Below are 140,385 nucleotides of genomic sequence, written 5' to 3'. Positions count from 1 at the left end.
GCTGTGATTCATTCACTTGGGAAGCTGGCATGGGAGCTGCCAAAGCTTGTTCAGCAGCATGGTTTAACACCCGTGCTGTAATAGGAGCCAGCTGACTTGATGGAGGTGGAATATTTCTGTCTGAGCTCTGTCATCTCACAGGCTGCATGTCAGATTGCACAGGGCTCAATACCATTAATTCACCACTATTAAAGGAGAATTTGTTAGTAAGAGTACCATGAGGTCAGACACATTCCTGTGATTATTGTTTTATCACTTCAACTGGGCACTATTTTTTACGTACTTCCCATCCTAAAAAGCAACTCTATGTAGCACTGCCTCTGCATTAATAAAATGGCACGACCCATATGAGAGAACTACAAGATCCAGTTGTGCTTAAAGCTGTATGCTTTTACTGTGCAAAGCTGGTCTCTGGGCCCAGTCTTTGTAAAGCTGGGCATAGCTAAACCCACTGGCTGCTCTTCAAAGGTACCAAGGCACTGGACTTAGAAATTATCTGAAACTGAAAATGTTGACACGCATATAGCAGTCTGGCTACAGCAGTTTATATCTTCACAATAACTGATTTTGGACCTGTGAAAATCAGCTGCACTGAATTCAGTGCTATTTGAACTTGACTATCAACAACAGAGTAAGCTTGCTTAAAGCTACCTTGGCTCCTGCTAAATCATATTTTAATTCTTTCCCCGGCTGTATAATAGACACACTCAGTGAGCAGCCATGGGGCATTTATAAACAAAACCAAATGCTTGTCTGCATTTGTGTTCACTGCATTAATTTCATGTTCAAAGAAGCTCCAGTGAAGAGCTGGGGCCAATTCTTTGAAACCCTATTTGTAGGCCCAGAGCATATCCATCTGTCTTCTGTATGTGCCTGACAGTGCAATTCAATGCATTGTTGCATGCAACTCTTTCAACTGTTCAAGCATCTTGCAAGTTTGACTAGTTGCTTATACCAAATTTTATAAAGTGATGCTTCTTATTTTCATCAGCCCAGAAAGCACCAAAAAAGTTCCAGACTATATCTTTTTAAAATATCTGGTTGTGCAGCTGAGATTCTATGCCTGCCTTACAGCAGCTGCATTATCCCAGAAGAAAACAGCTGTGAGATTTGTATCAAACTTCCCTCTCTAGGAAGACAGGAGCTGTCTCCTCCTTCTCACAGCTCTTTTTATAAGTGAGAGTAATCACAGAAGAGCAGTGTAGCTGGCATTTTCCTTTACCCCAGCAGGTCCTGGCAGTTGTATCAGCTGGACGGAGTTATAAGCAGCCATGAGAAAATTTTAATCTTCATTAAATGTTAATCCTTGCAAACACTTACATACACATCAGTTCACTTATATAATAGGCATACTGAAATCAGTGGGACAACCCTGGGAGAACAGTTACTCATACATACAAATGTTTATAGGATTCATTTCCTCCTTTTGCTCTGAATCATCTGGAATAATGTCTTCCCCACAACTTCACAAGGTGAGTTTTGTGGTGTAATCCTGTTGATGGCTCAGTTCTGGTGAACATCAAAAGGAATTATTTGCTGCAAAGCCCTCCTAACTGGAACATAGTAAAATAGTATCTTAATCTACAACTCCCTGTTGTGGCCCATTCTGCAGTGCCTCAGGTTTTATTATTTTTTCATTTAATTTTTTTCATTACTTCAAAAAAGCTGTTCTCTCATTGTTAATATAACTATTTTCATCCTTCTAAATACTTATACAGCTCCTACAGTACAAAACACTATAAAGAGGTAATTGCCTGCCATTGACATTATTTTGATGCATTCAGAGCTTTTTATTCTCATTTGAGTCTTATTGGCCCCTATCATTATTTCTATAATTGATTTGCATTTCTTCTTCCTCTCAGGAATTGATGCTTATTTTAAGGCACATCCATGCTAGGAGACATAGCACACAGCACTTGAAATAACTGTGGAATGATGTGATGTCATTAATATGCTGTCCTGGCACAGCAGTCTTTCCCGCTACAGCCAGTTGAGGAATCCAGATTATGACCTTTGTGTTAGGGAGCTGAGACCCATGTGATATTTTCTGCTGAGCTGTTTGTTTAAAAGATGGCTTCTCTCAACACCTTTGGGTGGATTTCTCTATGACTGTCAGGATACAATGGGCATTGATAAATTTTAGGAGTAGCTATTTTAATTCTTTATTTCAGTCCAAAGCCTCTCAAATCCACTGTGGTTGCTTTTCAGCCGTGGTGATAATCAGAAATACAAAGGGGTCAAAATTTTGTTAGTTTTTCTTCCTGTCCAAAGAAAATAGAATGAGATAATGTTTTGTTTGAGAACAATATGACCTTGCTGAAGCTGAGGGTCTGTAATTGCTTGGTTCCTCCTCTCTTGCAGGCTCAATGCAATGGCATGTTTGAGCCCTGCTTCTGCTGTTTATCTATGGATAGTGTGAAGTCCAGGAGGGAAATTTCTTCCACCCCTAAGCTCAGCAGAGCTACCAGTCAATTAGCCCTACTACTTGGTATAAGCATTGAGGCACTAACATAAAACAGACTAAACTTGCTTAAAAGGCTCCAGCTTTCCAACAGTGCATGGATGTTGTTGCACACAGAAAGGAGAAAATGGAGAAAAAGGAGAAAATCTTCTAGGAGAAAAATGCTGATCTGGAGATGCAGCACCCAGTTTTCAGCACATTATTCATTCTATAGTGTTGGAGAAGGACTCCTGGCTGGAGCGTGCTTGTTCACCTGTTGGAAGCATTCAATATGGATCACTTGCAAAACTTTATCACATGTTGGATAGCTGTAACCTGCCTAGAGATGAGATCATAGAAGCATTGATCTTCCAGCTAACTCTTTAGATGGACATTTGGGCTATAGCCCATCTGTCTGCGGCAGTCATGGTCTTCATTAAGCATAGATGACTACTCACAGAATGAGGAGTTATGTATTCTATAAGCTGTGGAAGATGACTCTAATACATACTATATTTCTAAATGTACAGTTATGGTTAATAGAAGAATTGCATTGCTATTCTTACCTGGATTTCAAATGTCAACAATAATATTTCAGTTCAAACTTTTGCATTAAAATTTGTATTTGTACTTTTCTAAACCACCTCCAAATGAGAGCTTAATTCCGGGCTCCCTATCACAAAAGAGATAGGGACATGCAGGAATGAGTCCAGCAAAAGACCATAAAGGTAATGAAGGGTATGGAGCATCTGAGACCTGAGGAGAGAAGCTGGAAATGTTCAGCCTGGGGAAGAGAAGGCTCAGGAAGGATATTAGCAATGTGTATAAGTAACTGATGGGGCAGAGTAAAGAAGATGGAGCCAGGCTCTTTTCAGTGGTGTCCTGTGAAAGGATTAGAAGCAGTGGATAAACCATGAAAAATTCTGTCTAAACTTGAGAAAAACTTTCCTTATTGTCAGAGTGGTCAAACAATGGCACAGGTTGCTCAGAGAGGTTGTGGAATCACCATCCTTAGAGATATTCCAAACCTGAGTAGTTGTAGCCCTGAAGTACCTGCTCCTGCTCACCCTGCTTTAAGCAGAGTGTTGGGATGAGGTGATCTCCAGGGGAACCTGTGCACCTCAGCCATTCTGTGGCTGATCTCATAAATACTTTTGAATTACAAGCAATCCCTTAAACAGAAAGTTCCCTAGGAAAAAAAACTATTTAAAAGCACACAGCACCAAAAACTTTTGGTACTATTTATAATTTTGTTACCAATTGTGGTGATTTTAAATTAATGATTTTTTAATAAAGAACTATTGCTGGTAAGAATTAAGTTATTCTAAAATATATCATTTATAATGCTGTTAAGTAGCCATTTCTGCCAGCTAAATTGTAACTTTCTGTCAGAAGAAGTTCACACCAAATATGTGGGTGAAATCACAGCTTTGTAAGCACCTTCCTTTCCAAAGTTGTACCATTTCCTACTAAGGAGGTTTTACAGCAAGACCAATGATACTGCTTTTTAAATTTTTTTTTTTATTTTATACTTGAACAACATGGATTGTTTTAAGAAACTTCTGAAAAACAAGTAACATTAGCCATGCTTTTGCATTTTAAGTTATATGAAATCCTGATATTCAAACTGTATAAATCATATACCATTGCATTTTACACGTCAAATGAACCAAGCCTGTCATTATTTGGTTGTGGTCAGCTTTACTGCTCTGCAGAGAGTGAATGTGACACCCATAATCATTTGTACAAAGCCAGATTCTGAAAATCTTAGACTCCTCTGATTTCAGCAGTTGTTTTTTCTCAGTGAGGTTTGCCCAACCAAAAGATAAATGGCTCTGTGCCATTCCCTATTCATGGCACTGTACCTCTGCTGAGATTTCTGATGTATTTTAATTATCACACTACCTGTATTTGAAAATAACCTGTAAGCACTTTTAGTGTGGCAGGTTATTGATATCACTATTGATATCACCATTATTTTTCAGAGTTACATTTCATGCTGTGATAATTGCAGCTATTCCAGATCTCCTGGTTGTATCCACAACAGCCTGCCAACCACGGTGTTGAGGGTGTTGAGTAAGAGGATTTAACTGTGAATGGATCTCTCTCCCTGAAGTAGAGCTCAGATAGCCTTCAGAAAGTGATGTTTTGCCTGCCTCATCACTTGTCTAAAAAGGATAAGGGCAGAGCTATCAGAATCACTCTGATGTAATGCAGTGAGTATGAGTGTCCTAGAAAGTTGCAAGCTGTGAGTGTCACATCATCACAGAGTCTTGTTTCCTGTGAGCTGCCAAATGATCTTTATTTGAATTTAAAATATTTTTGCCGGAGAAAGCAGTAAGAAGCAGCCTATTAAATATACCATTGAATGTCTTTCCTACTTGATCATCAGCATTTTGGTAACTTAAAGTGAACTGACAAGTTTTCTTCACATTATACAATTTGCAATTTTTAGCACAAACCAGAAGTGAATCTGATTGCCAACTTCACATTCATGGAGCCTTGCATTTCTGCATAAATATGAAAGCTCAGTATAAAAGGTTTGTGCTCACATTGGCCATCAGAGTCCTAGAAGCTGATTATGAAAATGTGGCTGTGGGCATATAAAAATAATCTGAAAGTTACTATTAAAATGTACAGTTTGTGTACTCAGAGGCATAAGAAATCAGCCATCTTACCTACAAGATGTTTACAAAGCAAGTCTGCTAGGTTTTCTAACAGCCTCTTTGTAATATATTTCGTCCTTTTTAAAATTTCATTTTATTTTTATTTTATTTATTTTCATTTCATTTTAATTTAGAACTGTAATATTTCTGTTGTAGAATATGGGGGCATGATTAAGAAATATGTAATAAATACAATTACAGCCATGACAGGGCACATCTAAGTGGGGTATTTAGTGGTAGGTTCTGTTAGTAATCATAGTTATGAGCAGCAGATATAAAAAGGATGGAACAGCAGAAACAAGAGGATGTTGTAGGCACTGCCATTTTGGTATAACTTGAGCCTAATCTTAACCTGGGTTAAGTATTCATTTAAAAATGCTTGCTTGAGCTGAATTTAATTGATTTTTTTTTTCAAACTAAGAAGTCTGCCTTAAAATAACTGATTGATTATTGTTTAGATTATGTAATTTATTATGATGCCTTTATGAACCATGCTTCTCACCTCTGCATATTGCTAGATTTTTTCAGCTTCCACATGCTTGAATCACATAGCACTTTGTTCCAAAGCACTCTCCTTGAGAGTGATCTTTATTTCTGTGCAATCTGACAAGCTGAGAAAAGGTTTTCTTGGTGTATTTATAGTGAGGCAAACTGGCAGAGCTATGAATACAACTCCAGCATTGCTTATGAGCATAATTGAATCTCTCTCCATTGCAACATAAAACTATAATAATGTGTGCATTTTTTACCAGTATAACTACACCAATAATAGGGCTGCTACTGCCATACATTATAGACACCCATCATTAGCTTACTGTGAAAGTGTCATTTATTGTGCTTACAAGAAGGAAAAAAGTTTATTCTGTTCAATAAACAAAGTCCCAGCTTCAGAGCTAGAAAGATGCTTTTTTTTTTCTTTTCCAAGGGCAAGGGACTTACTGAGGAACAGGCTGCATGGTTGAGCTGTTGAATACTTCTCCAGCTGCATGCTTCCCATCAGCCAAATATATTATCAGAGCAGTACCCAGATTCCTTGCCTATAAACAAAAGCATGCATGTACTTTTTTGTGCCACTAGCAACCCTTGATGTTCAAGGTTCACATTTCCTTAAAGTGCTAGATCAGAAATTTTTCCAGCCCCCCCAGCCTCCATCCATATAAGATAATTAATGCTAACAATTTCATTCCAATTCAAGGTCTTTAAATTAAGCTGGTCTCTTTTCATTTTCTGTGTAAAATGGAAAGGCACAGAGGCACAGAGGAAATGCAATCTTTAGTATCCGTGAACACCTTTGCAAAGGTAGGTAGGTATGCATTCAATCTGCATTTGATAGGGCTGAAGCTCAAACAGAACATTGGCAAAATCAAAGAACTACAAATTCAGCAGTGACTGGGCAAGAAATGCCCGTGGTTTTGCAGGAGGGTGAAGTTGCAGCAGGAGAGTGAAGTTGCAGCAAAAGGCCAGGCTTGTCCTGGGCCAGCTCATGTTTGCTGCAGGCTGCCTTGCTCCTGGCCTGTGGAGTGCTGACCTGCCAGGAGCCCAAGGGGAATTGTGCTGCAGAGCTTCTGCTCGTCCCTCCTTTGCACAAGGGCTCCATCCCCTCCTCCGTGGGTCGGGGCAGAGCGCGTGGCCTGTCCCAACCTGACCTTCAGGCTGCTCTGGGCTGAGTCACAGCCACACCACAAACTGGCTGGAATCTGCAGGGTAGGGCACACTCAGTGTGACAGGGAAGGGCTCTGCCCCTGGTTGGACATCAGCACTCAGCCACAAGAAGAAAGCCCAGAAGAAAATGTTCAGGGACTCTGGTTCTTACGTCCTGGCTGTCTAGAACACTAGGAGGAGCATTCAAGTTCCACCTGTTTAGGGAAGGTGTAACCTCTGACTTGGGCTGTCGAGCTGGCTTAACAAGCAGGAACGGGTCAGGGTGATGCAAGCCCTGCCCTTGCCCTTCCCTGCCAGACTATTTGTTTCCTCAAAGGTATCAAGCAAACTCCAAAGCTTTTAAGCTGGAGGGAGGGTTAAAGCAGCACGCAACCATCATTGAGAGCTGCAGGCAAAAATAGCCCAGCATTATTTTTACAGAAATGCATTTAGTCAATTTATTAAGGCAAAAGGATGCCCCTGTAAAGTAAAACATGTTGCTCACAAGAGCGAGCAGAAATTAGAACAGGTATTTGATGAAACACTACTGAACCAATAATAGATATTAGGTGCTAGGACAAATTTGTTAATTTTCAGCAAAGACCAGTTTGCAGTACAAAGGAATGCTGGAAGTATTTTATAAAAGAGAAATTTGCTAATCTGCACTGTTGAAAAGGCCAGTATATTACCCCTGTATGAATTTGGTTTTGAGGTGTTTCCAGGAAAAATACAATAGTGAATGAAGGGTACTTTGTCCACAAAAATATATTTGCAAGAGCTCTTAGACATGAGAGAGTCACCATCTCTTGTGACACTGATTGCTTAAAAATGGGTTGTTCCAAGGGAATGATGAGAAATGACGAGACAATAAACCATTCTTGCAGGAAGTCTCAGGCAGTAGCAACATTGGCCAAGTTTAAAATTTGCTGGGAGTAGAAGCTGAGGATGTACTAAAACATATTGGGCTTAAGGTTACAACTGAACAAGCAACATATTATTTTCCGTTCACTGGACAAAGACCCATGTTCTGCTTATGAACTGCTTTTAAAATTGCAAAACAAAAAAAAAAAAAAAAAACCCTCCCAAATGCGTCACAAATTAGAATTACTTGTACAGAACATTCATCAAACAAGTTCATGCAAATGCCTGTTGTAAGAATTGCTCAGAGTATTTGACATTTGTGCCGCAGAGTTTGTGTGCTGTGTGACACTGAGGATGTGTTTCTGCTCTATGAGCGAGTGCCTCGCTCAGAGGGCTGTTGCTGCTCTGCCGTGGGCTGTCAGCCCTGCAAGGAGCAGGCACTGAGCTCTCCTCACATCTAATTTGTGAAGACAAAGGAAGGTGGGAGGTGAATGGTGCCTTGGTCCTCTGCTGCTCTCTCTGCTCACGGTTTCCAGTTTCGATTCAAGAGACTTCAGCTACTTTTATAACAAACACTTAGGCAGATGAGCAAAGGAATTATCTTGCCTCAGAGCATCGGGAATAATTTTTTTAAGTCACAGTTCCAGGAACTGTGTGAATTAGAGACAAATACAAATTCAGATTAAATCATTGTGTTCAGTTTTGTAGAATTGGTCTCGAAGACATGATCCAGAAATATTCTGAAGTTTCAGTAAGCAAACCAGAGTGAAAATAAAAAAGGATTTACATATACTTAGGCCAGTCTTTTCATTTTGGGGACCTGAATCATGACTTCTGAATGCCTGGATTAGCAATTCTCTATTTAGCAGTGACCAAAATATTCAAAAATAGCTTCTCACTATTTGTGCAGTCTATATTTATGCTTGGTAAAAGCCATCTAAGCTGCTAAAAAAAGAAACACAGACCTTGGCAGTTAGCAGGGCATGTCCACAAAAACCAATATGCAACATTGCCACTTGGGTCTGAAGTTCTCTTCTGTTGCCTCTCAGCAGCAGCAGGACTGACTGGAGCTACTCTGAGAGACTCTTCCTCATCTTCTATCACTTGTCCTTTAAGTGTGATGCATAAAGCAACAGTATTGAAAGTGATTGCACTCCCAAAGGGCAGGATCACCAGGCAAAAACTTCTTTTTTTTTTTTTGAAGTGGAAAAAACCTGTGATCTCAGAAGCCACATATTTGGGAAACTGTAGGAGGTGTTCCTGATTGAGAACAGACCAGACAAGCCTTAACCACTTACCTGCTTTTTCTGCTCTTTTCTGACCAGGTCTGATCTATTTGTTGATTTTATCCAGTCACATATGTCTTATCTTTTAGATCAGTTCATCCTTTGGGACAGAAACCACCATTTACTTTTTTTTTTTAATAACAATGCTGGATAATCTGACTGAAGTTTTTCACTTGCTATAATGTAAGTGTTAAATGAATAACAATTTTGGCCAATTCCAATTCTCACCTAGCCCCTTTTGGGCTATTGTAGCCCAAAGCTATAATAACCAAATAAAGCAATTTGGTCAGGCTTCTATCTGGAAGAAATCCTCATTCCAGAATACAGAGTTTTAAAGCTGACATCTGGAGTGATACAGGTAAGTTTTCTTATTGTCCATATGTGCCTCCTGACACATTTATGTACTTTAGAAGTAAATTAAGACTATTATGTTTAAAATGTGCCCCTCCTTTTCTGCTTTGTCAGCCTCTACACTACAGAAACTCCTTACAGCTCCTCCAGTACAAATCCCAAATATGTGTTCTTTAATGTCCAGAGTCAGAATCTGTCCAACACTTCCTCAGAGCAGCAGCCAGCCTCTCCCACCTGAGGATGGCTTGTGCAAGTGCCAGACACTCCCAGCTGCACCCCACAGGGCACCAGCTCTTCCCTGAGTGCTAGCCCAGGAGAGCAGGACAGACCACAGGTAGGTCCCTCACTGTATTGATCAGTGCAAAAAAAACCCTCTAAACCACAAACAAAAAATTCTAGAAAAAAAGGATTTACAGTGCTTTAATCATAACAGAGAGTCCTTGTGGGAAACTCTTTCTCCAAGATAAAACTGAGGAATATTGCAATACTCTGCCCTGTAAACAAGCCTGTGCCCATGCTGTTGCCTCAGAGACACCATGATGGACATTTCTCCACGTATCATTTTCATTTTAAGTAACTTATTCTGCCTAGAATTCCTGTGTGTGCTTCCTTTCTAAAACTTGTATCATCCTGTTTCTGTGGTGCAAAACTCATATGTCATGTTATTTGCTATTTATTGCTATCTGTACATTTCTTATCTGTACATGCCCATATGAATATGTTACTTACACTTTAAAAGGATGTGTTTGTAAAATACACTGGCATGTGCAACTCAGGTAATGAATCTAAAGATGAACAGATTTAAAACTATGCCCAAGGTGGTTTGGATTACTGTATTTGCCAAAAGTAGCTGGCTGTGTTGTAATGTTTTAATAGCTCCTACATAGCAGATTCTTGCACATTATTTAATAGTCCTTAACTGAACTTTTCATTAGGTATACACAGGAAGAACATGGAAACATCTCTTATTTTTATCTGGAGTGTCCTCCAGGAATCAGCTACCTGATGTGGGAGAAATTATCTTAGAATCACTTCATATTACACCATAAGTGTATCAGTGAGAGGTTAGGACCTCACATTTATCCTGTTAGTGTTAGAAACTGCAATTATGTGTAAAATGAAAAATTACGCAGATTGAACTATGCAATGACAATGCAATGTGACCTGCCAGAGCAGTCCTGCATCAGTTCCTCCAAAGATCTTCTGTAAGCTGACAATCTGCACTTCCTTCCCACTTTCTCCCTTCTCTCAGAGTCAGCAAGCTGTGCCAGCAACAAGACACTGAAAAGCAAACAGACCTGAGCCCTGCAAGAATAAAAGGGGATTTCTGTCCTTCTCTGAGTTTTGTCTCTGTAGAATTGTAATCCTGCCCTTCAGTCAACATTCACACCAGCTGCCTGGGTAACCAATTGTGATGTCCCACACTTCCAAGACAATCTAAAAACCATAAGTAAGATTTTTTTCAGTTGAGTTTGTTCAACCTGATGCTGAGATATATATACAGGTATAATTATATACACACATATATATGTTTTAGCTATGTAGAAACCGCAAACTAGATATAAAGAACTGCAAAATACTTGGTTGGACTTTGTTTTGATATTTGCATATTCAGTAGTTCTGTCATGTTAAAGAAAGACAAAAATCATTTTATAAATGGGAACAGTTATTATGCTACTCAGTTGCCTAATGAAATGCTTTAGAGTGAAATGCAAAACTCACATATTCATCCAGAGGATCTAAAAAAATGTGATTATACTAACACACTGTTTGTTAGTCCATCTTCCAACCCTGTACCCAGCAGAAAAAGTCACAGTGAACACAGTGAAAAGAACACAGTGAAGCATGGAAAAAATATGTAAAAGGTCCTTGCTAGTGTTACATTTGTGCATCTGTAGGGACAAGCATGACAGTTAGCCAAGAACCCTGAACACTCAATTTCTCCTTTGAGAGAAACTGCGTTCATGGGTTTTTCTCTACAAAGACGCCTCTGAACTTGGATCCTTTCCTCTGATGCTGAATGCCAGCTTGTTCCTTGAAAAGGAAGGGATTTAAAAGGTCATAAAACTAGAAGGACTTCTTCTGGATAGACAGGCAATTAGAACAAAAGGATATTTGCATCATATATAGAGGCAGAACTTCTTACTCTATTTCAGCATGTGCACAAAATAATTTTATTTCTGTTAAATAATTTCATTTGTTTGTAATGCCCTTCTTGTGCCCTAAAGACTACTCTCCATGTAAAACCAAATAGCTATTAGAATGGCAGAGAAGGCTTTCATCAAAGTTGCATGACTCATCTTTTTTTTTTTTATCTGCACTAAGATATGATCCAGAGAAACTGGCGGACAGTGTAGAAGCCTTCTCTGCCATTCCTGATATTTTGAAGTGTTTCCAAACTTGTTTGTAAATTTTTTGGCTTTACTGTCTGTGTTAGACCCCCTCAGTTCTCTGTCCCTTTTTTCTTTCCTGCTTATCCCTGGCAGAGGAGCAGCCTGAGGCATAGCTGGCTCCAGCAGCTCAGGCTCAGTGTAAAGCCCTTTCTTGCTCCTCAGTGAAACGGATGGATGGGCTCATTGGTTCAGCTCATTCCCCAAACTCCCTGGTCAGAGCAGCCTATCAGGCTCCAGGAGCTGCAGCTCTGTACTCAAGCCAGGAGAAGTTGCACCTTTTTCTGTGTCCATCTAAATGCATCACATGCTGAGCCCAAGTCATTTTCCTCCAACCCTATCACAAGACAAGTAAAAACCAGGCTTGCTGTGTGTTTGCTTACCACTCTCCAAGGAATGATTTGCTGCCTGACATTTTATGGGCAGAAGAGCCAGCTGGGGCACCCCAGAGAGAGAGACAAGCATGGGTGAGCCATGCTGGGGCAGGAGCCAAAGGAGCAGCAGCAGCAGGACACTGGAAGAAAAGACGATTCACAAAAGGAGACTGTGCCTTCCCACGCTGGGCTGCAGCTGGGGGCTCCATAGCCAGCGGCAAGGCCAGACGGAGGTGACTCACTGAGGTGACTCAGAGGTGACAGAGCTTGTCTCTGACAGTATCTGCCCTTCTGACCAGAGTTATTATGGATGACCAGCTGAGAAGAACAACTGTGGGGAATTCCTTGGTACTGATGGGAGCTGTGGCATTGTCTTTGGGGACAGGGAGACTTCACCTGCCTTTCCCCTTGGCTCACCAAAGCACCCTGCTTCTGCTGCAGAGCAGCACTGGCACCGACTCTGCCTGGTGAAGCAGTCCCTGTGCCCTGAGCCCGCAGGTTTTGTGTGGGCAGAGCACTCAGTGATCCATTGCTGACAAGCACAGAGAGGTGTGGGAGCTCACACCAGCCTGAGAGAAGGCAAGCAGACGTGTGGGAAGCAGTCACATCTCTGGCCATCTGAGGATGGCCTCATCCCTACCAGCCTGGCAGTCACACAGCCAGGGACTGACTGTATGGATGTACCCAGGCACATCAGTACCACTGCAGGTCCCAGCTCCCACTCTCCTCTGCTGCCTTAGTCACATCAATGTGCTCCATAAAGGAGAATGAGGTGAACTCTTGTGATGAGCTGGATGAAAAGGTTATCATCCCAGCTGTTTGCTGCTGCCTCACCACCCGGTGCTTTTCCTGCCCAGCTCCCCTGTTCCATTACATTGCATGAGCAAGAAAACAAACCAGCCCGTTAATGGCAGAATGGAGGGGTGGGTCAATTGTGTGAATAATCTGAGGTGTGATCTAGTCTCAGGGACAGCTGAAACATTTTATCTGGCTGCAATCTAAATAGGTTTTATTTGGGAACAGCTGTAATGGCTTGAAAAGTGGCCATTTCCAAGCTGTCCCTTGCACTGCAGGGGTTGCTGCAGGTGACTGCTGCCAGTCTACCCAAGTGTCACTGGCAGGTTTCTCGCCTGAGTGCATGGCTGAGCCCCAGCACATGGGGGCTTTTCAAATCAGCCAAGCAGCTTTGCCCAGAGGCTGGCATGATGTGCCCAGGGCTCAGATGATGTGCTCTTTTAGGAGAGTGACCCCTCAGAGCAGACAGCTGAAAGCAAATGGTCCAACGCTGGCAATAGTATGTTAAAGCACCACAGCTTTTTGTATTGTGAAGGTTAAGCCATCCTGTTTGACACTTTAAATTCCAGATTATCTGATTTTCCATGTACTTGGAAAATGAATATTTTACTAATTAATCAAAGTAGATTTAAAAATTTAAAATATTTTAAAATTATTTTTTGGGATATTAAATGGGTTTTTTTTATGTTTGCCCTCATATATCCCCAAAAATTTTAAATTTGCATACGTTAGATACATAAGAAAAGCTGCTGCAGACCATCATCTTGGTTTTATTTGCCAGCAAAATCATCTCTCAATACAGAAATTATTTAAGTTCTTACTACACTGAGATAAGCTTGATGTAAGTAGCTGTAAAATTGTACAGTAATAATATGTAAGCACTTCAGTCAATTTTTCTCAAATCCAGACAATATTGATATCTTCAAATAATCCAGTCTAGTTGCTTGTTCTCATCCATAGGATAACAAATACACATCCCAAGCACCAGGGAAAGAAAAAAAAGAAAGAGAGAAACAAAATTATTTTTTACTTCCCCTAAGATATAGCTCCCAGCCTAGCCTAAAGCACCTCTGATAATGCACTAGACCTTTGGGCTTCACAGATCAGGAAAGCATGAACAAGTACAAAATAAAGTTTTATGACCAGAAAAGGAGAACTCACTTTCTACTGAAAACACAGAGGTTATTTTATTTTTAAGTTGAACTCAGTTCTACAGTAATCTGGACACAATCATAGAGGCTAGATACTTAAAATACCAACTGCTCCACATATTCAGTGGGAGCATGCCTTGAGGCTCACCAGTAACTCATGTAACCAGAACTCTCAGCAGACAGACAATACTTTTCATTTCTAAAGCTGTGAACAAGCAAAACCTCACTAATCACTAATCAAGGAAGCAGATAAGCACGTGTTGACACCTCTGCCTTACTCTCAGGAGTGCAACAAACTCTGCTTTGTGCAAAGTGGGTCATCTGGAGCTGGGGTTCAGTGTGCAGGACTGGGGGTGCCATCCCACAGAGGTGTCTGGACCAGGGGCACATGCAGAATACAGCAGCCCCCCTGCTCCTCTGCAGGCTTCCAGCAGAGATGGAAAGGTGGGTGGTATGGCATTGTCATAGGTGCTATGTAAGGAAGTTGCACAGAGCTCTGCAAAGGGTGTAAGTGATCAAGGCTTTCAGCCTTGCCACTCTCTTGTTCCCTAAACTTGATCAAGATTTTTTATCCTTTCTACTCCATTTTACCTCCAAGGCCCTTTCTCCTGCCATGCTGGGCTGGATGGCACCAAGCCCTGGGTCCCAAGCACTGCCAGGAGAACTCATAGCAATACTGATCAGGATGATAGTCACAATTAATAATAAACAGTTCTTTCAGATCTTGTACAAAAAAAGAAAAAAAGAATTACCAAAGAAATCAATAACCCCAGGCAAGACTGGAACCTAAAGAAAGTAAACCACAAAAGTTAAAAAAAACTTTTCTACTTACTGCATATATAATGGCCTGTTCCAGAATTGTGATGTGTCGAACGTATAACAGGGTCCAGTGGCTTGGGTGGAGTGGCAGAGGGTAAAAAACAAACTGCAGAAGCAGCAGAAACAGATTTAAAGGTCACCAAGCTCATTCACTTTGGAAAACAAGTGAACACTGCAACACTGTGAACAACACTGTGCCTACTGTCTGTTCCACCACTCCCCATGACTGCTATCCTACTCCTTTTTCACTGTCATTGCAATATATTTATCAGTGGAGAGCTGAGAAACATCAGATATCAGAAGGAAAAAATGCAGAGTTGGGAAGAAAATAGCTTTGCCTACGTGTACATGGTGGAAGGAAGCTGTGCAGGTACTTGCACTCCATGGAGACCATGACTTGCTGCTGGCTCCATGTAATGTCAGCCTGAGAATGTATGAAGAGCTGGGTACTGAAATTATTTTTCCTACCCTAATAAAATACATTTACAATGGAAGCTGTGTGTCTAATTTTCCGTTTACTTGTACCATTGTTTCCTTTCATGTTCCCTACGCTTGCTTTCATCCAGTGCTGGTTTTGACTGGGATAGAGTTGATTTTCTTCACAGTAGCTGGTAAGGGGCTGTGGTTTGGATTTGTGCTGGAAACAGTGCTGATAACACAGGGGTGTTTTGGTTACTGCTGAGCACAGCTTACACAAAGCTGAGGCCTTTTCTGTCTCTCCCACCACCCTAGCAGTGAGTGGGCTGGGTGTGCACAGGGAGCTGGGAAGGGACACTGTCAGGAGAGCTGGCCCCAAGTGACCACAGGGATATCCTGGGATATCCTGTGTCATGTGGAGTCATGCTCAGCATCTAAAGCTGGTGGAAGAAGAGGCAAGAGGCAACATTCAGAGTGATGCTGTCTGTCTTCCCAAGTGACTGTTACATGCGACAGAGCCCTGCTTTCCTAGGGATGGCTGCACACCTGCCTGCCCATGGGGAATGGTGAATAAATTCCTTGTTTTGCTTTGCTTGCATGTGTAACTTTACTTGTCAAGCTGCCCACAAGTTTTCACCCTTTTACATTGTGCCTCTATCCACCACCTTATAAAACTCCATTTCTGCTTTTTGAAAATGGCGATATTTTATTCTGTGTATGGAGGTTTAAGCGCAGCAACTGGAGTGAGACCACAGGTCATACTAGCAGAAAGAGCAGTGAATGTACATGATGTGTGAGCATGCATGTCAGTGTGCATGCATGGTGTATATGCTGTGTGCACAGGTTTTTTCTGTAAAATATGTTTGCACATTAAATAAAATGTTAAGGCTTTTATAAATACTGGATACTGATGTCTTCTAGATCATCAAGGTTTCACATCTTCAAGTGGATGTGAAACCTTGATTTTTGTCTTGCCATTTAATGCACTTCGTAGCATTTTCACAGCTTTGTCTCTTATTGTCCTTTTATTGCCAATATTTCTGTCACTGCCTTCTTAAGTGTTTAGTCTTCTGCTTTTTATTTTGTGTCTGCACCTATTTTTTCACCTGGTTTTAATGACGCAGGAATCCTTCAATACACTTGCCAGGGTCAAACCTTTGCAGCCTCAAGAGTAGGATATATTCAAGGCAAAGCTATTGTGAGCTGTTCTTACTTCAATAACCAGTTACTTTCCTGGGAAGAGAAGGAAAGTGCCAATGATTTAGTTATCTGTCTCACAAGCTTCAAGATAAGAAAAAGACCTTGAATTTTCTTACCTTAACTCATACCTTCCTTGTTGTTACTCTGTTTAGTATTGCAGGCCAGTTCAAATTAGCAAGACACCATTCATATCATGAGAGCCATCCAGCTCTGGAAATAACAGCTACATTGCTCTGCAATGTTTCTGTGACTTTGCAAATGAAAGCAGGTGAAAATCTCTCTCTGGGTATCATGTTTAAATTCTCCATTGCACAGCTCTCCTCTCCATCAGCACTGACATTTCAATCTTGAGTCACTCCTCTTTTTCCTTTCTGGTCCTTTTAATCATTCCAACGAGGGAGAAAGAAGTGAAGGGGAAAGAGAAGGGACTAGAGTCAAGTTTCCACATAAATTTAGCTCAGTGCAATGGGCTAGGAAATACCAAAGGAGTTGGAAATTAACTCAGTTAGAAACCAAATACCTCCTGCCTACATGCGATGTTGTGGTTACCAGGACCTTTGTAATTTTTGAACTTGTTCTGTTAATGCCTTTTTTCCAAATAAAAATTCATAAGCAGCACTATTCCATGCATCCACAGAACAGCCCTTTCTTAAGGAAAATTTATGCAGATGTGTCGTAAGATCAAAGGGTGGGTTGGATCAGCAAAAGTTCAGTTTCAGTGCTTTTAAAAGCAAAGCCTACTTTAACTTCCATCCCTTTGGCTGATCCAAAGACCAAGGCAGATTCAGGAGCAAAAAATGTTTTAGTACTATCTTCTGCCCAAACTGAAGAATGATTTCAGATCACATGCCTGTACTTACACTGTATGGCTTTTTGCTGCCTAAGGACAAAAGGCTGCCTCCCACTTTTCTTATAGAACGCTCGTTAATTGCAACAACAATAAAATATTTTGTAAATTGGAGGTAGAACAATTAGAAGGTATATGGAAGGTATGCATTTTACTCCTCTTTTTGCTTTTTCCCTCAGGAAATGAAAACAATTTGTGGAGAAGAGATATTTTCATTGCTGTTACACATTCTGGAGTGGTGATTTTCAGTCCTCACTGTCTTGAGTAATAAACAAGAATAGTGAGCATGACAAATTGATATAGTTAAAAAGGGGGCACTATTGAAAGGAAAGAGTACCAGTGGAAGTTAGCATGTCAGTGTTACTATAATATTTGTGCAGCCTTAAAGAGCCTAAAGGAGAGCCTGAGAGCTCTCCTGATTCTTTGAAAGGAGAGGCTCTTCCTTATAGTTTCACATGATGCCTGCTACAAAAAAGAGCTGAACTTGTGACGTGTATGTGTGTGTGTGTGCGCGCCTGCGTGCATGCGTGTGTCTGCTTCCAATGGCAAAAAAATTACTTTCTTATGTTATTCTTTGTCCTCAGATATTATTACTGGATGAGGAATTGTGAAAACTTCAGAAAGATGTATGTAATTTCTCAGCACAGTACCCCAGAGTAAAACAGATTTTTTTTGTGAAGTTTGACTCGAGATATCTTGAAACATGAACTGAATTCATCCACAAACAAATATTAATAATATTCTGGTTTTTTAATATCAGCATGTATATTCTCAACAGTAGCAATTTACACTGTTATTTTAAGGAAATAAATGATGGATGATAACATCAAAGATATTTCAGTAAACTAACCTGAGTTTTAAAAGTGTGCATGAGTTTAGACTTAGATGCCGTACCTTAAGCAAATATGTTCTGGAGCAAATCTTTTTGTTAAGCTCATAACAATGCTTTAGAAGAATCACACAAAAAGAAGTTATGTTACTTTGACCTGAAAATATTGATAAAGCACTACAAATAGACCAGCTATTATTCAGTTTCTCTTCTTTACACATTTACATTTTAAAATGTGGTCAGTTATCTGTACATTGCCAGTGATGATATTTTGACTACATTGAAGTCTGTGACAGCTCCCTTTGATTGCAGCAGCACTTGGATGATCTGTTTTCACGTACATATTGAATGAAACATAGCAGTAGTTAGTTCATTTGCCTGTTTAGCTTTTTTGTTTTGGTTTGTGAAGAGGAAAGGATGTCTTACCAGTTAATGATGGGACAATAAAAGCTAAACAATAAAAAGAATAAAGCAATGATCAAAAACCTGTTTTGATAGTATGAACATGTCTGTAATATAGAAAATAAGGAAACTTTGTCAAAGTGTTTATGAGGGCTACTACTAAGGAAAACTGCACAAATGAATGCTCTATCAATTTTACATCCTGACTAAAGGCTTTGAGTGGCAAAGCTGCTTATATATTGCAATCATCATAAGTAATAGCCTGCACCACAGGGCCTCACAGGTCATCACAAAAAAAAACATCACAGGCATGTACTGTCCTGTTTCAAGAAAATGTCAAAATGCTAAAACTTCTGAAGCAGCTTCTGAGGATCGTCAAAGCCAGCTAGGTGACTCCTGCCTATAATGAAAAATATCTCTCACTCCTGCAAATATCTCTTCCTCAGAGTCTTTTCCTTTTCCAGGCAAGGGAAATTACTTCTCCTTTTTGTTTTCTCAGCTATCTTTTGCCACATGATTGTCAGTATTCTTCCCCCAAACTTAATGAAATGGCTGAAACATTAGGCTACCTAGTTATAAGAAAGAAGAAATGTCAAAAAAATAGAAAGGTAGCACACGTAAGAGTCTGTAGTCATATATAAAAGCTTGCATTATGGTAGAAGAGATTCTTCTTGACTGCCTGGTTCAAAGAAAGCATGTATGGTCAGCCCAAACCAATTTGATGAGAAATCAGTTCTTTCACCTAGTATCTCAGCAGGAGGAAAAAAAAAAAAAGTAAATTAAAATGCCCAAAGGTTCTCAGCTCTTCCCACCCCATTATTGGGAATATGGTGAGCATGTTGAAGTAGGATGAGAACTTGCTCAGCATATGCTTGGGAACAAATGGAAATGAAGCAATGTAACTATGTACACTGTAGGTGGATTTATCTGATCAAATGCAGAGATCTACAGGGTAGATGTCTCCTGACAAGTTCATCACACTAAGTTCCTTTTGTAGTCAATGAGAGAAATGAGAATTCCCAGGATGTGGCTCATCCCAAAGTAGACATATATGTGTAGTCAGACAAACTGTTTTGAAATACATATTCCTCAGCTGGTTGGAAAGGGAATCTGAATGGTGACTAATTAGTTACAGACTAATTAGAAATCAGTATTTACCTAATAACTTTATCTAAAGTGGGTTGAACTCTACATTTCTTTTTTAGTACAAGTAAGATCCCAAAAGATCTTACTGTATATCCCCCAGGTGCTGCCATTTCACCTGACTGAATGCTGGGGCTCAGGAGAGGTCCTGAGTTTCAGAAAGTCCCTCTATTAATCTATCTTTTGGACAATCCCTTCATCCTCCTCTTCATTTTGGGTAATGTTTTCCCTCTAAAATTCTGAGGTTTCACTATTTGAACTTAGTAAGTAGAATTTTTTTAAAAATCTTATTTTGGTTGTCCATTCCAAAACTCAAGTCCACCTCTTCTATCCTTCTCTCCTACAATAGTGCAACTTTTTCTACATCAGTCCTATGAGAGGTTTGTTACCTATACTTAAGATATCTTTTCAGCTGTTTTAATTCAGAACTTTCTTTTTGTGCCATGACAGATCACAGAATCACAGAACATACAGAGTTGGAAGGGAGCCCCAAGGGTCATCCAGTCACTCTCCTGGCCCTGCACAGCACCGCCTCAAAGAGTCACACCAGGTGCCTGAGAGCTTTGTCCAAATGCTTCTCAAACTCTGTCAGGCTGGTGCTGTGACCACTTCCCTGGGGAGCTGTTCCAGTGCCCACCCACCCTCTGGGTGAAGAACCTTCTCCTGATATCCAACCTAAACCTCCCCTGACACAACTCCAGGCCATTCCCTTGGGTCCTGTCACTGGTCACCACAGAGCAGAGATCAGTGCCTGCCCCTCCTGTTCCCCTCACAAGGAAGCTGTAACTGCACTGAGGTCTGCCCTCAGTCTCCTCCGGGCTGAACAGACCAAGTGACCTCAGCTGCTCATCATACAGCTGCCCCTCAAGGCCCTTCACCATCTTCGTTGCCCTCTTTTGAACACTCTAAGAGCTTTATATCCTTCTTACATAGTGGCACCCAAAATTGCACCCAATGTTTGAGGTGAGGTCACACCAGTGCAAAGCAGAATGGGACAATCACCTCCCTTGAACTGCTGGTGATGCTTTATGTCTGCCTTGAGTCTTCCAAATTTAAATTTAAGCATATCCATCATGAAAACAGAGCCTCTTGAACATCTGAATATCTACCTACCCACTGCCAAAGAACTACTAGTTTTGTCTTAATGTCAAGAAACCTATCTTGCAGGCTTTTTTCACAAATAATATTTCAAGATTATTGACCATTCTTAGCATCTTCTCTCATTTCCATAACTCCCTTTGGAAATGTTATGTCAAAACTGGATGATCTTGGTACTAACCCTTTTCAAGTTGTGAACAATCAGAGTGATCAGTCTCCTTTTCACACATTTCTATACATCTACCTATTTTCCACTAAATTTTCCATAATTATTCTATCCGGATAAAATCAAGGCCTTTATCCCTGCCCTTTTCCCCCTGATTGCATCTCCAGCTTGTCAAGATAATGTGGAATGCTATTCCTGTCCTTGAGTGTGCCTGGACATGGCCAAGCTTGTGATCAATGTTAATTATTCCATCATACAGCCGATCCATGGAGACCCTAAGTGCTTGAGGGCCTGGCTAGTAAGTTTGACCACTGAGGTCAAAATGACAGGGCTATTGTGCATTTTGCAGTGTTTTCTGTCCTTCTTTCTAGAAAACTGCAGTTGCAGAGCAATTGACAAGTCAAGGAGAATTAAACCTTATGTGCTGCCTTTTCTCCCTCTGGTGAACTGGTTCTCACCATCTGCCATGAGTTTGGTTTCCAGGTGGCACCTACCTCCCTAGACTAAAGCATCTTTCCTCTGTTCATGGAGCTAGGAACTTCCACAAGTGAAAGTCATTTTAAATAAGCCACTGGTACTCCAGGGAGTCAATACAGTGCAATACTAGGCATTGCAGGCACTTTCTAACAGCTTTCAGCACACACACTTCTGTTAGGAGATCCTATCAGAGAAGTTTGAGACTGCTTCCCAGTTTACCTCAGTCCCTGCTTTTGTGGTTTTTACCAGGTCTGAAAGAGTTAAAAGCAGCCTTCCTGCTTAGAGTAGTATATAGGAGATAAGATTTCAACATACACCATTTTACAATGAACTTTGATAATTTTTTTATGTATGATGGCATGATACAGCTCTCCAATTGCAGGGAAATAGATTGAAGGTCCTTTTCAGTCCTGTGTTCCTTATCATGTTGGTAAACCTTTTATAGCACAGACAATCAGGCTTGAACATGCAGAGACCAGGATTCTGCTCAGAGGCATTGTCCATGATTTTCAGCAATATTATCTATATTTTAGTTAAGATAAATAAACATATTTAGTAAGACAAAAGCACCTTTTACCTTTCCCAACACCTAGTGCAAACATTTAAATGTTATTTTGTAACATCTTACATTCCAGGTCATGTTTGGAGATTAAAAAATGGAGATTGGAACAGAGGAAATTATTAACTTCATTTATCACACTTGTTTGCTGATGCATAACTTTGGTGGGAATCAATAAAAGTTTATGCACTCACACACACAGCTTCAAGCTCAGCCAGCTGGGCTGAAATAGGGATTAAGAAAGCTGTCTTTCTCTTACATTTCTATGCTCAGGAAATATTTTTTTGCTCTTACATTTGAATTAGTAAAGTCAAACCCAGGTGTTTTCACTGTCAAGTTTGTGAAGTCACATTGTGATTTTCAGATTTCTTGACCAACTGCAGTCACTGCCAGAGCATCGGACCTATGGTAGCTGAGACTACAAAATCAAGAGTCTTTATTAAATTATTCATCTATTTTCTGAAAATAGTCATATATAGATTTAATGCACAAATATTAGTACTTGTGTTCCACATTAAAGACCTGTCAACAGAATCTGCAGATATAACTTTTTCTTTGAGGAATAACTTTTGGAGGTGCTGGCACAGGCATGAAAATGAGTGCCATGCTCCTAACAAGCTGCTGCAAAATTCTCTATGATTTAAGGAGGGGATTAAGATATAGAACCCAAGTACTACTAGAGTAGTATCAGGCTTGAGAAATTAGGGTGTAATCACACTGATATGAAAATGGCTGAAAAACTGTCCTATTTGGATACCCTGTTATGCATGGTCACTCCCTGGTTATCCCTTTATAGGTGCTTTTGGGGAAAGGATACAGTCTAGATGCCAATGTATCCCTGACATTCCTAGAATGAGACTTTCAAAAGTCTAAAACAAAGTTCTATTTGATCTCAGTTAAAATGACACCTATTGAACACCATTGAAATGTGGAACTGCTCCTGTATCTGCTCATCTGTTGCTAAGAAATGTTTCACAATTTAGCAATCCTAATTTTAATCCTCCTTTTCTGAAATCCAAGCTTTTAAAAAGCACTATGAGTAAAGGCAGAAAACATTCCCTCTTTTCTATGGCTACATGTTAATGAAGATTTCTTATTGCATATAAAAATAGGACCAAAATAGACTTTAGAAGATTTTAAAATAATTTTCAGTTATCAAAATCTTGCAGGATTTGGTTTTTAGGGAAATGTACTTACCTTTACAAAATGCTAAGTAATCTGATAAACTTTTAAAAGCATTTATATTTTATTTAATTATATTTTATTATTTATATTTTATTTTATAATCTGTAAAAGTTTTGGACATTTGGGGTAAATAGTTCAGTAAACACAGTACACAATCATCTTTCATGTAGCATCAAAATGTATGTTTTCATTTAAACATTAAAAAGCCTATTTTGCTGTTGTAACTGCATTTTTAAGATATAGCAACAAGAAGGTAAATACATTTTGTACAATTCTGTAATAATTCAGAAATACCACGTGACAAAAGCATAGAAAAAGTTGTAAAGCATAGCAAGGATGTGCTCTGTGTACTTTGGGTTATTAAAAACTGTTATTAAATTTTATTATCCTTATTACTTCCAGTTATTGCAGTATTGTGCTGCTTAAATATCTTTGATTACCCCGTTTCATTTCTAAGAGAGGTGTCTGCAAAGCAAATAGATCCATTTTTTATTTTTGTTGTTGTCCTAATCAATTTTCCTGTGCCTATAATGGAATGGGCTTCAAACCACGATGATAAGTATTGCTGGTGTTTTGAAACCAGTTCTTTACATTTTTATTTTAAAGTCCCTGTCAGACAGGTGTTTAAGCCACATTTTCCTTTTCTTGCTTCTGCTTAGAGATTCAGTTAATTCTCTCTTCCATTTGAGTATGCATCCCACCCAAATACTCTTCTGTTCAGCTTGAACCAGATAGAATGTACATTCTTTATGAGAAAAAATGAATGAGTAGATGAACTGGAACTATTTTGAAGCACACACAGAATTTGAGATTAGAGATTCAAAGAGTCACAGATGGCTCACAGATTCATTGCGTTATAATCCTGTAAGGGGCTGTCAGAGAAGTGTTCTGCCTCACTGTCTACATCCTTCCAAGGCCCTCCTTCATATCACATTTGATTAATTTATAATTTTGCATATAGTTATCCTCATGGCTCTGCTGTGAGCAAGGCACAGCAGGTAGCAAGTGAGATCTAAAATGGCATAGTGCAAAGTGTCAAGGCATTGATTGGGAAGAGCCCTCTGCTATGCACTAAGCTAATATTCATCTTCAGAAGCAATACTCTGTGCTGCTAAAGGCTCTGTCTTTGCCCTGCCTTCTCCTGTGTTCCTCACTACCTATTCCAGCAACATTACCCTGTACCACTCCCAGGAGGATGAGCTTCATTCTGTTTGTCACCACTAATGCAAATGAAAGAAATAACATTTTAATGCAAATGCTACACGAGAAGCTGGAGATAAAGTCACATGTGTCAGAAGCAGCAGCAGAACAGCTTGAACAAAACAGACTATTGACTTTCATGTGTTTTCCTCTCTTGGTTTCAACAGGGTCTTCCTGTTGAAAACAATACAACTTTAATGAGTTTCCTTTGTTAATATCTCTAATTTTACTTCATTGATGGTGGTGGAATAACATGCATGTTTCTGTAGGATCAGGGTTTGAAATTTGCTAAATATGTTACAACAAGTGCAGAATGTCAGTTAGGTAAGGCATATATAAAGTGATACTGATTCATCAGTGGTGTATTTTGTTTCACTTTATCTTCTAGAGTGGAAAAAGAAAAAAAAAGAAAGGAGGGGGCAGGATATTACAGAGGAATAAAAGACAGAATTCTGAAGAGGGTGCTGTGCCAGAACTGGGTGGGTAGCACAATCCACACATCAATGTTTGATCCTGTCATATTTGTCTAAATATTATGAGTGATCATTTCTGAAATATCCATTATTAGCATACTTTAAGTAATACTATACCATGGATTATCAAAGGCAGTTGCTTTTTGCTGAGGTCAATTTATAGTGTATAATTTCCTCCACATATCTCTCACTCTGACTTTTATCTCTTACCACAAAAGTAAGAAAGACAAATATGCTTTGAAGACACTGCAATTCACCCCATTTTGATTAAAATGGTATCATATGCTTCCAGTTTTGTGGTTCTTGTTCAGGCAAAACACACACTTGGAAAAAATACCACTCACTTACACATCCTTAAATGAAGACAGGATTTTTTTGGTTAGGTAACAGATAGTCCGCGAGAAATGAAACTGAAATAGGATCATTCTATTGATGCACCTTTCTCTGCCAATATGTTGAGGTTACTATATGAGAAGCATGCAAGAAGGCCTGTTTGCTCTTCAGATGGACTCAAACAGGTATCATCTGTGTTACTGGAAAATTCTGTTGTTTAATTGGTTTCCTCTCTACATCTTCAAAAAAAAAAAAAAAGTCAACAGTTCTTTATGTGAACCTCTTTTAAACCTTGTAGGTTAGAACAATAGGTATGGCAATGAAAGTCAAATAGCTGAACCTGCATGAAAATATAGAAATAATTGCATATTACTGTATGCAATTACTGTTGCATACAGTAATAGAAAACTAAATCATAATATTAATTAATTAATTAATTAATACATTTCTAATTTTAAAAATACAGAAGAGACTGTTGAATTTCCTGTAAACTGTGGGTATGTGTCTGGTGGTTCTTCCAGGGCAGGCAATGGAGAGACTTTTTATGCCAGCTTATCTTATGGAAAAATATTCAGGCAAACACAGTGGATCCACAAGGGGACCATCCATTTTCTTGGCTTTCATCTTGCATGAACTGAGCCAGAAACATTTGGAAAAAATAAAAAACAAAAAAGCTTCACTTATTCTGTAATTATATTTTCCTTTCCATTACAAATTTAGAGATTAAATTTTCATTCATGTGGGGTTTAAAAAAAAGTACTGCAGGAAACCTGATGGGAATGAAAATAGACCATGGTGTTTCACAACTAGTCCTGACACCACACTGAATTACTGTGGCATTCCAGAGTGTAAACATGAGAGCAAGAAATATTTAAAAATGAAACAACATTCAGATCCTTCTGTGTTTGTTTTATTTTGAATCAGTCATTTGCTTTACATGTGAATTTAGAGCATTTTTATTGTTAAGACTGGATTTATTCATATGAATCACTAAAATGTAGTTTGACAAAGTCCAGTTACAATGCATAGAAGAAAGGACTTAGGTTTGGCTTCTACTAAGGATAGAGTACTTCTACTTCTCTGTGGCCTGTAGTGCTTCTTGTCATACCTTTTCCTTGTCTCTTATTCTCACTTTTTCCTGCTCTCTCCAGTTTTGTTTTTCCAGCTGACTTTTCACATTTTTCTTTTCAGCCTCTCATTCAACCTCCCTAATGCTACAGTTCTCAGCCTGGTGGAGTAGGATCATGTAAAAGTCTCTGCTAAAACTCTCTTCAGCACCACTGATTGTTTATTGATCTTGTGTGCATGCTGCAAATCTTTCTCAGCCAGGGGTAGAAAATCGAGACTCTTGATCACTGGGGCATGTGACGCTGAAGATTTAGAGTCTGCTGATTGACAAATTAGAGGCTTCTACTTTTCCTTTTAGCTGTAAGAAAATATAAGAATTTGTCAGAAAGAACACAACTAAAGATAGGTGGTAAAATTAAACTGCTGGACTCCAAATTTCTTATTTCATGTGGGTTGGGGGAAAGTGAAAATGAGGAAATAAAAAAAAATGATTTTTTTTTTAATCCTGGACATTAATGTCCTAAATCTTACTCATGAAAAATTTTATTTCAAGAAATTTTTTAGCTGTATGTGAAGGCTTTGCGTACAAACAAATGCAGCATGCTAAAGTGAAATTGAAATGCAAGTGCTCCTACCAAGTACCATCTGTTGCATGAAGTTGTTCCAGACACCCTTAAAAATGCCTTCTGGTCTCTGTTCTCAATCATTCCTGTGACTGCTTACTAATCTGTATGCTGTTTCTAACTCACTTTTACATATTTCCTAAATACTGAGGGGGCAGGGGGGATTTTTAAAATTTAAATAATAAATGAAATTAAGGGACTGATTTCTGCTGTTCATTACACATGCTGATATGTCAATACAGAAATTTGAATTACCATGGGTCAGTTTCTTTCCCAGGAAAGAAATGGCAAGCCTGGAGCTTGGTAGATGCCACATTGTCACAATAGAGCAGTAAGGGGTTTCCCAAATGCCTATGTTTGGTTTCCATTGTTTGTGTTATGTTAGCCAGCTGCTCTTACTTTCCACACAATTGCCTTACAATACTTAAAAGTAGAGAGTATGTGCTGGATTTTAAAAAAATCATGTTTCCAAATATTAAATATGACCCTTCAGTTATTTTTTTCACAAATTGTGGACTAAATGTAAATGAAGAGGATCCCTTTAAACTGCCCTTGAAATTTTAAGAGTTGTCATTACTCTTCAGGAACATATTGAAGAACAGCAATTCAGACATATGGCAAAATAGCTGTCTACTTTCCAAAAGCATCTCTTTATAAATATTTGTGAGAACTGCAATAGCCTTTAAAGAGCTTTAGAGAGCAATAGATGGAAAAATTGAACAGCTTGTCATTCATCAGTGGCCTGGACTGTGTTTTATATGGCAAAGTAATCACAATTTGTAGCAAGGCTACCATTAGCTGTAAACTGTAACAGCAACGATAAGACAAATACTGTTAATTTAACTGACTCTTTTTCAGCTTTCTCATCAGTCTTTTTCCCCCAAATCCTCCCAGTGTGTTCTGACTTCTTCCTACATAAATCTCTGTTCAAACCTGCCAACAACTCATGTCTTATTTTATGTTCCATCCTAAATCACTCTTTTCTGATCAACAGTTTTTTGTGTGCATGAAATTATTCTGTTTGTGAAACTGTTGGAGGTACTGTCCCTGTTCTGACTCAGGATGCAAAAATTAATTGAGCTCTTTTAATTCCTGGGGAGAAAAAGACCATTCCCCTCACTGTCCCACCCAGTGATTGCTGTCCTATCCAATCATCACAGTGCAAGCTCATATGTGGGGAAATGATCACTGAATTCATTATAACTATTGTTCATTGGGAGTCCTCACTCAAATTCACATCCATATGTGCTCATGTGTCCTTCAACCTAAAAATTATACAGGACTTACCTTTTGTTTTCTCAGTTTCTGATAAAGAAAAACCTTTTTACTTTTATGGTAAAATCCTACTTATGAAAGAAGTCGTTCCATTTAAATGGGAATTTAAAAGAAAAAAAAAGAGAATTGGTTTCTACAGTTGCATCTATGTTCTCATGAATGTCAATAAGCAGGAATGCCACTTTGTGGGGCATCACTTCTCCAGTCAGAACACTTGCACAGCCGATGGTTAAGGCTCTACCAACGCTGCTGGGTTTTATCAAGAAAGAAGTGAACAATTGCCCTGCTCACTGAAAAGGCCCCCAGACCCTGCCAGCTCCCAAATCATGTCTTGTCACTCTGTGAGACCATGCCTGGGCCAGAGCTGTGCCAGGGAATGTGCTAACATTTGAACAGCTTGCACCATCACGGGACAGCATGCAGGTCCGGGCTCTGGTCACGTTTCGTTTACTTGGACAGACGTAGTCTTTGTCCCCTCTTCAACAAAGCACACCCTGACACTGAAATCATTACCAGCTGGGCTGGGGGAACTAGGATCATTACACAAACATTCCAGCATTGGGATGAGTGAAGTACAAGGAAAAGAACATAGATATTTATCTAGGGAGTTAGTGGTACACCCGGTGCTGGGCATGGACACAGATCACCCTCTGAGATGGGCTGTAGATGTTGCTGCTGAGGAGAAGATGGTCATTTGTGAAATTATCTGAATCAACAACAGAAAGTATGATCCTGGCACTGTGGCAGGTTATACCTGAGGTCTGGCAAGAGTGGCAGATGGTTTAGGACTAGGGAGAGGGCTAGGGCAAGGGAGATGTCATAAGGCACAACCACAGATTAATGAAAGCAAATTCAGAAACAAACAGAAATTATAGTGCTTCCTCAAGTTCACAGGATTAAAACTCTCAATGAAGGGGAAGAGGGAGGTAAAATTATCTGGAAAAGGAAAATTCAGCTAACAAAAAATTCCCTTTGAGTACTACAAAAGAAAAATTTCTCAAACTTAGTCTTTCTTTTGCACACTTATTTATATGCATAATTATTTATAATTGCCCACCTAGCCAGTACAGGTACCACTGAAGAGTAGGAGGGAACAGAGACTGTGGTGTAGTCATTTATGCCCTTTGGAGGATACATCCTCAGAATCTCCTCTAGAAAGTGGATTGACTATAATGTGGGTAGATGGTGTGATAGAAAATGCACTAAAATAATTTAGGAAATATCTAGGTCACATTTCCTGATAGAAAAGTGAACTGAGATTCAATTCAAAGTTTCATACATATTCCTAACCTAATAGTGCCTTCCTAATAAAAACAATGAGTACACTTCTCTGGCAGTGAATTCCTCTGTTCTTCATCTCTATGAAGTTTTTCACCCTAGCCCACTGACAATGATAATCTTTTTCTATCCTTATTACAAGCCTGTAGAAAGTACATTGCTCTTAGAAGCTTATTTTTCTAATAATTTGATCCTGTCAATATATTCACTGATTTGCTGTACTATTGTTTATGACTGTATTTCAAGTTTCTGTTTGATTCTCCAAGAAAATTAAAATATTCTGTCAGTCTTTACAGTTCAATTCTTAGATTATTACTCAGGTGATACATGCTTTAGCCTTCAACTAAAATGTAAGAGCTGAAAGGTATGTACCATGCCTTGACCTTCCTTTTATAGCATTCTAGCTACATGACTGCACACCCCATTGTGCCATTCCTTTTTCTGTAACTGATCAGGATGACAGACTGCAGAAAAGGACGGCCCCATTACATCCCTGACCCTAAATGAGGTAAAAGATCTGTCCAAAAATTTTTAGCCATTGCAAATCAAAAAGAATCGTAGAGACATGATGGGGACTCAAGAGCCAGAATCCCTTGTGCCCCATTGGTGATCCTGGGCAGACCACTTGGATGCAGAGGTCCAGACCAAGAGGTGCTTCACATGCCTGTGTGTAGGAGCATGAGCAAATGGGGTTCATGAGAGAATGAGTTTGAAGGGCTAAAATCAGCTCCTTTGACGTTTTGTGGAAGAAATCACCTTCTCCTTCCTTGAGATTTATTACATTTGTAAATTACATCCTGCAGTGCAGGTTACAGTGCAGTGCCACAAGAGCACTCACTAACTGCTGCTGAGCACCTCAGTGGTGCTGCCACCCCAGCTCAGGAGTCAGTATCTGCTGCGGATGTCAGTGCCCATGAGATGCCACACCTGAGCACACTATCTCAGACGAGCTGGGGAGTGTCTCTCCAGACTCTGGTAAGGCTAATTACTTTAGCTGCTCTATCTTGTTGATGTGGCTACCCTGCTTTTTACTCCAGAGCAGACTTCAAAGCTCTCTTAGGTGAATCACATACCTGGCAGAGACAAACAGAAGGAGCACAGGCATGTTTGTAAGGGAAGAAACACAGTCTGACTCAATACGTTGTGTTTTCAGAAAAAACCCCGACATTGTTCTGTAAAAATATGAAAAGTAATGAAATGCATTGAGAATGAAATTACAATTAAATGAAAGTCCAGTCTTAGCTTCTGTCTGTGTCTAGAGCTTTAATGCCCTTATAGATTCTTAGAATCATAGAATATGCTGAGTTGAAAGGGACCCAGCAGGATCACTGAGCCAAACTCCTGGACCAGTGCAAGACACCCCAAGAGTCACACCATGGTCCCTGAGAGTATTGTCCAAATGTTTCTTGAACTCTGTAAAGCTTAGTGCTCTGACCATATCCCTGGAGAGCCTGTTCCAATGCCCAACCACCCTCTGGGTGAAAAATCTTTTCCTAATATCCAACCTAAACCTCTCCAATTCAGTTTCAAGCCATTTCCTCAAGTCACTGGTCACCATAGAAAAGAGATCTGTACCTGTCTCTCCTCTTCCCCTTGTGAGAATGTTAAAGAACACAGTGAGGTCTCCCCTCAGTCTCCTCTTTTCCAGGCTCAAGGAACCAAGTGACCTCAGCTGCTCCTCATAAGTCTTCCCCTCAAGGCCCTTCATCATACTCATGGTTGTTCTTCAGACATTCTCTAGTTGCTTAATGTCTTTTTTACATTGAGTACATAGAGTCAACAAAGATATCATGCTCCCAGCACTTGGGGCAAGGCTGAGTGCAGAGCAGAGCAGGACAATCCCTTCACTTGGGATTGTGGCAATGCTGTGCCTGACGCTCCCCAGGACAGGGTTGGCCCTCCTGGCTGCCAGGGCACTGCTGGCTCATGTTCAACTTGCCATTGACCCAGAGCCCAGGTCCCTTTCTGTGGCGCTGCTCTCCAGTTTCTCATTCCCCAGTCTATACACACAACCTGGGTTGCCCTATCACTCGTGCAGAATCTGGCACTTGCCCTTGTTAAACTCACACTAACTGTGTGATAGAGAGAACCCTTCCTGGCCAAAGTTCTGATATGGCATTCATTAGCCCTTGTCCAGCTCTGGTTATACATTCATTCCACTTCTGTGCCTTCTTTCTGCACATTACTGGTTACTGATGTACTTCCAGTAGCATATTTGCATTCTTTCTTCTTCAGGGAGACAGTGGAGAAATTTAGTTTTTCTTATCCAAGACAGCTTTGTATAAAATGTAGCCACATCTTGGGGTCTTGGTTGTGCCCTGCCAAAAAGAAACTTTCTGTCTTTGGACATTTCTTGGATTAAGAACATGGTGGGAGGCAACTGATCCTGGGAATGGACTGCCCTCTCCTGGAAAGCAGTATGCAGATTGAAAATATAAGATTTCAACTGCTATAAAAAAATTACATAAAAATCGAAGGGAAAAAATAATCCATTATAAATTAAAATAAACTAACCTTCTAATAATTAGCCAATGAGATAGTTTGTTCCCCACTTTCAGTATGCTCTGTATTTCAGTGCATTCTACAATAAAAACACATGAAGCATCCATTTAAAACACCCCCTTCTCTGTGCAGCTGAATCTCTCATAAAGTCTGTTTTTGTTCTGGGTCCTTTGTGCTCTCAGCCTTTTTCACTGATCTATATTATTAATGGCCATACTACCAGTTTTTTCTCAGGGACTCCCATAGGCTGTGAAGACATCAAGCTAAATTATGGGAGATGTTCTCCATTGGCAGGCTTTGGCTGTGAATGCCTTTTAGACAGCAGTATGTGGCTTTGGTAGCCTCCATCCCCTAAAACATTTAGTATGTGGCTTTGGTAGTCCCCATCCTCAGAATTTACCTAACAGCCATCACAGCAACTGCCAAGCATGAGGATTATTTTCCCCTCCAGATGCTATGCAGGCTAAATAAAATAGTCAGCAAAGAAGCCTTCTGTTTCAGAAGTTTCTTATACTTGGCAATTGGCACTAGATGTGATTTTTTCAGGGTCTGATTTGGTGCAAATGGAAGGGACTCTTCCTTCAGTTTTGTGTATGGCAAATTCAGAACTGTTCCTGAATCTCAGCACTGGAGGACACAAGATCCAGTAATATATGGGGTGTCGAAGACACCAGTAACATATGGGGTGTCCATATGGGGTGTCAAGGACACCAGTAACACATGGGGTGTCCATATGGGGTGTCAAGGACACCAGTAACACATGGGGTGTCCATATGGGGTGTCAAAGATGCCAGTAACACATGGGGTGTCCATATGGGGTGTCAAAGATGCCAGTAACACATGGGGTGTCAAAGACTTCTCCATTGGGCCGGTTGAGGCAAGTCTTCAGCATTGTTGTTGACAACTAATTACAGTGCAAAGCAAAAATGGTATCAGATCCTCAGTACCCACCTTGTCTCAGTCTGTACACATCAGAGGTAGGATTTAACTACCCAAAAAGAAAATGTTAGGGTCATTTAGAAATCTTCAGGTTCTTGCCAGCAAAAAAGTTACAGGATGTGTAGGAGGTCCAGTTCTTTCTCAAATGAGAGCTGGAGCCTCATGAGAATTCCCTAGGGAGTCTAAAATAGTAATAGGTACTTTGCTTTAAACAGTCATATCCCAGCTTATGGAAATAATTTATATCACAGTGAGGCTGTGAAAGGTTGCCCCATTATCTGTTAGGATACATAAATAGGTTTTACTTCTTCATCATTTAAGACATGCAATAGAGGAAAAGAAAACAAAGAAGCTATAATGCATTTAATTCTTTGCCATGCAAATCAAATCTTAGTATAGTTATTTTAATATTTTGTTTTGCACTGGCACATTCATTCTTCAGTGCCTCATTGCAATGACAGTTGTCCCTGTGTACAAACAATACCACTCCTGGAATGCACCACAAGGAGCATTGCTTTTTTTTCTGAGAACATAATGAAGGATCATCTTTAAGAAGAAGACTGACAAGCTGTCTAGAAATGTCAATATTCCCAAAAAAAACATCTGCACTCATAGCCCCAGGAGTAATTTTCACCCTGTGTTTAAGTAACTACTACTCTGGACTAGATTCAAATATCCAATGCACAAGACTTTCATCCTCTTGATCTTCTTGGAGAACACACAATACTTGGAAATATTTTTTTAAACTTTTCACTGAGTGGTGAATTTTGCTGTTTGTAACATTATTTTTTTAATGCATTTTTTGTTAATTTCTCTGTAGAGTCAACAAAGATATCAAAATCCAGCCTGACTCCTTTTTTAATTCTTCAGCATCTGCTTTTTAAATTCCAATGGCCAAATTTTATTGCTTACAATGACATGTATGGATAGAAGTGCACTATTTCATTGCAGCCCTAAAGCCAGGTTAGCTGTACAATATTATCAGTTAAGAAGTTGCTGCCTTTTATCCACTGTCCTCATTTGCTACTTCTGCTTCAGTTCAGTAGAGCTGAAAAAGCTTTTAAGCAAACCCCTTCGTTATTTCCCACATTGCATATTTTGTACAGATGAAAAAGAGCAATTGAATGGCTATTCCCTAAAAATATGTATAGGGGTTATTTACTGTAATAAATGCACATTGGTAGACTAAAAAGGCATAGGACAGGTATTATTACCTAGTAAGTTTTCAAAGAAAATAAAAACCTAACACGTGTTAACATCTTAGCAAGAGCTATGCAGATGTTTTGTATCAGAGAGAACACTAGTGCAACAGTTCACTTTATAACTGAACACAAACTTGCAGTTTTTATCATTAAAGATTCCACTTTACACATGTAATATGCATTAGAGGGTATACTCAGGAGACTTTCATTATCCTATTTGACTGGATAATACTGTACTTTCAGCACTCCTATTATTAGAAGAGTAACAGTAGTTCAACATGAATTTTGCAAGTGTCTTGACTTCATTAGCTCAAAAAGATGTAAGACTAAAAGTTCTTTCATTACTTGACTTACAAAGCTTTCAAACTCAAAGCATTAAGGCATTACAAAATTAATTATCTATATTACTCCCCTAAAAATATCACTGTTCTTTCATCTTAATTACTATGCACTTAATGTCTATGGTTTCACTCATGCTGTGCTTAACAACCTTACATGTACGTAACAGAAACTGGTAAAACTTTTAGCTAGGTCTTTCAAAAACTTGCCTTGTTTCTATGTTGATTTTACCTCCCATTTTTACTAAAAGACTTATTCTAAATAACAAAGACTAACAGTGCATAAATATTCATTTTACTTCTCATATGAAAATCCTATAAAATGAGGAGCTTGAGAGAGAGAGGGATAAAAACCCAAACAACTCAAATAAATAAAAACTACTTTGAAAACCAGAAGAATTTGATAAAGGATGATTTACTTACCCAGGCAGTTTTTATTATCAGTATTTACAATTCAGTAGACAATTAGATTAGTTTAAGACTACTAATCTGATTTGGGTTTCTGTAATTTTTTTTCACTCTGTTTGGTTTTCAGGGATGGTGCACTTTGTTATGATAGCCAACATACTTCTCTGTTATATACTGGTTTAGAAAACATAGGTTGCATAACTTTATCGTTTTTGATCTATAGTCAGAAATATCTTGCATGTCAGGTAAGATAGTAAGGATTTTATACCTTCCTTGTAAAACCTTTCTCCATAGTAGGGGTACAGATACTATACCATCAGTAACTAGTTTATTATTAATTATTAAACTCATCTGCTAAATTCTCAATCTCACCCTTGCCTGTGAACTAAGTTTTCTAGTTTATCATGGTTTTAAATCTGAAACATACAAAGATTTTTAATAATAATTTTCAGAAGTTGGTGGTGGCTTTTAACATAATCAAGATTTTTTTAAAAAATTAACTGATTTGTTTCAACCAACTATTGTACAAGAGTCAAAAAATTGTTCAAAATGCTGGTTTGCTCTTAAACAGAAATCTTTTTCAACCAGATGTTCTTGTTTAAAAAATTTTGTGTTAAATCCAGTCAGCAGTTTGGTGTCCTGTGTGTGAGAACTCTTGCATAAGGGAGAAAATAAGAATCTGTTACAAGTCCTGCTTTTCTTAGAGGAATAATGAAAAAAATTAAACAACATTTCAATATTTCTAGATCATCTGTAATTCCAGGATCATATAAAACATATTGATCTCTGCATATTTATTATAAAATGGAATTGGCTATCTAGGTTATATTTTAGTATTCTAATTAAGCCTGTACAAAAGACTTCCTTCAAAGTAAATAGTAAGCTCTTGCAGTGTGTGTGAACTAACCTGCTCTGTCTCACCCCTGTGCATCTCTTGATTCTCCTGCTACTTGTTTTATTGGCCCAACCTATTTTTACAGCTGGCATGGCTGTAAAAATTAGATGAGCTTTAAGGCCCAAGGAAGGACTTGCGTGCACAAAACTTGACTTATTTTTTCAACTGTAATAGTGAATCTAAGAGAAAAATACTAAGTCCACCTATAAATCTTGTCTTGCCCATGTTCTTAGACCACCATTACAGCATGAACAAGCAAATAAAGTCTTTTCTACCTTGATTTGCAAGGGGTGGAACCCTGAGAATCAAAGGATTCTTATTCTCAAAATGATTCCCACATCTTCAGAAGGTAACTGAATAGATAGACTTTTTCCACCTTAATTGTTATCATGCAGTTAAGGTGACAAAAATACCCCAAAATAGATTTAGTTATGGAAGAGTTCACAGCAATACAGGTGCTGGCTGTGCCCTGCCCAGCATAAGCTGCACCTCTATATATGTTCTTTAGTCCTCAAGCCCTGTTTTTATGGATGTTTTTACTGATGCTGGGTATCTAAGCTTTCTAAAGATGATCTGGTCATAGCTTATCTATGCCTTTTTGCTTAAGATGTACATATATAAATTGCTAATCTGACCACTAAAAGTGTGCACCATAAAAGTAGATGAAAAAGCCTGGTTTTGCTCTGTGTGAGGAACAATTTGTTGAACAAGCCACACAGCTGAGCTGTTGAATTTTAAATAGTGTTCTGATCCAACTGCACACTCTATCTGCCAGACATATTATCACAGCAATACCAAACACCCTTGACTGTGAACAAAAGTATAGATGCTGCTTTAGTAGCAGCCCTCTTTTCTCTTTTCTTCTAGCAGTAGGCAAGGTTGCTGAAAGAAAAGATATTTTTCAAACATAAGCAACAGTTTATCTCCCTGTGAAAAGGGTGATAAAAGCTAATATGCTTCCTGGAAGGATTCCCAAGATGGACAGCTAAATTAATTTCTGGTTCTCCAGATCAAGTGGGCTTGTTTTGCATTGTTAATGTGAAGCCTGGCTGCAGAATAGAAATCACATTTGCACAATGCCTCTGAACATCAAGGCCTCTTTCCCAGGGTACCTAAGTATGCATTGAATTTGCAAATGTGAGGCTAAATTTTAAAAAGGCATTTGCAAGTCCCAAAATCTGCAAGTTTTGCAGATGGTTGAGAGGTTGCACTGCTTTCTTTATCATTTACTGAGCATTCTGTCCCTGGATGTGTTCTCACACATGGAGGTTTGATTGCAGGGGAAGAGGAAAGGAAAACATTTTCTGTAACTGTCCCAAGGGACATCATCTGGACTTGTCCTACCTTTACATAGGTAGGTATCTCCTCACTCTCACAACAGGCAGCCAGTTTAGATCCTTTTTTACACAAATACCTCCTCTGGTGTCTCTAGCCAAGAAGCAACAGAGCTAAAGACTGGATTGTTTCAGTCTCTGCTGTTAAAAAAAAGCACAGTGTCTCAAGGAACAAATCTGCATCATCTCACAGTCTGAAACTCCAGAAGCAGGGGAGAAGCAAGAGGAGAACCTGGGCAACAGCTGCACAGAGGACAGAGGATTGTGGTGCTAAGAAGCTGTTTGGTAACTCATCAGGGAAGAACGTGGCATGACCTTACGTCAGAAGAGGGAAGAGTACAAAAATAGTTCATTACAGCATGGAATGGCCAGCATGGCCTAATAAAAAGGGCAGTGGCTTCTGCTGTAGGAATTTAATGTCAAATAAAGTTGTTTCCAAGGAAAATAAGACTGCTATTGAAAGGAACTATATCCAAAAGCATGTATTCTAGGGGGGTTTTAAAGGTGAAATAGTTTCAGCTCTTGTGATTTCCTAAAAACTTATCCTGTACAAGAAAGATACTACTATTTTATTTTTCTAGAAAACCCAGTTGCCAACAACACAAACTAAGTTTCAGATTTGCTGGAGAGCAGAAGCCATAGACATCAGACAACCCTTCACACCTTAGTTACAATTGGACAAACAGTATATTGTCTTTGTTTTGCCAGACAACATTACCTCTGAACTCATGTGACTGCTGGCAGTTCATTTTAATTCAACATATGTTGTATATCAAACTGCACTTGTTTGGTATTTACTTCATGCTGGTGACTCTCAGTCACTGACAAGTGACCTATGACAGCATATGCAGCTGATCACTACCCTGTCTGTCAGGGAGAAAGGAGAGGTTTGGGTGGGAAGTGTGCTTCTCAGATGAGAAGGAACAAGATTTCCCTCACAGGGAAGCTTAATTTAGGACAGAAAAACTGCGACATAATACCTGAGAAATACGAAGAAAACAAGGTGAAGGTAGAGCTATGTAGCCTATACAAAGTGCATGTAAAATATCGTCCAGCATTGAAGCTTGTTTTGTTCTTATGGTCAGTTTTGACATTTACTTGAAACCAAATAAAACACGTACTAATAGATGTCATAGCAGATTTTTATCTCTTTGCCCAGTGAAATGTCTCCACAAAATGAGTAAGTTCTTCCCGAGGGCTGTAAGAGGCAATTGCGCCAGTTTTCCCTGTGCCACTCCAGATCCCTGCACAGCACCAGTCAGGAAAAGTCACAGTAGACGTAAGCACAGAAAAAATCAGGGAAAAAGGTCCTTTGCATTTGTGCAAGCAAAGATAAGAGGCAGTCAGGTGTTCTGAACTTTCAGTTTCTCTGCTGAATGAAACTGCATTTGCAGATTTTTCTCTACAGAAATGCCTCTGACCTTGGACTCTTTCCCGCAGAGCTGAATGGCAGATCAGTCTAGGGAGAAGTGCAGAGGATGGCATGGGTGCTAGATGGACAGAAATGAGCTCCTGTTTCCTCAGTTCCCTGTCCTGTAGCTGTCAGGTACCACGAGCCCTGGCTGTCCCTGCCCAGGCACACAGTGCTCCCCCATGCTCCAGGACATGGAGTGCTGCAGCAGGGCTGCTCTCCAGGTCCCACAGCCCTGACCAGCCCTGGGCCCCACAAAGCCAGGCTCCCCAGGGATGTGCCAAATGCCCAGTGCTGGGGCTGCCCTGGTGACCCCCAGCTGCTGCTCCTATCTAGAGGTGGGGCAGGCCCATAGGGAGTTCCTTAGGGAGCAAAACTGTTTTCTCCATGGTCCTTGCAGCAGGAAAGGGTTTGTGCCTTGCTGTTTGATTCCCTGCTCCTACCCTGGTTGTCTCCAGCCAGTGATCCCTGAAGCAGGGAGGGTGCAGGAGCCAAAGCATGGGAAGTGCCTGCCTGGCTCAGGCAGCTCCCCAGCACAGCCTTCTCCTGGCTGGCTGTGCAGGCACCTTCACACTCTGCAGGAGCTGCCACACTCCCTGCCTGAGAATAGTTCACAGCAGGGCTAGGAGACCTGCTTCTGTAAAGACATCCTGGGGCAGGCTTTTTTAGGAACTAAATTTCTGGAAGTGAGCCCTTAGCCCAAGGTTTACCGTCTGCCAGGAGGGGATTTATCATATAACATGTCAGAGCACCACCAGGTCTCTGGCTTTGTCTGTGGCTACTACGAAGATGTTTGAGGACCACTTGAAGGAGGAGGATAGACAAGAAAAACGCAGTAAACATCAGGGATGCAGCCCTGGCAGCCTTTCTTGCATTGCTTGTGTGAAAGCTTTGCTGGGATAAGGAACAGCATGGCTGGTACAACTGAAGCACAAGCGAAGAGTCTAGGGCCAAATGTCACAGGAGTGGCCATAAGGCTGTGGCTCTGTAGAGGGCTATGAGACACTCTGAGCAGTCAGCACAATAATGTCAGCTCAGATACTTGTTATCTGAGCTTTTTGAGGCACTACCATCATATCCCTGCTTGCTTTAGCAGTGCTGATATTTATCATTAATATGGAATTAATATTAATAATTTACATGAGTATTAAATATGTGTATTATTTATGTGTGGTTTACTTGAAGTATTCTGAATATGCTTCAAACTTAGTATTGCATCCAGTTGTCTGAATGCATTTCAAAAGAACCAGCCATTATATTTGCTATATTATGTAAACCTAACCCATCCATGCAGAGGAACTAGTAGAAACTATGAGGCGTGTACTATTCTGGATTGTACTATTATTTTTTTTGCAATTCTGCTATTTGATGCCTTGTTAATTCCCCACATGCTGTAAGATACGAAAGAACTATACTAAGGCAAAACCCTTTAGGTTAGACATAGGAAAATCTTAACAGTAAGGATAGTTGCTAGTTGCTTTCCTGAGAAGGGTGTCCTGGGAGGTTTTAACCTGGGGTTAAAAGCAGCAGTCAGGAAGGATATTATAGAGTTGATTCTGTTTGAAGGAAGGGAGACTGATTAGGTGGCTGCTGGGGCTCATTTCTTCTTCAGTTGGTATAGGAAAGGGCCCAAACTTGGGCGTATAGACTACATTTCAAATTAAAGATTCAGTTGTTGGTATTCACATGCAGGGGAAGAAAATACAAGAACAAACAATTGCAGGAGGAAATGAGCTCTAGGCCTGCACCTCAAACCTTCCTCAAAGGTAAAAAGCTATAGCAATGTTCAGTTTTGAAAGGAGTTTTGCTTGGACAGCAGCTGCTTATGTGGATAAGGGACAAGGGCATCATTCCTCTGAGTACACTCCATGAGAATACTCAGTCCTTTCAGTGGGTCTCATTCATTTACCAATATGTTAGGGCCATATAAACTAAAGTATCAGTCTCTTATTTAATAAGGTCATTTTAGTCAAGATGTTTTCCTAAAGTATTTTATTATCTGATAATGCTACTATCCAGCTATTCCAAGTGAAGAGCTTTCAGCAGTGCTGGGAGCAGACTGGTAATGCCTGTGGTGCTGAGAAGCTGGGTGTATGAGAGCCTGAGGCAGGAAAGCAGCTGCTGGGTGAGAGCCAGAGCCCAGTCTGGTGGATGCCAGGAGGACACAGTCTCCCTCCTCAGCTGCAGAACTGGCAGAGGCCAGGGATCAGGCCTAAACAAGTCTGACTTGCATCCCTCATCATAGCTGGGGGGCACCCCAGCTGACAACAACAGAGCTGTCAAGGTGAGGTAACTACAGAAGTTGCAATTATGTTGTGAAAAGCAGGGGCAAACCAACTGTGCTTGGTGTGCCCCTGGGGCAGAGGAAGCTGTCACTTGAGTGAAATGATGTTGCTTGTAGGCTCATACTGGAGATGTCTTGAGAAAGGAGATTGCTGTCTGTTCCCAGAGTGATTTGGAAAAGATTTTTCTTTCTTTGAAGCGAGTTATTCTGATCAGTCAGTCTTCCTGGAGCAAGGATTCAGTGTGCTGTACTTTTCCCAAAGGAAACCAAAGTGCTCTTCGAGTGACCCACAGACCCAGAGCACAGAGCTGCAGCCTGCCAGCTGAGCAGGGCATGTAGATATAAGCAAGGCAGAAAATGGGCACAGTGCTGTGGCAATGCAAGCATTTCAAGAATCACAGAATATTCTGAGTTGGAAGGGACTCACAAGGTTCATCAAGCCCAACTCTTAAGTGAATGGGTCTGGAGTTCTGGAAATGTGATCCTCTTCATGTCTGTAAGCTGAGTGTATCAGTGGAGAAGGAAGACAGAAGGTGCAAAAGCCATTCAACAGAGAAAGAAGCATTATTGGTAATGGCTTATGAAGAGTTGCTCTATAGGTGTGCTGAGGAATTGTTTAGGTGTGACAAATCAAATTCACAGAATGAGAAGAAAAAGGCAATAAAAAAGACTATTGAGTTCAACCATCATGGTGTAAGAACATGTACAGATCTAAAATGGTCTGTCAGATGTTTATCAAACCTGTTTCTGAAGTTTCTAGTCATGAAGATCCAAAAACCTCCCCAGGCAAAATTTCAGGTCTTCCCTGAGCCTCCCTTTCTCCCAGCTAAACACCCCCAGTTCCCTCAGTCACTCCTCACAGGAGTTGTGTCCCAGACCTTTCACCAGCTCCATTGCCCTCCTCTGGACTTGTTCCAGGGCCCCAATGTCCTTCTTGCAGTGAAGGGCCCACAGCTGGACACAGCACTTGAGGTGTGACCTCACAGTGCCGAGTACAGGATGATGAAAACTTACACAAGGCCTGTCTAAAAGCCCTGTGATCCCACTGACAGCATTGAGTGAATCAGTGGTTGGAAGTAGCACCGTGATTAAATAACAAATCCTCTGCTCAGCTCTTACAGAAAACACACACTCCAAGCCAGTGCAGCAGAGCTGCCTGATGTTCTCTAGCAAAAGTATAGAATGAGCAAGTGTGTACAAATCTTTCTTTCTCCAAGCTGAAAGCCAAAAGAAAGTATTTTATAATTTGATACTGGACATTCAAATCCTTTTCTTTTTTTAATGTTTTCATTATTGTTCAGCTCTTTATCTGTGTTTTTCCAAATTAATTTTAAGAACATTATCCTGAACTTATTCTCACTTAATCTTACTTATTTGTTTTATCAACATTTATTTTTCTTTGCAATCTAGTAATTTCTTGTCCTTCTAATTTTCCTAATTTTCATTAAATCTGTGCTATTTTCTCACAAAATTGTGAGCTTTTCTCTGCTCCAAAGAGACTCTACTTTTCACTGAATCATAACCTTTATTATGTTTTTGAGTACTTTTCAGTAGGCTTTTGAAAAAACCAGGCTTTTTTCCTGTCATTCTTTCTCATTCTGTTTTTAATCTATTTCACACTTGCATGCTGTCTTTCCTACACAGAGTATTGCATTGAGAAAATAAAGCTTTTGAACCTATTTATATAAGTTCAAACCAATCAATTTGAAACCTGTCATATTAAGGTAGGAAGGAAAAGGGGAAACTGAGAAAGAAAAGCAAAGCATATTTGTGAACAACAAATTTCCTTATAAGCTTTGAGCTGCAATATGAGCTAGTTTGTGGACAAACATCACCTGACAACGTATCCTGAGTGTGGTCTGACACTTTTTCCATGCTGGGGATTTGATGTCACTCACTTTTTCCAAAAGCTATCGTCTGCTGCACCCCTCTGGACATTGCCAGCACAGCACGTTCTCCAGAAAATCTCACACAGCCTGAAGTGGGATTGCAGCATAGTTTTCATCAGCAAAGATGTGATTTTATTTGTTGTTATTAGAACATGGGCATAAAAATCTCTCTGCTTTTGATTGTTCTAAGATTTAAATTAACTCCAAGACAAAAGACATTTCCATGCTACTTGCTAGCAGATCTAGAGTGGTTTCAGACTTCTGCATCTGTAATCTATGGTATTTGCAGCCTGGGGACAGAGCAGGTAGTGCTGTCAATGACAGAAAAAGCGAGGCTTGGCTTCCCGTAGTTCTTATCCCTGCTCATCATGTCCCACTGCATCTCTTGGTAACCCCACTTCTCTGCTGTATTAAACTGGGGAATCAGGTCCTGCATGCCCTTCTACCCATCTCCCCCAAATGGTCCCCTAGTCCTGCTTCCTCCCATTCATGTCCCCATAATGGCTCTGTGAGCAGCTCCTGGCTTCCATGAAGACAGCCTGTCTCTCCCACAGCCATGTGGCCCTGGGATTCACCTGTGCATGTGCTGACATGCTGCTGGAGGGTACAGAGTGGCTGGCTGGCCAAGCAGAAATCAGTGGTGATTGGTGATTGCTTCCACCATGAGGGTCTTCAGAGAAATTTTGGGTTCTTTTCTCTGTTCAATCACTGATTTTCTGAAGCCTTGTAGGATCATCCCTGTGGGAATATCCTTCTGTCAGATGTGACACATGTTGAATGATAAGCTCAAAACCTGACTGTGTAGGTTGGGATGTAGATGAGCTGTGGATATGTTGGCATATAGACACAGCTCAGCAGAAAACAGTTAGGACCAAAGACTTGTTCTCCTGCTAGTGTCACTCCTGCCTGTTCTCACTACAGGTTACACATTGGCTAAGAGCCCTCTGCAGTGTGACAAAGCTCAGGCAAAAAGCCCATTAAAAGGCCACTTCCCTACTGCCTCCTCAGCAGCCCAGGGTGCATGTCCCACCCGTGCCCTGGAGCCGTTTACCTTTTGGCCACTGCCTTTACCCGGGTGACTCCCAGCACAGAGGGGAATATACAAGGCTCCCACCTTCCTCCCACCCAATCCCAGCTAAAGGCTACCCTGACTAGCCAGACAGGCCAGTGGAAATTCCTGAAGGCACTATGGCTGGCAATGCCTGGCTTGCCTTAGCTGAGCCCCATGGGGTTGACAGATGTGACAGATGTTGCTGAAATGCATAGGGCACCCTGCACACACCCTGAGGTCTGGGCAGACTTGAGATATGAGCAGCTTTGCCTGGAGGCCAAAGGCACATCATACACTGAACCTAAGTTATGAACAACCTCCCAAGTCATGAACAACAAAAACTAAACCAGAAACAGAAAAGGCCTGAGGGAAGTATCTTTTTTCCTCCAGAAAGGGAATGGGAGGGTGTTAAAAACAATTCTGATAAGAAGTTAGCATTCTCAGGGTCTGTTTTGGGGGACTGACTTACACAGGAGCACAAGTCAGCAGCAGTTTCAATCTAAAGCAGTCCAAGTCTCTGACTGGAAATACCATTGAGACCTAAAGCTGAATACCCAGGACTATATAGAATTAGGTGTGTGGACTGTGTCTTGTTCCCATACTTTCCACCACTATGATCCTCATCTTTACCTTAACAAAGTGATGCCAAGCAATCTGAGGAAAAAAAAAACAAAAAACCATGTCCCACAAAAGAAGAAAGTGCCTTCACATTTCCCAGTATACAGTAGAAATTATTGAGCCTGATTTGGTAATCCATCCAATTCAAGGTTGTTTTGATAGCCACACCATGGCAGGGGGGGCACAGTACAGGAGAATGATTAACTTAATCCTCCTGTCTTGTTTGTTTGATGCTGCCTCACTCCAGTGCAAGTCAATAAAACTTTGTGCACCAACAGACGCAACTTCCAGCACCCACCAGCTGGGCCAAAATGGGGATTAGCAAAGCTGCCTTTCTCTTCCTTTTCTTGCTCAGCTCAGGTAAGAGCCCTTTGCCTTCTGCTTGCCTGGTTGGGACTGGGGCCAAACACTAGCAGGCTCTGTGTGCTGAAGGTAGGTCCCTAAGTCAATGTGTCACTCCTTTCCTGGACAATGATGGGTTTGGGCCTAGCTGGTCAGAAAGAGATGTTGTTGAGCAAAGAGAGAGCCGTGGTTGCCCCAGGGTTGTGTTCATTAGCAACAGCCGACCAGCTGCCTTGGTGCCTGCATGGGCAACTAATGGCCCCAGGCAAACCTTTCCCATGGCCAGAGATGTGGGCACCCTCGGGAAGCAGCCTGTCAAAGGCTTGTGCAAAACCCACAGCAGTCAGTCAGAAGTTAGCTCTAATTTCAGCAGGCTTTGGATCAAACGCTAAAGGTAAAGTGGTGTTTACTGCCAAGCATTGTTAAGCACAGTGATACTGATTTTCATCCTTTATGACAGGAGCTTTAAAGCTTTGAAATGGAATATTTAAAACAAAATTTAAAATTAACAGGCTTCTTTATATTCAAACAATTTCACATTTGCTGTTGTCAAACACAATGAAGTGTTCTCCCTTATTCTTCCTGAGGGCACTAGGTAGAAATTTACTCCCCAGTAACCTAGATCACCTTCTCCAGGAATATGTCCAGAATCTTTCTTACAGTTCCAAAAGATGATAGGTGTTCCACTGATGGTAATATATGGATTTCAAGCTTATCTACAAATTCTGTAAATAAATACTCCATATGCTGTAAATATTTCAATCGGATTTCAATTAGATACCATACTCTCTTGTACTTTGAAATTATGCATAATTGCATGGCACTTAAATGACTTTTTAAAAGTACTGATAAATACATATCAGTACAGTTTTTATGAGTTTTTAATAGTTCAGGTCAGAATACCAGGGACATATCATTGTGTGATTGTACAAGGTGATAAAAGACAACTGAGAAAGTGGGGGGTTTTATTTGTTCATTGTTATCAGCTCTAGCTGACTTGCTCAAAAGTGATGGTCCGCAACTTCCTTAAAGCCAATTTTTATATCTTCTGTGTTAGTATTGGTCAAATCTGGAAAGATGCTTATGGAAATTAAGAAATTTGTTTGTTCACATGCATTTGAATATTCTGTTCAATTATCCTATGCAATATCTGGGTTTATATAGATTTTTGTTGGACTAATATACTCTCTGATACATTTAAAATCTCTTATATTCTTTTCTTAAGTTTCCATTTTGCAGTGTTTTTAAGGCAACCAGCATCACCTTTTCTTTTCTATTATCTAAGTTTCTGCCAATCTATGTTGACTTTTATTTTATACATGTCATCCAAATTCCCACGTATTTATTCTCAATCCAACTGCAATAATTATTTTCTTATAGTCAGTGAAAAGGAATAGTATCTAAAGTAGAGCTCTTTGAAAAAATAGAGAATTTTAAGATGAGTAAATAAAATTTGGAAAAGAGAATTTTCTTTTTCTGGTCCCCTGGAAAAGTCGCCTCAGTTAAATTAGGAAAAAATTCAGGAAAGGAAGCACTTGTCTATTACTCCATCAGGAGAAATTAGTGGGCTAGGCTATTGGTGCTCTGCATAGCCCTACAGTAAGACTAGATAGGGGAAGCCTCAGTGTCAGGGATTTCTTGAACCATGCAGGTTTTATAGCATTGAGCCAACTCTGCCCTCAGGCAATGCATAATCTTATTTTCATTAGTGGCCAAAATATCTTTTATTTTGTGTGAATCTGTGTCATATGGAGGTAGGTGATGAATGGCCCATATATCATGGGAATTAGTAACACTGGAGTGATGTTGCAGTGAATTCAGCCCTAATATGAGTGTGTAATTGAAAAATTCACAACATTACCTGTGAGCATGCTGTATAAAATTATGAACTTCCTGCATCTGTCAATAATAATGTATAGTGAAAAAAATGAAATAATTAAACCATATGACCAATTAAACTCACTTGTGCAACACTGTAACCTGATGCTGGAGATGGAAATAAACTCTTGTAGAAATTAGAAACAGAAATATACAATCATTTTAAACATAAAAAGAAAAAATCAATTAGGTGGTAAACTCTATTGTGAGCTACAGTATTTTAGAGGTGTGTTAGAATTATTAGCACGTAGATAATATAAATCTTATGCATATGTCACTTTCAGATCTAATAATACTAACTGATTTACTAATTTAAAATCTTGGGTTAATTTGTTGCAACAGAGATGTAGCCTGACAATTTCATTACTAAGTCTGCTCAACCCATTGCAATAAAACAATGGTGGGCATTGTAAAAGGCTGTATAGTAACTTTGTGATTGAGGTGTCTTGCTCTAGGGCAAGACATGTTGGGACAAACAGCTAGGCAGTGACCAATGAAGCTGCAGGGATTGCACAATCCACAGGTCATAATCTCCCATCCACCTAATTCGTGCTTCTCCAAAACCTTGATTATGGGTATCACTTCCCTTCATCTTTCTCTGGTTGGTGTTGACACCACTTAGTCTCTCTCTCCATTCCCCCTCACTCTTGTTTCCCATTTTTTGCTTTTAGCTTCAAACGCATGCATAACTCTAATCAGAATTGCCTCTACATCTTTCTTCTGCCTCATTCTTCCCATGACATGTTGCAGCCATTCAGCTGTGATTCTGTCAAGAGACAGAAATAACCGCAGAGTTTATCATCTTTTACCCAGAATTATGCAAAATAAATTGTCTTCACCTGTCCAAGCTACATGGAAAATGGGACTGAAATACAGATATCTTCTTAACTGCAGAATTCTCATTTGTAATGTCTGATTCCTTTCCTTCCCTTCTAGTGAAAGGAGATATACTGGATGACTATTCAAGAACAGATGGTGTTTGGATACTTACTCGAAACAAACAGTTTTACGAGACAAATAATGAAAAAGAATGCGCAGACAAATGTGAAGCTGAAAGAAATTTTACCTGCAGGTAATTTCTGTTGAATCTTAAGACTGCGCCATTGCAGGTGTCTGCATATCAATGATATGTTCCTACCTTTACTCAGAACCTCATCCCCATTCTGCTGCAGGTCTGCCTACAGCAGTGTCTCCCATGCTGTGCCTTTAGCTTGTGACTTATCTCCAGCCATAAATTACCACAAGATCAAATAAAGAGAGGATTTACAATGTACTGCTCATTTTATAGTAAATACTCAAGTTCCCATTCATATCCAACATTACATGGAGAGCTGATTGAGCCTCTCTAGCTGGATGCTGCTTTGTTTCACAAGAGTGCAAGGTTTCTAGTTCATTGTAGGGACAGTAACTAACCTGAGCAGCTAGGATGATGTCGATAATGTTTTGCCAATGCAGTTTCTAGTTCCCCACCCAATAATTTATTCATGAAGTCATATATCCTGAATAAGTGAGCCACTTGAGAGTAGTAGATAAACCTAACCTCTTACTTGTCTAAAATACTGAGTGCAGTATCTGAAAGATAAGAATGAATATAAGACAGTGCTAGCAAATTAATAATTTATAGAAAAATACTTATAAGTTTAATAATTTGAAATGAATTTAAAATATTGCTTCCTATGTCAATATTGCTTCCTTCTCAATTTCAACAGGGCTTTCCTATTCACCAGGAAAAAGCTACAGTGTTTAACACTGGCTGAAAATGCTAAAATGACAGTGACATTTGCCAGCACAGACACAGTTCTTTATGAGAAGATAAGTATGTGCACAGTAAGACGTAACATATTTACTCATCAAGCCTATTCTAATGGCATCCTTCTGTTCCCTGCTGCAGTGCTGGAGCAAATCCCTCTCTAGGGCAGAAAACTAATAGAGAATTTGGGGGACAAACAGGAAGAAGCCACATTACTAAAAATGCTGTTCAAGAGGGATCAAATACCTAGGCCTAGATCCATGGTGGTCTCCATGTGCCATTTGAACTGGGAAGTTACTTGTTGCCTTCCTCCCAGACCCAGTTATATAGTCTTCATCTCCTCTCCCTGGGTGTCAGATGTGTCCAGCTTTATTATTTAGACAGGCTAAAATAATTTAGGAGGAACCCATTTTTTCCTAGCAGACTGGTCTCCTGTCCTTGCTCTAACATTTCCATTTTATATTTTGAGGTTTGGGGAGATTCTTCTTGTACAAACAAGAATGGGGAAAAGGAAGGGGAAATCAAGATCACTGCCCTCAATAACTGGAGATTTACAGTGTCTGTTGCCAATAAAAGCACCATTGACATGATTTGTATGCTCTGTCTTGGAATCCCACTAGAAAAACACCTGGGAGAGTCCAAGGCTAAGATTAATCAAAAGTTTGGGGTCCTTATGTGATAAGTGCATTTTGATAACTAAGTATTTTCTGACTTAAAGGGATAGCTGGATGACACCCACGCTGCAAATATGCTTATGAACAATGCCTATCCAAGAATCCCCAGCTGCTGCTGAAAGACATTCCTATTTATCCCTGTATTATGATAGTATAAGCCTGCATTATTTTGCACATCAAAAACTTGATATAGCTGTCCTCTTTACTTGATTATATAGCTTTATAACAATGCTTCAGAATGTCTATCTTTAGATGCCTAGTAGCTGTAACCAATTTATTTTAAAATACATTATAGAATGTTTGCAGGCACAAGAGGTTCAAAACACGAGTAAAACATGGTCCATCATGTACAGATGAGCCTCAGTTATATCTGCAGATTTTTGGTACCAATGAATGTTATAACACCACTGAATTTACAAATTTGATTCTATTTCAGTTTACCTTATGCAGTGTAAAAGAGGGATTGGGACAGACTACAGAGGAACAGAAGCCAAGACTCAGAGGGGTATTCCATGCCAGAAGTGGGCAGAAAAAATGCCCCACAAACCAAAGTATGTCTCTATTTACATTTCTTTTTGCTGTTCTGAACCTTTTCCAAGTTTCCTCATCTTCATATATATATATATATACACAGATTTATAGTGCAAGTTATCCAATCCTGTTGTCAGGTGACTTTTAGAAACAGCTTTATCTTTACCTGTCTTGTTACTTTTGACTCTACTGCAATGATCTGGATAAGGAAAGGATGCATTGTCAGCTAGAGAAGTTGTGACTAAAAGTGAGGTGTCTTAAGCAGATTAAATGCTCCTTCTCTCAACACGATGACGATTTTTGGTATTGGTAACAGTGGGGTCAGAATTACTCTCCTCTGTATAAAGTGATATCTGTCCAACTCTAGGCTCCTCCTACCTGCCATACAGATAGTCAAAAAAAAAAAAAAAAAAAAGAAAAGTATCCAAGGACCAAATGGATCTGGCTAGGTAGAGTCTTCTCAGGGCTGGCTGCCATTGGGCTCACTGAAGCAAGTGGGGAAGCAGAGGACTCATTTCCTCTCATCTATGTTGAAGTTTTTTAAAGAGAATATTTTGGTTTTATTCTAATTAAATACACTCGGATACTCTTGTTCAGATAATTTAAAAGTAATTTAGTCTTCTCTGGGAAGGTTGCTGTAGGAAGAAGCCTAGCTTCACTTGCTTCAGATCTCTGTGAGACCTAGTTGTGTTTGGTGAATAGTCTCTAGAAACACACAACTTTTAAAGCAGGTCCATTAAGACAAACACATGACAGAGCCACAGGTTGCAGTGAGCGGATTAGATCAACTGGATGCACATATTAAAGACAACAATTGTCCTTTGAGACTGTCATTGTCCTTACAGGCTGTAAGCTCACTTCTTACCAGCAACTGGGGCTAGGGAAAAAGCTACTAATAATTGTAGTTAGGAATGATTTTTCAGTTTTCATTTATGGCTTACAATAGGAAACCAGTTTCTCTCATTTTTACTGTGAATGAATAAAATTCCCAGCTAGATGAGCAGGTTGAACTTTTCCCTTCCACGCCACTAAAGTACTGTCATTAAAATAGAAATTTAATACTATTACAGTTATACACCTGAAAAACACCCTGATGCAGGGTTGGAAGAAAATTACTGCAGAAACCCTGATGCAGATGAAAATGGACCCTGGTGTTACACAACAGATCCTGTCATGAGATTTGATTACTGTGCCATCCCAGAGTGTGAGGACCAGGTCATGCACACTGAGAAGGTATATTTACTTTTCAGAAAAGGGATGTTCAAATAGGTAATATTATTCCTGTTACTGTTTTGTGCTTTATTTCTACAGATTTTTTCAAATTAGAATTTAAATCAAGATGAACTTAAGAAGTTCTCAACAGAGAGGTTGTTTTCCTAATTGGCTTGAGTTATCAAAGTTATTTTGTAAATATGGAAGAACTAAATTTGCTGATATTGTTTGCTTTATCTTTATCTGTCTTACTACATTTTACTCTACTGGCAGAGAACTGCAATGATCTGGGTAAGGACTATATTGCTCTTACACCAGTAATTTATTTAATTGTAACAAGGGTAAAGACTGACCCAAGTGCCGTGCAACACACTGAACTCCTATTGCTAACAGTACATACAGATACATGACAAATTCCTCCCTGCAAGTGAAACATACTCAGAAGCATTACTGATTTGGCCAGGCTGTAATGCACAGCTTTCTGAACTCCTTTCATTGTTAGCTGGAGCAAACCCCGCTTGTCCTTTCAGCATAATCCTCCCTGAATAGGCTGGTGTGTTCCTTGCTTCTTTTCCTTCTGCCTAGCACCTCTGGGAGAGTGCATGCAGTGTAATGGTGAGGATTACCATGGAGAAGTTTCCAGAACAGAGTCTGGACTGGAGTGCCAGCGCTGGGATGTGCAAGAGCCTCATATGCATGGATTTATCCTGAAACAGTGAGTGACACTCAGCACCAAATTCATTCCCCCAGAGCCTGGGAGAGCCTGCCTGCAGACAGCCTCATTGCTGCACGTGGCTGTTGCTGACTCCCAAGTTTCTCTCCATTTTCAATGTACAGCTATCCAGAGAAGGATCTGAAGATGAATTATTGCCGCAATCCTGATGGTGAACTTCGGCCCTGGTGTTTCACTACCAACCCGAATAAACGCTGGGAATATTGCAACATTCCTCGGTGCAGTGAGTCTGATTTCCTGAGATCACTCCAGAGGGTAGCTCATTAAAATTATGCAGGGAGGGGAAAGAAAAGAAACCACAGTTCTGAGTAACCTACAGGTATCTCTGTGAATCAGGGAAAGTGCACATAATTAAGCAGAATCACTCATTAAATTTCTATAATGTAAAATCATGTATGGTCAGTGAGGCTGAAGGTGTCACAAAATGCAGTATGGCCAAAGATGTTATGGGAAACCATAATTTGCCTTTAACCATTTTACTTTTCATCTTACCTGGGAGGCAAGACATTAAGGTTAAATCAGGTGGTAGTTTCTGCTAACTCATAGAAATCATCTAAATTACCATGTGGTTATACTGTGATATTTTATGTGGGTCTGATCTGCACAGCCAGCACTGCCTTTTTCTTAGCAAGGTATGAATCTTGAAAACAGGTTCAGGCCTCAGAGAAAAACCTGGCTTCAGTGAGCTAGCTTAACCCATTAAGTTGAGCACACTAAATCTGGATATTTCCAAGGCACTGAATTAAGAGGTAACATTCCCTATTGTAGAACTAGATTGCACTTCAAGAAAAAACAATTAAAGAGTGGTTTTTCTCTCTAGAGATTGCTTTCTTATGTATCTGCACTTGCCAGTGCTCTAAGCAGTGGTGTGTGTTTGCTATATGAAGTTCACTTAGCATGCTCAATTACTGATGACAGAATAACTCTTTATAGACTTTTCTATGATAAATTGTGACCGTTACCATAACATTTCCATCCTGTGCATAAAACTTAAAGCTTAAGGAACATACCAACCTTTTAGGGTCATACTCATGTCCTTAGGGAATTCTGTATAAGTATTTGCTGTAAGTTCATTTTCCATTTGCCCTCTGCAGGTTCTATGCCTCTGATCATTACTCTTGTTTTATTTGCTGTTCCCTACATGGCAGACCATCTCACTTTCTTACTTTTTTTCACTATTCCTTCTGTCCCTCTTCCCCAGTACACTGACTCCAGAGGTTTAGCTCTGAAGGCTGCTCTGCTTTCTCTCACAATTTCTTCTTGGTCCTTTCTGCCCTTCCACACTACCTGTGTGTATTGTATTATTGTAATACAATACTCAATAAAACTCCGTCTCAGGTTTACAAGACTGTGCAAGACTACTCACTGCCTTTCCTGCTCTGCTCTCAGGGGACAGTAGGCACAGAGTCTGGCTCAACCCAGCCAAGTTATTTACTGGCTGCTGTAAAAGGGCACACACAGGACATCCATTTGGCAGTCTGGAGGCCCATAAAAATGTCCTCTTTGATTTTGACATGGCTTTTAACCAGTGTAACCTCTGCTGAAAGAAAAAAATACATCTTCAACATTACCAAAGCAAAGGCATTTATATATTTTTGAAAGCACTACTTAACAATATTTTCCTCCCCTTCCCTTTCCTTTTCTTTTTCTTCTTTTCCTGTAACAGCTACACCCCCACCAGTCTCTGGCCTGGACTCCCAGTGTCTTTCAGGGAGAGGAGAAGACTATCGAGGAAGGATAGCCATCACTGAGTCGGGAAATGCCTGTCAACACTGGAACACGCAGTTTCCTCACAAACACGGCTGGGTTCCTGACAGATACCCCTGCAAGTATGCTGAGCCTCATCATTCTAACAAATACCAAAGAACAGTTGTTCCCTATTAATCTAGATGCAGAGGCAAGAGGAGGACAGGTTTTCCTCATTTATGCTGTTAAGTTGTAATTCTCACTGTTTGTCAGTGCTCATTACTTCTGTTCAGGTCTTGCTCTTCATATTTTTTCTGCCTCCCTGTTTATTCTGATGCATTTTTCTCACTTGTCTCCTCCACATCCCACAGCAGAGCTATAGTTAGTTCACTACTTTTATGCTAAAAATCCTTTGGCTGTGTTTTGGCACATCTTCAATGCATTACTCTTCTGAAGAGTGATGATCCAAGGACAACATACTCCCATACATCCTTGTGCTCCAAGGAGCTGGGTTTGCAGAGCATTACTGATGTGCAGGAATAGCTGGAACTGACCTGGGTTATAGCTCTGTAGTTTGATCCTGCAAGTTTTCCTAGGGAGCTGGAACCCTGTACGCTCTCACAGGGCAGAAAGCAGCGTGCACCAGTGTTCCTATGTACACATTCCAGCCTTGCCTGGCTCTTACTGTAATCTCAGGGATATCAGTGCCTTGTGTTTTGAAGTCAGCTCTTACTGCTGCATCTTGACCTCAACAACAAGAGCAGAAAGTGTAAGCATCGGAAAAGTTCTTCCTATACATTCAGACTGCGAAGTTAAAGACCATTGATTAGTCCCAGAGGAGTGATGCATGGGTTAACCAATCTCCAAAAGGAATAAATATACCACTGAGTTGAATTCTGCATGCAGTAGTTCTAATAGTCATGCACACAACTCTTCTGGATTTCTGTGACTGGTTTAAAGTCAGCATTCCTGTTTCTTGTTTAAGGGGCTTAGAGGAAAACTACTGCAGAAACCCTGATGGAGAGAAGAAGCCTTGGTGCTACACCACCAACAGCAACATTAGATGGGAATATTGCACAATTCCTCCCTGTGACAGAACAGAACAAGTGATTGCTGGTATGAATAGTGGACTGTAACTGAGATAAGGACTTTAAACAGTGAAAGAGTCATTAATGTGCTAAATCTCTTTTTTTTTTTTCAGTCACTTTATCACTCTTAATGTTTGTCTGCCTGGCATGTTGCAAAATTTGCCAAATATTAAACTTTGAGTGGTTAGGGAAATACAGTGAAAGGTACAAATCACAAGCAGAATTGACAGAAGAGTTACAGGATGAAAGATATTTATGTTTTTATATTCCTTTCTTTCCAAAGGTAGGCCATTTATAGCAAATTCAATGAAAAATTAAAAGGTTTAAAGGGATAAAAAATTGCTAAACAAAATTAACTCCTATTTTTAGAAGTTAACCACAAATGAGGCAACAAGAGCTTTCAATGCAATTAAAAATCACATTGAAACATTCATTCATTTAAGCACAAAATTAACAAGAAAGTCTTACAATCCAAAGGATAATAGAGAGACTGAAGTTTAACATAATGTCTGTTTGAGAAATATCATGGGCAAAATCACCAGTATCTAATCTTTGAGGATTTTGCATGAGAACTTTCTAATCTTTAATTCTGACACGTTCACTTACGCCAAAATGAAACTGGTGAACCCTTCAATGAAAAACATCTAATGTAAGATGTTAAAACTGAAAGTTTTCTCAGTATCTTTGGAAATGCCCTTCTGCTGCAGGTGTGATGACTTCACTGGATATTCTCTGCATAAACGAGTCATTCATTTTGTCATCCTGTGTGTTTGAGGTTTCTTGTGCCTGCTCAGTAAGAACATTAAAATTACGATGCCAAAGACCAGTTTCTGTTGTTTGCTGCAGATGTGCCTGTACAAGCTCCCCTAACAGAGGAGTGCTACCGAGGCAAAGGGCAGAGTTATCGTGGCACAACTTCTGTCACTGTATCAGGGAAGAAGTGCCAGGCCTGGAGCTCCATGTTCCCACACAGGCATATAAAAACCCCAGAGAGATTCCCGGACGCGTACGTTTATCTCACCTTTTCTCGCTTTCTCTGGCAATAACTGCTGCTGGTTGTATTATCCTTGCACAGCTATGCTTTAAAACACTGCTAGGGAATATATCAATAAAAGAGAACTTTTCTAAGATACAGAAATGTTTTCTGTTAGTCTCGTTTGTAAGAATTGTGTTTTATTGTTATCCAAATTCTGAGTAAAATACAGCTGTGTCCCTTACTCTTAAATATGATCTTCTGTAAGCAACACCAGGAGACTTGCATCAAGAGACAAGGCATCTACTGAAATATGTGTTTTGTTTATGAATTTGAGACTTGCTGTTGTGGCCTTTCTAATGATTTAATCTGGGCAGGACACATCATTTATAATACAAAAAACCCAGTCAGATAGGTTATGCTTAGAAATGCCAACTAAGTGTTCTTTGCCATTGGAATTGGGCACCCAGAATTGTGTGCACTGAAATTCCCCCTTGATTTATCCTCTTCAGATTAACAAAACTGCACCAGGAATGACTGGAGCAGTGACAAGCTAATCAAAATCACTAAAATCACTAATGTGCCAGTTTTTAGTAAGGGCAGGAGAGCAAAAGGATTACAGGAGCAATTGTGACGAAACCTATCATGCTTAGTGGATTATGAGTAGGAAGATTGATACTTTTCTAATTTTTTGCCCTTTTTATGCTGTCATGCTAAATAATTTGAAATTTTCAGTTCTATTTTGGCACAAAAAAACTGGAATATCCTCAGAGGGGATGATATCTTTCAAAAACATTTTAGGAAATTAAAATCAAGCTGGGAAAATGTGGAATTTACGTGTTCTGTCATATTCAGAGAAAAAGCATTTCAGTTATTTTTTATTCTGAGACCATGCTGTGATTTAGGAGGGGGAAATACTGCAACTCTGCAAATTATTGAAAAGAGAAATTCTACTCCCCCATGCCCCAGCCAGCACAGACATGGGATTCCTCTCACTGAAGTCAGTAGAGGACTACCCCATTCAGTAGAAATGGGGTTTTGGGGTGTAAGAGGGGATCAATTGCATAAGCATTTGTTTGCCATTCTTCTGAATATGAGAAGGAACCTTTTAACATTTAAAAAATTTTGGAAAAGCCTAAGTTCCCCACAATAGTATGAATTTTCTTGCATATTTATTACTAGTTCACACATTCTGACAATTGTGTATGCTTACACACACCTACTTGTAATTTTTTTTTAATTGCCATGTAGGGTAATTATTTAGGTATTAGTACATTGAAATATTATAGCCAGATATAAGCCAGTAGTTGAATTGTTTCCTTATGCATAAATATATTTAGGATTCCAATGCACATGTGAAATACAACTCTTCACTAGCATCACAACCACTGATGTTCTTGCTGGTAATAGGATATCTGGCCAAAAGTAAAACAAATAAATCTATTATTTGTACATAGTAGATGCACATAGTACATTCTTTTGTCAAGATATTCCTGTGCTTACTTTCAGTCTTATGCAGCATGACTGTTGACTTTATTTGTGCAGGGATTTGAGGGACAACTATTGTAGAAACCCAGATGGTGACAGCAGCCCGTGGTGTTTCACCACTGACCCCAACACGATATGGGAGTACTGCAAACTCAAGAGGTGTAATGATCATGCACAAGAGCCTGCATCGAATGCCTCCCCTGGAATGATGGAACAAAACATTGGCTGGACTACACCCACCACATCTGGTAACAGCTGGCTATAAGCATCACCTCCTGTAGTGTCTATGGTAAAGGAAATAGCAACTTGTCAAAATTATTCTTGAGTGTCATGGTTTAACCACAGCCAGAAACTAAGTACCATGCAGCTGCTCACTCATTCCCCTATCCCTTCTTTAATGGGAAGGAGAATTTTGAAAAAGTAAGACTCATGAGATAAGAATAGTATAATAATTGAAACAAAATGATGTGCAATAACTACAATAATAATAGTGGCAATAATAATAGTAATAATTGTAATGAAAACATGAGAGAGAGATAAAATCCAAGGAACAAAAGTGATGCCCAATACAATTGCTGACCAATGCCCAGCCTGTCCCTGAGCAGCAATTAGTGGCTCCATCCAGTGCATGTAATGCTTATGCATGTTGTTCTATGGGATGGAACATCCCTGTGGCCAGGCCAGGTCAGCTGTCCTGGTTGTGCTTCTGCCCAGCTTCTTGTGCACCTCCTCACTGGCAGAGAGGGGAAGCTGAAAAGTCCTTGAGTTAGCGTAAGCACTATGTAGTAACAACCAAAATATCAGTGTTATAATTGCTATTCTGATATTAAACCTAAAACACGGCACTCTACCAGCTACTAAGAAGAGAATTAACTCTATCTAAGCCAAAACCAGTTCACTGACTAGGCTTGCAATGCAACAATTACATCCCTCCTGCAGCTCTCTGATCTGTACTGCTGCATTTTGCAGCAAGTGCTCTCTAGTTAGTATATATCCTGTAGCCTATGTCATTTTACAGTGCATTCTAAAGAAATTCACCTTTTTCATTTAGGTAAACAAGAGGAAAAAAGACATTTCTAGTATTTCTCCAGCTGTGTGCTATTGAAATATGTGACTTTTATTATCATAAGAATTTTGCTTGTGTTGTGCTTTATGTTTTCAGGAGGGTGACCTTAGCTTGTATTGTTCAAAGGCAGATTTGTTTTTCAAAATTAGATAAATGAGGTTTTGCTCTGTCCTGTTTTGTTACTTCTTTAATTGACAGCTCACATTTGTCTAAGTGGTATGACATTTCTTAAAGTATAGTGGAGCTTTGCATGAGTTACTTATTTTGCAAATAAAGGTGGTAGGGTTGAACAAAAGAGACATTTCTAAATTGAGTTGGGTGCTCTTCTTACATGCAGCAGAAAAGAAGAACCTGTAGCAAAGTCCTTGGAAGCAAAAGTTGCTCCTTCAGTCTAATGGGCTGCTGAAATATGTTTCTCTCATGAAAGTGCTCACTGATACCAATTAGCAAAAATCTTGAAGTCTTTCCTGATATTAGCAATAGGTTACAGAAAATGTTTAGCCTAAAGTTCCTTGATATCAATATATAATCACCCTGGATTTATGAATGGAAGCGTTAAAAATCATTAATTTTGTGGTGAATTTACTTTGGGAAGCATAGATAACTGTGGGGTAAGAATAATCTAACTTTGACTATAAGCAGGTAAATGCATGTAATTTGGACTTTCGAGGCTCAGAAATAGTTTCAGAAGCTCAACATTTCTGCATGAAGCCTAGGAACTGAGGTATACACAGCATTTTTTTTTCCTTAACCCACACAGTCAACCAGAAAAGCAGGAAAATTGTGTAAGGTAATATCTTACTAATATTAGCCCAGTGTTGTGAATATCCCACTCACCTGAAGCAAAGCCTGTAATATACTGAATATACTGTATATATACTGTAATATACTGACTTAGAGACTGTGGGCAGTGTGTTCATTGGTAGAGTCAAAAATCATCAGACACAGGTATTCATGTCCTGCTATGCCTGCATTTCAAGGAATTTAAAGCATTCAGTTAAATTATTTGTCCAGATCATGTAGATCGGGGATATGGAAAATTAGGAAAGTTCCATTTTTTTGTGTGTAATTGATCTCACAGTGATCTGGGGATGTACTCACACCCATGACTGGTGGATCTTCAGACCAAGAGCATGGCCTGGATGCTTAGAGACAAGGGGTTTTTCACCCCCAATTATTTTACTCCAGCAAGTCTAATAAAACACTTTCTACAGTCCTTGTGTCAGTCACATTTTAAAGCCTTTGGAGCTACAATATTATTCCTGCCAGTGTTTTGCTGTTTGCATGGCTAGTGTCCCCATTACTAGAGAAGTTACTTCATACTCTCTTTTCCTCCCTAGGCTGAAGTTGGAGAACCTCTGGTCTGCCAAGAGTAGAACGGATTTGTCCAATATGGAGTCACCTCTTGGGGACTGGACTGTACCCAGCCATCAAAGCCTGGTTTTGCCCAATTTCCTGGTTTTGTTTCTTGGATCAAGAATGCAGTGGCTTCCCACTGAATCTGGATGCTGGCTAATTTTTCTGGAAAGCAGTCCCTGTGTCAGAAACAACATTCCAAGTATGGTTTTATGACTGGTTTTAAAAAGTATGTAATAATTCATACGAATTCTAAATAAATACCTCTACTGGCTGAGTGTAAGTAGCTATTGCAAAGCAGTAGCCAAGCTGAGCAATTGTTACTGTCTGTCAGAGTGTCCCTGTTGTACCTGTGTGATTCAACATGGTTGCATGTGACAGCAGCTGTAAGGCTCCTACTTCACCCCTGTTACACCCCAAATACTTAATCCAGGAATTAAATTGAAGGTTCCTTTACACTAGTTGGCACAAAGAGAAATCCCAACCAGATACTCTCAAGAGGTGAAAAATCACAAAAAAGCTCACTGGCAAAAGCACAGAAAATAAAGGGACCTTGGCAAAAGGATTAAATATGACACCATATTCACCTATCATAGCAGTACTTAGCATTAATTTAGTACTTAAAATTTACTTAGTCCATTTCACCTAGAAACCTTTAAACCTATGAGATCTTACATTACCCACAAAGTTCCGTGAAAAGAGAATTAGGATAAGAAAGAGAGAGAGAGACAGAGAAAGAAAGACAGAAAGACAGAAGAGATTTAGAAGAGCACATATGGAGCTACCACCTCCTAGGATTCCATTGGGGGTGAGATAGGAACTCCAGGAAGCTGGCAGGGTCCAGACCATGTGCTGGCCCTGTGCTCCATTAAGCCTCCATGGATCTTTCCCCTGAGGAGAGACTTCCAGTGGCTTGGCCAGTCAGGGGCTGGGTTAGCACCACACTCCCATGTCAGTGATTGATTGATTGATTGATTGATTGACAGCTCTGCCAGGGCTGAGGGGTCTGGGGGCAGGGCCGGGCACCACCTCACCTAGCAGCACATAAGCAAGCATTTCAAGCACCCCAAAAAGTGGCTGAGGATGCTAAACTTACCCAGCCTCTGACAAGGATCTTGCATCTCAAAACATCAACGAGGACCACGGCACTGGGACCTTTCCTCTTTTGGTCTCATCAGGGTCCCATCTAGCAGGCAGAGTAGAAAGGAAAGAGGAAAGCATATTGAAACTCCTGTAAAGGGCAATTCATATACCAATAAAACATAATTAACATCTTTTTATACAGTTCTTTTCCCCCCACCATCTAATGAATCCAAAAATCACAGGATAATCAGGCTCCAGGGGGTGAGTTCATGCAGCAGTCTTTTAGCACCTAAAGAAATCCAGCAGATCATCTGTGATTCCCTGTGCTCCTGGAGGCATCATTTTCCTACTTTGAGGTTTAGCATTCTCTAACATTAGATAATACATACAACTATTTGTGATACTTGTTGGACTTGTAAGCCAAGTTCCAGAAAAAGCTTGGCGAATTCAATTTAGGCCACCTTGACTTTTGGTCTCCACAATCTTCCATGTCAGGTATCCCTACAACCCAAACAAATACACATGTCCCAGATCACCACCCTTATTATTCCCACCAAGCAGGTTTCAGGGAGATTTCCAGAACCTGTACTTAGGGAGAGAGAAAAGGTCAATGGACATCATGGGAAATGACATATAGCACAATTTTACTACTAAAATGATCTGGATTGCCTCAGGGGTGGGAGTTAAAGAGAAAATAAAACTTATTCATGCCAACCTCCTCAGCATATCATTTTCAGGGTCATGATTTCAGACCACAAGCCTTTTCAACTTAACCAAGCCCTTCAGTGGCTCTCCAACTTAAATCTTTCTTTTAATCCTTCCCTGTCGACAGCTGGAAAGAATCAGGAGCTGGGTTAGTACGGCCTCTAGTGAGTGATTGATTGATTGATTGATTGATTGATTGATTGACAGCTCAGCCAGGCTGGGGGTCTGGGGGTGGGGCACTGTCTCACCAGAAGCAAGACCTGACCCAGCCACACACCCAACCACACAGCATTGGTTTGAGACACTCAGCTCATCCAGCCTCTGACAGCCACCCCATATCACCGTACAACAGACCAGAACCACTGCACTGGCACCTTTCCTGCTCCCATCTAGTAGATAGAGAAGAAAGGAAAGACGAAGAAAGCATGCTGAAACTCCTGTAGGGAGGCAGCTGCTATTCATAAATCTAGTTAATATCCCTTTATGAAGTTCATTCCCTCCAGCAGCTCTTGAGTCCAAAAACTGCAGGACAATCAGGCTCTGTGAGGAAAATGCATGCAGCAATCTTTCAGCACCCAAGGTGTCAAGCAGATCATCCATGATTTCCAGTGTGTTCTTGGAGGTGACACTTTCCTTCTGTGAAGTTTAATATTATCTAATATTGGATAATTTACACAACTATTTTTGATACTTGAACTTGTAAGCTGGGGGTGGTTCTGAGAGGTTTTTTTGTCTGGGGCTTGATCTCTACATTTTGGAACAAATAACAATAATCTGGGAGAAGACCAACAGGGTATCAGCTCCTTCTTGGGCACTGTTAGGAAGCCCACTTCCCACACACTTCCAGTACTTTGATCACATGTTGGAGCAGGGAGAGGGATCAGTTCTCCCCCCTCTAACAAGCTTAAAATTTTCATGCAACAGTATGAAACAGTATGCTTAAAAGACTAGAGTCCTTTACCATGTGCTTTCTCTTCAGAAAACTTTATTTCATTTCCCCAGTAAAACCTTCAAAAAGTCTCTGTCCTTGTAACTTAATCAATTCTGTTGCAGGGTGTGGTATTACCACCTTCAGCTCTGTGGTTTGGTATGCTAATTCCTTAACAAAAGGGTAGGGCTGAGTGTGAATGTCCAAGGGCACATAGTGATTATAAAATCAATAATGAGAAATCAACCACATGCTAAAAAATTCTTGAGGGCTGTTTGAATGAAAATGGCTTGGAGAGTGCCTATGCACATCTAAAGTGCTACTCTGCACAGAAGCTTTGACCACCCCAAATTGGTCAGTAGCCAATCAAGCTTCACATGGCACCTCAGAGTGAGAGGCGCTGTGAGTAATAATGGCAAAGTGACCACGGTTCATGGCAGAAGGCAGTAATGGTGCCCCTACACATCGGGAATATTTGCATCCAATGCCATCCATGACATATCCTGATGGCAATGTAGTTGTTCAAATCCAAACTCATGTCCTGAAGCCAGGGAAGTCACAGAAGTTGCAGCAGAAAGGACACCGGGGTTCGTGCAGTCTCAGAGTTGCTGCGCTGTGCTGCAAGGAGAGGCAGGCAGGCTGCACAGTACTCAGGGGTTGCAGCACAAAACAACAAAATGGGAGCAAGTTAGCACCAAGAAGTAGCAATCATCAGCTCTGGAATCTGCCTGGATAATCAGAGGTTCTTCCAGTGTTCATGTGGAAGAACTTAGTAAACATTTCATTTTGAACCATTGTTGACTCCCCAGTTGTGGAGATCTTGGGAGTGTTTCACGTGCTTTTTGCCACGGAGACTGGATTAATAAACATTGGTAAATAACTGAGGCATAAACATGAGTCACTACTTAGGCACATTACAAATGTTTGATTTAACAACATTTTGATTTAGGAAACCCATGGGGTTATTGTGGATTTTATGCAGTGTAAATGCTTCTTTTGCTATATACTTGCCTGGGAACATAAGCTGTCAACATAAAAAAGCTAGAAAGCTGTAGTTCATTTTTGTTCCTCTTACTCTTGTAATTCTCTCTTTTGTTTATAAAGCCTTCCACTAATGTATTTTATTTGGAAGCTTAATAACAGAGACAGCACATTAGAAAGAATCTTTAACTAGAGGTTTCTGAGAGGCAGAACAAAGCAACAGAAGGATGAATATCATTCTTTCTTGACTGTAAGCAAATAAAACCCTGGTGACAGTCTCCCTGCCACTGCCCTTCCACTTGTGGAAGCAACGAGAATAGTCCTTACTGAAGTACATGTTGAAAATGTAAAAGGCAAAATACTGAGCATGGTGCATAATATGTCAGTGATTCATCTTCCACTTTCATGTATGAATTCTTTTTTCCATACTGCTCTTCTCATCACTTTCCCCCACCCAATACTCCTTAGGCTTTGAACTCTCATTTACCCAAGTTGTCAAATTCCTATGAAAGAGATGCCTTTATCCAGGACTATTTTACCACCCACAAGGAAAATGAAATCTCAGCACCTGAACTAAAACATAGCATTGATTTCTGTAAAAAATTAAAAACTGAACTTTTCCTTTATGTTTCGGCTGCTGCAAATCATGGGTGCACCTGGAATGCAGCCAAGTGATGTACAGGTTGTGAGGGCCACCTGGAGGTGAGCTCATGCCAACACCTGCTCAGAACAGGTTCAGCTCTGTCAGACTGCTCAGTGCCTTGTTCCTGTCAAATTTAGAATGCCCCCAAGGGTGAAAATCCCACATCCTGTCTGGAGCCATGTCTCAGCATCTGAATACCTCGGTGGAGGACTAATTTCTCCTCATATCTAACCTTAACTTCTCTTGTTACAATTTGGGTTCTTGCCTTTTATCCTTCACTTGCTGCTTCTCCGGGATGAGTCTGGGTCCATTTTCCCTCAGCTTTTCACTGGTTAACTGTAGACAGCAATAAGATCCCACCCTTTACTCTTTCCTCTCCAGGATGAAGATGCTTCTTCACCTTCCTCATACACCACATGGCCCAGCCAGCAGTTTGGTGGCCCTGCACCCCCAAAGCTGGGCCCTCTCCAGTCCGTCTTCAACCAGCAAGGCCAGAAGTGGCTGTGGCAATCCAGGTGTGGTCTCAGGAGCGCTGGGGAGAGTGAAGAATCCTTCCCTCAGGCTGCTGGCTGTAGATCCCGCCGCAGGGCTCTGTACGGGCGGTACAACCCAGCTGGCCTTGCCGTGGGGATGCGGTGCTGCCGCAGCCCGAGCCGAGGAGCTCAGGGCAGCCTCGGCAGGGCCGCTCTCGGTGTGTTCGGCATCCAGCGGCACTGGGGCACTCAGGGCTGTTCCTGCTGCATGCAGGGCTCGGCCTGGACGGAGCTCGGTTTGCAGCTGCACACTCGGGCCATAGGTGGCACTGAGGGACGATGTGGTTGCGTTGTCCCCGAGAAAACGTCACTGCGGAAGAGAAAGCCGGAGAGGAGAAGCTGGGAGTGTGTCGGAGCAGCGGCCAGGCAGGGAGCAGCAGACATGTGGCGGGAGAGCCTTCCAAACGCATGGTGAGATCTCCTCGGCACGGGAGCAGGGATCCAGACTGGGCTCCCCGCGCCCGGGGCTGCGTGAAAGCCCCGGGAGGGTCGTGGGAGAGTGGGAGCAGGAGCTGACGTCTCCTGAGCTCGAGTGCGGAGAAGGTGCTGATCCACTGAGCCTTGTTTGTGTCAGAGAGCTGCTTCTGGCAGCTGGCTTTGTTAGAGCGGGGTTTAGTGCTGCTGCCTTGATAGCTGCTCTCACACCTCTGCTCACCGACCTCCCGGATGTAAGTGCAGGGGGATACTCCTACCTGTTGCATAAGCTGTTTGTTCTTAGGAGCCCTGGTCTTCCATGCCTGGAAGTGATTTAAGGGGAAAAAAAACCAAGCATAGGCTGTTTCAGCAAGTATGAGCAAATTGCCTTGGAGGTTACTGAGATATCCAGTACAGGCTCCAGGTTCTGCACTTCAGACAGCAGAGGGAAACAATTCTAGGGGATAACAAACACTGAGTGAAGTTGGTTTTTCATGAATTAGCAAGTCTTTTTCCTTTTTGGCATTTGTTTTGGTTTTTTTTTTTCTCAAAGTACTATAATTATTGTACCAAAGAACTCCCTAATGTAGCTGCCTTCCACAAGGCAGAGTAACAAGACTTGCTTCTATTGTTGCTAGATTTTAGATTGTGCTTTTGTACCAGAAGCTGCTAGGCTTAGTGAACCAAGGAGGATACTTTCTTTTCCTAGCAGACAGGGGAGACCTAAAGGCTTGATATCCAGTCAGGAGTAGCTAGAAGTGTCAAAGGTACAGCAGCTCCTTAAACTCTGGACAGGGAAGGGTCCACAAGCATCTGCTGGTGCCAGCCCTGCAGCACGATCAGCACCACGTGGCTGGGAGCAGAACAGCCCTGGAGCTCGGAATTGCCCTGCTGAGGCTGTGCACCTATTGCAACACAGCAGTCAAAGTAAAGGATTTTCTTGGCCGAAGTTACACAGCTGCTCACAGGATGAAACACTGCAAGGACACCAATGCAGCTGTTTACTGCCTTTCATCTAAGTTGTGCTGAAGGAGGGAATATTATGGCAACAAATTATCTAGCTAAAGCACAGTCCAAAACCACTGTCTCTTTGTACAGATGCAGTGCTTTGTGAGCCCCTCTCTGCCTATCCTATCCAAAGAGTACAAAAAATAATGGCAGATGTTGCCAGATGGCTGAAGAGCTTGTGATCACATCCCTAGGAAATGAGTGGTGCTGGCAGGGGGCATTTTTTGCACCATACAGAAGGGTTGGAATACGACAACACTATCAGACTGTAAAGATCTTTCTGGTTTTTCCTTTTTTATAGGGAGAGCATCATGTCCCGGATCAGGTGAGTGGAATAGCTGTTCTATGCTGCAGTCTCCTCTTTTGGATACAGCCCTGACTGGGGCACAGTGTCATCTCTTCTGTACTCTGGATGACAACAACAACAAAATCTTCACTCACAGCCCCCTTGCAGCCCCCTGCAGGAGCCCCCAACACCTCTACTAATCCCCAAGGGAAGCTGGGGAACTTGAAACACAAGTCAGAGGGGTAGGAAGGTACACTACATTTAGGACTGCATGTCTGTCAACTCCAGCTCTGGCAGCTTGGCTCCCACACCTCAAGTGTGGCATCTTGCTGTTCAGAACAGAAACAGGAGCACCAGCAGACACTCCTTACTTGAGAGCTAGGGGGGAGAGCCAGGATTGCCCTAAGAGATGATTGACTCTGTAGGGCAGCTGTGTACGAAGCACTGGCAAGAGGAGCATGTCCAGCGCATCTAGCTTTCTTCAGCAGCTGAAGACTTTTGTTTCTCCTCCTGCTTCTCAGCCCACTCTGGGAATCTACAAAATCAGTTTTTATTACTGGACTGTTACTGTCCAGTAATAAAAGTCCAGCTGTTACTGTCTCATTCACTGCAGCACCTGCCTCCAAGTAGCTTGGCCCATATCCTATTGAACTTGGTCCCCCTGGGCATCCTGGTTCACAAGGAAAGGGACAAAGTGGACTTGTAATCAGCAAGTCCTGATCAGCAAGGACTTGAGACCCCTAAGAAGCCTTGGTAGATAGAACCCTGCCCCAAATCTTACTTGTGATCTTCAAAAATAACAGAAATAACCAATCGCTGCTGACTGCCTGGGATTTGGAGGCTTTTGTCCCTGCTCAGCCCCTATGGATGTGCAACCAAGCCTCAGCAAAAGTGCCTTTGACACTGCTGTTGTTGAGCACAACCAATTTTGTGCCTCCCCAGGCCTTTTGACTACTCTCAGAAGAATGCAGTCCTGGTCCCTGTGGCCGCCCTGGGGGTTGGAGGGATGCTGCTCTACTGGCTCAGATCTGGACGCAAGATCAAGACTATTGACATGGGTGACGGGTGGTGGGGCGCTGGAGAAAGGCCCCCCAAAGGGAAAGAAGACACAAGCATCCGTCCCTTCAAGATTGAAACATCTGACAAAGAAATCGAGGTACAGCTGCCTGGGGGAGAAGGAGGGGCAGAAAGGGGAGGCAGTCCATCACCTACCCCACTGCCTCAAGGTGATGCCTTGGGGCTGACAGCAGGGCACTTCCATGTGCCAGGGCAGCTGCCCAGCTCCATTAGGTGATGCTCTGGCTCACCATTCTTTACAAAGGGGATTTGAGCTCTGGTACATTGCAATGTCCCCTAAAGACTTTCTGAGACAGCAGCCCCTCTGTGCAAGCTGGGGCTTCTCCTGCAGAAAGGCCATGCTTTGAGAAGCAGACTTCACAGTGGGTCTGTGGATGGTGGAGCAGGGAAGGAGGGCATTGGGACAGCAGTGGCACCAGTAGGGCAGGACTGAGGGGCTTCCACAGAGGAAAGGGCTGTAAGGCTGAAGAGGGATGGTGTCTTGACTGAGTCATAGCTCCTCCATCCCTGCATGCCTGTCTCTATCTCACCAAGCAGCAGCCAGCAGCTCAAGGTGAGATTCTTATTCTCCCAGCCAGCAGTGCTGCCAAGCTCATAGCACCAAAAACCCCCAAAAACCCTGAAGTGAGTTAGCAGCAAGCCAAGAGTAAGACCCAGTTCTCCTGGGTGCCCATGGGGAACTTGTAACCTGTAGAAAATTGTATTCCACATACAAACAATTCAGATGGTCAATTAGAGTATGGCAGTTCTGCAGGAGGGCTTGTGGTGTCCCAGAGAGCAATACAAAAGCCAGCAGAGCCAGGAGAGCCTGTCTGTGCCTGCCCTAGCATAGGGCACATGGCAGCAGTTGGCCAGCCTGGCAAGAAGGGCTCCCTTCCACAGGATCTGCACCAGCGCCTGGATCGGTTCCGCTTCACACCACACGTGGAAGGAGCCGCCTTCCACTACGGCTTCAACTCCAGCTACCTGCGGAAGGTGGTGGACTACTGGAGGAATCAGTTTGACTGGCGCAAGCAAGTGGAAGTGCTGAACAAATACCCCCACTTCCACACCACCATTGAAGGTGAGGGGGCCTCTGTGCCTTGAATGGGTCTCACTTGGAAATGCACAGCAAGACGGGGGAGATGTAAAAAGTGACGATATTTGAGATAACCTATGCACAACAGCTTCGTGATACAAGTGAAATACAACTAGTGGAGGCTCTATTATTAATAACCTTATAGGGATTAAGTTCATTACACAGTGGGAATAAGATTAGGTCTGCTTCAAGATGGGCTTCATCTGGCTAACCCATGCTAACTAACGATGACATGCTCTTCAGTGATTGCCTTGAAGCCACCTTTGAAAACTGTGAAATTTAGCCAGACTGAGGCTGGAATATTCCTCCCCACCACACAGTAGTTTAGCCAGGTAAGCTTAGCCAGACCTTACATAAATTATCTCTAGATTAGGGTAGAAAGACTTTACATAATTGATCTCTATGTTAGGCTTCTATCATGCCCTTTTTCATGTTTCACCTTTAATTACTGTAATGTTTTTGCATGTATCTTACCCCCATTGTGCTGTGCATTCAAGTGCAGTTCTTACTTATATACTGTGAGTCCAGTTTCTCAGGAGATGGATGCTAATCTCCAGTGACCCCAATATCTGTGGCTGGGGTCAATATCTCTGTGTGTATGTAAAAAATAAGACAACCAATACTATGCCAGGCATCCCCTTTCAGCCAGGTACGTTCTTGCAGCGGGCTGATTGTGGAACTTCTGCTCTAAATGCCACTTACAGTTTTGCCTCCCTCCTTCTACAGAATACCGAGCAGAAACTGGTCCCAGAGCTTTAATTTTTCTTTCTTGGATGTGTGGCAGGGATTGATATCCATTTTATCCATGTGAAGCCATCCTATGTTCCTCATGGTCAAGCTGTTCGACCTCTGCTGATGGTCCACGGCTGGCCCGGCTCCTTCTATGAGTTCTACAAGATCATCCCTCTGCTCACGGAGCCAGCCAAGCACGGCCTGAATGAGGGTGATGTGGTGTTTGAGGTCATCTGCCCCTCCATCCCAGGATATGCTTTCTCAGAGGCCTCTCACCAGAAGGTAAGCAATGAAAAGGCTCTGTTGGAATTGCAGTTTTTGGAGTAACAAACACCTCAACTATCCCAGGCAGCCCTGGGCACTGCAGCTTGTAGTGCAAATGCCTGGCTCTTCACTAAGGCCCATGTGGCTGAGGCTCTGGGGCTGGCTGTGGAGACTTGCAACACAATGGTAACTGGAAGTCAGGTCTGATTTTGTTTTCCACTGAATTCCTTTCATCTTGTGTTCACTTTCTTTCCAAGGAGTGAGGCAGAGCAGCATTGCACACTGTCCCTTCCCACAGACCCACACACACGGCCTCAGTCAGGTCACAGTCTTTGGCCAGGGGAGGAACACTAGGACCAACAGTTCTCCTGTGTTTCCCTTTACCTATAGAGTTTGACTCCATAGCAACTGCTCGGATATTCCATAAGCTGATGAACAGATTGGGCTTCAAGGAATACTACCTACAGGGAGGGGACTGGGGATCTCGCATTACCACTAACATGGCCCAGATGCTGCCACAGTAAGTAGCAAAGGAAATCAGTGCAGAAAAGCTGCCTCCAATTCCTACCCTACCTTCTGGCTCCATAGTCCTACCTTCTGTTTGCCCTGCTTCTCATTCTCTTCTGCTCTGTTTCCTTCAGGGACAACCCCATCCTGTATATTCAATTGCATTCATATGCTTTGTACTGATTTTTTTTTTAAATCATGATTAATCTGAAGGGCTTTGTGTATTTGATGCAGTCCAGTGTTTATCTCACAGCTGCAGTCAGACTTATTTTCTAGAAAACTTGGAGACAGAAAATTGCTTGATTTAACCCTCTATTCCTTAACTTACTTTTAGGTCTGTGAAAGGGCTTCATCTGAATCTTGTTTTCATCACCACACAAGGTTTGGGAAAGATGATTCGTACAATGCTTGGGGCTTATGTACCGTGGCTTGTAGGCTTCAGCAGGGAAGATGCTCGACGTTTCTACCCTTTCATGCAGAAAAATGTATATGATGTCCTACGAGAGTCTGGATACTTACACATCCAAGCCACCAAACCAGACACTGCAGGTAATGTACCTTCTCTGTATCCCTGTGAACATGCTACACTAATCACCTGTGGTACGTGAAAACAAAGGGCAGCCAAATTTGAGAAGCAATGACTTCTGGTGACTTGAGTGCAAGGCTCATGGCAGTAATGAGTTTATGGGGATGAGAACTGTATAAAATGAAGCTAAAAGAAACCACTCAAAAAAGATGGAGATTTCAAGTATATCTTTTCAAGGTCTTTTAAATAGCACACCACTTTCCTTGAGAATGAGCCCATTTCCATAGAGTCCTTCAAAAGTAAAACACAGGGTTCTGAAATTGAAGCTTTGAGAAGTAAATGGGGCTAAAAACAAGAAAAATATCACAAGCAAAGAGGTGCAATGTGAAAGTTTCAAAAAGGTAGACAAAGCTCAAACACCTGAAAAGCCAGAATGCTGACGTCCTGGGGCCAGTGGATAAGGACTGTGAAGAAAGATACGGCTATTTCATAATGCTAAGAGGAACTCTTTGCATCAGTCCCCACTAGAGAGGATTCTGGGGTATTGCTTTATTGAAGTCATCTCTCATCAGGAAAGACAGCAGAGCTGTCTCAGGCTGGTGTCAGATTTGGACACGAGAGAGCAAACAGTCCCCCATCCCAGCAATTCACCAAAGGAGAAGCAGCTCAAACACGAACATCAAAGAATGCCTAGACTATTGCTTGAAGTGATTGCAAACCCCAAGAAATAAAAGGAGATAAACAATATACCAAGTGGGAGGGAGTTGTTGTGGTGGTGGTGTTTCTGGTTGCTTGGGTGTTTTTAAGGGCCAAAAAGTAAAGGGATTCACAAAAAAAAAAAAAAAAAAAGAACATTAGTATGTTTAGTCTCTCTCTGATCAGAAATCTGACAGAATTTTTTAAACAAGGAGAATTGATTTACAGGGGATAATATCATAGGGAAATATGCTTCAAGACTCAGCTTTGGCAGAATCAAACAGCTGTAGATCCACTAACTTATATAAGTAATTTATAATAATATTTTGTGGAGGCTCCTTCCCCAGAATTCTTAAGAAATTGAACTGCCTTAAGAAAAGAATTAAAACTAGTCAACATGAGAATCCAAGCACAGGAATAAATCCACAAGTTCCAGGGGAGGGAGAGAATCACAAAAATCTGTGCTGACATCTGTACCCTTTAAGAAGATCCTAACTTCTCTATGAATAAGTTAATAATTAGATGTAAAACTGACAGTTATCCAAGCTTTGGTTTATAAGTGACTGGTTAATAAAATCAGCCAATAAAAACTGATATCAACAAAGCTCAAAGGAGTTTAAGTGGGTTCAAGTTTGGCTGCTCCCATATGAGAGATTCCATGAGTCAAGGGTAGTGCTCTCAAAAATCAGCTGGATCAAAGATTAAGGCAATTTTGCAAACTCTAAAAAAAAAAAAAAAGAAAAGCAAAAACACAGAATCCATTATATTCGTGATGTTCTGAATCTGATGTATTCTTGTTAGCCCTGTTTCATAAATATATTTTAGAATCAGAATACATACCATCCTAAGCAGGATAATGCTCCCAAATATTTTATCTGAAATGTCTTTTCAGACTGCCATCTCTTTACATCTGATTTTGCTCCTTCTGCCACACATCACCAAGAAGCCAATGGAACTTCCCTAACTCCCAGCTTCTTTTGTCTGAATTTTAGTGCCCTCAGATACAGCCAGAATTCCTCTGCAGGGAATTTATCACAAATAAAGTACTATAAGGGATAGATAAATACAGACTCTCTACTGAATTCTCTAGAAAACTCTGAACTCTTCATGAAAGTCTAGTTTAACTTGCACTGAAGTATTGCAATGCCAGGCAACTACAACAGCTCTTCTCCTCACTTAGGTTGTGGACTGAATGACTCCCCAGTGGGGCTTGCTGCATATATTATGGAGAAATTCTCAACCTGGACAGACAAATCATTTCTGCATAAAGATGATGGAGGCTTGGAAAGGTAAGATGTTAGGTTATGATGTTATTTTGTGAGAAGTCTCATTAAAAGAATGACTGGTGGGAACTAATATGAGGATACAGGTAAGATACTAGCCTGTCAAAGCTGAAATTTAGGGAAGAAAGGCTGACATGACAAGCACTAGTTTAAACCTAGGGCAGACTGCCTGCACACTACTGCTTCAACACCAGGGGGCTTTGCTCTAAACACACAGGTGCCAGCTAATCTGCTGCTTGAAAATAAGTGGAGATTAAGAGAGACAGCAGTTCTTCAGGGCATGAGCCCAGCATAGAGCACTGAGGAACAGCTTCCAGTTAAATTTCATCCTCTCTCTCTCAACAGCAAATACTCTCTTGATGAGCTTTTGACCAACGTGATGATTTATTGGGTGACATCCTCCATTGTGTCCTCAATGCGATACTACAAGGAAAACTTTTCCAAGGACCCAAGAATTCATAACAGGTAATTATGTGGCAAGTTGCAAGGCAAATTTGCAAATGAGGTTGAAACATTTGCCTGTATCAACAGTTAGATCACTTACAACAGCACATTTAATTCTGAGAAAAATGAAAGTCCAAATTCTTACTTGCTTTTGATAAATATAGTTAAGGGTCACTTTTCTTTTGAACCTATAACGCACACAAGGTAGCTTGCAGCCAAGACAATGCAAAAGACTTAAAGCACCAAGCAAAGTCTTGTGTGTTCAAAATACAAGTCCGTATACTTATTCACCAAACAAATGTGACTTGTAGCCCAGTTCAGTGAAAACAAAACAGAAGATCATGGGCACACCTAAGAGAGAAGTACAAACCTGAATTAGGAAGGCTACTGCTTGCTGCAGAATAAGCTAAGAACTACAAGAGTTAAGCACAAACCTGGGGTAGCAACTTGAGCAGTACTTGAAACCCAGCACCTTGTGACAGCTGGTTCATTAAGATGATGCTAAGAGAGGCTGACCACAAAACGTTGCTGAGCAGACAAGTAACTGATCATCTGAACAAGTGGGGGAGTCTTTTTCTTGGAGGACTGAACCAGCCCCTTTCCGCTCCAGAGAGTCATTTATTATGCATCTGGTATCATATTCTAGAGCAAACAGGAGCTGGCTTATTTCTCAAGGAGGTGTGGTATCTTGCCATGTAGCACAACACTTACAAAAGTTAAACTCAAAGATGGGGAACATTTCAAGATCAACCTGTGTGCAAACTTGGCTCTACTTTGCACCTCTACAGATATCATCTTCTAAAACTCAATGATACCTGAATAGAAATGAAGCTCCTCAGTGGAGTGCAGACCAGGGGGTGCACTGCACAAAGTGGGGAAACTTGTCCAGTGAATGTGTTCCCAGAGACAGAGGTTTTTATAGACTTCCCCCAAGACTTGTTTCAGCAATTACCTTATGTCTTCCAGGGTTAGCGTATACGTTCCCACAGGGATTGCAGCTTTTCCTCAGGAGATTGTACATGTACCACGTGTCTGGGCAAAGGATGTCTACAAGAACATTGTCACTTACACTTACATGCCACGTGGAGGGCATTTTGCTGCCTTTGAGGAACCAAAGCTCCTGGCACAAGACATCATGCAGTTTGTCCGAAAAGTGGAACAGCTGTGAGCGTGCTGTTGAAATATATGCATAGAATGGAAACAAGTGGTTCTACCAGTGGCAGAACCTTTAGACTGGATTTGTTTAATCCCTCAAAATAATCACATATAGAAGCCAGCATTTTATTTTGATAATAATTACAGTCCTGATTTTTAAAATCAATTTGTAATGTTGTCATAAGAAAAAAAACTTAACAAAAATCCAAAGAGTATCTTGTGTTCCTTAGTTCCCAGCACCCTATCATTGCTGCATTCATAGTTCAAGTATAACAGAATACGTAAACAGTTTATTGCAGTAACATTGCACTCAACTGAGGAAGAGAGGTGAAAGGAACTGGCCAAGGCTTCTGTTAAAAGCTTCTTTAAACACTTGGGCACCTGCATTCTTAAACATGTGTTACAAGCAGCTTTGGTGGAAGCATAAAAGGTTTTGATCCTGAGCGCAAACACTCCTACATTCAAGTTATATTTTTCCTTCAAGAGGCCTGAGATTCCATATTCAAGTGGGCAGCTGCACGTAAGGCAGCTTTCATCACTCCCAAGTTTTTCCCCTAGAACGAGCTTAAGAAGCAGCTACTGCACACTGTAAACATATATTAATGGATACTACAGCAGAGAGGGCACTCTAGTGTTCTCCAAGCTCAAAAATTCCAAATTAAGTTCCTACTACTTGTATCATCTCATTCCATCCAAAAGGTCAAAGTTAAAATACGCACCAAGTGTAGAGGTTTACTTCAACCTTCATCCTCTTCACAAAGGACTTTTAACCACCCCATTGTGCATTTTTGACTAGTAACAGCAAGTACCCTCACTACCAAGTAGGCTCACCTTTCTCTTCAAGTGGGATGGAGTTATTTCAAGCTACTGAAAGCTCATTGCAGCACAGATAATAGCCCAGCTGACTGATTCCAGCAGATATCTAGTTTAACACACTGCTCCCAGGGCTTTTCTCCCTGTCCTGTTCTGCAGTAGACACCAGCCCAGAAGAACAGACTCAAGTTCTGACTCTAGGTAATACAGTCTGACTAAGAACACGAATTTGGTAGGTAAAAATAGTGCTAAACTTGATCACATTCCCCTGATTTCTATGCATTTCAGAAACGTTTAAGTCGAAGTTTCTTCCTTGAGTGAGAGTAATCTTCCATTATTGCAGCAGCACTTTTAACTTTCTCTAAAGAAGGTTAGCAAAGAAACTGCTTACTTTTAATCTTATATCTAACCAATTGTCAGGGCTGTTCAGCAAAGATTAGTAAAAAAAAGAAATTGTTTATTGCTACCCTGCCTCCACAGTACCAGTCTCTTTCCTTCTCCAAGACAGCACTAGTTACAAGATCTTTCAGTTGCTTACTTTGGAGTGTTAAGGAACAGAAAGTGAGTTATAGGAAAGTGTAATTTTACCAAATAGATGGACAAGCACTTGAGTACTCAAAGGAGGTGCACACCACGGCAGCTGAGGCAGCTTCGGGAGCTGCGGCTGTTGCTTGTAGAGTTGCCAGAGGGCCCCTGGAAGCGGCTCCGCCCATCTCCACAGCAGCCCCGGCAGCTCCAGCCCTTTGCAGAGGAACTGCCTTCATCCTGCTCTATTCTTTACTAGCTGGGAATAAATCCCTCTTCTGCAACAATGTTACCTTTGTGTGCCGGTCCGGTTTTGCTCGCTGGTTTTCCTGCTGTGGGGAGCCTTTTAAGGACTGCAGGATTTCCTCCCAGAGTTATTTTGCAGGAAGTAACTTCACTTAAGACAGCCTATGGGTAACATGGCAAAGGCAGGGTCAGAAAACGGCGATATTAAAACTCAGGAGGAGATTGTATGTATCCAGGTCAGCAAGCACTCAGCAGGGAAGCTTTACTCCCGACACATTAATTCATCCCGGGTCATAGATCAGGTCCCTAAAGAATTAATTGTTGGACCTCTGTGCAACTGTGCCTTAAAGTGGATTTGCCTTCAACAACAACTCAGGAAACAAGGACAATAGAGGAGCACAGCAAGATACAGGAAGGCAGTAGACACCATGAAGAAAAAAAAAATTCAGGCAGACATGATTCAAAAATACATGGTTACATTTGCTAAAATTAACACCTAAAGAAAAAAAAAAAGTATTCAATATTCCAGTTAAATTTCTACGGAAACCATTCATTCACTAAAGCCTTTGAGGGTCACTGGTGCTTGGAACCAGACATAGTCCTCCCAAGCAGGTGCTGTGTGCCGTGGAGGTGAGGCACTGACGTGGAGGTCTCCATCACAGGACAACTTAACAGTCAGCTTCCTCCCTTGGCTCGGCACTTGGTAGTTGAGCTTGGGCCGGAACCACTCAACACCACAGTCACGGTGGCCCTGGACCAGGACAAGAGTGCCTGTCACAGGGAGAGCCTTAAGTTCACTGAAGACATCAGCAACAAACAGGCGGTGAAAGAGCTGGCGAACACAGGGCGCGGTCTGGAGGCTCTCTTCAGCAGAGCCCTCACAGAACCCCTCCAAATTCAGCTCATAGAGCTCCTTGGGGTTCATGACGTTGCCTCCAAGTAGGAAAAGAACCCGAGGAACCAGCGTCAGACTAAACATGACTTCCAGGTGCTGGAACAATCCCTCCAGCTCCGTCAGCAACTGCTGGCACTTTCTGCTTGCTAGGCCCAGGGAATGTGGTTTCTCAATTCCATCTCCACCCTCGAAAATAAAAATTCACATTAACACATTTAGTTATGAACATATATTATACTCTGCAGAAAGCAGGGCCCATCCCAGAGAGTGAAGGAACAAGCAGTTTGTGTTCATTTTGAGAGCTACAGGTACCCAATTGAGGAAGACGCACATCTTCTCCCAAATCAGGAGATGCAAGAGGAACACAAAAGCACAATCCATAGCTACTCAGTTAGAATCTGAGTCGCGCTACTGATGAATTCCAATAGAAAGTAGAAGCCCATCTTTCAAAGATCAGCCACCCCTGAAATCTCTTAACAGTAATTTGTTTGGTTTTTGCTTAGAGGTAACAAAGCAGCGACATGCTTTGAGCGGAAAGCAGGAAACAATCAATTAAGAGCAATTTGTCGGCACCTTCAGCAGCCTGAACTTACCGCTGATTTTGCCTCGTTTTGAAAAGAAGAGGTAACATTTAGAGATGCAGCCACAACAAGCGCTTTACTTTAAAATGAAAGCACGTTGCCGTACGAATCCCCTAGCGAGACCGGGAGCTCACAAGCAAACCTCAATCGCCACGGCCCTCCCAATCCCCGGCCCAGAGGCCGCCTCCGAGCACGGGTCGGACCCCGCGGCCGCCGCGCCTCACCTGGGCCGCCCGCCGGCAGAAGTAGGCCAGCTGCTCGTAGGGCAGCGGGAGCTGGTTCCGCTGGTGCAGGACGTGCTTCAGAAGCTCGCAGGCGAAGCGGTAGCCGCTGCCCCGGCACACAGCTCCCGGGAAGGCCACGGCCACGGCGGGGCTGCCCAGCAGCGCCCTGTCTCCCCGAGGCCCCATGTCGCTGCCGCGATCCAGGCCCGCCAGCACCGGGAGCGAGAAACCCGTAGCACACACACCACCCCCAACGGCCGCCGCGGTTTAAATGCCGCCGCCGCCGCGCAGCCTCACGGGAGCGGCGCACGGGCCGCGCCGCGCGATGGGCGGGGTGGGAGGCGGGGTCTCCGCGTAGCCCCGCCCCTCCGCTACCCCGCCCGCTCCCGTCCCGGGAGCGCCCGGCTGAGGCTGTGCCGGGATCTCAGGCTGCTTCCTGCAGTGCTGTCCGGGGATGGCTGCAGGAAGCGGCTCCGCTGTCCCCTGCCCCGCTCCCGGCAGCCCTGGCGGCTCCGCTGTCGTGCAGAGGAGCCGCCTTCGCGCTGCCGCGGGGAGGCGGAGAGCGTGCAGGGAGTGCCGTGTTTGGAAACATTGTGCCTGCCGCCCCATTGGGTGCCGCCTCCAGCACACGGCGAGTGGAGGGCGGGATGGCGAGAGGAGCCGCTCCGAGGCTGCTTTACAGGAACCGCGGCCACCTGTGCGGAGCGCCACGGAGGGTGTCGGTTGTACACGAACAATGATCCAGAGTCGCTCTCCCAGGGCATGCGGCGGGGAAAGGGAAGGCGCAGTGGCCGTGGAACTGGAGACTGGGAATTGAGGGGATGCGGCGCATAGCTAGAGGTTCTTTTGCTGTTCCGGCCGCCCCCTCGGTTAGATCTTAATGTGTGCTTTGGGATCGCTCTGTGTCGGGCTGCTACCTCTGCGTAGTCATGAGGTACCTCCAATGCCAAACAGCTTCGAAAGTGCCCCAGTTTCCCGAATCCAAAATGACTGATCGCTCGATGTCAATAACCAGGGAACCCGGGGCTGTGAACTGCGAAAGGAATAACCCACCGGCGTTCGCAGATCCCGGCGAGCGGGGTCCGGGGAGCGGTGGCATCCCGCGCGTTGTCGGCCGCGGTCGACAGGCGGCGCCCTCTCCCTTGGACTCCAACTCCCATCAACCCTCGCGGATGGAACCCGTACGGGAGCGAGCTGGTTGCGCCGTGGGGCACGCCGGGAGGTGTAGTTTCGAGCGGGAGGCGCGCGGAGCGTTCTCGGCGTTGTGGGCGGGCGGGACTCGCTTTCCCGGGGCGCCGCGCGGCGGTCGGTGACGCCGGGGCCGGAGCCGGGCCGGCGGGGCCGGGCGGGGAGCGGAGCGGGCGCTGCAGGGGGCGGCGGGGCCGCGGTGTCCGCCATGGACTCGCGGGTGTCAGAGCTGTTCGGGGGCTGCTGTCGACCGGCGGGCGGCGGGGCAAGCGCAGCGCTGCGCGGGCGCGGGGGGCCCGCGCCTGGCGGCGGCGGCGGCTCGAAGACGAAGAAGAAGAACGGGCGGAGCCGCGGAGGGAAGGCCAACAACCCCCCGTACCTGCCGCCCGAGGTGAGCTCCGGCAGCCGCCGCGTCCCGTCAGCCGCGGAGGGAGGGAGACCAGGCCCGGGGGCGGGGGCCGCTGTCGCTCAGGGGCGGGAGGGGCCGGAGGTGCCGGAGGTCGGTGTCCCCTGGAGCGGGTCGGTGCCACGGCCGGACCCCACAGGTTGGTGGAGGGTCTGGCTGGAGGTGCCGGCAGTGCTGGTGCGGGGCCGTGCCGGAGTCGGTCGGGCTGACAGCAGCCCTAGGAGCTGTCCTGCAGCCCCGGTGTGCCCGCCTGCCCCGGGCTCTCCTCCGGGCCCTTCTCGCGCCCCTGGTGCTAGCGAGGTCCCTGCGGGCTCCACCGGAGCCTGTCCGTCAGTCGTATCGCACTGCCTGGCGTCTGTCTGTGGGCGCTTTGCCGCCTCCCATTGAAATAGCTTCGGAAAAAAAGCTTTGCTCGCCTCGTAGTTCCAAACATCCCGTTTGCATCTCTCCCTCCCCGAGAGACGATCTGGTGGGTCTGAGCCCCTTTCCAGCTGCCAGACGGGTCCCGGTGACTCCCTTCCCAGCTAATTTGACAGCTGGTTCCTTCCATAGGGCTGCAGGTGCCATGGACAGAGGGTGAGGCACTTGGCTCTTGCAGCAGGAAGAAGTGGCATTGGTAGTACCGCGGATGTGTGCTCAGCTGGGGCAGTTGTCACCACTCTCATAGAACTGTCACTGTGGGCAGAATGATGTTGGCTCAGACTCAATTGCTTGGCCCCTGTCAGTGAACTTTCTGTAAAATATATAATAGCCTGTGCTGGGAGGGAGCAATTCCTCCACAAGGCAGGCCTGGGACTCTTGGGAAGATGTGAAAATAGCACTTTGCTACTGTTAGATCTTCTCCACGGGCAGGACTGTGCCCTGTAGCCGCAGTTTAGTTCTTGTTCCTTTCAGCTGGAGGCTGTAGAGTCCCCTGTGGTTTCAGCTCAGCTTCCTGTTTCTGGCTACCCTGTGCGGTGTGTGCCCCAGCAAGTCGAGGCTTGTTTGCTTTTCTAGTCTCAAGTGCCTTGGAGAAGACCCACTCCCTTATTTAGATGACAGTGCAGTAGGTGAATGGGTTTTGCTTAGAACTGGAAAGCTGGTAGATGGCAAGAGAGGAAAACCTGCTACAAGTACCTTCGTCTCACAGCACAGCTCTGCTGCCAGAGAACTGAGCTGACAGTTGAGAACTTATGTTGGCCTTTTGCCACTGTAAGCACCGCTGTGGTTAAGAGCTGAGCTGGAAGGCAAGGAGAGGGCTGTTGCCTCTCCTGACATGCAAATAGGTATCCAGAGGAAAAGGAAGTGCTTACTGTTGCCAGCCCCATTTAGTCTGACAGAGTATGTGGCTGCCTGCAGGCTCCAGCCCTTTCTTAGTGGTCCTTATACTGAATCACTGGGAAAAATTACTTAAATATTGTATATCTAATTGTAAAATTAGATATTCTCTTTGATAAGCTGGAGCCTGTTTTGGTTGAATTGAGCTTGATGAGTACCCAAACCTTTCTGTTACAACCCAATCTGGCCTTCCCTGAGAAAGTACTTCTGAGCATATTGTGTACAGACAGTCCCAATCAGGTCTGGTTCTCCAGAACTCTGGCCAGTGACTAGCTGGCAGATGAGTCATTACCTTGCTTCTTTATGTCTGTAGTCCTTCCTTGCAGAGAGAAGATTCATAAAGTTGTAGAAGGAAGTCAGTGAAAAACTAATTGAGTGAGGGAGAGTATCATTGAGCAGGAGAGGAAGCAGAAGCTTTTGTTCTCAGGGCCCTGTTTATGTGCACATTGGATGGATGGAAGCTGCTGGATAGGGTGGGAGTGGGATGCTGTGTTTGACATTTTGTGGGTCATAGATGGGTGAGGGGGGAGATTTTAAATTATATGCTGGCCTGTAACTTTTAAAACTGGAATTCTCTCTTTCTCTGTGACTGTTAGACTGGCCCTATTCTTTACTGTCCAGAAAAAAATTTCCCCCTGGATAGTATTACCCTTGTGCCCCAATCTAGTTTTGTCCTTTGGTGTTCATGATGTGGGATACAAACAGCACAAACAAACAAACCATAAGGAAAGTTCTAGTTGAGTGTAGGAAAGAATGGCAGAAGGCTGGGACCTAACACAGTCTCCTTCTGCCACTTTCCCTCTCTTTGAAATCTTCAGCACCAGTTTCAGAATATATGGGCAGCTGGTGCCTGTAGAAGTCCCTGTGGGCACAGCATCTAACTCTTCTGTCTTGTTTCATTCTCTGACCAGGCAGAAGATGGGAACATCGAGTACAAGGTGAGTCTTTTGAGGTTGCAGAAGGAGGTCTTCCTCCCAGAGGGTTATTTTGCAGTGAGTAACATCACCAAAGACAGCATATGGGTAACATGGTTAAGGAAGGGACGGAAGAGTGGACGCTACACTAAGGAACTACCATTCATCTTCTGTGTCTCTGTGCCAAGCTTTACCCAGTCTGCTGAGCTGGAAAAGCTTGATCTCAGTACTGATTTTTAGGAATCTCTTCTAGTATGTGATGCTTATTGTATTGTTCTTGAGAGAGAGATGCAGATATCCCTGAAAATGATTTGCCACTTTCTTGTGGCTGCTCTGCCATTTGCACTTATTGGTTCCTGGATCATAGATTGGTCCTAGAGTGCTGTCTTTAACCCTGCAGCAGACAGGGTACAGATCCCCTTGTCAGGATGCAGGAAAATTCCTCTACCATATATTTGTACCTTTGTGAAACCCCTTCTCACCAGTCCCATGGCTTCTGTTCAGACACTGATACAGGCTGTGCTTTCTAGGGGTGGGTCAGAGTTGGGAACATTGCTTCACAGAATTGGGCAATGGGATTGCCTCTGCATCCAGGCTGTGACTAGAACTGCCCCTCTGTTAAACAGCTGAAGCTGGTGAACCCCTCGCAGTACCGCTTTGAGCACCTGGTGACCCAGATGAAGTGGCGGCTGCAGGAGGGCCGAGGGGAGGCCGTCTATCAGATCGGCGTGGAGGACAACGGGCTGCTGGTGGGCCTCTCGGAGGAGGAGATGCGAGCCTCGCTCAAGACGCTGCGCCGCATGGCAGAGAAGTACGTGCTCCTTTTGTCTGCAGGGCCACCAGCGTGACTCCCTGGGGTCCCCCGAGCAGCTGGCAGCTCCATCCTACAAAGCCCTTGTATGACTGACATTCCTTCAGTCCTGAGGCTCATGAGGAAAGTTAGAGGGCTTCTGTCTAGAAGCTTGAGGCTCCTTCCCTGTTATCCCCAGCCTTCATCCCATTCACTTAGCTGTTATCCTAGAGGTGCAACCCAGCTATTATCCTAGTCAGCTGTTATTGCAGAGGTGTAAGAGCTGCTAAGTACAAATGTGTCTCACTCCTTCCTTATGTCTTTGTGGCAGGGTTGGGGCTGACATTACGGTGCTGCGGGAGAGGGAGGTCGATTACGACAGCGATGTTCCAAGGAAGATAACAGAGGTGCTTGTCCGAAAGGTGCCTGACAACCAGCAGGTAGGGACCTGTGGTTTGGCTGTCTTCTCCTGCTGGAGACCTAGAGGCTTTGTACGAGCAGTATGAGCAGCTTCCTTTTGGGATGGGAGCCCAAACCCTAGAGGCACTTTGTCATAGTTTGGGCCATAGCAGATGCTTTAAAGGGCTGCCAGAGGGAGGCTTGATGATAATGCTTCTTATCTCCAAGACTGTGATTGAGGCAGATGTCAGTGCAGAAGATTGCCTGGATCAGAGGTGAAAAATTATTTGGCTTCTATTGCAGTGGTTCTCATGCAGACCCATGTGCAAAAAAGGAAGGATTTAGAGATCTGCTGCAACAAATAGCCTTTTTTGTGATGTCAAAGCCTGATATGTCACATCTCAACTCTAGAGAGTATATCATGACTGCTGGGCAGTGGTTTGCTGGGAGCAGAATCTGAGCAAGATTTAATTGCACATTGTCCCTGATGTAGGGAAGCTCTCTGAGCTGCATTTCCACTGCCCAGTAGTGCTTGTGCACTCAGTGGTTAAGTGTAATGATTTCTTTGTTCTTTTTCCTGTAGTTCCTAGACCTCCGAGTAGCTGTCCTAGGGAATGTGGACTCAGGGAAGTCAACACTGTTGGGTGTCCTAACACAAGGAGAGCTGGACAATGGGCGGGGCAGAGCACGCCTCAACCTCTTTCGGCATCTCCATGAAATCCAGTCAGGAAGAACATCAAGCATCAGCTTTGAGATCCTCGGCTTCAACAGCAAAGGAGAGGTAAGAGAGAGCCGGTTGCTGAACTCAGAAAGCTGGAGGAGACTAGGATTACCCTCCTGTTAGACCTGTGAGTGGGACAGGAGGGAAGAGAGGTGGCACAGTTCTCTATACCTTAAGCTGAACCTGAGTGTTGGTTGTATGTTTGCAGCAGACACTGTTTCTTGCACCGATGGTGGATGATCTCTACTTAGTAATTCTGACATCAAAGTGGATAGATAAGGGTTTTCTTTACATGCCTGCTGGGGCTGCCTCTCTCAAAAGCTCCTTATCCCTTAGGTGGTAAATTACAGTGACTCCCGGACAGCAGAAGAGATCTGTGAGAGTTCTTCCAAAATGATCACTTTCATTGACCTGGCTGGCCACCACAAGTATCTGAAAACAACCATCTTTGGCCTCACCAGCTACTGCCCAGACTTTGCCATGCTGGTGGTTAGTGCCAACACTGGCATTGGTGAGTGTTGCCCTGCCTGCATGGACTGAGTGCAACATGTGAAGAGGAATGGAGAATGGGGGGCAATGGGTCCTTGTGAGCTGTGAATGGCTTTCAGAAAAGTTTATTCATTTGTAAGCTTCTACTGATACCTTGTAAGCCAGTGTCTATGAGTGCCTGAGAGGGGAGTAGATCTGGGATCCTCTTACCGGCTGTAGACCACATTAAACTGTACCCTGGACTGAGAGGATTTGTTTGGGATTTGGGGCAGTGTTTCTCAGAAAAGAAAACAACTTTGAATATTCTTAGGGGTGCTGGATCCCAAAGTCTTGTAAAAAGGCATCTGGAGTTCTCCCACATATGTCTCAGACATTTTTGTAACTGTTCTCTGGCAAACTTTGGTCAAAGAATGCAAACTGCTGCATCTTTCTGAAGCAGACAGATCAGTCACAAAATTTCTTGGTAGTTTTTATTTTTCTGGACTGATGTTTAGTTTTGTTTAAAAGAATAACTGTGCTTTTTCAATGTATCATGAAGTAAGCAGTTACAGTAAAATCTCTAGAGTGGGCCCGTGGGATAGCCAGGAGACAGCTATCAGTATAAAGAAGCTACAGGGGTGACTGCTGTTGCACCTACACTCTCACTTGTCTCCTGCAGCGGGCACAACACGAGAGCACTTGGGCTTGGCCATGGCCCTCAAGGTCCCCTTCTTCATTGTCATCAGCAAAGTCGACTTGTGTTCAAAAGCCACCGTGGAACGGACAGTGAAGCAGCTGGAACGAATCCTGAAGCAGCCAGGCTGCAACAAGCTCCCCCTGCTTGTGAATTCAGACGATGATGCAGTTACAGCAGCACAACAGTTTGCACAATCTCCCAAGTAAGGGACTGTTCCTTTCTTCTGTTGGGAGCAGACAATTCAGGCTGGGCTGCCATGCGGAGCTGGGGAAGGGTGAACACAAGGAAGGTGACTAAATCTTGAACATCTCTGCTCCTTGTCAGGTTTCCTACCTAGGCATTCTCCAAGAAGGCATTTTCTGCTCCCAAACTTTTTTCTGGGCTCTGGGAGCAAAGGCTGCATTAGAGTTACTTCTTCATGAGTAAAGTGTGTGTTGACAAGGGATTGATGCCTCAAACAAACATTGAGGCAGGGGTTACTGTGGAGTTGTATCTAGCCTTCCTGCTTTAGCCACTTTCTGGTACAGTATCCATCTTCCTGTGGGTCTCAGTAGATTTAGAATCCCAGAAACCTTCTGGAATTGTGCTGTGGCCTTCTGCTTATTTCTGTCTACTTGTGTCTGACAGCATCACCCCAATCTTCACACTGTCCAGTGTTTCTGGGGAGAACCTGGATCTCTTGAAAGTCTTCCTCAACATCCTCCCTCCACTGACCAACAGTAAAGAGCAGGAAGAGTTAATGCAGCAACATACAGAATTTCAGGTGGGTAAGGGTCATTTGCTTCTAGCACTGATACTGGACTTATAGCTGTGCCATGGGAGAGACGTTTGGGGAATTTGGACACCATGGGTAGAGATGTGGTGAACTCCTGGACTATTGAGAGACATTAAAAAAAGGACTTGGTCCTTGGTAAAAGCCTGATAGGCTGAATCTGTCGTAACCATGAGATGTCTGTCTCAGGATACAATCATTTCTCTGGTTGATATTTAAAAGGAAGAGCTTTGTTCCTCTAATGGGTAGGTAGTAAGTGCTGGTGAAGCTCTGAGATGGTATCTGATGACCAGCAGAGAGATCACCTCCTTCCACCCAAGGGGCAGGCTCTTTGTCCTCATTCTGGAGTGCTGTTTCATAGCTGTCTATCTAAACAGCTTATTCTTGGTGCCTTGCTGCAGGTTGATGAAATTTATACGGTGCCAGAGGTGGGGACTGTTGTGGGAGGAACTCTGTCAAGGTAAGTGAGCCTAGACAGATACGTGTGGATGTGAATGGTTGCTGGAGTTCCCACAAGGTTAGAATCACCTGCTGCAGAAGTAGAAGCCGTGTGAGGCTCAGTTCTGATTGTTGCCACTGACTCAAGTGAGAGTAGAGCCCTACAGGGTGTTGGGAAGTGACATGAGCAGACCATTGGTCATGTGGTGGCAAGCAGACAGTCTGCTCTAAAGTTGCTGGATAAGGAATGTGTCCTGAAGCAAGCTGAAAGAAGGCATGCTGGAATCTAGAGTTGGCAGAGGTTAGGCATGATCCCAAGGAGTTGCTTTCTTCCTTCCTCAGGTGGGGGGAGGAAATGTGAAAGGTAGATCCTCTGATTCCAGCAGGGGTTAACTGCACACTACCTCATGAAAAGGCAGCTGTCCCTCCATATTCGGAAGCAATCAGAGCAGTCTGGCCATCAGCACACCCACACTGAAGGAGTGTCATCTGAGGTCTCTCCACCAGAAACAAAGCTGTGGCAGAGCACTGGGGGTACAATGGCCCCCCTCTGTACCTGGGATTCGTAAGAGTGCTAGTGTGACTTTCACTCCTGCTGTAAGAAATCCTGATTCTCAGCAGCTTTATCTCCCTGTTAGTTGGTCCAGGGTAAGAGTCCAAAGACTTGGCCCTGGGGAATTTGTTCAGGTTGATCTTTGAGGGTGAAATGTCTTTGTCTCCTGATTAACTGTGTCCTGCTCTTCCACCCTGGGCAGTGGGATCTGCCGAGAAGGGGAGAACTTGGTGGTTGGTCCCACTGACGATGGGAAGTTCCTTCGGCTGAAAGTGTGCAGCATCCAGCGGAACCGCTCTGCCTGCCGTGTGCTGCGGGCCGGGCAGGCAGCCACCCTGGCCCTCGGACCCTTCGACCGCTCCCTGCTGCGCAAGGTTAGTCCTGCTCTTGCCGTGAGCAGGGCTGGAGGCTTCCCTAGGCATCCCCCAGTGGTAGGGTGGGAATGAAGTACAAATGTTTGCAGGAAACTTGCTGGAAGGGGAGGAAATGGCCAGGTTACAAATTACAGTGAGTACAAAGCTGAGAACGGGATGTAAGCCCAAGTCACAGAGTGGAGGTGTATTTGCGGTTTTGGGGGCTGTTCAGAAGCAAGGGGACTGGTCTAAGCCTGGGGTTTTTCTGCAGGGCATGGTGATGGTGAGCCCAGAAATGAACCCCACCATCTGCTCAGTGTTTGAAGCTGAGATCGTGCTGTTATTCCATGCCACAACTTTCCGGAAGGGGTTTCAGGTGACGGTGCATGTGGGGAATGTGCGACAGACAGCTATTGTAGAGAAGATCCATGGAAAGGTAGGCCATGGGAAGAAAGGGGAGGAAGATGGACCTCCCTGTGGGGTTTGTTGGGTTTGTTAAGATTCCACTACACCCTCTAGTTAAGCTGGGGTCTGCTGGTATTTTGAGTAGCTGTGTCCCTTCCTAGAGCAGACTCTATCCCTTTATCCTGCCCATTTGGTTGCTTTTCCTCCAAACATGTTAAAGAAGAGAGGTGAACTCTATTCTTCAGGGCTTGTGTCTTCCTGTCTCTTCTTATGTATACAGTAATGGGAAGGGCTGAAGCCTTGCAATCTGAAGAAGGCTGCTCATTTGCCTCATCATCTTACCATCCACATGTACCTCTGCCTGCATGCATCAGCTTGGGAGATGGGTCTAAGCTCTCCCATTTTTCTTTTCAGGACAAGCTGCGGACAGGAGAGAAGGCAGTTGTCTGTTTCAGGTTCATCAAGCATCCTGAATACTTGAAGATTGGAGCCAAACTACTTTTCCGTGAAGGAGTCACCAAAGGCATTGGGCATGTCACTAACCTCCAAGCCATCACCACCAAAGAAAACGGCCTGGAGGAGTCCCTGGGGCCTGGACAGCTGAGTTTCTGACTACCAGTAGGTCAGAGAAATCTCCACTCACCAGCACCTGGGGAGAAGGCTGGAAGCTCCTGTGGCTTTCTGAGCAATGCCTGGAGCTGCTGCTGTCCCGTTCTAGTGTGGATGTCCCTCCTCTGCACTGTGAGATGGAGCATGAGAGAATTTCTTCCATTCAGTGCCATACGTGGGACAAGTTAAGCATGTTCTCCACATCGCCTGCAGCTTTCATTTGGAATAGATTCCTTCAGAATAGATCAGAGGTACCTGCAGACCTGGGCAAGCAAGTATTGGCTTTGTTTACTGTTTGAAATTGCTGGTTGGGAGGTGCAGCAACCTTGAAGACAAGCAGCAAAGGGATGCTTTTCCATCTCTGACACAAGGTCTGGTCCCATTTTTGCTGTCTGAGCACTGAGTTGATAACAGCATTCTCTCAAATGATGCTTCAGTACATCCTTCTGGGCAGGGGATGGAACAGACCATGCTACCCACATCAGGGGCTTGGCTGAACCTCTCAGAATGTGTTCAGGACACTTTTTAACGTTTGAATCTTGGTTGGCTTTAATCTGCTGTGCGTCCATTTGTGCATTGGTTTTGCGTTACTCCAATCTGAGTGTCTTACTGTTGGACAGATGTCCTGTTCCCCACTCACATGTACACATTTCTTCAGCATCCCTCTTTATGACTTCCAGGAAGCTGTGGCTGCTCTGAGTGGCACAGCCTCCTGACATAACATCATGAAGAGAGAGTTTGTACTTGGATCTGTTCCTTGCAGCAGCTGGACAGGAGGCTATTCTGTGGAGCAGAGCAGGGCCCAGGCCTGTGCTGGTGTGAGCAGGTTGTTTCCATGGATGTTCACCTGACGGTGCCATCTGCACATTGGTAGCAGTGGTTTGCAGTGGGCTCCCTGGTGTGGCTGCTCGCAGCCCACCTTGTTCCTCACACGCTTGCCTTAATGTGTGAGGAGGACAGGCTGCTACCTACACAAAACCAGGTAACTTCTGTTTTGACAGTGGCATGGTTTTATTTCTCTTGGAGCAAGAATTCCTTTCTTTCCATTGCCACCAGTGTTTGTTGTCAGAGGGAAGCTGATGTTGCCAGCAAGGACTCTGTATGTAGAGTGGAGCACAGGTCTCCCACTCTGTCTTGCAGCTCTGCTGTGCAGCCTGGAGGGTGCAGCAGGGTCTGTAAAGCTGTACATAGGCTTTTGGTTTTATTGTTGACTGTTAGACCAAATGTGTCTGCTGTGAGCAAAAGGCCTTCAGCAAGCCCTGCTGGTTGGTGTGGTGGCCTGCTAGCCCTGACTGAAGAGAAGGCTGAGGGCCTGTGACAGCACTTGGACACCCAAGTGGCCCTTGTGCCATGCTGAGAGCAGTTCTGCTGCTGGGCTGCTGGCACAGGTGCTGCTGTGTGGGGCTGGGGGTCTCTGCACTGGGCGAGGCTGTCGTGGGGCAGGAAGATGGGGGCTGCACCCTGCCAAGAGCGTGCTGAGGTGGGGGGAAGCCTGGCAAGTGGTGGCATAAATGAAGGAAAGGCAGCTTAATAGTTGCAGGAGTAACGTGTCCCTTGGAGGGAGCACCAATCCAGCTGAAAACTGCTGCATCCCCAGCAGAGAGAAAGGAGTTGCCTGCTCAAGCAGGATCTCTTTTTTTCCCATTCTGGCAGTGGGCTGGGTAATCCAATGACACAGTCTTTTCACCAATGCCTGCGAGAAGGACAGGCCCCAGCTGCCAGCAGGCTCTTCCCTTTGGTGCTAGTGTCACAAAGAGAGTTGGCTGGGGATGGGGGGACTCCAGCTCTTTGTACTCTTCTGCACTGGTGTTTTCTGCCCCAAAGGGGGGTGCTGTGACCTTTTCTGAAACAGCTGATGGCTGGTCTCACCTCATCCCTGCCATCTGTGGCATGACAGCTGTTCTTGGTGCCATGCTCTTCATAATTGCTGTTTTGTTGTCTTGAATTTTTCTAATGCTGGGGATTGTCCCTGTTCTCCAAGCATCTATATAAATGTACAGAATAAAGATGTTTTATTGAGCTTGCTGGCTGAGTTGTATAATGAGGGAGGGTGGAGCTGGGCTCTTACCCTGCTGCCCTTGGAGCTGGGTCACAGTTGGAGCTGGCTACCCTTCACCCATTCCTAAGCTTCCTGCGTTCAGCCCTATAAATACCGCCGTGGTGTGGAAAGAATGCACGCGCTGCTGTTTACAACCCGGCGCTCCCGGCTTATCTGAGTAAGCCTGGGTGTGCAGCCTGAGGTGACAGCAGCCACGTCACCCTGAGCACAGCACTTTGGGCTGCCGTGGGCGGGACTTTGGGCTGTGGCAAGAGCCTCCTCACAGTCACAAATTCCCCCAGAGCCTAATTAAAGGGACGCTTTCTAGGGCACACATCTAACCGGTGATTTGTTTCTAAAATAGCTTCGACCTTATCAAGGGGTCATGACTGCCTTGTCTCCATGAGAACAGGTTGTTTCCTTGGGACAAGTAGAGGCAGAAAGGTTTCCCTGTGAAGATGACTTGTGACCAAAAGGATTTGCCTCTTCTAGACTTGTTTTTGTGTCACATAGTGGCATCTGCAGAGTCCAGTCCTGCCAGACACTTAGGAAATGAGATGTGCCACTGTCACAGGAGATGAGACAATCCTGCCAGACTGGTTCTCTTCACGTGAGGACTTTGGGAAATTTGTCACTTTGCAATGTTAGGACTGTCATTAGTGGGAGTGACTTCATAATTCCTTCCTCTACTTATTACCACATCTGCACACACCAGAATGAATTTCTTGTTCTTGAAATTTCATGACTGTGATGTCAAGTATTAGACTCCACTGACAATAATGCAGCAGCATCCCAGCACAGCATGTCTGCTGGAAGGAGAGAGCACCTCAACAGCTGCATTTAGGATGATGCAGTTCAGAAAACAGCACACAGATACACAGCTGCAGTTTGCATCAATTATCTGCTGCCTGAAAGGCTCTCTCCCTGCCTGCCCAAGGAAGGGAAGCCCGCAGCTGATGAAACTCCCTGAAATTCGATTCCTAACCCCACCCAGAGCTGCCTTGACGTGGCACATTCTTCCCCCCGCCCAAAGAGCCACGTTCAAATTATGGGCAGCAGAGCTTCTGGCAGGCTCTAGGCAGCTCGCAGTGTAGCAGAGCTGAGCCCTGCCAGGCAGCTGAGGGCACTTCTCTTGCCCTGGAGCCAGTCTCACCCTCTCAGTGCCTGCTCATACCCTCCATGATACTCTGCTTTGTTGGCTGTTGTAATCTGTGGAGCTCTGGAGTGGCCACTGTATTGTGGCCTATGGCTCAAGGAGCTGAAAAGTCATTTGGCAGAGCCCAGTCAGAACAGGTACCTGTCAGCAAGTTGTGTCTAGTATCACTCAGAGTCTGGGAGGGGGAAAAATGTGGTTATGCACTCTACACCAAACAAAAGCTTTCACAGTGTTCTTTGTGACTCTTGGCATGTTTTCTCTCCCTTCTAGCAAGGGCTCTAACAGTAGACTTGTTTATGTCTCAATAGCAATTATTATGAATTAGTGCAGAGTTTTCAAAGAACCCATCAAAAGGTGTGCCTCTGCAGCAACTACTTCCTTAAATCTTTTATGACAGGAGTAGTCTTCCTTGTGTACTCCTGAGCTGCTGATAAGCATAATGCAATGGACTGCTACACAGAGGGAATTGTTAAACCATCTATAAAATAAATCCTGGGGTGTGGGAAGGAGGGAATAAAAATCACTGTCTTCCTGATGGAGGGGAGAAGGAACAATTGGCCTAAGCTATCACATATAAATTACACAGTAAGGACAAGGCCTGCAACTGCAGCCAGAGTAGAACCACGAGTTGAAGGTTTTATACAGAGTGATTAGACAGGGGTTCAAGCCAAGGCTTAGCTGGAGATTCCCTGGGATAAGCTGCTGCACTTACAGTAGCTGCTTTTATAGGAGGAACAGAATTACTGTGCAGTGATGGCCTGCAAATACCTATGATAAGAGGTGTAGGTGACAGTACTGTGCAGCTTCTAGTAGCACCAGGCAGGCAGAGGCAGGCTTAGCTGCCACCAGCTAAACAGGCTACATCTACACAATTCATGAGTTCCAGTTCCTCTTAGACTTGGGGTGAAGATAATTTACTAGACTTTTTGGCATTAAAACCTGACAGGCAGTATAAAAACTTTGAACTGTATTTAAAAGCACCGATTCTTTAAAAACACTGATTATTTAAAAATACTGATTCTTTAAAAACACCCAGTGTGGCTGAGAGTTAAGGAGGTGAGGGCTTAAAGAAAAAATCTAAAGTTCTTGTCACACCTTCTTTGGGTCGTTTTGTACTAGATCCTGCTGGAGTCTTGGGCTTGTTCTTTGCCTTGGCAGGAGACCTGGAAGCCACAGCCTTTGCATTGGGAGCTGCTTCTGGAGCCATGGGAGGGCTGGGCTCCAGGAAAGAGCTTTGCAGCTCCAGAGCAAAGTGGTAGTCCATGTGCTCTGGGAACTCCCACACCAGCACGAGCTGGCCACACTTCTCACAGCGCTGCTGGTCCCCCGGAGAGGCAGGAGGCAGCAGGGCGAGCTCAGGAGAGGGTGGCAAATTCTGCTCATTTCCCTCCACAGCTGGCTGGAATTTCAGAAGGGTCCTGGAGCTGGGTGGAGTTGAGGGTGTTTGTGTGGCATCTGATGGCAACTTCTCCCGGCGAAGCCTCTTGTACAGAGAAGTAGGGCTGGCATCGCTGGGATCCTGCTTCACAGGGGACTCCAGGTCACTCTGTACAGAGGCAAATCCAACAGGCAAGGCAACAGCAGCTCTCTCTTGCTGCTCTGGGGAGCTGGGCACAGCTGGCTCTGCAGTGGCAGCAGTGGGCAGGCTGGGTGCTGCCACTGCCTGTGACAGCTGCCGTTCTGCTGCCTTTTGGAAGAAGGACTCAATAGCACTAGCTGGCTTCTGCCGAAGCTCTTTGCTCGGGCTCCTAAAGAACTTGACCCTGGCCCTCCCACAGGACATGGAGTTTTGGCTGGTGGTGGCAGTGCCATCAGGCTGGGCATCACCCGTCAGGAATGTGGCAATGCCTGTAGAGAGGGTGACAGGCTCCGAGAACTTGCTTGCTGAGAGTTGCACTGAAATCAGCGGTGGAGACCTGCAAAGGACAGACCAACATCAGCTCAGACACCAGCCTGGAAAGCAAGAAATCTTTTGAGGTAAGACTTCAAACAACACAAAACATTCACAGACAGGGGAACTGTAGTATCTGGCAAGGGCTGGGACAGATGTTTGCTCTGACAAAGTTAGTATTGCTACCTCCAGAACAGACAAAGCAGGCTGTGCTGGGCAAAGCAGAACCCCTCTTTCCAAAGCAGCAATTCCCAAAGGAAGGGCACTGGAGCAGGAGCAGCCAACTGCCAGCCTGGACTTTCAGTCCACTACAGGCTGAAGCTGCTCTAAGATGAGAGCACGTTAAAGGAGCAGCAGCCTTGTCAGAGTTTAACAGACAGGACCTTCTTGTCTTCACTGCAGGGCAGAAGGAAGGAAAGAAGAAAATGCTGAAGGAGTTGTGCACTTTAATTTTTCTTCCTGCCCCAACGGCTTCCTCACAAAAGCTTTGTCCTTAGGATAGGACAACAAAGCTTAGCTTATTTCTTCAGCCCAGCAGGGCCAGGACAGCCTCACTTCAGCTGGACAAACCCCAGCCAGTGGCAATCCTAACTCCAAGTACAGAAGTGTCTCACCAGATGTGGGGCTCAGAAGAGGCCAGGCTGTCCTACTGCTTAAAGGTCTCTGCACTCTACTGTGAGGGTGCTGGGAATCACTTTTCCTGCCACTCAAATTAACTTGAGTTCCTTCCCAATAGGTCCCTGGCTTGTCCAGTACCTCCCACATCAGAACCAGTCCTGACAGAGGTGTCCCACGTTGCCCCACACTCACCATGCTGCCTGGTGAGCCCCAGCCGCATTGCAGGTTTGGATGAGGGTGAAGGCGTCGTTGCACATTTTCTGTGCGTCGTAGCGGGACAGGGCACACAGGCGTGACACGCGGGTGTCCCCTTGCTGCCTGATCACCACCATCAGCTGCCGGGCCACGCGGTGGTTCTGCCGGGAGAGCAGAGCTGTGCTTCCAGCGACTCCTGCAGGAAGGGGCAGGAACAGCCGAGGGGACTGTTCCCAGCCTGGAGCCCTGCCCAGCCCTCCGCCCCCTGCCATCTCCCGAGGGTGGGGTGGGACATGTCCTGCCCGGCCTGATTGCCAAGGGATGGGATACACAACAAGTGCTTGCACAGCTGTGCCACACAGGATGGGAAGCAGCTAGTCCTTGCTTTCCCTCAAAGGCAGCTCCACAGTTTTTTTGGCCCTGCTGCAGTGCCAAAGCTGGTGGATTGCTCCCACCCTGGCCTGCAGCCTACCGTCAGATAGCAGCACAGTGCTCCCTCTCACAGCCATGGGCACACCTGTGTCAGCAAAGGGCTTGCAAGGGAGCAGCAGTGCAGCAGAAGGAAGGTGCAGTGGCTTTCAGATCCCTTCGTCCTAAAGCATGGGACAAGGACTATTCTTAACCCTGGAGTGTCCTGGGGCAAAACCATCCTGCCCGGCCATGTTCCTGCACACCTCTCTTCTTGGGACACCTCAGCACACGGGCACACATCTGTGGGTGAGCAGATTTCCTCCCCTCCCACATACCACCCTCAGACTACTGCAAACCACTCATGATGCAAATGTGCCTCCTTGTGTCCCTGTGCCTTCCCTCCTTACCTGGCTCCTGTCCTTGTTTAGTCTGGACTCCAGCTCCAAGGCCAGCTGCAGGAGCCAGTGCTGCACCTGGACAAAGCAGGGGTAACAGACAGGTTGGGCCTCTGCTCACAGCAGTACCACAGTACAAGGGGAATGCTGGGGGGGAATCAGACTGGAATGGACAGACTTTGGTAAGGCCCCATATCTGTAGTAGACCTTGACAAATCAGCCCAGCTGAGATTCAACACCACAGGCAAGGACATTATAAATACCATACAAGCCCTGCATTACTACTAGACTTTGCCAAGTAACCTAGGTTCCCTGTCCTGGATTTCTCTTTCCATCTTCCTACATGGGAAGCGTACCCCACCTAATAGCTAAAGAGCATCCTGCCTCTTTCTTTGGGCTTGTTACCTTCCTTCTAACATCCATGCTCTTGAAGCTTGGCATTGTGAATAACTTTCGAACAGCACAGGCCCAGTTTTGCTCATGGAAGTTACAACCAGGATGGACCTCTTTGTGCAGGAGTTTGTCAATGCATTTCTGTCAACAGGGACTTCCAGAGCTCAAACCACCTTCTCACACTGAGCCTCTAGTCTGAGTTTCAGGGTATAATTGTGCAGAAAAGCAGCAGTTTTGCAAGCTAGTCTGTTTTTAGTATTCTTATCTTCTCCAGTGTGAAAGCCAAGCCTTATGCTAGATGTAGGCTTCTCCTACCGCCTTCTGTGTGGCCAGGGCTGACTTCCAGGGAAATTCTTGCTGCAGCCAATAGACTGGGGCAGGTACCGGTTTTTGACAGGTTCCTCTTCAATTCCTCTGCACAAGTCATAGAGCCAAGACCTGAAAGCCACAGGGAACCGATGAGGTTAAGGCAGCTACAGACAGGCAGGCATCAATGGGCAGCACGTCAGTCTCCTGCTGAGCCCTGCTTTCAACTCAGTGCAAGCTGTCACTGTCTCTCATCCTCAACTCTAGAGTCACAGCCACAGCTGAACAGGCAGGAGTCTTTCAGGCCACAGCTGCCTGTCAGCACAACTCCTCCACCTCTTCTCCTCAAGTGGCAACAGTTCACCAGTCTGCAGGGCTGTCCAACTGTTCTGGGCCCAGAAGTTGTGTTTCTGGCTCCAGCCTGGCCTTGTAATTTCCTCTATGATGAGAATGTCAAGACTGCCCTCTTTCCAGCCTGCAGAGAACCAGCCCTTTGACCCCACCCTTGGATGCCGTAGAGGAAGGCTGAGGCACTGGCTGACAAGCAAAATATGATCCTGGGGAGGGTGCGTGTCTGGGAGCAGGCAAGACTGGAAACCTGCTGTGGGCCCAATAGATCAATGCTTCCCAAAGATATCACTGAAGTTTTACCTTCCAACCTTTCCTAATCACAGCAGAACAAGGTTCTGTGACTGAAAGGAAGGCTCAATTCCTGCCAAGAGCCAAGTTGTGGTGAGTGGTTCATCATTACCCAGTTTTGTCTCCAAAATGTGTCTGGAGCTCAGTCTCACTGAAATGTGTCAGCTCCCCGATGTACTCCACTCCCAGGATGTCTGTGATAGCAGTGCCAAGCTTGCCTCCCAGGTTACGGCTACGGCAGAGAAACAAAGGAAAAAACACACAGATGAAGCATCATGTGGACACTGTGACAAATCTCATTGCAGCAGCTGTTCCTAGATAAGGACAACTAGAAGCTGCTAGGAACTAGCAGGACAAAAGGAACACCTGGCTCTTCTGATCATAGTAAAAGGACACATAGGAGTTGATGTAGGAACTGCTCCTTAGGTCCCCCAATTTTAGTGTTTCTCCCTCAGCTCTATCTGATCCCAAACTATGCTCTGAAGAATGCCTCACATACAGCTTCCTTCTTCCTACAAAGACAGGACCCTTTCCCACACACATCCTTCTCCACCCCTTGCAAGACACAGAAAGCAGAGAGCAGCAGTGCAGGCCTGGAGAGCAGGATTAGGGATCCATTCCTCTGGAGAAGCAGTGCTGGTAACACTTCCCTACACCAGGAAAAGTACTTGTGCACAGTGTGGATGCTAAAAAGCAAATCACATCTGCTCTCTGTGAGGACAGCTGTCAGTCACACATAGTCAACAGCTATGGCCTCCTTGCTTACAGTTGCTTCTGGCTTACACCTACGCACCCCAGCAGACATCCTGAGCACAGCCTTACCCTGGGAAAGGATGCCCACAGGCTGCTGGTGGGATTATGGACTGTGGTCCGTTCACCAGCAGGGCTGTACTTCCCAAGCACACTCCCCCTGAATTGTCACTCACAGCCACAAGAGATCACTGGCAGCATTCCCTCTGTTTGTTAGGAGCATTGCCAAGCAGTTAGTGTGGAGCTGAGAGCCTCTGCTGGCTGCTGTCAGTGAGCTCCCATTGCTGTGCTGAGGAGAAGCAGCAGCAGCTCCCTGGTACTTACATGCTGCTGACGGGCAGTTGGCTGAAGAGCTGCGGCACAAACCGTGCAGACACCAGCGTCTGCCGGTTGGGCTTGTTCAACCCACAGGCCAGCTTTGCCAGTGTCTGTAACACAGAAAAGGGTGGAAACTCTGTTATTATACACTGTGCACTGGCCTATGTGACTCTACTTAACAGCTTGTGCTACATCACCTCTAAGAGCTTGGAATAGCTGCTAGGAATATGTGCAGGGTGCACCACTGCTTGCTCTTAGGCAGTATCCACCTCAGGGTGTGACATGCATTAGCTGCTTCCAGGCTTTAGTTCTGTGAATTGCTGGACTCCTGCTCCAGGCAGATAAACATCTTTCATCTGTTGTGGTTGCTATAGTTTTCCATCAGGCAAGCATGCTAGAGCTTCCACAGCATGCCCATGGTCCTCCCCCAGGCTATGTCTCTCACTATGCCTTTTTCCTTCATCTTCTGTGTTTGTCTTGCTTTTTCTCAATGTCACTATTTTAATCTTCTCTCTGTGAGGTCTGCAACAGCATAGTGCTGCAAAAGGAAACCTTTAAAATGCAGAATTGCTAGCCTGGAAGGGCTGCTCTTCTATACAGCTTCCTTTCCCACTCTAAGCTACCACAGGGTCAAAAATACACAGACCAGCTTGAAGTGCATTTAGCTGGGTGTTTGAGGTTTTATTGAACAACTCTAATAACTTTCTCTTTCAGGGCTTTGCCACACATCCTGTAACTAAGCAAAATTTCTTGCCTGCTTATTGAGCTATGGCCTTTATTAACAGCCCATTTTACAGGCTTACATACATTTGAAATAATTTCTAGACAAAGTAGATCCCTTTTCAGATGTCCAATCACTGTTTTTCTTGTCTGGCTGGAGACTTCCAAGTTTACCCACCTCATAAAGTGACGTGCTGCAAGCGAAACCAATCACTGAGACTTCATGGGGAGAAATCATTTACTTTTTCTGACACCTTCTGTAAACTGCACATGCTGAAACAGGATTTGGCATTTCTACAAGACCACTTATATTACTGACTCATCCTGCTGCTTGTCCACAACTCCCGGCTACTTCCTGACTTACTGTGACTCAGCCAAAATCCTGCTGGTTGCTTTTTTTCTATAAACCACAAAAACAGTCAATGAGCATAAGAGTAGCATAAGAAGCGCTGTTTGGTGATTTCAGACTGACTCTAAGGTTTTTCAAGCTCAGAATTTTCAACTCTAATTTCATCTCAGAATTTTCACAGCCCAGGCCCTGAGCCTCATCTGTGCAACACCTGAATTCATACAGCTGTTCCCTCTCTGTAGGCTTCAGTGAAAATGCTGGCTCTCAGCAGACCTTGGACAGATCCCCCCAGGATTCCACTCTGAACATCCCAATTTGAGGGCACCTCATTTAACAAAGTCATTATGGGAAACAGTAATGTTTTCTTCAGCTACATGCATGCCCTTCAGACAAATTCAGCTACGTTGTCTGCTACAGTGTCATCACCAGGTTACTCAGCTCAGGGTGAGGTGTGTTGGAAACTTTAAGGTTGACACCTCACATCTGTAGTCTTTCCTGCACATTTGGCCACTTAGGCTGTCAAGGAGGGCACATAAATGAATTGGCATGAGTGGTTCTTGAGAAAGCCATGCTGTTGTCCTTCAGGTGCTTCCTAATTTTTTGGTCTCATTCATCATCTGAGTTCCTGGTGTACTCTAACAAGGTACCTCATTGGGAAAAGCAGTTCCTTGGGAGAATTTTCTCTAGAAAAAACACAAGCATAAAGCAGATAATCTTCACCTTGAGTTTCAGGCAACAGTTGTTGTAGCTTGAGAATGGTTTTTACTGACACAAATTCCCAGCCAACTCGGTGGCAGAGGACCAAATTGGGGCACCGAGGTGAGGGGGGTTGCTTTTCCTCTTTCTGGTGAGTCAGCGTTTACCCTGCTGGCCATGGGGATTTGGGTGATGCTCAGCCAGCTGCCGAGAGCAGCCACAGGAGCTCTTGGTGCATGACAGCAGCTGCAGAAACAAACGGACTTTGCTGACTTTGATGCTGTAGCTACAGAGGGTTTCCTGCTGGGTGGAAGGTGGGCTGGTTTGCTGAGAGCACCTCTTTTGTTCTGCAGAAAAGGTTTGTACCCACTGAAGTGAGCTGGCTGTGGAAGCACAGCACAGTGTTCTGCACAGCCACAAGTATGCTGTGGTGATCTCTGCACTGTGCTTGCTGCTACAGATACACAGTTCTTCAGGGATAGCACAGTACATCACAATGTCCTTACTCTTTAAAAAAAAAAACAAAACGCTGGCATAGAAAATGGAAGCTGGGAGAAGCTGCTAGGAATATCAGGGAAGTTCTCTGTTACTCTTGACTAAAGAAAGCAAAAAGGCAAATTGAACATAGCTTCCACTAGAAATTTCTGCACTAGTGACATTCCTCAGCTAGCTCATTTCTGCCTCACAGTCTCTGCTAGTTTCAGACTAAGCCAGTGCAGAACCAGTTCCAATTCCTGTGTACAGCTGGCAGTAGTACCAGCTGTTTCTGCAGCAGTCAATGAAATATATCTTCCTTGAACTCCAAAGCATCCATTTAGTCTTCACTTTCTTTCCTTTTTTTTTTTTTAAAGTCATAGCTTGCCTTTATAAAGTCATTACTGTATAATAAGCCCCTCTTTTGCAGAGCAAAAGGGATGCCTCAGCAAACCAGCCTGCATTTCACCCAGCAGGAAACCCTCTGTAGCTGCAGCATCAAAGTCCGTTTGTTTCTGCAGCTGCTGTCATGCACCAAGTGCTGCTGTGGCTGCTCTCGGCAGCTGGCTGAGCATCACCCAAATCCCCATGGCCAGCAGGGTAAACACTGATTCACCAGAAAGACAAAAAACAACCCAGCTCACCTCAGTGCCCCTATCTGGTGTTCTTCTGCCACTGAGTAAGTGGGAATTTGTGTCAGTGAAGCTGGCTACAGTGACTGTTGCCTGAAACTCAAGGTGAAGATCACCTGCTTTATGCTTCTGTTTTTTCTAGAGAAAACACCTCCAGACGACTTAAACTCCTTTTATTCCTAGTGAGCTCTCTCATTAGGGTACACCAGGAATCCAGGCAGTAAATGAGGGGATTGCTGACTGCCCAGGCCACAGCTCTGGGGAAACAACTCCTCCCATTTCCAGATGTCTTATAATTTCTCTGAAGGTGTGATCACAGTGTTTGCATTCCCAACTTGGTTCATCTTCTGTACAGGAGACTCCTAAGTATAAGAGACCATCTACAGTATGTTCTGACTCTGTAGCCCAGAAGATTCAGGCTGATGTGTTATGCACGTACCTTGTTGTGCGAGATGCCAGCTGAACACCGGAATCCAGTAGCTTCTTCCACTGCCACCCTAATTTCTTCCACAATTACTGCGCCCATGGTCAGCTGCAGGTCAGGACAATCTGGGTTATCGAAAGACAGCGACGCCAGCCACTCATCCAAACCACGCTGCCGCAGCTCCTCTAGAAAAGGGATACAAAAGGGATACAAAAGGGGACACGATATGGCACTTCTTGCTGAGCCCAGCAAAGGGACCCGCAGCAGCCAGTCCCAGCCAGCAGCCGCAGGCTTCCGTAAGCGCATTCCAGCCACAGGGAGGAGAACGTGCACCTTAAAAGCTATTCACTGCGGAAAACGCAGACCCCATTTACAAGCTCTCAATTGGAAGGAGTCAGAGCAGGCAGAGCGGGCCCTTCCCGGGGGGGGCGGGGGTCGGTGCGTACCCTTCCCGCCGGGATCAGCTCGGTGCGCGCCCTTCCCGCCGGGCTCGGGGCCGGGCTCTGCGGGCAGTCCCTGCACGAAGGTGCTGGGCAGCAGCGCGGCCGCCAGGGGGCGCCCGCGCAACTCGCGCAGCCGGTGGCGCGCGCTGCCCGTCAGGTCCAGGTACGCCTCGTCGATGCTCGCGCGCTCGATGGCGGCGAAGCGCGACAGCACCTGCATCACCTCCGCGCTGGCCTCCCGGTACCTGCCGGGCGGCGGGCACGGGCTCAGCCGCCGCCCTGCGCCACCAGGGAGGCCCGCGCCGCCGCCGCCGCCACCCCCGGCCCCCGCTCTCACCGTGTGAGGTCCGCCTTGCCCCGCGCCTGCGGCACCCGGGCCAGCGCCAGCTCGGGGCACAGAGCCCGGGCCTCCGACGCCCACATCCCGCGGGACACGCCGAAGGCGCGCGCCTCGTAGCTCACCGCGATGATCCTGCCAAGACACGGAGGTGAAGCGCAGGGCGGGCCCGGCCCCGCGGGGAGCGGGGTGGGACGAGGAGTCGGGGTCGCCAAGGCGGCTCGCCTACCTACCCGCCGCCCTGCCATTCGGTGTACTGCACCACGGCGCAAGGGCGGCCGCGCAGCTGCGGGTCGAGGCGCTGCTCCACCTGCATAAAGAAGCAGTCCATGTCTACCAGGGCCACCACGCGCTCCCGGCCCCGAGACATCCCACCGCCGCCACCGGCTCCCGCCCGACTGAGTGAAGGATTGAATAACCGCCCGCTCTGTGGGGCGGAGAGCCCCGCCTTGGCCCGCCGCTTTGCGGCACCCGTACTTTCCGCGTGGGGCACGCCGGGAGTCGTAGTTCTCCAGGGTGCGGTGGGGCGTGCGCGTGTCCCCGCCGCGACGGTGCGCGGCGCCCGCGTTCTCTCCGTGTCCCCGTGTCCCCCAAGGCGCATGCGCGGAGCTGCGTCCTGGCCGCCCCGCTCGTCCCTCCCGTGGGTGGCCGGTGGCGCGCGCCCGCCGCCTCCGCCATGTCCGCCGAGCAGGTGAGCGGCCTCTGCGAGCAGCTAGTGAAGGCCGTGACCGTCATCATGGACCCGGCGTCCACGCAGCGGTACCGCCTGGAGGCCCTCAAGGTACGGCCCGGCCAGGGAGGGAGGGAGGGAGGGAGGGAGGGCGCCGGGCTCCGGCCACGCGGGCACCCCGTCCGCACGGCCCCGGGGCGGGCGAGAGCCTGTGCCGGTCCCGGGCGTCCCGTGAAGTGCCGGGAGCCGTCAGCAGGCGGCGGGGGTCGGGCGGCCGCGTGTGCCCGGCGTGCTCCGCCAGGGATGGGGCTGCCACCTCCTGCCCCGGTGTGTAACTGCGTGTGCGCTTCCCGGCCCTCCTCCCCTAGTTCTGCGAAGAATTCAAGGAAAAGTGCCCCATCTGCGTGCCCTGCGGGCTGAAGCTGGCGGAGAAGACGCAGACGGCCATCGTCCGGCACTTCGGCCTGCAGATCCTGGAGCATGTGGTCAAGTAAGTCAGCTCGTCCCGTGCCGCCAAGCTTGGGAAGGGTCCTAGCCGTGCCGCCACCCAGCTCTGGCGTGGGATCTGTGCCCATTCCGGCACCTCCCACCCCCGGGAGGCACTTTCAGGACGCAGGGAGTTTGTTCTGCAGCAGAGGACAGTTGCAGTGCTGCTCTGGATTTTTTATTATTCTGTAAAAGAAAGAGAGACTTGCTTTCCGGCAGGTTGGGAAGGTGAATTCACTGAGCTGTAAGACACGTTAACATCAAAAGATGAAAACAAGCACTGGTTTTCCAGTAGGTCTTTGCAGAGGTCTGTCGTTGGCCTCCTGCTAACAAAGAGGCTTTGTATTAGTTCAGTCCTGAGATTCCTTTCTCTGCCGCCTCTACAGACCTGATGCTTTGTGCTTTTGCTGCTGGTTCTGGTGTCTCTTGACCTCGGTGGGGCATGCCCATTTGCCAGCAGCAGTTTTAACTCAGCCCTTTCATGAAGGGATTGGGTGCTGGCAGAGGCAGGGAGGTGGTAGTGTCTCTAGTTTAGGTAAAGAAGCAATGGTTCCTTGAGAATTAAGTCAGAGATCCTTACAGATGTTTTGACTTGGTTTCTTTTTTCTTTGTTTATTTTTAACAGATACCGTTGGAACAATATGCCTCGCCTAGAAAAAGTTTATCTAAAGAACAATGTTATGGGCCTCATATCCAGTGTAAGTACCTGCTCCCGCAGGCTGCCCTGAAATGTGAGAGCAAAAGTAAAAAATACTCCAGTTAGTTAGCACAGAGGATCTGAATTCAGTTTTTCTTTTCATTGCTTTTTCACTTTGTGTCTCTAGTTGTTTCAGTGCTTTTCTCTGTCTTGTTAGGTGAACAGCTATGTTACCTCACATGGCAGGAAATTGTGAGGCTTGTATAACATATGTAAAGTATTTTTTCTTTTCTTAGAAGGAAATTCAGTAGCTACAAATGTTCTTATCCTTTGCAAAAATACTAAAGCCGTTATCTTAGTTGTGTTTTCTCTGTTGTGATTGCTGTCATGACCAAGGGACCTTCTTTTGAGGCAAATCCGTCTGGTTCCCAGAGTTTATTAGCTATGGATGCTTGGGAGCATAGGAGTTTCATCTAAGGTAGTTGCAATGAAGAGCTGCCCAGTGTTGTGTTTTGCTTTGGTTTTAGTTTCTGTGGTTTAGAATGTTTGCAAACACTGTTTCCCAGGTCAGAGTTATAAATGCCTGATGCTTGCTGTTTTGTGTAACTGTCCCCTTTCTGTTACAGGGAACTCAAAGTATCCTGGAGGAGGAAAGTCACATTAAGGATGTGCTGTCTCGCATTGTGGTGGAGATGATCAAGCGGGAATGGCCTCAGCACTGGCCTGACATGCTAAAGGAGCTGGATACCCTTTCCAAGCAAGGGGTATGAAACACAGCTGTCTGGTCTCTTTTGCTTGCTCTTAGGGTGGGGTTCATTCTTCCATCAACCTGAGAAAAATCTAACTCACTCATGGTCAAGAGAGACAGGTTGGTGATGGACTCAAAAATCCCTGTGAGATTAATCTATCTTGAGATGACTAGCAGAGAGAGCGACATCCTTCTGTTTTACTTTCTCAACATGAGACCTCTATCTTCATGCATGCTTGCTTTCTCTCCACATCTTTGAGCTAGTCTCTAGAAATTTTAATGTTTGGACTGTGCTGATGGAGTGTATTTCACTTTGGGACATCAGGAAACTCAGACAGAACTGGTGATGTTCATCCTCCTACGTTTGGCAGAGGATGTGGTGACTTTTCAAACTCTACCTACCCAGCGGCGACGAGATATCCAGCAAACCCTCACCCAGAACATGGAAAAGATCTTCAGCTTCCTACTAACTGCCCTGCAGCAGAATGTCAACAAGTACAGACTCATGGTAAGAGTCTCTTCCCTTGGGTTTAGTTTGTGCTGGAAGCGTTTAGGAATTGGGATGCAGCTGGCAAATTGCTGGGGAAGCAAGTGCAGAAACTGAAATCTGTTGCTGCCACTCCGGGGTAGGGATCTGCTGTGGCCTAGGAAACTGGTGCTGATCAGAAAGACTGAACACACCAGGCTGATAGCATTAGTGTTGATACTTTGATTTTGCTAGTGTAAATGGCTTGAGTGGATTCATGCTTCATCCATGCTGTTGGAATGTGTGCTGGCAGTAGGGGTGTACAGCTTAGCAAACTGAAGGTGTGGTTGTGGCAGAATCAGGTAATTTGGGATGGTTTTTGTAACACACAGTAATTAAGAGATGCCATTCAGGAATCGTGTCTGCTCTCTCATGCTGCAGTCCTACATTTGAGGTGATGCACCAAAATGCATGACTTTCTCATGTGTCAACATGTTTCTGGGCCTCTGGTCCTTTTCTCCAAGAGCTCAAGTCAGGAAGCCCTTTTTTTGCAAAGTTGCAGTGAAGAATGCTCTATTTTTGTGTAAACAGACTTCTTTCCTGAATTCTTACCTAGAATCAGAGATGTGCAGGTCAGTCACAATGGATGATGAAGGGGAGTCTCTACCCCCATCTGTTCCTGTGAAAAGGAAATGGATTTGAGAGTGAAGCACAGTCGAGAAACCAAACTAGAAACTAGTTGCTTAGTCATATCTCATATTCTTTTTTCCATGAATTAAAATCCAGAGTTATACTAAATGTGAAACTGGGAAGCAATGAAACACCCTTTTTGTCCGTGTGTTCTGTACACCTTCCTGATGCACTGTCAGGCAGAGCAACCCCCTATCCTGTAGAGCAGCCAGTTTTCTGTGCAGTTCATGGTGATGGGAGGGTGACCCTTGTGTGTTTCGTAGTCTGGTTGAAATGCATTTCCAGGTAAGGTTTGCATTGCAATGCTTGAGGCTCTGAAGTGTGGCTGCTTCCGCTAACGGTGGAATCTTTCTGATTGGCAAGGTTGGAGCACCCCAGGAACAAGAAGTCCTCACCTCTCCACAGGTTAGCAGATCTTTGGGCTATTTGTGCACAGGGTCATTTCTGAGGGTTGGGTGTTCACCTGTCTGCACACAGACTGGGGGAGACGATGGATAGGTCCCCAAGCCCATAATAGTGTGCAGTGCTTATAAGTATGATGGATTAATAGATAAACATGTTTGTAAGGTGGGTCATATATGAGGTGTTTGGGACTCAAGCTGATTAAAAACATCACTGCAGTGAATAGGCCAGACCAAAAGCTTACAGTAGAAAGAAATGCTTGTGGTGTCTTTGCAACTGAAAACCAAATCAAACTGAGTATCTGAGGGACTAGTTTGCATTAGACAAAAAGATGGTACAGGCAGTGCATTGTTGCTGTTAAGTGTCCTAGGCCTCAGAGTCAGGCTGTAAGTTGCTGCTCCAGCTCTCTCCAGCTGCCTTTCTGACCATGAACAAAACACCTTTTCAGACTTGAATCTTAAAAGCCACCAGCATCTTTTCAGAGTCTGGCTTTTGGGTGTATGATGCTCTTAAAAGGACAAAAGCTTCTTTCCTGGAAATCTCCAGGAAGTACCAAAATGCCTTTCCTTCTTGTCTCCTGTGTCTCCCTGGTGCCTGCTGACTGGAGTGTTACCTTTTGGATGAGAAGGGAATTGTGGCTTAACTTGGCAATTCAGAGTCCTCTTATCTTACCTAGCTGGTGGCTGCAGAGGTGACTGTTGGCTGCAGCAATGTTCTGAGTGGGAGACTGTGATGCAGCCTCTTTTTTGGCTGTGTCCTTGAGGATAAGCCTGTACAGCAGTGGCTGGGTGGAAATGTGTGCTGTAGCTGTTACTTACCCTCTCTTGTTTTCTTTTTCAGAAAACTGATTTGGCTCAGGAACCAAAGGTGAGTGGAGCTACATGAGAGTTAGCTCATTAGTAATTCTTAAGATTTAGGTTACTTAGAACTAGACTTTTCCTAGGCTTTCAAGTTGTTGCCTGCAGTTTCACACAGATGGATTTGTTCACACTTAATACAAACCCCTTGAGAAGAGACAAGTGAGGAGTGGCAGAAGGGTCCAAATCTCTCACTTTCTCAGGGGGGTTCTTGGTACTGTTATTTCAGGGAGTGGGTGGCTTTAGATGGGAATTGCTGTTTTTCTCTGGCTCTGACCTTGTGCCTGCTCTCTGTTCACAGGCCCAGGCAAACTGTCGTGTGGGGATAGCAGCACTCAACACTTTGGCTGGCTACATTGACTGGGTAGCCCTAAGCCATATTACAGCAGACAACTGCAAGCTCTTGGAGATGTTGTGTCTGCTCCTAAATGAGCCTGAACTCCAAGTTGGAGCAGCAGAGTGCCTCCTGATTGCTGTCAGCAGGAAAGTGAGTTCTTCCTCTCTGACTCTTCTGGCTCCCTTTTATTATTCTCGTATATTAATTCTAATTCTTTAGACTGAGCAATGCTATCTTTGCCTTTTTATCTGAGAATCAAAATTCAAATTGAGCTGATTCTGTTAAAGATATTTGGTGTGAATGTCACGCCAGCACTATACACAGAGCAACCATTAGAACCCTCTCCAAATTCTGTGCTCACTTCTCCTTGCAGTTTGAACTTGGAGGTCTTCACTGACCTTTTCCCCCCACTTCTACAACTGTGAAGTGGAAAATAGTGTCATCAGCTGTGTCACCTGGCAGCTCAGAGAAATGACAGCAGGATCTAAACAGGTGATTTTGACCCATTCATTCACAAGCAGCTGAGTGTCAAGGCTGAGTGTTTATCAGCTGCCTATAAATAATTAGCCAGTCTTCTGTGAATAAAAGATAATGTCTCAGGGTCAGTTTTGCCATTTAAAGTTCCTGTGGTGGGATTGCTTGGAGACATTTTCTTAGATCAGATACCTTGGAATTTTGGAAAGTTTTTACTTCAGTCATATGTGGACTGTAAGCCCCTCCCTAGATGGAAAGAAAATTGTGACTCTCCTAATTTTGCTTGCAGATGGAAATAAATATTTATGTAGATGAGAATAAATAAGTTCTAATTGAAGCATGCGTTGTGTTTTGTGTGTAGGGTAAGCTGGAGGATCGGAAGCCTCTGATGGTCTTGTTTGGAGATGTTGCCATGCACTGCATCCTCTCTGCTGCCCAGTGAGTACCCTAGTGCTGCTGTGATTTCACACAATACTGCATACAAATGGCTTTGTAGGTGCAAAAGATACTGCTGCTTAAGCAAAGGAAGCAGGGACTGGATAGGAGAGAACAAAACCACCATTTCTTTTGCAAAACCTGGAAAACCAGGGTTGGTTTTTTTTCCAAACCCATAATTGAAAGACAAGGAGGTAGAAATATCACAGCTCCCCGACTTTGTTTTAGCCTGAAGCTGATCCAGAGGAAGGACTCTTTCAAAGAGGCAATTTCAGAGGTTTTAGATGCCAGTACTTCTTGATAATAGCAAAGAAAATCCCACTGTGATAAAATCAAATTGCTCTCGTCCTCTTTCTGTCTACAAGATAGACAGCAGTGTGCCTGTCAGCTACAGCATGAGTAACTGTGATCCTGTTTTTCCCTCTTCCCTCATTCCCAGGACAGCAGATGGAGAAGGCCTGGTGGAGAAGCACTATGTTTTCTTGAAGAGGCTTTGCCAAGTTTTGTGCGCGTTGGGCAGCCAGCTATGTGCGTTGCTAGTAAGTCTTTATTAATACCAACAGCAAAACTGGCAGGGCTAGTTTTTAGGGCTGGGGCTTGAGGCAACCCTGATCTAAGGTAGGACCAGGGTTCTCTCCCTGCATTTCCAAAAGGCAGAAATGGCTCTGCTTTTAAGTGGGTTAACTGTGTCCTACCAAGTCATAGGAATGTAGAATGGAGGGACCCTGATTGATGCTAGGGCTTTGCTGTCATCAAGAACCATTTCCTATAACCTCTGTAAAATGCTGAGCTTCAGTGAAAATTGGTCAGGTTTTTAGCTGACTACTGCTACAGAAAATCTAGTCCAGGAAATTACTCTTCTATTGGAAGCCTTTTAAATTTCCCAATAAAAATAACTCAGAGAGTATACCTGTCTGTTCTTCTACCAAGACTCTCTGAAGCTGAAGGAAGAAACGGGTTTTGTTCCTGCTGTTCATCTTTGTAATGTTTTGTGTCAATGTTGGGATGAAGATGCAAATTCATACTGTTCATGCCATGCTGGTGCTGAATTCCCACTCCCTCCATTCAGCTGAGTGCTTCTACAGTGAAGAGGGCAGGCTTGTTGAGAGATGTTGTTTGTGAAGAGATTGAAGCAACCAGTCTGTAAAAGAGATAGAGCAAAGTAAAGTCTCATAGGGAGGGAAAGAAAAAAACAAAAACAACCTTTGAGAATTCATCCCTAAAAAGAATGGACAGCATACCGAGTGCATTACTGCTTGCAGTGACTCCACTTGCTGTTAGGCAGTAGGAGCTGTTAATCCATAATGAAGTAATGAGATGGAGCTTGCTAATTCAGATTCACTTGGGAGAGGCAGCACTGAGCTGTACAATTTCAGGGATCTTGAGGGCACCAGATCATGTTATAATTTCTGAGAAGCAAAACCTTGAGTTTATGGCTCCGGGCAAAACTTAATTTCCTGACAAACTTCCAAGAAAGTTACTGGTCATGGATACCCATATGTTAAATACACAAAATGGAGAAAAATTGGAGAAATTTAGTGAAATTATCTGGGTGTATTTTCCTGTGAAAATCATTGGTTTGAATTGTACTACTTTGGTTCTGCTGTGTGGGTTTGACCCAATAGAAGTGAAATTGTGACTCATGGCAGCAGCAGTGGTTGTAAAATTGGTTTTAATGGAGCTCCACTATGTGAGAAGTCACCTGTTACTCTTGAATGAGGGTGGTGGTGTCTCCAGCACCTCCAGGCTGGTCAACAGAACTTGATGTTCCTCGGGCTATACTGGTTTCAGAAAAAAATCAGTTGTTCAGTGTTTCTGTCTCTGCTCCTTTACAGTCTATGGCCTTGGATGTAGTGCTCCTGCTTTACCCTGAAACATACCATTTGTGAGCCCAGCCTGCCATAAAGTTAGTATTTTGTCTGAAATACTTCATGTTCCTCATAGGGCTCAGATTGTAATGTGGAAACGCCAGCCAACTTTGGGAAATACCTTGAGTCATTTTTAGCCTTCACAACCCATCCCAGCCAGGTATGTAAAGGGCTGAAAAATCTCATGTGTGTCTGCGTGTGTGAATGCATAATTGAGCTAGCCTGTAGAAAACTACAGAACTTCAGCTGCTAAATATTGCTCTCTAGGCTTTCCATTTCAGCTGAAGGCCTGGAAGGCAGAGTGTTTTCTAGTCCATTACCACACCATCAGGAGCACTTCCTGACGGAGAACTGAGTAGAAAATGCAAAATTTGCAACCAGCCCTAGTATTAAAGATTTTTGGCTTTCTGGGAATTTGCAGTGTGCCTTCAATGTGCCTTGGCCTCAACTTAATAGTCAGTATAATTTGCTGTTGCTTTCTGATAGCAACACTTAATGTTAGCAGTGGAAATTCCAGCACTGAAATCCTGTTCTGCTTCTCTCTTTCCTCTTTTCTTCCCCCAGTTTCTGCGCTCTTCCACCCAGATCACATGGGGAGCCCTCTTTCGGCATGAAGTTCTGTCTCGTGACCCTTTGTTGCTGGCTGTTGTTCCCAAGTATCTCCGTGCATCCATGACCAACCTGGTGAAGGTATGTGGAAATCACAGGTGGTTTTGGGAAGGTGCCTGGTGAACGTGGCCTGTGGTCATGGGGGAAGAAGTGACATTTTTGTTGTGTTGTGGCCAAACATGAGCTCCAGGCTGCTGAGCACAGTTGTTATCTTGCTCCTTGCCTCCAGCCTTCATCTCCTTGAAGCTGGTGTTAGCTGTGATGGTTGACTTTTTTTCCTGACCTTTTCCACTTTGTCTCCAGGTGGGCTTTCCTTCCAAAGCAGACAGCCCCAGCTGTGAATACTCCCGTTTTGATTTTGACAGTGATGAGGACTTCAATGCCTTCTTCAACTGTAAGTTGCCATGACCTTTTCTGCATTCTGTTGTCTATCTGTCCTTCCTGCTTTTACTTCACTGGGTGAGCTTGGAGCCTAGCAGATTGGCTTGGCAGCTTCCATTTGTTTCTCAACTTTTTAAGTCTGGATCTTGGAGTAAATTAAGTTAGGATTTTCCTGGGGCAGCTCATGTGTTTAATTTTAGTATTTGCTGTTTTGCTGGCTGGTCAGATGGATGGCCTAATAGCATACTGGTGTCAAAGCACATGTGTCTTTTGGTCCCCTAGAGGAGGAAATTAAACAGCCTCAAGTCATACTCAGGTTAGGAGAGGAAGGCAGTTTACAAAAGAATTTAGATGTCATTCCAGAAAGAATCTGTCTTGGTCCTGGTAGGAAGCTTCTGGTTTAGTACCAATAGCTAGAGCTGAGCAATTGCAATAGCCTAATTTAATAAGGATCTTAAACTAGTGCTGGATATTAGTGATTTTACTTTTTCTTTCATCTTCCCAAAACTGAAGTTGGTTCTCACTGGCTGGTGTCATTTGGTACTAACTTGGTGGGTGGGAGGATCCACGGAAGAAATTACGTAAATTTTTACATTTTACATTTATGTGTAAAGATTTTAAGCATTTCATTTTTATTGCTTACTAGATAGTTTCACTTATTGTAAGAAATTCTTTTGGATAGAAAATATAAAGTAGCTAAATGCACAAAGCCAGAATCTGAAATAGTTTTAGAGGGTAAGTTATATTAAAGACATCACATATATAAGAATATATAACTAATTTGAAACACAAAATAAAATTACTTGGCAACACAACTTTAATTAACAATGCAAGTTGCATTTGTGTAGTTAGCAGAGCTGGTTCTTTTGTGTGATCTTACACTGGAATATTTTGGAACAAGTGAAATTCTTGTTCTGTACTTTGTTTTTAGTATCTTTGAAACTGAAAACAAGGCAACTGGGCTTTGAGATCAAGTTTGTTTGTCATTAGTTGAATAATCTAGGAAAGTGTTTAGCTAAAGGAAGTGATAGTTATCTAATGGTGGTATTTAATCTCAGTATCTCCAGGTGCTCTGTAAGCAGCAATTGTTTATAGTTGAAAGCATATTTTAAATGAAGAATAGAGGCTTAATTGTAGTAAATTTGGTTGAGCATTGATGCCTTTTCCTGGTCTTAAAAAACTCAGAGCCAGACACTGTTAAGGGATAAGGGATTTTTACCTTGGCAAGGTAAAAGGTGCCACAGTGATACACCTTGGCAAAGTGGTGCACCAATAAGGATCCTTATTAAAATACCAAGGCAGAAACCCCTTATCCTTTAACCATGTCTGGCTCTCAATTTTTTAAGACCAGGAAAAGGCATCAGCATAGATTTTCATAATTCATACTGCATTTTAATTGTACTTTTTTTTAATGTTAGTATGTCATTTTTTAGTCCGCTTAAATCACTTCAAAAACTGCCCATCCTATTGTACCTGCTTTACTGGTTGTGTATCTGTGCCCACTACACAGCTGTTGCCAAAGCAGAAGTCCATAATGTTCGTGGCTCTGCAAAATTTGCAGCATCAGCTGGTTTCTTGGTGTGTGCTTTTTCCCTGCAGCTTTCCGAGCCCAGCAAGGAGAGGTGATGAGGATGGCTTGTCGTCTGGACCCTCTAACTGGCTTCCAAATGGCTGGTGAATGGCTGAAGTACCAACTCACAGCTCCTGTTGATACTGGACCCACGAACTGTAGGTTACCTGAAAAATATTAGGGATATGGGATTTGTTTTTGTAATTAAAGCCAAGAAGAAATTTCTTGGCCTTTTTTTTATTGATGTTGTTGGAATATTTTAAGTGGTAGCCAAGACCCCATGGTAGATTTTAAGGATTTTAAGGTTTTTGCAAGTTAAAAGCAAAACTAAGTCAAACCCACCCCTTCCTTAATATATCCCTTTGGAGTCTACATATGGCATAAGTAATGTAAAGCCTCCCCTTCTCCTTTCCTTCCCCCAAATCTCTCTGCAGAACAGGTACAGCTGTCCCTCTGATACAATTTTACAATTATTTGGGCCATTTTGTCTTTGTAACGTATTTATTACTTTTGTTAGGGAAATTATCTGGCAAATTCCTTGTCATTCTCTTTGCTTTCCCTGCTCTGAAGGAAGGCTGCTTGGTGCTCTGCAGAGTCACACCGAGGGCAGTCTTGCCTGCAGTGCTGAGTCTGGGCATGTGGTCTGCCTTCTTTTCCTTTCTGTGATCTGTTCATATTGCTCTGCACAGTACCTCAAAGTTTTATGCCTCAGGAGCCTTCACTTGAATTAAGCAAATCACACGGGATTACCTTAATTGCTCCCAGTGCATCCCTGCCAGGCATCTGCAGGGAGAGCTGTGTGCTTAAAATACTTGTGAGTGCTAAGGTGTTGCAGCACAGGAACTTACCAGGCTGCTGTTGAGGAGCATGGTGAGAGCTCCAGTGTTCTCTTCCTTTCAGCTAAGACAGGCGAAGGTCTCTGCTCCATCTTCTCTCCATCCTTTGTGCAGTGGGATGCCATGACCTTCTTCTCGGAGAGCGTCATCAGCCAGATGTTTCGAACCATGGATAAAGATGTATGTGTATCCCATGCTCCTGCCTTTTCTCCTGCTTGCTTCTGGGTCGACACCAGTGGGGTTTTGCAGTTCTCTTATCCTTGAGCAATTTGTAGTAGCTGGTTACCTCCATGCAAAACCCAGAATGTTTGGTGAGCCGTTCTCATGAGGAATAATGACCCTTCTTTTGATGACAACAAACTCATACTGTCTTAGTTTTGGACACTGTGGGATGAGAAGTCACCGGAGAGTGCTCAGGTGACATGCTTTTACATAGTGCCTTGCTAGAGGAGAAGATATTACTTAAGGAAAAATTTCTTGAGTTTATTTAATTATCCTCTTATTATTTCTAAGTAAATGAGAGAAACTATGCCCAGAGAGTAGGAGATAATTTTCTCTCTCTTGTTCAACAGCAGACAAATCAGAAGGATCAGTTTGATGTAGACTGACTTGATTTTTTTATTAGATTAAACTGCTCATATACTCATCAATCTAATCACAGTAGAGTAATTATATAGGTCAACACAGTTGGTTAAGCTTGAAATCTGTTGGACAGTGTCAAGAGGAGAATTGGGAGACAGACTGAGAGAGGAAATTTGCCTTTCCTAGAGGTGTAAGCAATAGTATGGGGACTAGAGACTGATGTCTCCAGAGTGTCCTATCAACAGTGGCGATGCTGCTGTCTTTTTTGCCTTAGCCTTTTTCCTAGGTTTTGTAGGAAGTATGCTAGAGGTTGAAGTATTGAGTGTTGCCTCCCTTTTTCTTTCCTTTCTTTTTGCTATCTTTGTAGGAAATCCCTGTGAATGATGGCATAGATCTGCTGCAGCTTGTCCTTAATTTTGAAACAAAAGATCCTCTGATCCTGTCTTGTGTGCTCACCAATGTCTCTGCTCTCTTTCCGTTTGTCACTTACCGACCAGAATACCTCCCCCAAGTACTTTCCAAGGTAGGTACATGCAGACCCTGCTAAAATCACATCAGCTTTTTGTGGTGCAGGGCTCTTGAATTAAACTGCAGTAGTCAATCCTCTTGATGCTGCTGTCAGGGAAGGACTGTTCTTCATGTTAAAGATGGGAGAAACCAAGACTGAGGCTTGTCACAAGAAGAGTAATGTCAATTAACCCAAATTTTGTAGTTTTTACCCTTTAATCTTAGTATTAATTACATGCTCTGGCCATGTTTTATTTCAAGGCGTCACTGTATTGATGATTCATCTTTCAGATCACTCAGGGGTTCTTCACTGACTTCCATGAAATTGCGTTAAAATCCTTATTACTTGTTCCTTGAGCTCAAAGAGACATGAGTTCTAAATATTAACAAATGATACAATTTTTTTAATTTTTCCTCCCTTTTCTCACAGCTGTTTGCTTCAGTTACCTTTGAAGTTGTAGAAGAAAGTAAGGTACGTCTGAATTATTATCTACTGAATTATTATCTAATGAGTTGTAACAGTTGGATCAAATCATATTCTAGTGGAGAGAGCATTCTGAGTCTGAAGACTCTGCTGAAGTAGGCTTCTCAAGTATAGTTCTGCTCCTGAAAAAGCTGGGGGGTCTAGATATTGCTGATCTCTGTGGTTGACATACCCTACTAAGCTTTGGCTCACAAACTTAGAAGGGCACAGGTGTACTCTAAGGCCAGTGCACTTAGTTCCCCAGTCAGTGCTGGCCTTCCTGAGAGTGAAATCCCTTCATTAGCTCTGGGTATTCTTTCAGTACTTGGCATAAATAGCTCTGAAGGATGGCATTAAACCTGCCAGTTACCTAAGGAGTGCCTGGAGTCTTGAAGTAGTGAGTAAGAGCTATGGCATCCTCACTCCTGAAGTACAGCTTGTTTGAACACGGACTGCTTGAATTGACTACTGCTTCAGAGGAAATTTGGTTGCTGTGTGATTGTTTGGAGGGAGCAGGGCAGGCATGGAGATGTTTTTTTGATCTATGCTCAACAGTGCAGAAATTTATATGTAATGAATTTGTCTCTTGAAGATACCCTGCATTTGGCTGAACTTTTGTTTTGTTGCATTGAAGTTTGTTGTGTCTGTCCAGGCTCCTAGAACTCGAGCAGTGAAGAATGTCAGAAGGCATGCGTGCTCCTCTATCATAAAGATGTGCCGGGATTACCCTCAGCTTGTCCTGGTATGTAAATGCAACTGTCACAAAGAGTCTTGCCTCAGTTTCAGTTGGATTTTGTGGGATCTTCAACTTCCTTGGCTACAGTCTCTGCTTTCTTTGCAGGAGACATTCCTCCTGCACAAATGGCAAAGTGGTTCATTCCCTGTACTTCTTTTCTTCCCCACTGAAAAATTTTCTGCCTGAGGAGTTGAATTGTAGATTGGTGGGTTAAATGTGAAAGGGGTGATACAAGCAGCACTGCATTGGTTTTATGGGAATGTTTGCTGAATGTCCATGTTATCACCTGTGTTGGTCTCAGTTAATTCCTTAGCTGAAGACTCTAGCATAGCTAATCACTAGATTTTCTTCTGTTACTTAAAATAATATAGGAAAAAAAGGGGAGCATTTGTTTTCTGGACGAGCTTGAAGATATTAGAAGACAAATACGTTTAAATTCCATGAGCTGTTGTTTTGTTCATTTTTCTGAAGTAAACAGTCTCTGCATCCAACATTCTTTAGATGTGTTTCTGTGGAGTGGGACCTAGGATTATGGGAGGACCATAGGACATTGCTAGTTTAAACAAAGACATTTTTAAAGCATATTAATTAAGGTAATTTAGAGGTTCCAGTCTGCATTCTGTAATTGATGCTAAGAACTAATGGGTTGGTTTTTGTTCCACTTTATTGGTCCTTGAGCTATAACTGTCTCTTTCCCAAACATCCTCAGTAGAAGACCAAGGACCCTGAGTTGCCCCAAAAGATGTTCAGAGGAGTTTGCTGAAGAGGATGATTGCTAATGTTTGTACAAAATTACGGATAGATATGGTGGCAACTGGAGAAGGAAGGGAAGAAGTGCAAGAATTCCTGTGGCACTCATTGTAACCATATGAGTTGTTACTTACCACAGGTAAAGAGATGGATGAATCCTGAGTCTGGCCAAAGAAGCAAGGTGCTTTCTGTGAGCAAATAAAAGCATCAGAACTGTTTTGAGGTGTGACACTGCTGTAAGGGATAGAACTGCCTAGGGAGAGATTTCCTCTTATTTCAGTCATTCTGGAGAGTTAAAGTAAAATAAATGCAGGATAATGATAGTGGGGTAGGGAAAAATGGAAGTTCTCTTAGACTGAACATGCAGAGAAATTTGAGTGTGAGATGGAGATGGCTATGTTGAGAAAAGGTAACAGCCATTCTTCTCCAGCTGTACAGGACACCCCTTCTCTACCTCCCCCATGCCCCTCCTCCATACAAGATGCATGATGCTTTTCCACTTGGATGTGTTTTCTAGCCAAACTTTGAGATGTTGTACAACCACGTGAAACAGCTGCTGTCAAATGAGCTCCTTCTGACACAGATGGAAAAGTGTGCTCTTATGGAGGCTCTTGTCCTCATCAGCAACCAGTTTAAAGACTATGAGCGACAGAAGGCTTTCCTGGAGGAGCTCATGGCTCCTGTGGCTGGCTTATGGCTCTCCCCAGAGATGCAGAGGTATAGGGTTACTTTTCTTTCTGTGGGTCATTTCTTCTCCAGCTTAGAGCTGCAGGTGTTGAAGAGGTAATGCCGTGCCCAGTAAGGAAACACACAAACCATAGGAGGGTGGTGGGCTGCCTCTTGACCTCCTCTGCTATGGGCAGTGATTGTGATGATAGTTCTGCAGTTCAGAAACTGCCAACAGACTAAATGCTGTTTGCTGAAAATTTCTGGGTAAGAGTTGCTTAAGGTAATGAAGGAACATTCCCCAGCATGCTCAAAGCATTTGCAGAAAATAAGAAATAAAAGACATCCTTGCTCATCACCAGGAGAAGGGAAGAAGCTGAGTTCTTACTAAAACTGAGATGTTTTGCAGCTCTGGGTAGCTGGGCTTGCACAAGAGTTTTCCCAGCAGGGCTATCTTCATAAGAGATCTGAATCTTTTAGATGTCCACAGCCCAAGAGAGCTGATAATGTTTGGAGAGTATACCCATCTCTGATGCTTTTCAGGCATGTTCCCATGTACAGGATGGAGTGCTACCTAGCCTCTCTAGCCTGCTCTGTATTTGTGAGGTGTTCATTGCCAGTGCAAAGCTCTGCTTAAATTGTCTGGTACAAACAATAATCCCATTGCTGTCTTCTGCTGCTGCCAGAGTCCTCTCAGATCCTGAAGCCTTTATATCCTACGTGGGTGCAGACAACAAAATTGCTGATCCAGTGTTGGAAGATCCTAGTGGCCTGAACCGGTCTAGAGTGAGTATCATTACCAGGAGAGGTGTAATCCTTAATGAAAGGAGACCTGCCTCCTTCCATCCCCATTTCTCTTGTGATTGCACACGAGGTCTCCTGATCATGTACTTCTTTAGATTGCAGAACAACAGGCTGGCCTTTGCTCTTTTAACTACAGTAAAGAGCATTCAGGCCATGCAAAATGACATTATTTATCAGAGTGAAGCAGACTGTTTCCTGCTCTTTGCTTATAATAGAGTTTGGTTTTGGAGAAGCAATGCATTTGCATGATTTTTAGAAATATGGCACAGTGAATTGTGCTTTTTAAACCAGGCAGTATGGAAAACATTGTGCTCAGACTGGAGCACAGAATATAATTTAATTCATCTGAGGAGATTTGTGTTGAATTTTTAGTGTAAAGTCTTCACTTGAACAGCAAATGGAGTTGCTTGTCCTCAGATCTGTAGAAGACACTGAAATGTAGTCCATAGAGTGATCTGGGGCTAATGCAGTTCTGTCATCTCAGAACCTGTATCTGTCCCAGCACTGCATCTTCCCTCATGAAGGACACGAGGAACTGATGGTCTAGACCCTTACTTTTAGCAGCCTGCCTTGCTGCTTGCATGCTCTTGAGATGGTATGCATTGGTGCTTTGTCTGATAGTGAATTCCTAGGCCATCCTGCCATGGCCAGGGCTCTCTGAAGGTGATGGAGTACAGCATGATCATTTGCTGCATTTTTCTGGCAGCAAACTCACCAGAGTTTGTTCCTATCACCTGGTTAGGCTCATTCTAGAACATTCCCTTTGAGATGGGACAATGGTGTGTTTCTCTGAAAGCCTGTTGATTCAGACTGTGATCTGGATAAGAAATCCTTTCTCCACATCTCTTGCTGCAGATAAGCTTTTGTGTGTACACTATTCTGGGAGTCGTGAAACGAGCTCGTTGGCCTGCTGCTACTGAAGAGGCAAAAGCTGGAGGATTCTTTTTGGGATACCTGCCCAGTGGAACTCCAATGTACCGTAATCCCTGCACTGAGCAGGTCCTGAAGCTTTTTGACAATTTACTTGCTCTCATAAGGTGGGTCAAGTTGATTTGAAATCATTTATGTTGGCTCTGAAAGCCAAACTGTGATAAATAAGTGGAATGCTCAGAGCATGGTTTGCCCAGTGAAGCCAGTGGGAATAGTGCTGGTGCCAGTGCCCAAGTACTGTTCCTGACTGCTCACAGTGGGGAATGGCACTGTGCAAACTGAAGCCTTCTGAGTGTTCATTGGCCTGGCCTGCAGGAGGCCATCAAAGCTAATGGGAGCCACTGCTGTAGTTCTACCCCCCCAGTTAATGATTTCTCAGCTAACATCTCTGCTCTGCCCCCAGCCCCTACAAGGCCACCTCTCCCGTCACCACCAGGCAGTCCCAGCTCTCATCGCATCCGCTCACGTTGTTCTCTCTTCAGTGTTAAATTAAGCTGGCTTGGCTGACCATGAGCAGCAGCCTCCTGAAGCACTGTCTGCTCTTGGAATCAGTGAATGCATACTCTCAGGCTGTTGCTACCATGCAGTGCCTCTCTGCGTGTCACCAGTGGTGTGTCAGTCTGGGGCAGCAAGAGAAGGCAGAAAAGGGAAATCCTGAAGAGCATAGTTCCCAGAATTACAAGGAGAAGTCTCTCTCAGGGCAACTCCTGACTCTGGGAGTTTGCCAGACTTAATGGGACAATTTTGTGAGATAACATGTTACATACTTGAAAACTCGCTGCTCTGTCCTTGGCAGGGGCCTTTTGAGAAAAAGTGTTTTCAGATCCACTTAGATTTTTCAACTCCTGGGTTTGTAAGGGAAGGGGCTCTGTTGCCTGAGCTCTGTCTAGTCAATTATGTTTAGTAGTCACTGAGCTCAGGAATGTGCTGCTTCCTGAGAGAAGCAACATGCTGGACTGTTGGGACAAGCACATGCTGTCTTGGCCCACACTGGCAGTGTTCCTCATCACTTAACTCTGTAGCACAGTATGTGGTACTTTGGCCAGTGACCAGGTAGACCTACAGAATTGTGCTTGAAGTGTTTTTGCCTTTTATCCTGGAAGGCTGAAGATCCTATTGATGAGCTTTTGGGAAAGGTTAGGTAGAGTTGTCCTGAGTAGTGGGAGCCTCATGCCATTTCTTCCAGTGCCTGCCACGTGTCATGTTGTGTGAGAGCAACTAAACCAGTGCCCAAGGTCTGAGCAGGCTACAACAGACATTTTTTCCTCGTGCAGTCACTCTTCCTCTCAGAACTTGTGCCTCAGTAAAATCACTTGGGATCTCTGTTGCAACAAGCTTAGGAAACTGTCATCCAACTTCTGTCAACACTTCTGTGAAGAAGCAGAAACTCTGTGCCTGGATTTTAGCACCTCCAAAAGAACACAGGAGCTCTGTTCTCTATCCAGGATATAAAGAGGCTCCATGGCTGGTTTGGGCTTTTTTTAAGATAATGCATCTGTGTTGTTCAAGCATCTCACCTGCAGACCAAAATATTTTCTGTATACATGGTAGTAACCTGTACTTCACTCAGAAGCATCTGGGCTTTTCTTAAGCTGGATGCTCCAACAGGAACTAATGAATGATGTATTCAGAACAGTGGATCTTTATGCTTCATATTTTTCCATTGCTGCTGTTGGATATATAGGCCTCTCTTTAACAACTGCAAGCTCCTAGTTGTTCAGTGCAAGTGTTGATGATGATGCTTAAATCTTTTTGGCAAAGCTGGATCTTGTGCTGTGGAGATCCTGTTGTGTTCTTTGCTGACTTCAGGTGCTTTTTCCATGTATGTGGTCCTCAAGCCCTCTTTAATATGGATCACACAGGAGAATATGGAATCTGTAGCTGCCTGTCAGCAGGCAGGAGGTATGGGCATATGAGGAAGGCTGCCTGGCAGGAAAGCTGCCTGTTTTTAGGATGCTTCAGGGATGTAGTTACATTACTACCTGGGGATGGATGCTTCTCTGAGATCTGTGCCATGAGGCACCTTTCTGTATGGATAAGCAGCATCCAGTGTTGCCCACATGCAACCCTGGGACAGAGATATGGAAGTCCCTGCAGGCTGTGTTTGCTTCTGTGTGAGCAGATGTGCAAGTAGCAGTAGCATGGATCCTGCTGAGCAGCTGGACTGGGCACCAAGTCAGGCACCAGTGTGCTAACAGAGGGGGTTTCCAGGCTGAGCAGGTGCTCTCTGGGTAGTGTGTGGCATTCTGCTGCTGTGTTAGCAGACAGAGGCAGTGAAGCTGTTAAGCCATTGGGCCTTTGCCAGGGTGGTAAGTAGCCTGAAGGGAGGTCATGGGTGAGATCAAATGAGAAGAACGAGGTAGTCCAGGTAATGGAATAATGAAGTAGCTTTGAGTGGCATCTTATTGTGCCTACCTGTATTTGTATCTGTGTTGGTAGCTGTGTTAAATGAATTAATTTTGAGGTTGCTTTATTAATCACTGCTTGCAGTTTTCAGAGTAATGATTCTCCTGTCCTCTGTGGCACCTCATTTCATTTAGGTGTTTTCTAGCTTCTGGCTTAAAATGTTCACTCCTGAATTTAAACCCAAATCATGATTTTCAGCCACCTTGGTGTATTTCTGCAGTCAGTAGCTGCATGACCTGATTGGTGCAGAGCCTTTATTGTGCTGGGATTTTGGTCATGTTTTGTTGCAAATTAGGTGCTCAGGCTCAGCAAATGCTTTACTTAGACAAAGGCTTTTTTGGAACTCCTGATGATGAAATGCTGACTTTGCTAAAGCATTAATGCTGGTAAAAGAATTCTTGGGTAGACATGGATGCTGTAGGCATTTTCATTGTAGACAACTTTGGAAAAAGATTCTTCAATCATGGACTGTCCTAAAGGACTCATCTTCTGGTTTACAAGCTGTTCTCTCCAGGCATCAGATACTCTTTCTAGCAGAGCTGTGACACCATCACTGAAAATTCCCCAAGTCCTGCCATATCCTTTGCTTGTCTTTTTTAAAGCATAAATGTCTCTTGAAATTAGTTTGTTTTCCTGTGTGTGGGGTGCCCAGGAGTGCTGATAAGTCTCAGCTGGAACATGCCTAGGGGCTACATCATCATACATGAGGGCTGTTGGATGCCTTTTTAACTCCCATAGGGAGTGGGTGGTTGGCCATTTTCTCTCCATTCCTACTGGGAACTTGCTAAAGTATTAAGAGAGCTTGCCCTGTAAGTGGACATCTGCCTCCCAACTCTCCGACTTAAGAAAACGCTCCAAGGACTCTGAAACAGCTAAGGACCATGACCTCCAGGATATGGCTGTCTGGCCTGTCCTGCTGGAGTTAGTGCTCTGTGATTTCAGGGTTCACCTTTGCAATTGCAGTCCCTGCATTTGCCCCACTGGCCTTCTGCCCAGCATGAGGCAAAGCCAACACTGACATGGAGTGGACAGGAGACATACAAGAGATTATTTTAGTGGCTAGGTTTCAGGATAGCCTCAAGCAGAAATGTACAGCTTTTTGAGTCAGTGGGGCAGCATTAACCAGTGTGGAAGCTGGGCTGTTCCCTAGCCCTTCTTGGCAAAGCAGAATCAGCTTGTGCCCCTTTGAGGCCTGTTGCATGGTATAAGATCCAGCCCAGAATGAGAGTCATTAAGAAGTCATTTCTATAGCTCTTTCTCATGAAGTTCACATACTTGCCTTCCTCATGTGCAGTGAGCAGGGGAGTATTTAACACTTGCAGAGAGAAACAGGCTAGTTGTGGTTTTGGAGCTTTCTGCAAAGGCAGGCAGACATCACTGCATCACAGTTGCCAGAATGATGAACGTAGACCTTTAGAAAAAACCCCAAAACCCAACAATTACTACATGAGTGAAAGCTGAGACTGGAGAACATCCTGAGGTCTGTCCACCCTCCCTTCCCCCAGCCATTCCCATGTACCCCCTGCTTTGGGAAACGCTGCTGAGGGGGAGATACTGAGTTGCCCTTGATCACCTCTAGCAGCAGGTACAATGGCATTGCAGTTTTGGAGGAGGCTGCAGGATTTGTGCTGTGTGCAGCTGCCGACACCCAGAGTGGAGGTCTGAGATCTCAAAGGAGAGAGGTAGGTGAGAGAGACACCCCTGCCAAGTCCAGCTCTGAGTGTCAGTACCCTGGCTGAGAGAGGGGACCCATTTTGGCCTGGATGGCAAGAAGCAGCCACCCATGGCTGAATTGGTGGCCCTTGCAGACAGCTGACAGTGGCCACTTGCTATGATTTGGAACTGTTCCCAGCTGGATGTGTTGTCCAGGGGGCAGGTGTGCCTGCCATGAGTAACATCTCATCAGACTGATGGTCTCACTAGAGTCTCTCCAATGCCACCTGCCATTCTGGGGGCTGTGACCCATCCCTGAGGGGCAGTGTGTGTATTTTGGAGCTGAAGCAACCCCGTCCCTCTGCAGGGGCCTTAGGTGCAGAAGACCTTTTGAGATGACAGAATCCATGTCTTGTCAGTTTTAAAAATACATTCTTGGATCCCTTTGGCCAAGCTAATAAGTTGTTCTCAGCATCATCTGGAGAATTGCTGGGAGTTTTTGCTGCAGGTGCTTGCAAGGGGTGGGATGAACTGAAATAAGTGGAAGGGGCAGCCAGGAGATTCAGGACATGAGGTGGTGTCACTCCATGTCTCTGTTGGGTCAGCTTTCCCAATATTTTTGCAGGTGGGGAAGGGGGATCCCATGCACATGTGCGTGGTCTCACCTTCCTCATCATCTGCCTCAGAAGAGCTGTCCACAAGCTGAAGGAGAGGATTCCACTGTCAAGGGCAAAAAGGGGTTGATTTACATGAGTATAAACCAAGTGCTCTTCTGTTTCAGGACTCACAACAGCCTCTACACGCCAGAGATGGTGGCCAGGCTGGGGGATACATTTGCAAAGGCCTTGGACATGCTGGAGGTGGAGAAGAATGCCATTCTAGGTAAGAGGTTTCTCTTCAGGAGGAATGTGTGGGCAGATTTTTAGAGATATTTGAGTTAGTGATCTGTCCATAACAGTGGAAGTGAAATAGGGCTGGAGCTTCTTCATAGTATTTGCAGCTCAGCTATGATTTGAACCAGCTGAAACCAAGATATAAATAAGTTACTGGTCTCAGACACATTGGTTTCTTCTGCATGCATTATAGGGTACACTACCAAACTGCTTATCCCATCTGTGGGGTGATGGTGGTCTCTGCAACATGGCATTTCAGGCTGCAGAGGCTGGAGGGTGCTGTAATTGTCTGCCTTTGAGCAGAATTATTGCTGAGAAGGAGTCCTGAGTGCTGCTGCAGAGACCTGTCCTGGAGGGCAAGAGCCAAATTGTGCAGTGTGGCCCTGGCATTTGTTTCTTTCTAGACAGCATATTAGAAAGAGGCCTTTGGAGCCTTCTTAAAACAGATTTGAGCTTGTGAACACAGAACCTTTGCAGCCAAGCAGAAGTGGGTGGCCCCTGCACATAAAGCAGCTGGGCCATGATCTCTGCTCTCAACTTTTTAATATCATAGTTCAACAGTAGCATGTATTCTGGCAAAGAATACAAACCTGGAGAGATGAACTATTAGAGGAGCTGCAACAACTGTCAGCTTTGCTGCTGACTGGGTTCTGACAGCTCAAGTAAGTTCTACTTCAGAGAAACAAGGCAGCTGCAACAACCTCAGTGGAAACACCTCTGCTCTGGGTGCAACCATCCTGAACCTGGCTGACCTCTGATTTTTCTGCCCCAGGGTTGCTGCACCACTTCGTATTTGGCTCTTGCCAAGAGCTTCCCTTGCTGTTGCCAAGCTGGCTGGGGCCTGCCCATCATGCTCTGAAGGTGCACCGTGCTCTCTCATCAATGTAACTGAAGCTTATTCCTTCCCACAGGTCTCCCTCAGCCTTTGTTGGAGCTTTATGACTCTCCTGTTTACAAAACAGTCTTAGAAAGGATGCAGGGCTTCTTTTGTACCCTCTATGACAACTGGTAAGAGCACCACATCTCAGCACAATGCAGCACTGCACAGCCAGAGCAGCAGGTTGTTGTGGGGTCCTAGCTTCCTTTAGAGTAGACCTTTGATGTGAGCTGTATCTTGCAATACTCAAGTACAAGCGGCAGTGGGGGCATATATACAGTGGTTGTAACCTGCCACACAGACATGGAACAGTCTGGAAAAAGTACCTCAAAATGGTGATCTGCTTTTAGCTCTTCTGCAGTTAGGTAGTCAGATTGGAGCGCTTACCTGATATCCTGATCTAGTTTGTCTCTTTTGCCACTCCTCATTATGTGTCAGGGTACATCAGCACTTGAAAGCACCTTGTAGTACTTAAATGCTTAATTCATTGTCCCTCTGCAGGCATCCCAGAAAAAGATATGCTGTGCTGAAATTCCTCTGTAGTATTTGTTTAGGAATGTGACAACTGTGTAGTCTCAAGATGATAGTACTTGTAGCCTTTGCAGATCAGAGACAGGGTACTTGTTATCTGGCAGACGAGTAACTAGCTTGTTTTTTGTTGAAGTTTTCACATCCTGGGAAATGCAGGCCCCTCCATGCAACAGGATTTCTACACTGTTGAGGGTCTTGCCACCCAGCTCCTCAGCTCTGCTTTCAACAACCTCAACAACATTCCTGATTACAGACTGCGGCCCATGCTCCGTATCCTTCCATCACTGTCTCAGGTCAGCTTGGGAGGCTCTGAAGACATAAATTTAAACCCTGCATTGTTTTCAGTATGGCCAAGAGAGAGAAGGGTGATTGAGGAGGCAAACAAACAGGGATACACCTGGTGTGGGTGAGGTGTGATGCTAGGAGGGCACACCTCTGTGTGAGCGGAATGAGCAGTGTGTGGGGTCAGAATAAATGCCAAGGATTTGTGTGGTTCTGGAGGCACTGTGAGAGGTGAGCAGTGCCTTCTGAGGGGCAAGGAGGCTTGGATAGTGAGGAGCTTGACATTAGGATGTGCTTCTCTGGGAGATCATGTGGGTTTCCCAACCTGCTTTCCAGGGCTGGACATTTCATCTGGGAAGTGGGGGCTAAGCACCTTTAACTTTCTCAGCTGAACTCTCAGGGAAAGAGCTGAATAACTGATGTTCTTGCTGTTTAGAGAAGCCACTTGTTAATTCAGGGCTGTGAGAAGGTGGGCTTCCAAGTGCCTGTCCCTTGGCCTCCCAGTGGAATGGGCTGCCTTGGGCACAGCTGGCTGTGTTGGATCTCTTCCTTAACTGGTCTGTGCAGGTGTGTTTGTGAAGCCCTTGGTACTTTCCTGCCCTGCAGAATACTACGAAACCCTTGTCTGCCCCATGCTGGGACCACTCTTCACCTATCTGCACATGGTAAGAAATAGCTTGTTCAGTGCCTGTTCCTTGGCAGCCCTGACTCCTGTAGCAGCTGGCAGCAACATGTGGGAATGTCTGTCTCTACAGAGCCAGCAGAGACGAGGACAGAGCTTTGATGCTTAATGATTTTGATGATGTTTAGAGGGGCCTTTAAAGTGTATTGAGCCCTGGCTGTTGCACAGCATCCCATGCTGTCAGTTCAAACCTGTGGAATGAACTCCTCAACCTGCAGCCCTGATAGTTTTTGGGTTTGTTTATGGGGTTTTTTTGCATGTCCTCTCATTTTCATGACAGCTCATCCACATTCCAGCACATTTGGTACCAGTTCTCCTGCCATTCAAAATGACATTTAAAGCTCTTGTGCTTCTGCCAGCAGATATTGCTTGGGTCTCTTTGCATTGTGTCCAGATTTAATCTTTCCTTCTGTCTTAAACAGAGGTTGTCCCAGAAATGGCAGGTGATCAACCAGCGAAGCATGCTCTGGTAAGCTTCTATCCCTTGGTACAAAGAGGGAAATGGGGTCTTTTATGTGGCCCTTTGCCCAGGGGCAGCCCTGCTAGCAAGGGCTGGAAGACACACTGGTGACCCCTTCCCTGTGTTAGGGTGGAGGGGTACTTAAAGACATGGGCTCCTGTCAAACTAAAACCTGTTCTCCTCAGTGAGGATGATGCTGCAGATGACAACCCTGAGTCTCAGGAGATGCTTGAGGAACAGCTGGTCAGGCTGCTGACTCGAGAAGTCATGGATCTTGCCAGTAAGTGAAATCAGATTAAGTCTCCTGAGATACTTGGGAAGTTTTCCCTGGAGTGGACAACAGGAATTCCTAATGTGCAGTAAACTTAATTAGAACCATCAGTAGAATGTAAAATAACCATGAGAATGCAGATGTGATACAGCCCTGCCAAAATCTTTGCTAAAACCTAGTTTTAGATAATTGAAAACCTCAGAAGATATAATCTTCCATTTTTTAGCTTTTAGGGCTCCATGGTTTTGGCAACATTACTGTAGGAATCCAGTCCTGCAGAGAATTGGGTTCTCCCATTCTGTGCTTTGGAACCCTGTATGGGACATGGATTTGTGGACAAGCCAAGTGTAGAGCAGTTTTGTTGCTGGCAGTTGCCATGTGTCTAACCAGGTGTAAGGGAGGAGTCTGTCCCCCAAAGCAGTCTTCCTTCTGTTCCCCTTCTCCAACAGAATTTTTGTGTCAGCATGGCTTTGTACAGGAAGGCTGGGGAAATTGATTCCATGGAGATTACAGATCTCAATCTTCTGTCTCCTTTCTTGACTGGCCTTTTTGCTTTAAGTCAGTGTTCTTCTTGGGTTATGGGTTTCAGATGGTTTTGCACATTCCTGGTTCTCAGTAGTAGGAAGCAAGCCCTCCCACTGTGGGGAGGTACTGTGGGTGGGGTGTTACAGCCTTCCAGGTAGTGCAGTATTGAGCTTTTATACTGGGGTTTCTGATTCTTCAGATTACCTGTAAGAGCTGGGGGAGCTTGAAGCAGCTGTGAGCCCATCAGAGTCTGTAGGATAATCTCTGCATGTTCTGCAGTAGCATCTTCCCTTTTCTGCTCCTCTGACCTGCAACTGTTTTTGCAGCTGTTTGCTGTGTTTCTAAGAAAGGTGTTGAACAGAACACTACTGCTGCTGTAGATGGAGATGGTAAGTAAATGCCTACCTTTGCCTTTCCTGCCCTTGGTGTACACCAACACTGTTCCTTTCCTGTTTCTTGAGCGGGAGGCTGGGATGATGCTGGAAGTTTTGCATCAGGGGTATAGGCTTGGAAAGAAGCCTTCAGCTCTGTCCTGCCCAGCATGCCTGGGAGCCATAGAAAAACCCAGTCTAGCCTTGAAAGGAATGTGCTGCAGGGTTCACAGGTGCCATATTGGAGCAGCTGGTTCTTAAGGTTCTGAGAAGTGGGCTGAGGAGCAGAGGGGGATGTGAACACTTTCCCAAGAGCTGAAGGTAGCCAATTGCATGCCCCTCCTGCCCCACCAAGGGTGGGTGCTTTTTGTGTGAAAAGAGATGTCCTGGGTAAGCTGTGCCAGGACACTGATTCTGTGTGCTGTCTCCTGGCTCCCAGCTTAGTTCTTGCATCCTCCCTGTGTCCCCCTCAGTCCTTTGGAGGCCACATTCACAGTGCAGCCTTTGCTCTGCAGATGATGAGGCGATGGCCACGGAGGTGACTCCCCCTGCCAACGCAGAGCTCACCGAGCTTGGCAAGTGTCTGATGAAGCAAGAGGTAAGAGGGTGTGCTCTGACTGCCACCATCCTTTCTCTGTACTCTTTGTCACACTTGTCTGCTCTGCAGCCAGACACTGCTGCAGAGATCTAGGCTGCTGGAGTGTTAGGAACATGTATGGTTTCTAAGGGCCTTGCAGAGGCCACAAAGCACATGTGTTGGGATCCAGTTATAACACACAGCTACAGAGCTTCATCCCTTCTGGGGAAGAGGCCCTGGATATTCAGCCCTCAGGGTGCTCCCTGGCTCTGCCTTCATCCTGGGGCCCAGTTTTCATCCAGCTTTTTTTTTCCTGTACTCTCTGCTGTGGATGCCTCAGAAGCTCTTGTAGAAGCTTTTGTAGTGACTTGAGAGTAGCAGCTGACGGGAGTCCATGAGTGCTCCAGGGTCTTTCCCAGGGAGATGAAGGGAGCAGGTTAACTTAACACTGGTCCCTCATGGTTCTGATGGTGCACACTGGGTGAACACCTTTCGCTAGAGCAACAGTAACATGCAGGATTCTCAGAAGCTCCTGCACATTCTCTGGATTGCTTCTTGGCTCCCATCAGGTTTGAATGCTGGAAGTAGAAAATAGTTCCTCTGACCGATTTTCCTCTCTGACTCCTTTTCAGGATGTTTGCACTGCAGTGCTGATCACTGCCTACACATCCCTGTCCTGGAAGGACACCTTGTCCTGCCAAAGAACCACAACACAGCTTTGCTGGCCACTGCTCAAACAGGTACCTCTGGGAGGAAGAAGGGATTAGTTCTGGCAGGGTTGGAAGAGAAAGCTCTCAATGTTGTGAGAAGTGTGGCTGCTTCACCGCTGGGCACCTTCTCCCTCAGGAAGAGCAAGCTGTTGCAGAAAGGTGGTTATGTACCAGTATCTTGCTTCAGTGCTGACAGTGCTTCTTCCCCAGGTGCTTCCAGGAAACCTCCTTCCCGATGCTGTGTCCTGGTTTTTCACAAGTGTGCTCAAGGGCTTGCAGGTACATGGGCAGCACGATGGCTGCATGGCAGCTCTTGTCCACTTGGCTTTCCAGATCTACGAGGCCTTGGTGAGAAATTCTGTTCTTCATCCAAATGAGAGGTTGAGGAATGTGAGGGGAATGGTGAAAAGTGATCCCATGCCTAGTGGGTAGGGGCAGAGGAGTTACTGGCCCCAGTGAGGGCCAGGCTGTTACTGTGGCAGAGCTGTGTTAATGGTACTTCTCCATGCAGCGCCCTCGCTATGGGGAGCTGAAGGCAGTGATGGAGCAGGTCCCAGACATCCAGCTGGACTCTTTGGAGCAGTTTGATTCAAAGCTTCTCAACCCAACACTGCAAAAAGTGGCAGACAAGCGCCGGAAGGATCACTTCAAGCGCCTCATCTCAGGTTGCATTGGGGTAGGTGATATCCTGGAGGAATATTTCACAGCTGTATGCTGCAGAAGTGATGGGGTAGCCAGCCTGCCTCCTCTCATCAACCACCCCCCTTCCCAGCCAGGAGGCTGTTGCAGCATGTTCTTAGTGTTTGTTCTCTTCACCCTGGAGGTCCTGAGCAGCCCCTCCAGCAATGGCCTCTCACTGAGAGGCAGCAGATGGGTACCTTGCACAAGGGTGCCTGGGGAAACAGTGTTAAAATGTTTGGTTGAAGCTGCTGGGTGGACATTGGACTTCTGTGAGGATGGTGGTGATAGAGCCTTTGACATTGAATTAGAAGCTGGGGAGCTGGTATTCTAAAGGTTACCTCAGGCCAGGCCTGAAATTCCTCAAAATGCAAGCACAGGGTCTGGGCCTAGGGATTACTGAGAACCTGGGCTCTGCCTCTGATGTGCAAGCAAGCTGCCCCTGAGCTGTGTGGGGGTATGAAGACAGAAATGATTGATGCCTGCCTGTCTGTCCTCTGCAGAAGCCCATTGGGGAGCAGTTCCGCAAGGAGGTTCATATCCGAAACCTTCCGTCTCTCTTCAAAAAGGTGAAGCCATCACTGGAGACAGATGTGCTAGAAAACGAGGATGGAGGGGGCTTCAATGTACTCTTTGAACCCTGAGCCTGGGATGCTGCAACCATCTCCTCCCCTACCTTTTAATTTGTCTCTCCTCATAGTAAGCACATTAGATTCTCCTTGTCACTGCCTCCACAAGCATTGTCTGAATAAAGCCCCTTACGGGTCCTGTTCCCTTCTCTTCCATACACTGGGATGGGGCCTGCAGTGGCATTTGAACCAGTCAATATTAAGCTCTTCCCGTGACTCCTTCCCCTCCATTGGATGAGCATCTTTAGACCTCTGCTTCTCTGCAAGGTGGGAGCTGAGTCCATAGACCTCTTCAGGGTAAAGCCTGTCATCTTGTAGCCTCGGGTCACTCTTGCTCCACCTCTTCAGCCCTTGGGGTTTAGGATTAATGCAAAAGGCAGAGTAGTGTGCCATGTGAAAAGGGGCTACCCTAATCTAATCTTCCTCTGGGTGCTAGTAGCCAGGCTTTGTAGGGAACACGTTGGACACTCCTGTCATGCTTATCAGCACTTGTCCCTAGCGGACTGCAATTCTGCTGAATCCGTTTCGCTCCAGGATGCTGAGCCTTGGGCTGAGGGCTGCGTGCCAGGAAGCCTAGCAGTGCTCTAGGATCTCCTGTGAGATCAGCCTTTCTAAGGTGCAACTGCTCTCTAGAAAGAGGCAGACACTGTCATATATATACATATGTATGTATAGATATGATCATACAGCTTGTTCTACCCAGAGCCAAATGGAAGGCTTTTACTTTGTGCCAGCCTTTCTTGGACATCTCTCAGGGGGAGCAGGACATATTTTTTTCTTAATTTTTTTTTTTTCATTTTTCCATGCCCTGTAGACTAGAACTTGGCCAGCACAGGGTAGATAAAATCTGGACCAATGCCTGAAGTACCTGCAATCCAAAAGGGATCTCCTTGCCCTGTTGCAGTGGAGGTGACAGTAGCCCTGTTTTTACCCAGTTTGGTACTTCCCAGAGAATTACATGGTGGGGCAGGAGGGGTGGGCTTGATACTGCAGTTTACAAGGGGGAGCCAGGTCAGAAATTGGGTTTTAGATTGTGGTGGGACTCTAATGACGCCACTCCAGTCTGCAAAGCTGGTTCTTCTTACATGACAAATACTACACAATCTATCCTAGAATTAGCCCAGGAGCTAGGAGGGTCTGTCCAGAGCTAGCTGGCAGTTTTGCCATCCAGGAGACAGAACAAGTAATAAACTGTGGTAGGTGGAGAAGTGATGTCTCCACATGGACAGACTGGACAAAAAGGCTGGTGTTGGGAGGTGTGGGAGTGCAGATAGGAAGAGCAGGCCTTGGCCATCCACTCACCCTCCTGCCCCTGCTGTTCCACCAGCACCCTCCACTTTCTTCCTAGCCTCAAACTTTTTTAACCTCTGAGCTAACATGGCTCCTGGCTCTAGCAAAGGCTGGGTGTATTTATTGTGTTGTGATATTTTTAACATTCTGTGACTTCATGCTAGACACAAGGGGTTTTTGTAAAATGGATTTTAAACCTTTTTTGTAGGAATGTTTAAATCCGAAGCTGTCTCTGAACTGGTTGTGTTACACCTGAATGTCAGTAAAGCTATTCCAGTTTCATACACATGGTGTCATGTTTCATTTTTATTCTTTCATCTGTTTCAATAAGATCTGAGGCCTCTGGTCTGACCAGACTGCCTGCCTGGAGATTTCTCAGCATTCCTTATTCCAGTTACCAAAAAGGGGGCACCTTTGCTGGTGGTTAGTACACTGTCAGGGAGGGGGTGAACCATTCTGGACTATATAGTTTAATTAGGTGAGGGGGAAATTGCATTTTTAAAGTATTTATTTGTCACTGCTAGTTTATTTTAATTCTAGGTCCCAGCTTACAGCTTCAGGGGTATGTGCTGTCAAAGCAAAACCCTTAGGCATGCCTGGGTCTGTGGCATGGCATGGGACAGGTTGGGGTTGGAGCCAGGATGCCAAGTGTACCTCCTCCCTACAGCATGTTCACCCTAACAGGATCTTTACACTCTAAGTAATTCTACCCCAAGGAAACAGAACTTTCATTCTACTTACTTGCTGAGGTCTAGCACTATGGTGTGCTTTGACTTCAGCAACTGGGACAGACCAATACTCCAAGACATTTTCAACTCTTAATACTCAACCATGTTGCTCAATGCCCCATCTAACCTGGCCTTAAACACTTCCAGGGATGGGGCATTCACAGCTCTGGGCAACCTGTGACAACTTACCTCTATCCTCATTGTAAAAAATATCATGTTCAATATAAGCCTACCTTCTCAAGTTCAAAACTGTTGGCCCTTAGCCTGTCGGTACAGACCCTGGTAAAGTCTTTCCCCATGCCCCCTTGATATACTGAAAGGCCAGAATAGGTTCTCCCTGGAGCTTTCTTGTTCTCCAGGCTGAACAATCCCAGCTCTCTCGGTTTCTTCATAGGAGAGGTGTTCCAGTCCTCTGACAGTACAGCCTTTTCTCTGCCATATTAACTATCCCCGAGCTGGTCTGAAACACCCACGAAAAGCCATGCTCTGTTAGCAGCTCGTTAAACTGCACTGACCTGCTGTGAAGTGCTTTACTATGCTGCCCATCAGTCCTCCTCACTGCTGTTACTCATCTTTAGACACGCTGCCACTTTCTTCTCCATGTATTATGGTTTCACAATTGTGAATGGCACAGGAGACAGCTTTTAAAAAAACAAACCTTTATTTCAGTGCATCTTCTCACTGCGTTTCATTACCAATAGAAAAATCCAGAGACAGTCCTTGGACTCCTGGCAAGCTCCTAACAAGCCTCCTACCTATGGAAGAGGAATTCCCCTGGAGGCAAGTGCAGGAAGCCCAGAACAGCAGTTCACGTTTCTGCTTTCCCAGCTACAGCCTGGTCACTCCATAGACACAGAGTCCAGCTCATTGAGGAAACGCTGACACTTTCCCATCAGGATCTTGATGGCTTCACTCACCAGCACATCTGGAGGCAAGATACCCGTCGACTCCACAGAAACTGCACAGAGACACAGACACAAGTCAGCAGAGCTATGAGGCCGCCTCAGCCTCCATGCACCTGGCTCCATGCTGCTGTCCCTCACCTTCCCTTACACCTCACAGCAACAAGCCAGATCTTCACAGCCAGAAGCAGCTACCTTTGCCAGCAGGAAGCACCAACAGATTCAATTTCCAGATTCCCAAAGCAAGCAGTTACCCATCGCATTCTGAATGTTTGGATGCTGAGGGTGGGAAGAGGCACAGAGCCAGCCACACATGCTGGCCAGTCACTGCTTGTTCTCACAAACCATGTCAGCACTCTGTGGAAAACGGGGCACTTACAGATGTAATGGTTCCGTACTCTTGCCAGGCGCACGAGGTTTTTCAGACCCTCGTGTCGGAAAACTTCTCTGCTGAATGTGTCCAGACGTGCATTGGCTACTCTTGCCACCTTTTTTCCTAAAGGGAAGATGAAACAAAATGGGAAAATTGCAGCAGGTGGGTACCTTATGGATACAGCACATGCTTACCTCAAACAGGCACTACCCCCTCACCAAAGGCTGGGAGACACCAATATCAAGAATTAGCATATACCCAACATGAAACTCCAACCTGTCAGGAAAACCCAAACACTAAGCCTACATGCACCCCTGGAAGGACACAAGAATTCTCCACACTCAGCTGCTTTTCCAGCTCACTAGCAAGCTCACTACCCAGTGTCACAACTGAACAGCACTGGAAGCTGCAGTCAGCAGCTGCAGAGCTCTGTGGACAGGTATCCAATTTATTTCAGGACATCCCTGTTCATCACCCAACACGTGTGCACATGGCAGCCACTCATCCATAAAACCAGGCTCAGAAGAGCATGAACCATTGATCAGCAAGGCAATATCATGATGTGGTTTTGTCTCTGCTAAGTTTGGCTCTAAACTCCAATCCTCTCTACTAAAGCTCGCAAGGAACAAGGCACTTAGCACAGGAAAAAAGTACCATTGATATTCTGGATCTCAATGACCCCAGGGGAAAAGCACTTCTGCAACGTCTCAGCTGCCTCATCCTCAATAGGCTGCAGGAGAGTAATGTCAGGAAGCAGTCGATAGCTGGCTGTGGCCACAGGAGAAAACTTGGCATGATCCTTACCTGTATGAAGAGTTAAGAGTGAAGAATGAAAGCAGGCCTCAGGGAACAAGGATGCTGGGGCCTAAAGTTCCAGGGGAAAAGCCAGTTCTCCACCCTTCCCCATCACACTGCAGTGCCCAAGCACTCCCATTCCTTGTCCCACTGCCCCAGGAGCCAGGACTCACCTATTCCCTTGACACAGTGCATAAGCACATCTATTTCCTGTCCGGGTCGCAACAGTGCAATGAGGATGTCATCGTGAACAGGTCGGAAGTCAGCATCTGGAAAAAGGTCTGTCTGATTCCCCAAGGGCACCCATGTCATGTGTTTACTGTACACTGCAAAGAGAAGCCAAAAGCATCAGCCAGCTGCTGCCTCAAAGCAGGTCACTCACTTGTACAAGACTGGAGATAGCAAAAATTAAGTTTAGCAGAATGGAATCAACTCTCCCTGTGAGCACACAGGGCTGAGAAAACAGCCCAAGTCCTGTCTTCCAAGACCAAAAAGAAAAAACAGCACCTATTATTAGGAGCAATCTCACCTTTATGATTGAAATAGAGTTCATCGGGATCAGATGATTCCTTGGCAGCCTGAGGGTTTCGTTTGCATTTGATTTTCAGCTGAAACTGCAGAGTATCAATTTCAGTGCCTTCTTGATCTCCTGGGAAGAAGCATAGGAAATCACACTTCTGCTCAGTTTACACGACCCTGATTTCCTACTTGGAGAGAAACCTTCAATATTTCTATTCTATTGAAGATTCTCACCTTGGTTTCTGTACTCAAAGAGCCGGGGGTCAGCTCGGATAGGGATGAGGCCCAACCGATGAGCCAGAATTTCATCCTGCACAATGGATGTGTTGTTGTACACAAAGACCTTCTCTACAGCCATCGTTGGCACCTCAGGGAGACAAGAGATCAAGTCAGCCTAAGACAATAGCTGAACTACATGCCAAGAGATTATCCAGCTCAAGTGTCTCTCCTCCTCCCACAAGTAACTGCCATGCAGACTATTTTGAGTGGTATTTCTGCCAAATCAGGCTATGCAATATACCCTTATACCCCATCTACACACAAACTCCCATCCCCGTTTTTTCACACAATCAATCGTAAGAGGTGAAGGGCAGGAGAAAGGGCTTTGAGGCATCCTCAACCTTTTACTACTTGGCAGCATTATGTGGCTTCTGTTGGGATGGCAACACAGCTGTGTGAAAAAGGCTGACCCGCAGCCACCACCAACAGCACCCAGGACCAGCAGGCGGTATCGCCCATGCTGCTAAAGCCCTAATTCTCTTTGCGCTCCTGGCACACATGCGGAATGAACGTGTGCTTCATTCCAAAACCCGCAGCTGTCCTCAGGGCTGGCAAGGCTGGACATTCCACGCTCCCTGTCAAGCAAGTCGTAGGCGGGCACCCCCCAGGTGAGCACGGGTACCTCGGCGAGCAGGATGCGGCGGAATGCGTTGGCGATGGCGGCGTCGATGCCCACCATGTCGAACTCCAGGGTGTCCTCTTCCTCACGGATCACGTCCACGCGGAACTCCTGCGGGAGCCGCGCACCGCGGGTCAGCCGCCCGCAAGGCCCGACCCCGCACAGCCACAGAGAGCCCCGGCCGCAGGGCCCGACCCCGCACACCCACAGGCAGCCCCGGCCGCAGGGCCGGACCCCGCACACCCACAGGCAGCCCCGGCCGCCGGCTCTGCTCACCCACCTCCTCGAAGCGCCGCTGGTCCCAGGCGTCATCGTAGCCGGGGTAGTTGCCGGGGAAGTCGGTGGTGTGGACCTGCGAGAACAGGGCACAGGCGGGGCCGTGAGGGGCTGCGGGCGCCGGCCGCCCCCCGTCCCGCCCCGCCGGCCTCGCTCACGTTGCGGACGCCGAACTCGCCCAGCACCACGCGGTCCCGCATCTCGTCCGTGGCCCGCCGGGCCGCCATGAGGGCGATGGGCGGCGCTCCCGGCCCTGCCCGCGGCTCCACGGCCGCCGTCACATCCGGCTCCCGCCCATCCGGGCCAGCGCGGCGGGGCCGGGACGGGCATCATGGCCGCGCCGGGGGCGGCGGGCGGTGGCAGGAGCGGTGCCCCCGCCGCCGAATGGGGCGGCTTCGAGGACAACATGCAGGTGGGGCCGGGCCGGGGGCGGCGGCGGGGCCTGGCGGGGCCGAGCGGGTGCTGACACCGTGTGTGCCCCGGCGCAGGGTGGTGGCTCCGCTGTCATCGACATGGAGAACATGGACGACACATCGGGCTCCAGCTTCGAGGATATGGGGGAGATGCACCAGCGCATGAAGGAGGAGGAGGAGGAGGAGGCGGAGGGCGAGGCGGGCGCCGGCGAGGAGGAGGACGGGGAGTTCCTGGGCATGAAGGGGCTGCGGGGGCAGCTGGGCCGGCAGGTCGCTGACCAGGTGAGTGCTGTCCCCCGCCCGGCCCCGGCCCCGGGGCCCCTGCCTGCCCGCCCGGCCGCTGCCCGCTCCCTTCTCTCCGCAGATGTGGCAGGTGGGGAAGAGACAAGCCTCCAGGGCCTTCAGCCTCTACGCCAACATCGACATCCTCCGGCCCTACTTCGATGTGGAGCCCGTCCAAGTGCGAGCCAGGTGGGCAGCCCCGGCGCGGGGAGGCAGCGGCTCCGTGCCTGCAGGAGCCTGGCTGCCAGCTCCGAGCCAGCGAGCAGCAGAGGGCTGGCAGCCCTGCAGGAAGGCTCACATATGGGCAAACACATTGTGCGTTGTCCTGCTCGCCTTAGTGAGGTCCCATGGCTGGGCTGGCAGCCCTGTCACCTGGCATTGCTGCTCAGGGCAGGAGAAGGGGCTCTTTTTCTACTTGGCTGCCTTATGTGGCTTCTGTTGGGTTTGCAACACAGTTGTGTTCAATAAGGTAAAGTTTTGTGAGCCTTGTTGAGGAAAGTTACCTTTCCTTCCTGCTGTTCTGTCAATGATCTCTCATCCCTGAGTGGGTTCCTAAACATTTTCATTGAATCTGCCCCTTCTCAGCAAAGTTAACCCACTGACAGTAAGGTTTTCTTTCTTTAATGACCTTGACTCACCCTTTAGAAAGAATCCTCTGTCCCTCAAGGCCTGTCAACACAATAGCAAGCACTGGTAAGGGGTATATGGCATCTTTTACTTATGAAGCATTTTGTTAACTATCCTGTTGTTCTTCCTGCTCCTGTTGTCATTCCCTGTTTTCCTGTGAGGCAGACTGCTGGAGTCCATGATTCCTGTGAAGATGATTAATTTCCCACAGGTGAGTTCCCTTTTGCTGAATCAGACTCCATGGCCAAGTGACTGTCCCACAGGCACCTTGTAAAACTTGCCATAATCCATATTATTAAGGACTGAGTTTCTTAGGTGTTCTTCTCCCTGAAAATGTTTGTAGCTCCTTTCCATGGTTGTTCCAAACCTCAGTGTGCTGTCACCTAACCTCAGGTGATAAACTCCATCCAGTGCACTTCTCACATCGCCTGTGGTGGGGACCATGATATTCAGAGGCTCTAACCAAACTTTCCCTCACCTGTCTCCTGCTGCAGAAGATTGCAGGCGAGCTGTATGGACCCCTCATGCTGGTTTTCACACTGGTGGCCATTCTTTTGCATGGAATGAAGACCTCAGACACCATCATTGTACGTCGAGTTTCAGTGATAAGTGCTGGTTTGACTGGGCTCTGGGTTGCTGTACTGACACTAGAAAGGACAGGAACCTCTTCTATAACTGAATAAGCATCTTGCTGAAAAGCAGATTGATTTGAGGATGTTGGTTTGGGGGTGGGAGGAAAGATGTACCAGAAACTCTTGACACTGCTGCTGGGAGAGCTTGGAGTGTAGGTCCTGTGGCCCCCCTGAATGCTGCTGGCCACCTATTTGATAATTCCGACAAAGTGTCTGGGACTCTCAGGGGTTAATTTGGGTGCTGGCAGGTCACTGTTCTCCCCATCTTGATACTGTCTCCACAGAGGGAAGGCACACTGATGGGCACAGCCATTGGAACCTGCTTCGGTTACTGGCTGGGCGTCTCATCTTTCATGTATTTCCTGGCATATCTGTGCAATGCCCAAATCACGATGGTGCAGATGCTGTCACTGCTGGTATGTACTCATGGAGCTACCCTTTGATGCACATTGGCTGTATGGTGTTCCAGAACAAGCTTTTCACAAAGACCAGGAAAAGTCTTTGTAAACTGCTGGTAACTGCTGGTAACTGCACTGTAATAACCCAGAATTCCAGGATGTTCTTCTGACCTGCCCCATCCCAGGCACAGCAATAGTACAAAGAGGCAATTCCTTCGTGCAGGTCTCCTGCTTTGCACTTCCTGATTTGAGAACCTGGTGGTTAAAAGCCAGGAGACTCCAGTTTCTCTGGGATTGGAGGATCTTTCCTCTGTTTCCCACCTTGTTGCAATCTCTGACATGCCTGTGAATCCTTCAGATCTATTATCTGTGTGTGAGATGCCATTGTTGTTCTGGTTGACTGTTGGGCAGTGAATGAGTGGTTTGTGAGGCTTTGCCATGGTGAAGTGTTGCAGGAATAGGCTGTTCTGCTCTTCATCAATGGCCCTTTGTGTGGGACTGGTGCTTGTAACATGGACGTTTTTGTTTTGTCAGGGCTACGGTCTTTTTGGACACTGCATCACTCTCTTTGTCACCTATAACATCCACTTCCACTCCCTCTTCTATATCTTCTGGTTGGTCGTTGGTGGACTCTCTACACTACGAATGGTAAGGGACAGGCAGCCTGGGGTCCTCCTCTTCCTGGGACAGAAAAAGGGAGGGAAGTGGAATTTGCTTTCTGTTCCGTGGTGTGGTGGTTCATTTCACAGCCAGGCAAACTGCTGTGGAGAAAACTATGCTCCTGCATAATTTGGCCACTGGTGTATGGAGGTGCTGCTTCCATTAATATCCTCACCCATTCTAACAGCTACAGGAGGTTCGTTTACTCCCTTACAGCCCTTGCTGCTGTGGAGAGCCATGCCTGAGCATCCTGAACTCTCGGCAAGACTGGGCACATTTCACCTACACAAAACAGTGCCAAATTACTCCAAATTTGTTGGTGAAAACTGCAAAAAAGACTTAGTGCAGTGTTCCTGCAGATTCTCGCTGCCTGACCTGTTCTTCCATGTGTTCCTGACTGCAGTGCCAGAGGCTCAGGTACAGGTGCCCTGTCTCTGATCACCTCCTCTCTCCTAGGTTGCCGTGTTGGTGTCACGCACCGTGGGACATACCCAGCGGCTCATCCTGTGTGGGACTCTTGCTGCTCTGCATATGCTTTTCCTCCTCTATCTGCACTTTGCTTATCACAAGGTGGTAGAAGGTAAGCAAGGGAGATACAAAGACATCCTGTTAGATTTGGGGGAAGAGAAGTTGTTTTTTCTCTCTCTGAGAGAAAGGATGGACAGTTGAATCTGCCCTTAGGGCATCTGTGCCAGTTTCCAACTCTAAAATCACTACCACTAGCTTTTTAGAAGAAACTGTTCAAATAGGGCAGCAGGTAAACATTGGGGTAGTTACTGTGCACTGAGTTTTAGCACTTAAGACCCAATTTGTGAGGCAGGACCCTAATTAGTTCTGCACAAGTGAAGTGTAACAGCACTGATGTTCTTTCATGCAGATGTCCAGGCCTTTCCTGAATATTGTTGAAGTCGGGTTGCTTTTCTCTGATCAGGAAATGTGTTATAAGTGTTTTTCCTTCTTTGTTTAACATCTTTCTGTATCTTCTACTATCTAGCAGATAGTAGAAGCTGTATCTTCCCCAGCTGATACTGTTAACCAGGCCATGCATGTTCACATCCTCCTTCTATCTCTTCTTCTTTTCTCCTAACAAAGTCTCAACTTCCTTGGAAAAAAAAAAAAAAAAAACCAAAGCAAAAATCTTCTCCCACCCCATCTCTAGAGAGTTTCCAGATCCCTAAATATCCCTAAATATGCAATTCTGCAAGTCTCTTGTATGAGTTTAGGCAGCCAGACCCATTTGTGATATTTCTGATAAATCTTCATAATTAGCTTAATAGCATTACAAGTCCTTTTGGATATAAATCTTGTCTTTCCTGAATCTGTTCTTATGGCAAAGGTTCTGATCTGCAGCTTTTTGGCGGATTAAATAGAATAGAATATACTCCAAGCAATTTTCCTCAAAGCACTCCAAAACTGATTATCAGTCTTAAGAGGGTAATTGACAGAGACTTGAGGACAATTGCATTGGTCTGTGTATTTCCTGCCAAGCGTGGTCTGTGCATTGCAGTGACAAAAATTCCACATTGCAGCACAGCTGCAGCTCCTGATGTGAGTCTGCAAGTGTATATCAGGATGAAAGTGACTCTTGGTCTAAGAGCGAGATCTGTGCTGGGATGAAGTAGAAACAGGATTTTATCAACTTCCCTCAGCAGGGCAACATCTCTGGCAGTACCTGCATTCAGGTCAAATGGCAGGGGACTGGATCTGACACTCTCAAAGCAAAAGGGTCTGTGTTCCTTTTGGGAACATGCAGTTTTTCTGCCCTGAGCACAAGCTCTGATGTGTATGTACCCTGTGGTCTCTGGATGGAAGCGTTACTCCTGTTCAGTCTTTGGGGCTAGATGTCTCCTCCCATTGCCTGCAAGTGCTTTGCCTGTTCTGGGCCTTGCCACCCTCAACCCCTACCTGGACAGAGAGGAAAGCAAGAAGAAATGTGCTGTCTATTATCATCTGAACTAACTCTTGCCTCTCTCCCCTTTTTTCTGTTCTCCAGGTATCCTGGACACATTGGAAGGACCCAACATGCCGCCCTTCCAGAGAGTTGCCCGAGACATTCCAGTGGTTTCCAATGCTGTACTGAACACAACAGCCAAAGCCATTGCATTGACCCTCTAGTTTTACAGACTTGGACTTGCTTCCTTCACTACTTTTGGGGCTGCATAGGGCCACAGTAACCTGCTGCCTGTTAGAACAGGACAGAACAGCAAGAAGACAACTTGGTTTTGTTTTCCTGGACCTGTCCTCTGCATTAAGGTTTTGGGCAGCTGAGTGGACTCAGCAGAGGCGAGTCACACCTCAGTGACTCAGAAGAGCTGTACTCTTCCCCCATCCAGGTGTGGGCTATCTTGAATAGAGTGGTTCTGTTGCCTGCATGTTTAGCTGGGATTTCCCAGCACAGTTTGTTCCTTAGCCCTCTTTCCGCTTGCTGATGTAACTCCAGGAGTATCTGCCCTGTTCCTGTCCTGAAGAGGGAAGAATTAAATTGATGTTGGTGCTGAGTGATGTCTTATGCTTGAGCCTGCTTGTCTAATTGGGAGCATGGTGTTTGGGTCTCTGTGCCTTCATCTGTCCTGTCCTAGACTCAAAGTAGGATTCTTTGCAATTTTCTGCTGTCCTTCTTCAAATGTTCTGTGAGACATGTCCTATTTTGGGCACCTTTTTCAAAGGCATAGTAGTTCAAAAGGCACAGGAACTTCACTTTCTCTGGTGATTTTCAGGAACAGCACAGTGTTTAACCACATGCTATTTCTTGTCATACTCCCTGTTGATCCCTCTCTCTTCACTTGGTCCGAGCTGCTATCTCACCTCAGCATCCCTTCTGCTCTGGATGTCAGAAATGTATCTGTCCCCACGCTTTCACTATACCCTTTGTTCCTGCCACCCTTCTGCCATGTTGCTCTGTGGGACATGCAGGGCAGCACATTTATGCATGGTTTTCAGTGGATATTTCTATTCGGAGGTCAGTTCAGCCCACCCTTGTGCTGCTGGCCCTCATGTCTCCCAGCCATGGGACTGTCACCTCTGGGCAGGAGTGGCATTCTGTTCCCCAGACACCCATTCTGCTGTGCGCTGCCTGGCTTTTCAAGCTGAGTCTAGACCTTTGTTTGAAAGGACTCTTGGGGCCTTGAGAGTCTCTGGCAAGCTTTCCTCTGGTGTTTCCATTTAACAAAGGGAGAAGTAGCAGAGTGTGTAATGGAAATAGAGTGGCCATATTAATCTCCAGTGTATTGATGCAGGAAATCTCCAGTAAGGATGGGTAAGCAGAGCAGCCCAGTCTAGGCTTACCTGCACTGCAGTAACTCACAA

General features: G+C 44.7%; 8 protein-coding genes across 11 annotated transcripts; 5 read left to right on the top strand and 3 right to left on the bottom strand.

Annotated features, from left to right (window-relative positions):
- The first annotated feature begins 44,529 nt into the window (after positions 1-44,529).
- On the top strand, positions 44,530-56,838 carry LOC118684696 (plasminogen-like). The gene is made up of 11 exons (XM_036379762.1): positions 44,530-44,578; positions 47,375-47,510; positions 48,148-48,254; positions 49,299-49,413; positions 50,464-50,608; positions 51,205-51,320; positions 51,443-51,561; positions 53,005-53,167; positions 54,010-54,140; positions 54,959-55,118; positions 56,631-56,838. Exons 1-11 carry the CDS (start codon positions 44,530-44,532, stop codon positions 56,836-56,838), a joined length of 1,449 nt encoding a protein of 482 aa, XP_036235655.1.
- Positions 56,839-64,169: 7,331 nt separating this feature from the next.
- LOC118685658 (epoxide hydrolase 1-like) lies at positions 64,170-73,548 on the top strand. Its single transcript, XM_054514447.1, has 10 exons — positions 64,170-64,279; positions 65,592-65,615; positions 66,519-66,732; positions 67,536-67,716; positions 68,516-68,746; positions 69,118-69,247; positions 69,569-69,783; positions 71,637-71,745; positions 72,085-72,204; positions 73,150-73,548. Exons 1-10 carry the CDS (start codon positions 64,251-64,253, stop codon positions 73,349-73,351), a joined length of 1,455 nt encoding a protein of 484 aa, XP_054370422.1. The 5' UTR covers positions 64,170-64,250; the 3' UTR covers positions 73,352-73,548.
- A 1,754-nt stretch (positions 73,549-75,302) lies between these two features.
- MAD2L1BP (MAD2L1 binding protein) lies at positions 75,303-76,808 on the bottom strand. Its single transcript, XM_036381297.1, has 2 exons — positions 76,623-76,808; positions 75,303-76,003 (listed from the first exon to the last, which is right to left on the bottom strand). Exons 1-2 carry the CDS (start codon positions 76,806-76,808, stop codon positions 75,473-75,475), a joined length of 717 nt encoding a protein of 238 aa, XP_036237190.1. The 3' UTR covers positions 75,303-75,472.
- A 1,192-nt stretch (positions 76,809-78,000) lies between these two features.
- GTPBP2 (GTP binding protein 2) lies at positions 78,001-88,671 on the top strand. The gene is made up of 12 exons (XM_036380894.2): positions 78,001-78,201; positions 80,445-80,471; positions 81,074-81,258; positions 81,569-81,677; positions 82,220-82,417; positions 82,694-82,868; positions 83,505-83,724; positions 84,150-84,285; positions 84,696-84,754; positions 85,488-85,659; positions 85,910-86,074; positions 86,458-88,671. The coding sequence occupies exons 1-12, from the start codon at positions 78,019-78,021 to the stop codon at positions 86,653-86,655; spliced, it is 1,827 nt and encodes a 608-aa protein (XP_036236787.1). The 5' UTR covers positions 78,001-78,018; the 3' UTR covers positions 86,656-88,671.
- A 2,067-nt stretch (positions 88,672-90,738) lies between these two features.
- Positions 90,739-100,271, bottom strand: POLH (DNA polymerase eta). The gene is given in 11 exon segments (XM_036379609.2): positions 90,739-91,762; positions 92,548-92,711; positions 93,369-93,434; positions 94,065-94,090; positions 94,093-94,187; positions 94,807-94,926; positions 95,769-95,872; positions 99,073-99,242; positions 99,504-99,745; positions 99,838-99,972; positions 100,071-100,271. Coding segments are annotated over 11 exon segments (2,127 nt in total). The 5' UTR covers positions 100,208-100,271; the 3' UTR covers positions 90,739-90,894.
- A 141-nt stretch (positions 100,272-100,412) lies between these two features.
- On the top strand, positions 100,413-129,862 carry XPO5 (exportin 5). 4 transcript variants are annotated; one of them, XM_036379605.1, is made up of 33 exons: positions 100,413-100,618; positions 100,876-100,997; positions 101,619-101,691; positions 102,257-102,394; positions 102,704-102,886; positions 103,898-103,939; positions 104,777-104,803; positions 105,095-105,280; positions 105,966-106,042; positions 106,479-106,578; positions 107,984-108,067; positions 108,472-108,597; positions 108,820-108,910; positions 110,497-110,625; positions 111,368-111,483; positions 112,253-112,408; positions 112,823-112,864; positions 113,508-113,597; positions 114,859-115,058; positions 115,694-115,793; positions 116,667-116,848; positions 121,582-121,682; positions 122,605-122,701; positions 123,235-123,371; positions 123,951-124,048; positions 124,488-124,534; positions 124,711-124,805; positions 125,648-125,710; positions 126,208-126,290; positions 126,902-127,009; positions 127,190-127,327; positions 127,491-127,655; positions 128,161-129,862. In XM_036379605.1, the coding sequence occupies exons 1-33, from the start codon at positions 100,514-100,516 to the stop codon at positions 128,299-128,301; spliced, it is 3,642 nt and encodes a 1,213-aa protein (XP_036235498.1). In that variant the 5' UTR covers positions 100,413-100,513; the 3' UTR covers positions 128,302-129,862. The 4 variants fall into 4 exon arrangements, with proteins under 4 accessions (XP_036235498.1, XP_036235497.1, XP_036235501.1 ...); XM_036379604.2 differs by having other exon boundaries at positions 113,490-113,597; XM_036379608.1 differs by lacking the exon at positions 103,898-103,939.
- Positions 129,863-130,946: 1,084 nt separating this feature from the next.
- Positions 130,947-134,313, bottom strand: POLR1C (RNA polymerase I and III subunit C). The gene is made up of 9 exons (XM_036381374.2): positions 134,226-134,313; positions 134,072-134,143; positions 133,795-133,902; positions 133,128-133,260; positions 132,904-133,023; positions 132,548-132,700; positions 132,234-132,383; positions 131,586-131,702; positions 130,947-131,262 (listed from the first exon to the last, which is right to left on the bottom strand). Exons 1-9 carry the CDS (start codon positions 134,292-134,294, stop codon positions 131,144-131,146), a joined length of 1,041 nt encoding a protein of 346 aa, XP_036237267.1. The 5' UTR covers positions 134,295-134,313; the 3' UTR covers positions 130,947-131,143.
- A 60-nt stretch (positions 134,314-134,373) lies between these two features.
- YIPF3 (Yip1 domain family member 3) lies at positions 134,374-139,577 on the top strand. Its single transcript, XM_036380713.2, has 9 exons — positions 134,374-134,479; positions 134,556-134,762; positions 134,845-134,951; positions 135,555-135,600; positions 135,884-135,976; positions 136,306-136,437; positions 136,954-137,067; positions 137,536-137,659; positions 139,073-139,577. Exons 1-9 carry the CDS (start codon positions 134,399-134,401, stop codon positions 139,192-139,194), a joined length of 1,026 nt encoding a protein of 341 aa, XP_036236606.1. The 5' UTR covers positions 134,374-134,398; the 3' UTR covers positions 139,195-139,577.
- Positions 139,578-140,385: the final 808 nt, after the last annotated feature.

The sequence above is a fragment of the Molothrus ater genome, chromosome 3 (genome assembly GCF_012460135.2).
Source record: "Molothrus ater isolate BHLD 08-10-18 breed brown headed cowbird chromosome 3, BPBGC_Mater_1.1, whole genome shotgun sequence".
NCBI classification, from domain to species: Eukaryota; Metazoa; Chordata; class Aves; order Passeriformes; family Icteridae; genus Molothrus; species Molothrus ater.
Note: the sequence above shows the minus strand (reverse complement) of the source record. Positions and strands in the feature narration are given on the sequence as shown.

Coding starts and splice junctions, on each gene's coding strand:
- GTPBP2 (XM_036380894.2), top strand. CDS start 78,019: ATGGACTCGCGGGTGTCAGAGCTGTTCGGGGGCTGCTGTCGACCGGCG. Junction 83,725..84,149: donor CAGTTTGCACAATCTCCCAA/GTAAGGGACTGT, acceptor TGTGTCTGACAG/CATCACCCCAATCTTCACAC. Junction 84,755..85,487: donor GTGGGAGGAACTCTGTCAAG/GTAAGTGAGCCT, acceptor CACCCTGGGCAG/TGGGATCTGCCGAGAAGGGG.
- XPO5 (XM_036379604.2), top strand. CDS start 100,514: ATGTCCGCCGAGCAGGTGAGCGGCCTCTGCGAGCAGCTAGTGAAGGCC. Junction 102,887..103,897: donor TCAACAAGTACAGACTCATG/GTAAGAGTCTCT, acceptor CTGATTGGCAAG/GTTGGAGCACCCCAGGAACA. Junction 116,849..121,581: donor AATTTACTTGCTCTCATAAG/GTGGGTCAAGTT, acceptor CTTCTGTTTCAG/GACTCACAACAGCCTCTACA.
- MAD2L1BP (XM_036381297.1), bottom strand. CDS start 76,808: ATGGGGCCTCGGGGAGACAGGGCGCTGCTGGGCAGCCCCGCCGTGGCC. Junction 76,004..76,622: donor TCTGCCGGCGGGCGGCCCAG/GTGAGGCGCGGC, acceptor TTTATTTTCGAG/GGTGGAGATGGAATTGAGAA.
- LOC118685658 (XM_054514447.1), top strand. CDS start 64,251: ATGTGGCGGGAGAGCCTTCCAAACGCATG. Junction 69,248..69,568: donor ATGGCCCAGATGCTGCCACA/GTAAGTAGCAAA, acceptor ACTTACTTTTAG/GTCTGTGAAAGGGCTTCATC. Junction 72,205..73,149: donor GACCCAAGAATTCATAACAG/GTAATTATGTGG, acceptor TATGTCTTCCAG/GGTTAGCGTATACGTTCCCA.
- YIPF3 (XM_036380713.2), top strand. CDS start 134,399: ATGGCCGCGCCGGGGGCGGCGGGCGGTGGCAGGAGCGGTGCCCCCGCC. Junction 134,763..134,844: donor GCCGGCAGGTCGCTGACCAG/GTGAGTGCTGTC, acceptor TTCTCTCCGCAG/ATGTGGCAGGTGGGGAAGAG. Junction 137,660..139,072: donor TTATCACAAGGTGGTAGAAG/GTAAGCAAGGGA, acceptor TCTGTTCTCCAG/GTATCCTGGACACATTGGAA.
- LOC118684696 (XM_036379762.1), top strand. CDS start 44,530: ATGGGGATTAGCAAAGCTGCCTTTCTCTTCCTTTTCTTGCTCAGCTCA. Junction 44,579..47,374: donor CCTTTTCTTGCTCAGCTCAG/GTAAGAGCCCTT, acceptor CTTCCCTTCTAG/TGAAAGGAGATATACTGGAT. Junction 55,119..56,630: donor CCAGAGAGATTCCCGGACGC/GTACGTTTATCT, acceptor TTATTTGTGCAG/GGATTTGAGGGACAACTATT.
- POLR1C (XM_036381374.2), bottom strand. CDS start 134,294: ATGGCGGCCCGGCGGGCCACGGACGAGATGCGGGACCGCGTGGTGCTG. Junction 133,903..134,071: donor ACCAGCGGCGCTTCGAGGAG/GTGGGTGAGCAG, acceptor CGGCTCCCGCAG/GAGTTCCGCGTGGACGTGAT. Junction 133,261..133,794: donor GCCGCATCCTGCTCGCCGAG/GTACCCGTGCTC, acceptor TGTCTCCCTGAG/GTGCCAACGATGGCTGTAGA.